The following is a 101,227-nucleotide window of genomic DNA, read 5'->3' as shown; positions in this document are numbered from 1 at the left end:
TGAAATTAACAATGGAGGCGTGGGATGAGATGCGTAAGAAATTAGACCTACACACGAGTGTTTTAAGGACAAAAACCAGACAAATGAATGTCTTGAAATACAACATCTGAATAGTGTCGTGAGGTGTGGTAACCATAGAATAAGTGGGATAATTGACTTTTATTGATTTCATTGAATTAGAAAATAATGCACACCTGAGGTGTAACGGACCACATTACCACCTTGGGTGTGCATTATTTTCGAATAATTCAATGGCTGGTCATCAATTCCTTACTTAAAGGTTCTTATAAGGTACAATCAACATACCATGTCAATAATGTGTGTAATCCATTGGAATAAGTCAAAGCCGCACTAATGTGTTCACAAAGTACCATTCGGGCTGAGGAGTTCAGGAACAAGAAAACATGTCTTATTCTTCATTAACTTTCACATCATTCCAGGGCTGTTCACTTTATAGGACCCTCTCATCCAAAAGGTTTCACTAACCTCAGAGTCTAATCATGTTCCACATAGTTGGCATGAGGTGAAGTGCTTGTGTATTCCTGCATGTTAAAGCTGAGCTCCAACATGTTCAGAACTGAGTCGCCTTAAATAAAACCTCTTTGAAGAGGAAATCTAATCCCTCTAAGCTATGCAAGCGTTCCCAAAACCACCAACGATAACAGTTGCCTAGGATTTAAAAAACAATGGAAACGTATGAAAATACATTAAACACGAAGAACTGTGGTTCCTTTGGCAAAATGAGCATTGAATGATGTTTTTGCATTCATGGCCTAGATATTTAACCTGACCCACATATTTGCACACTGTTTGTTTTCCTAATATTCTGCATTATTAGCTCTGAAAGGATGAGCTTATTGCACAGCTGAATCGGTTTTTATGCATTAATCCCTGATGATAATAGTTCCCCGAGGGTCTGATCACCTGCTGGGTTGGGCAGAATATACTTAAAGGAAGTTGTAGAATAATAAATACTCTCTCTCAAAGTATGCAGTGACATTAGATACACATTTTATCATATAACATTGTATATATTGCATTGTAATAATCCATGTTTTTGGCTGGCAGCCCTTTGAAAAGTGGTTGTTGTTCTGCTCATAGAGTTTGAGATGGACATCAGTGAAAGTAAAGATGAATGTGTATGATATCAAAGTACCGCGAGAGCGATTAGAGAGCTGACGGCTCATCCCCTGTACCCTCATTCACTATTTCCTACATTACTCCACTAATATAGTTCACTTGAGGGACTGAATGAAAATGAGTCCGCCGGAAGGGCTGCTGCTTTTACGTAGTTTGTGCATGCTGTTTAAAAATGATTTGAAACTTCTCAAACTAGCAGCTCCAATAGTAACAAAAAGATTTATCTTGAAAAATCTAATCTTGAACCAACTAGCATGCATAAACCTTAATTAAACAATTTAATTATCTATTAAAAAGGAATTTATACCTGTATGACATTACGTTGTAGCCATTTTGAACCAGAAATGGATGGATGGATGATTCAGCTGCAGGCGCCATCTTCTGGTCAGATGTGGGAATTCATTCGGTGTGCATTATGGAAAATAATAAAAAAAAACTATTAAAAAAAGTATGTTCTATATAGAATGAGTGTGTGAAGTATGAATGTAATCTGGACATACTACATTTGCCATGCTGTCATTATCATGTGACCTACAGCATTCAGTTTACAGCTTCACTGCCATTCACAGATCCTCTCCCGTGGCCTCATGGGATAATAAAGTGTCCATCGTATGCACACTTCAGAATCTCGCCGGAAGAAGTAGGTTATTCGGGTACTTTTTGCCTACTCTTTTATTAATACTGTGAATTCAGACATACTACTTTTGTCACATACTGATTTTCTTCAACTATACAGGTGCTGGTCATATAATTAGAATATCATCAAAAAGTTGATTTATTTCACTAATTCCATTCAAAAAGTGAAACTTGTATATTATATTCATTCATTACACACAGACTGATATATTTCAAATGTTTATTTCTTTTAATTTTGATGATTATAACTGACAACTAAGGAAAATCCCAAATTCAGTATCTCAGAAAATTAGAATATTACTTAAGGCCAATACAAAGAAAGAATTTTTAAAAATCTTGGCCAACTGAAAAGTATGAACATGAAAAGTATGAGCATGTACAGCACTCAATACTTAGTTGGGGCTCCTTTTGCCTGAATTACTGCAGCAATGCGGTGTGGCATGGAGTCGATCAGTCTGTGGCACTGCTCAGGTGTTATAAGAGCCAAGGGTGCTCTGATAGTGGCCTTCAGCTCTTCCAGGTTGCTCTGATAGTGGCCTTCAGCTCTTCTGCATTGTTGGGTCTGGCATATCGCATCTTCCTCTTCACAATACCCCATAGATTTTCTATGGGGTTAAGGTCAGGTGAGTTTGCTGGCCAATTAAGAACAGGGATACCATGGTCCTTAAACCAGGTACTGGTAGCTTTGGCACTGTGTGCAGGTGCCAAGTCCTGTTGGAAAATGAAATCTGCATCTCCATAAAGTTGGTCAGCAGCAGGAAGCATGAAGTGCTCTAAAACTTCCTGGTATACGGCTGCGTTGACCTTGGACCTCAGAAAACACAGTGGACCAACACCAGCAGATGACATGGCACCCCAAACCATCACTGACTGTGGAAACTTTACACTGGACCTCAAGCAACGTGGATTGTGTGCCTCTCCTCTCTTCCTCCACACTCTGGGACCCTGATTTCCAAAGGAAATGCAAAATTTACTTTCATCAGAGAACATAACTTTGGACCACTCAGCAGCAGTCCAGTCCTTTTTGTCTTTAGCCCAGGCGAGACACTTCTGACGCTGTCTGTTGTTCAAGAGTGGCTTGACACAAGGAATGCGACAGCTGAAACCCATGTCTTGCATACGTCTGTGCGTAGTGGTTCTTGAAGCACTGACTCCAGCTGCAGTCCACTCTTTGTGAATCTCCCCCACATTTTTGAATGGGTTTTGTTTCACAATCCTCTCCAGGGTGCGGTTATCCCTATTGCTTGTATACCTTTTTCTACCACATCTTTTCCTTCCCTTCGCCTCTCTATTAATGTGCTTGGACACAGAGCTCTGTGAACAGCCAGCCTCTTTTGCAATGACCTTTTGTGTCTTGCCCTCCTTGTACAAGGTGTCAGTGGTCGTCTTTTGGACAACTGTCAAGTCAGCAGTCTTCCCCATGATTGTGTAGCTTACAGAACTAGACTGAGAGACCATTTAAAGGCCTTTGCAGGTGTTTTGAGTTAATTAGCTGATTAGAGTGTGGCACCAGGTGTCTTCAATATTGAACCTTTTCACAATATTCTAATTTTCTGAGATACTGAATTTGGGATTTTCCTTAGTTGTCAGTTATAATCATCAAAATTAAAAGAAATAAACATTTGAAATATATCAGTCTGTGTGTAATGAATGAATACAATATACAAGTTTCACTTTTTGAATGGAATTAGTGAAATAAATCAACTTTTTGATGATATTCTAATTATATGACCAGCACCTGTATAGTAGGGAAGTATGTAATTTCGGATGCAGCCATGGTCTTATTATTGGGAGATATTACCATAGAAATTAATGAGAAGTGCCTTAAACTGAAACGTACCTGACGTGCAATTGTCTGTGACTTCTCCTATAAAACAGGATTTTTTTTTTTTTTTTTGGTGTGAACTCTAAAAATAGATCAATCCAAAAGGAATGTATAAAAGCAAACATGTTGGAGATTAGCAGATGGGTTGTCAATTAATTAAACGAGCTATTTCCCTTACAAAAGAGCATAGTGAAGCCTCTCCTCCATTAACATCCATTAAAAAAAAAAAAAAAAATGGCTAAAAAAGGTCGCAGGCCTGCCTTCAAATGGCTTTGGTACACAACATTATTACGGTGCATTGTGGAATTCAATGAGTGCACTCAATAACATTTGTCCCCTCAAATAGTGCCCTATTTAAAGGATTAGTTCACTTCAGAATTCAAATTTCCTGATAATTTACTCACCCCCATGTCATCCAAGATGTTTATGTCTTTCTTTCTTCAGTTGAAGAGAAATGAAGGTTTTTGAGGAAAACATTCCAGGATTTTTCTCCATATAGTGGACTTCACTGGGGTTCAACGGGTTGAAGGTCCAAATGTCAGTTTCAGTGCAGCTTCAAAGAGCTCTACATGATCCCAGACGAGGAATAAGGGTCTTATCTAGAGAAACCATCGGTAATTTTCTTAAAAAATATAAAAAAATTTATATTCTTTTTAACCACAAATGCTCATCTTGCACTGCTCTGCAATGCGCCATGCATTACGTAATCATGTTGGAAAGGTCTCACGTGATGTACTGTAAGCTGAAGTACCAATCCAGTGTTTACAAAGCGAACGTGCAAAGACTAAGTCAAACAGCCTTTACAAAAAAAAAGGTAAAACAATGATGTCGGACGATTTTGAAGTTGGAGTTGGAGAAAATGAGATGGAGTTTTTCACCCTACCGTGGTACTTCCGCCTACATCACGCGTGACCTTTCCAACGTGATGCGTGGCGCATTGCAGAGCAGTGCAAGATGAGCATTTGTGGTTAAAAAGTATATACATTTTTATTTTGTTTAGAAAATGACCGATGGTTTCTCTAGATAAGACTCTTATTCCTCGTCTGGGATCATGTAGAGCTCTTTGAAGCTGCACTGAAACTGACATTTGGACCTTCAACCCGTTGAACCCCAGTGAAGTCCACTATATGGAGAAAAATCCTGGAATGTTTTCCTCAAAAACCTTCATTTCTCTTCGACTGAAGAAAGAAAGACATAAACATCTTGGATGACATGGGGGTGAGGAAATTATCAGGAAATTGTCAGGAAAATATCACCACATACCCTTAAAGGATTAGTTCAATTAAGAATTAAACTTAATTGAACTAATCCTTTAAAGGTATGTGGTGATATCGGACACAGCCGTTAGAGTCATTTTTTATGAATGGGACTACGCTGGTTGCACTGAATGATTTTGACTCTCTAAAAGGAACCAGTTCATAAAAGTATGAAAATTATCCTACTTTTATGAGTTCCTTTTAGAGAGTCAAAAACGATCGTGAATCGTGAATTGTAGCTAGCCTACACTAGTCGCGTTGTAAATTGTTGATTCACTGAGCTCAAATAGTGTTGTTAGAGTCATGTATTTAAATATCATCATAAGATAATTTTTGGAGAATTGGTTAAAACTATAGATTGACTGTAGTGATGCATCTGTGTAATGCAAGAGTCTCAGGCTTTTGAAAGATAAAGATAACAATTTCCAATCACTCAGTCACATCATTACCCGGGTAAATTACATTTTACAGCCTCCATATCTCATTTGCGTGTTTGAAATATAGAAATCCTTGCTGCGGGATATTTTTGCCTCGAAGGCACAATGAACTGCATAAACTGGAAACAATTTATCACAGAGGAAGCCAATTTCTGAAGACACAGCTTTCTGAGATGTTATCTGAGCAGACATGCCTCAGCCTCCATCACCACCAGCGAGGAAGAGAGAGGAAAACTGGCGTAAAGGTGCAGAAATGGGACTTCACATGTTACACGTGAAACGAGAGCTTCGGGAAAACAGCAGCATGCTGGAACCTGCAGGAGAGGCGGATATTCAGACAGCGTGTCTAAAGTGTTTTCCACTAGCCGTGACAAGATAGTGATGGTTGCATGGCAGGGTTTGGCACATCATTCACTAAAAAAAACAAAAGCTTGGCAGTATGTTTTTGGAGATTTACTATGGTAGTACCATTGTATTCTTTTGGAACATTTTAGTGCATATTAAATATCATTGTATATAGTAAGTTTACATTTAGAAGACCATTTTTCCCCCTCCAAAAACCGATTGGGAAAGATTTATTTATGACAATCATCATCAAATACTATGGTACATATAAAAGTAGCCGCCGCAGTACTTTCATGTAAAAGTTGACCTTAGAAGAAAAGAAAGTAAATTTAACAATCTATTTCAAAAGAGCCATAGACTATAATTCTCTTGCTTTTTATTGACCCTGTTATATTGCACAACAAGTCTTTTGTTTCACAGTAAAGTGAAAGTAGGTTACAACACAAATAAAACTATTTCATATTGCGGTAACACTTTAGAATACTGATCCTTCATTAATGAATAACTACACAGGAACACATTAATAATGCATTATTAACACTCTAGTAACTACTATTAACTAACAAGCAACTCTGAATAATGAATTAGTAAGTAACAGTGCTCAGTTGAAGGTGGTATTTCACTATTAGCTAATCATTAACTATTGTTTTTTCATACCTCCCAGAGAATTAACATGAACAATGCATAATGCCTAATTAATTCTAAAGTAAAGATCATGGTAACCCACTAGTAATGACTGAAGTATTACCAAATCCTTCAGAAGGAATTACTAATTATTTGGATCAGTATTCTAAAGTGAGAAACATGATAACTCTCTAGTAACTACTGGAGTCATTGTAAACATTTGAGGTTTTTGTACAGTTTTGTACAGTAATTCCTTCTGATGTATTTGGTAACACCTAAGTAATTACTAGTGGCTTACCATGATCTTCACTTTAGAATACTGAATATTTTAGAATAATTAGTAGTTCCTTTAGAGTTATGTAACTCTTGAGTTATTACTATCCAATATTTTACAAAAACCTCAAAATTACTGATCCAAATATTTAGTAATTCCTTCTGAAGGATTTGGTAATACTTCAGTCATTACTAGTGCTTTACTTTGGAATTAATTATGCATTATTCACATTAATTATGAACCTGTATATAGTAGTACTTAGTAGTTCTCTGGGAGGTATGAAAAAAATAGTAGTTACTGATTAGCTAATAGTGAACTACCACCTTCAACTGAGCACTGTTACTTACTAATTCATTAATCAGAGTTTCTTGTTAGTTTCTGGATTGTTAATAATGCATTGCTCGTTTGTTCCTGTGTAGTTATTCATTAATGAAGGATCAGTATTCTGAAGTGTTACCCATATTGCATATGTTCTGAAATGGGTTAATACTGTCTCCTACTGTCATGTGTCTAATCTTTCAGAAGACAATCTTAAAACATGTCAGATTTTCCAACACACCTAAGTCTGCAATGAAAATTCAGAGACCTTTGTATGAACTCAAACCTTTCTCATCAAACTGATCTACATTACTTTTATAGACAACTATTACTCATGTGTGTCTATTGTCTCCTAAGGGATTTTAGGAGAACCATCTGATACTGAAATAAAACATAACTCAGTTTGTCTCCTGAGCTGAAAAATTATCTCACAATTATCAACATGCATCATGTAAAAAAGGATAAATCCATTTTTTTTTTTTTTAATTTTTTTAATTTTCATATATGAGCAAAAAATCTGCAGTGTATAGAACACTTTATCAGGTACGGAACCCAAAGAGCATGTGACCCAGTTTCAAAACATCCAAACAATAAAACTGATTGCATCACGTCCTCTATAAAGATACATTCTCTGGATTGGGTGTTAAAGTGAACATTAAATGTGAAAAAGTAGTTCCACTTAAATAAAAAAAAAAAAAAAACTCTACTAAACTTATAAAACCTCACAGAATGAAGAGATTTAGATTTACGAATATAAATGAGATCTATGCATATTCATTTTATCAATAACTAAAATAATAATCACTTAAGCTTACTGCATTAAGCACAGTAACAAATCATAATTTACAATGCATTATAATATTGTACAAACTCCAAAAATCACTTGTCGGTGTGTAAGCTGTATAATAAACTCATAAGGAAATAGAAGGATTATCTGTGTTGCAAAACCTTCCCACCCACATTTATGGCAACTTGTTGCCTAATATTTTTATCACATTGACTGTTTATTATAGATACCATGGGGCAAAAAGCAGTAAATCAAAGTGTGCAAAGTGAAAGTTCATAATACAATAGCTTAATATGACCCTCAAGGTGACGCTGTACATTTAAGCTCTGTTCTAAAACCTAGTGAGCTGCCTACTTAGCAAGCATCATATATTGCATACATTGCGCAGGGTATTCAAATATGCTTTTTATATAGATTTATTTTTTACGGTTATAATTAGATTATTGTATTGTTAGCTTAGCAACATGCATTGCCGAATTGTAAGTTTCCTGTGCGGTTTACATGAGGAGCACTAACTGAGCGCTGATTAAGTTGCTTTCAATGCAGAGTCACTTAGAAGCAGACATCAAGGCAGTTCAGAAGGTTTTGTAACAGAGCCTGGAAGTGAGGGTTACAGCAGCATGTGGAAAGGGGAAATAATGGCCATCTCCCATTTTGAGCATTTAACCAGCAGTCCATCAGTGAAGCGACAAAGGTCTGGAAACAGGAAATACCACCTGATCCCACATAGAGCACAGGGCGGAATACAGGAAGTACTGAGAACATCAGTCAATCCATGCTGAAATGTGCGCTTGGAGAGCCGTAACTCAAAGAAAGAATGTGATTGGCCGAGACACTCAGGCAGCATCCCTCTGGTCCTCTCTCTTGTTTAGCCCCTTACATTCTGTATATCAAAACAAAAATAATTCATTCAACAGCAGAACTGACAAAGTTAATATTTTATAATTATTATACATGCCATTTTTATGACTACATGGAATATTCGTACATTTAAGGCAAGACACCACAGGTGAATAGGGCAAAACTTTGAACTAGAGACGTATCACCATACATTCCCTTGATTAAGTCTTTCCCTGCCATTTACGTAATTTTCCTTCATTTATGAGACAACGCTTCCCCTCCATTGACGGAATTTTTCCAATGCTTTCCTGCCATTGATGTAATTTTTTAATGCTTCCCCGCCATTGACAGAATTATCGGTCATTTATGAGACAACGATTTTCCGCCATTGACGAAATTTTTCCAATGCTTCCCCGCCATTAATGGTATTTTTCCAACGCTTCCCCGCCACTGACAGAATGTTCCATCATTTATTAGACAACGCTTTCCTGCCATTGGTGGAATTTTTCAAACGCTTTACCACCATTGATGGAATTTTTCCAATGCTTCCCCACCACTGATGGAATTTTCCGTCATTTATGAGACAACGCTTTCCCGCCATTGACGGAATTCTTTCAACGCTTCCCCACCATTGACAGAATTTTTACAATGCTTCCCCACCATTGACAGGATTTTTCCAACACTTCGCCGCCATTGACGGAATTTTACAATTCTTCCCTACCACTGACAGAATTTTCTGTCATTTACGAGACAACGCTTCCCCGCCATTGATGGAATTTTGCCAACACTTCCCTGTCATTGACGGAATTTTCCGTCATTTATGAGACAACGCTTTCCAGCCATTGACGGAATTTTCCAACATTTCCCTACCATTGACGGAATTTTCCATCATTTATGAGACAATGCTTTCCTGTTTCACTGTTATATGGTAGGGGGCGCTATTACGCATCTTCTGAAAGTGTAGAGAATCTCCGGATCAAAACATAGGCAAAAAAGGAGCAGAAACAAGCGATAAAAGCATTGCTTATGCACATTGTATTCTTTGAAAAATTTAAACTTTGCCATATTCAAGTGTTGATAAGAAAGAATGCATGAAGCTAGAATAAAACTTTTGAAATCAGAGGTCCTGTTCATACAACAAAATATTCTAGGGGCCATGATGGTTTTGTGAAAATTATCAAAAATCGCTGGCAACTTTTTGTTTATAAAAACACTGACAGGGAAAGAGTTAATCACAGTACATTAAGACAAAATTATCTAATTAAATATGCACTAATTAATGTCAGGTTCTTGTTTTACAGTTTACAGAGAGGGTTTTGGATGTCTCTTTTTATCACTCCATAAATCAGAAAATAATTTCAACAGGCAGAAAAAATCTACATTTTCGCCTTATTATTAAGAAATAAAATGTTATATAAATCAGGCAAATGATGAACAAATCTCTCAGAATATAAAAACCTATAAATATAGATAGGAATAAAACTGTAAAGTTTGGTGTATGTACAGTAAATGCTTCTGAAGTTGAGATTTGTATTATATATATTGTAATTGAAATCTACAGATGCAAAAAAGATAAAGTGTAATAAAATAATACATAAATTTACATTTTGGATGTTTTCTTTCCACTAGTCTGAAGGAAGACATGTTATGTAAGCAAAATAGATCAAAATTGACCAGTAAATTAATTTTGCCTGTAGTGTCTTGCCTTAAAAATATTCATATAAAATGAATGTTCCACTCTGCAGAAGTATTAAAGTCAATAGGTGATCACAAATGCTAAGAAAATTAAATAGAAATAGTGACCAGTTACAAAATACTTTTTCTCCTGTACATTTATATCAATTTCAAAATATACACACCTTCCTCTTGGAAGAATGGAATGCTTGTTTGTCCACCTTCTGCATGAGTTCATGGACCCATTTTTCTCTGGGATCAGCGCAAAACATACGGCCTTGTTTCATTGTGAAGCTGCAGGGAGACGATTGCATTAAACATCATTAACTATGAGGTCTGAAGTAAACAGAATCACATGTAAGAGTCCAATTTCTCTTCTATAGGGTCACTGTGGTTCAGTGCATTTTATTGCATCGCTCCGCTGCGTGTCTCGTGTCTCTCTGAGTGCCATTTATCAAGTCATGATTTCACAGACATCCAAACATTTTATTTATGAGGTGACAAATGGACGTGCAAAAGTCTTTGAAGTTTTACTATTTATACACAGTCTAAAATGTCTAAATGTACAAAAATGCACATTTATATAACTGCTTACACAATAGCAGGGATGTTGCAGCCTCCGTCCATCTCTTGTTTTCTGTAGCTGCTCACTTTGTTCTTCATGGGCGGTTTCATATGCCTGATGTACTTAAGGCAGCAGTCCTCATACGAGCCTACAGACAGAGATACACAACAAAGGCATATATATTGATCATAATAAAACTGTTTTTACAGTCCGTTACAGATGGATGATTTCGTGAATGCGTCACTGTCTCATAAAACTATAAACAGTTGCAAATGTACAAGGAAGGGGTGGAAAAACAACACAGATGCTTATCAAGTAAGAACAACCTCCCGGATGATTTTTATAGAAGTGAAAGTGAATTAAATAATTGTTTAAATAAATGTTTAGTAACCATAGAGTGACTTATTTTTAAAACACTACATGGTGAGGTGGACAGTACTTAATTTGTATTATTTCTTTTATACTTATTCAATTATTTTTTTCTTTTATTTTACAGAACAGAAGTGGAACAATGGGATTTTATTTAGTTAATTATTTTTTTTCAATAAAAAAAAACAAATATGACTAAAACATATCATACAACATGCATATGACATTACATTGCATGTGATTTTAATTTACATTTAAAATAATGCATTTTAACATTAACTGCTGCACCATTAACTAAGCAATTTTTTTTTTTCTTTTAGAATGAATTTGAATAGGCAAAATACACAACTTGACAATTTGACTTTGAAACTCATTTATCTGCTGTTGTTCTGAATCTCAAGTGCAAACTAAAGATGATGCAATAACAAATAAAGCTTAATGCAACGCGTTCCAGTATGTTTTCATAAACTCTTAACATTGCAACGTCAAAAACGAACCTGATTATTTAAAACACAAGCTTAACAGCTGCATTATCATCATCATGTGTTGTTTACCTTGAGCCAGTGTGAGGTAGAGGAAGCCCAGGAGGACGACGAAGAAGAGGACGCTGAACCGCATGATATCCCAGTGTCTCTACTGCACAATGAGACAGAAAATCACAAACCGATACTCTTACAAACACATGCTCACACAACAGGTGTTCTTACAAGAGCTTCCATAAACCTTATCAGCATCAGAGGCCGGATTTTCCAGAACACTTATCCTTATTTCTCAGCCTTGACCCTTGGACATCATTACCATATTAAGAGTGAACATAAAGGCTTTTTGTGTTGTCAAAAAGCACTTAAAATTACGACAGATGCTGTAAAATCATCATCTCTGAATAAAACAAGCAACCTAAACATTTTATGAGTTGTATATAGAGAAGAAGAAAAAGAAAACTGAATGCAACCGCTGTGTATGAACACGTTAATGTTCATTTAGCTTAAGTAAATCATTAATGAATATTGACCTGTTTTACCATTTTTCCTGTCACTCCAACTCAGTAAAAACTGCAATCATCACTAAATCAAATTTGCTAGTAAACCCAAAAGGTCGGCATTTCAAAGAGAAAACAAAAATCGATTTTCAAAGCATTGCTGTTAAACATTATATAGAGTGGTTGCTGTAAAATGATGTTGCTATCATAGACGACTCACCTTGTTTGTAAAGAAAGGAGAAAAGCAGTTTCTTCCCAGGACTCTGTGGACGTTTCCCATCTGCATTGATTTATAACGGGCCCAACCCTGATACCTGAGCCTGGTAAAGCCACATCCCTCACAAGGAAATGATGGGAAAATTTCATTGAATTGTTGGTTAAATGAAAACCATTTGTCTATCAGGATTTTGTATTTGTTTCCTTTGATTCTGTGGCTAACCACCATATGTATTAGTTTAACATTAGTGTTTTTCCCTCTCATAATCTTTGTTGGTCATCAGTGCTTGCAAAATATGTTAACACGACACGCAGGAAATGTGCTTTAGTTGATAGGAGCAGATCTCTGACAGGGACAGCAACTTTTCTTTAGCCACCTATGAAGATAAACCACAAGGAACTGTTCCAGGATTTACACTGACAGTCAAAAGTTTGGAATAATTAAGGTTTTTTAATGTTTTTGAAAGAAGTCTCTTCTGCTCACCAAAACTGCATTTATTTGATCAAAAATACAGTGAAATATTATTACAATTTAAAATAACTTTTTCTATTTAAATATATTTTAAAACGTAATTTATTCCTTTGATCAAAGCTGAATTTTCCTTCAGAAATCATTCTAATGCTGATTTAGTGATAAATTATTATCAATTGTTGTTGCTGCTCAATTATTAATAATGGTTCTTATTTTTATCAGTCTTGAAAACAGTTTTTGCTGCTTCATATTTTGTAGAAACTGATTTTTTGCAGGATTCTTTGATTAATAGAAAGTTAAAAAGAACAACATTTATTTGAAATAGAATTTTTTTGTAGCATTATAAATGTCTTTACTGTCACTTTTGATCAATTTAATGCATCCTTGCTGAATAAAAGTAATACAATTTTGCTTTCCCCAAAAATGCTGTTCTTTTGCATCCTGCAAAAACAAAAGTATCACAGTTTCAACAAAAATACGAAGCAGCAAAAACTTCATCAGTAGGATGGGAATGCATCATAACCAAAAAATAATTTCTTAATTCTACCTATAAGTAACATATTAAAGCATGCTTTCATTTGGATTGGATAATAAAAACAAAGTGCCTAATTCATGCTAGTTTTATGATGATTATTCAGTTCTTGCCAGGTGTTATGTAAAGAAAAAATCTGAAACACAAGTATGGTGCAAATTCGGGCCTTGCAGCGTTTTTAGGAAATGTAAGCCAAAGCAGGGCTGTTTAAACTTGACTTGTGTTGAATGAGACTTCTAGCATTTTGCAATTATACAAAAATCGAGTGACAGGAGAAGTTCATCAGATTTCGACCTCTGAAGAAACAAACACGCTTCAGCTGAAAAGCACAGATGTTACTGCATATCATGTTTCCTTAAAAACCTTTTAGCGTGCAATCTTAATGAGCGGCATTTTACTTTATGGTTGTCAGGTTGCTGTTTTGTAATCTTTAATTCTGTTTTTCTAAGCCTTGACTTCACACTCCACAAGATTTAATTTGAACAGGAAACTTGTAAAGGAGTTCCATGGAATGAAATTTATAGCATGTGTAAATTCTACAGCTGAATTCTACAACATTATAAGGTACTCAAACGTGCTTGATTTGTTTTATAATGCAATCAAAATTAAACTGGAGCAATTAGACAAAAATCTGAATATTATATGAGAGTAGGAATCATTTTTAGTGAAATTTGACAACAACAACTCATTTATTCTCTATTTTTATTTATTTAATAGTCGCAATTATGTTTTTTTTTGTTCCGTGGTGGAAACAAGCTCGTTTGAGCTTCTGCAAGAACCAATGAGGTTCATTCTCGTGTTACGCAGCACGTTTGAGCTTCCACAAGAACCAATGAGGTTCATTCTCGTGTTACACAGCACGTTTGAGCTTCAGCAAGAACCAATGAGGTTCATTATTGTGTTACGCAGCACGTTTGAGCTTCAGCAAGAACCAATGAGGTTCATTCTTGTGTTACGCAGCACGTTTGAGTTTCCACAAGAACCAATGAGGTTCATTCTTGTGTTACGCAGCACGTTTGAGTTTCCGCAAGAACCAATGAGGTTCATTCTCGTGTTACGCAGCACGTTTGAGCTTCAGCAAGAATCAATGAGGTTCATTCTCGTGTTACGCAGCACGTTTGAGTTTCCGCAAGAACCAATGAGGTTCATTCTCGTGTTACGCAGCACGTTTGAGCTTCAGCAAGAACCAATGAGGTTCATTCTCGTGTTACGCAGCACGTTTGAGTTTCCACAAGAACCAATGAGGTTCATTCTCGTGTTACGCAGCACGTTTGAGCTTCAGCAAGAACCAATGAGGTTCATTCTCGTGTTACGCAGCACGTTTGAGTTTCCACAAGAACCAATGAGGTTCATTCTCGTGTTACGCAGCACGTTTGAGCTTCAGCAAGAACCAATGAGGTTCATTCTCGTGTTACGCAGCACGTTTGAGCTTCAGCAAGAACCAATGAGGTTCATTATTGTGTTACGCAGCACGTTTGAGCTTCCACAAGAACCAATGAGGTTCATTCTCGTGTTACGCAGCACGTTTGAGCTTCCACAAGAACCAATGAGGTTCATTCTCGTGTTACGCAGCACGTTTGAGCTTCAACAAGAACCAATGAGGTTCATTCTCGTGTTACGCAGCACGTTTGAGTTTCCACAAGAACCAATGAGGTTCATTCTCGTGTTACGCAGCACGTTTGAGCTTCCACAAGAACCAATGAGGTTCATTCTCGTGTTACGCAGCACGTTTGAGTTTCCACAAGAACCAATGAGGTTCATTCTCGTGTTACGCAGCACGTTTGAGTTTCCACAAGAACCAATGAGGTTCATTCTCGTGTTACGCAGCACGTTTGAGTTTCCACAAGAACCAGTGAGGTTCATTATTGTGTTACGCAGCACGTTTGAGCTTCAACAAGAACCAGTGAGGTTCATTCTCGTGTTACGCAGCACGTTTGAGTTTCCACAAGAACCAATGAGGTTCATTCTCGTGTTACGCAGCACGTTTGAGCTTCCACAAGAACCAATGAGGTTCATTCTCGTGTTACGCAGCATGTTTGAGTTTCCACAAGAACCAATGAGGTTCATTCTCGTGTTACGCAGCACGTTTGAGTTTCCACAAGAACCAATGAGGTTCATTCTCGTGTTACGCAGCACGTTTGAGCTTCCACAAGAACCAATGAGGTTCATTATTGTGTTACGCAGCACGTTTGAGCTTCCACAAGAACCAATGAGGTTCATTCTCGTGTTACGCAGCACGTTTGAGCTTCCACAAGAACCAATGAGGTTCATTCTCGTGTTACGCAGCACGTTTGAGCTTCAACAAGAACCAATGAGGTTCATTCTCGTGTTACGCAGCACGTTTGAGCTTCAACAAGAACCAATGAGGTTCATTCTTGTGTTACGCAGCACGTTTGAGCTTCAACAAGAACCAATGAGGTTCATTCTCGTGTTACGCAGCACGTTTGAGCATCAACAAGAACCAATGAGGTTCATTCTCGTGTTACGCAGCATGTTTGAGCTTCCGCAAGAACCAATGAGATTCATTCTCGTGTTACGCAGCACGTTTGAGCTTCCGCAAGAACCAATGAGGTTCATTCTCGTGTTACGCAGCACGTTTGAGCTTCCGCAAGAACCAATGAGGTTCATTCTCGTGTTACGCAGCACGTTTGAGTTTCCGCAAGAACCAATGAGGTTCATTCTTGTGTTACGCAGCACCTTTGAGCATCTGCAAGAACCAATGAGGTTCATTCTCGTGTTACACAGCACGTTTGAGTTTCCACAAGAACCAATGAGGTTCATTCTCGTGTTACGCAGCACGTTTGAGCTTCAGCAAGAACCAATGAGGTTCATTCTCGTGTTACGCAGCACGTTTGAGCTTCAGCAGGAACCAATGAGGTTCATTCTCATGTTACGCAGCATGTTTGAGCTTCAACAAGAACCAATGAGGTTCATTCTCATGTTACGCAGCATGTTTGAGCTTCAACAAGAACCAATGAGGTTCATTCTCGTGTTACGCAGCACGTTTGAGCTTCAGCAAGAACCAATGAGGTTCATTCTCATGTTACGCAGCACGTTTGAGCTTCCGCAAGAGGTTTTTTCTAGCGGATCAAGCAGGTTTTGTTTGCTGATCAAATATGTGAATGAAACCCTAAATTCAATCTGTTCATCATATAAAGTGATCGAGTCTCTTCAGAAAATTTGGACTAAACCCCTCAATTAATATTAATTAGTTTTATGTTCTCTTTATGAACTTTTTGAAGGAACAAAGTTCCAGTTGTGTAGCTCTCTATGGAGGGACAGAAAGCTCTCAGATTTCATGAACGAAAGTCTTACGGGTTTGGAACGACATGAGGGTGATTGAATTTTCATTTTTGGGTGAACTAACCCTTTAACATTTAATATGAACAGCAACACAGTGCTGCCTGTATATAGCCTATACAAACCATAAATATACACAAACAATACAATAACTGTGCTGTTACTTTCAGAATGTACAGGTGCATATAAGGCATTTGACATTTGGCCTATATTGTACCAAAAATAACTTCACTGCAAAGAAACCTAAGGGACTCCATAGGATTAAAAAATGTTAAATGCATGAATTGGAGCGTTTATTTCACAAGCTGTTCTCTATCTCATGTTGTGTCATGCTCTGACAGCGTTTTGCATCATATTTCAAACTCTTCTGTCACCAGAACATTAAATCATGTGTTCTAATGTGTTGCCCCTTTGAGCCCTTGTTTCCATTGCAGAGTCGTCCTGGGATGCCAGAGCTCCGATGTGGGAATGTGGGACCAGTAAGGGGCCATGTGATAGCGTGGGTCACTGTTTATGATGTCTCGCTTTCTTCAGAGCGTCCACTGATCCATAGCAAGTGCTGAATCCTTTTGCTTTCGACAGAGGCGGTTTTCTTGTTTGTTTCTCACGGGATGCGATGCTCCTTTTCTTTTTCTTTTTCTTTTTTTTTTTTTTAATGGTTAGTCATGGACTTTTTGCCTTTAATGACAAGACCAACAACATGGTGAGATTGATGGGCAAACGGGACTGTGCCTGTTTCTAAAATGTGCTGCTAATTTCTAAGCATTTACACATACTAATTGTATATACTGCAGTTCAAAAGTTCATTATTTTATTCAGCAAGAACACATTAAATGGATCAAAAGTGACAGAAAAGAATTTCTGTTCATCAAAGATCCCAAAAAATGTATCATGGTTTCCACAAAAATATGAAATGGCACAACTGATTTCAACACTGATAATAATCAGAAATGTTTCTTGAGCAGCATATCATCATATTATAATGATTTCTAAAGGATCATGTGACACTGAAGACTGGAGTGATGTTGCTGAAAATTCAGCTTTGATCACAGGAAAAAAATTACATTTCAAAATATATTCACATAGAAAATGACTATTTTAAACTGTAATAATATTTCACAATTTTTACTGTATTTTTGATCAAATAAATGCAGCCTTAATTGGTATACATAAGAAAATGATTGTTTTAATTAATCCTTTTAGTAAACAAATTAATCCACCGCTGGAACTATAGCAGGCTAGAGAAAAAATATTAAATGTAATTCTTTGACAATGTTTTTATTTTGTGTTATTACCTACATCCCCAGCCAAAAATACTGATCACCAATTATTGTTTGCTAAAGTGTTCTTGAAGTTCATTATCAATAAATTTCCAATTTGTCCAAACACTGACGTTTAGCTGGCAAAACAACAGTAAAGAGGGAGTAAAAGTGAGAGAAAAAAAAACAGTGTTGGCACTTGGATCTTTCTTTTCCCGTAAGAGATCATCAGAGCACCATCTTGATGGATTAATGGCACTGATGTCTAACGATAGCAAACAGATATTTTTACAAAAAAGCCCAGAAAATGATGGTCTGCTGCCAACCGTACTTGTTTCTTTTCTGCCTGAAAAAACAAATATGCACATTGTCATCTTCATACCATAAGAATCGCTCCCATGTTATGCCAACTTCACTGTGCTGAGGTCATTTTCTGAGAGTTTTTAGGAGAAAATATAAATGTCATCAATCATAAGTGGATCAGATTCACCCCGGGGCAGATGGAAGATTCAAAGGGCCTCCATCGTCACAGCTCAAAATCAGCCATGATCTTCAGCCTGTCATAAACTATAAACTTATATTAGCTATACAGCGTCTCCTGGAGAGATGTAAGAAAACATATTCACATTGCCCATAGGAAAGAAACATCAAAAATGACATCTCTCTCTGAACTGTTCCTCCTACCAATGGAAAAATAAAAATCATCTGAGCTGCTCTCCAAATTCATTTTATTGCCTATACTTTTACTGAAAGACAACTATTGACCCTTTAAAGTCTGTTTTTATCTATGGCATTTTAGGAGGAGCATGAGAAAAGTTTACACTGATGATCAAAAGTTTGGAATAATTTAATCATCTCAAATTGTCAAATGAGTCATTGAATCATAAACATTTGAAGTTCATGACTGAAATCTAAAAGTCATTTACCCTGAAAACGAATCTTATATGAATCTCTCTGAATGTCTGGCAGCATCAAGCAGTACTCAACATATAAGGAATGTTAGATAACATTGGAATGGGACGGGAGAAATTTAATCTGAAGGTGCACCTGAGCTGACATACAGTATGTGTCAAATATCTGGCAGAAAACCGCAGATGTGTGCCAGTCTACCTGTGACATTAATGTCTTTTGATGTCTCACTTAAATTGTGGTGATTTGTTACATATGCAACTCAGATTCACCATACTAACTCTGAAAGATAGGAACAAGTGGCTTACAGTAAAAACAGTAATATTGTGAAATATTATTACAAATTAAATTAACTGTTTTCTATGTGAATATACACTATATTGCCAAAAGTTTTGGGATGCCTGCCTTTATGTGCACATGAACTTTAATAACATCCCATTCTTAATCCGTAGGGTTTAATATAGAGTTGGCCCACCCTTTGCAGCTATAACAGCCTCAACTCTTCTGGGAAGGCTTTCCACAAGGTTTAGGAGTGTGTTTATGGGAATTTTTGACCATTCTTCTAGAAGCGCATTTGTGAGGTCAGGCAGTGATGTTGGCGTGAAGGCCTGGCTCACAGTCTCCGCTCCAATTCATCCCAAAGGTGTTCTATCGGGTTGAGGTCAGGACTCTGTGCAGGCCAGTCAAGTTCCTCCACACCAAACTCACTCATCCATGTCTTTATGGACCTTGCTTTGTGCTTTGGGGCCCTCCCCAAACTGTTCCCACAAAGTTGGGAGCATGAAATTGTCCAAAATGTCAAAATGAACTCTGCTGAAGCATTAAGAGTTCCTTTCACTGGAACTAAGGGGTCAAGCCCAACCCCTGAAAAACAACTCCACACCATAATGCCCCTCCACCAAACTTTACACTTGGCACAATGCAGTCAGGCAAGTACCGTTCTCCTGGCAACCGCCAAACCCAGACTCGTCCATCGGATTGCCAGACAGAGAAGTGTGATTCGTCACTCCAGAGAACACGTCTCCACTGCTCTAGAGTCCAGTGTCGGCGTGCTTTACACCACTGCATCAGACACTTTGCATTGCACTTGGTGATGTAAGGCTTGGATGCAGCTGCTCGGCCATGGAAACCCATTCCATGAAGCTCTCTACGCACTGTTCTTGAGCTAATCTGAAGGCCACACGAAGTTTGGAGGTCTGTAGCTATTGACTCTGCAGAAAGTTGGCGATTTCTGCGCACTGTGCGCCTCAGCATGCGCTGACCCCGCTCTGTGATTTTACGTGGTCTACCACTTCGTGGCTGAGTTGCTGTTGTTCCCAATTGCTTCCACTTTGTTATGACACCACTAACAGTTGACCGTGAAATATTTAGTAGTGAGGAAATTTCACGAATGTACAGGTGGCAACCTATCACGGTACCACACTTGAATTCACAGAGCTCCTGAGAGCGACCTATTCTTTCACAAATGTTTGTAGAAGCAGTCTGCATGCCTAGGTGCTTGATTTTATACACCTGTGGCCATGGAAGTGATTGGAACACCTGAATTCAAAGATTTGGAGGAGTGTCCCAATACTTTTGGCAATATAGTGTATGTTAAAATGTAATTTATTTCTTGTGATCAAAGCTGAATTGTCAGCATCATTACTCCAGTCTTCAGTGTCACATGATCCTTCAGAAATCATTCTAATATGATGATTAGCTGCTCAAGAAACATTTCTTATTATTTTCAATGTTGAAAACAGTTGTGTTGCTTAATTTTTTTGTGGAAATGGTGATTTTTTAGGATTCTTTGATGAAAAGAAAATGTTCAATGATCAGCATTTATTTGCATTTATTACATTTATTTATTAAAGCATTTATTAAACAGAAATCTTTAGGAACATTATAAATGTCTTCACTGTCACAAGTTTTCAACATTGGTAATAATCATAAATGTTTCTTGAGCAGCAAATCATCATATTAGAATGATTTCTGAAGGATCATGTGACACTGAAGACTGGAGTAATGATGCTGACAATTCAGCTCTGGTCACAGGAAAAAAATACATTTTAACATATATTCACAAAGAAAACAGCTATTTTAAAATGTAATAATATTTCACAATCGCAATATTACTGTTTTTACTGTATATTTAATGAAATAATTGCAGCCTTGGTGAGCAGACTTCTTTCAAATACATAAAAAAATCACAATGTTTCCAAACTTTTTACAGGTTTATATAAAACAAAGAAATAAACAATATATATATATATATATATTTTTTTTTTGTGAGATTCTGGAGATCCCCTGTATCATCTCACACAAGCTATCCATCCATGATGTAAGTGTTACTCTATATCTGTTGTGTTACACAATTGACAAGGTGTTTATTAGTCATTAAACATCTTTTTACATAAGCCAACACATTGTTCGCTATAATGAGCTCATGAACCAGTACGCCAAATCTAATCTTGAATCATCTGAGATCATATTGTTTATGATCTTAATAAGGAACTTGGCCAGATATTGAACAAAATTGTGAATCTGAACAGCAAAAATATCACACTTTTTAAAAATAAATAAATAAATAAAATAAAAGTTCCAAAAGGGTTTATTTTTCCAGTGATGTCATAGAAGAACCATTTTTGTTCCCACAAAGAACTTTTCAGGCAGCAGTTCTTAAGTTAAAGGTTCTTAAAGAATTCAAAACGTGTCAACAAGATCCGTCTGACTGTTGGCTTGAATCAGGCAACTCATGTTTCACTTTAAGCCTGAATGAGCCTGTAAGAAATGTGGATATTGTTCATTGACAGTTCATATAACAGTGTCACTGACTCATGTAACTACACTACACACAGAATGGGTGCTAATAGTCAAATACACATAATAAATCCCTCTTTTTACTTTTACTAAATAGTTGCAAATGAAAAACACCTGTTTATACATATGATGAACTTCAATTTACCTGTTTTCTCTTTCATAGAGAAATCTGAATCTTTCAATCAAGAGATTATGACTTCGTAGATCTTTTTTCACTAAATAATCGCTCACATTTATCTTCATCTGTCGGGAGGTCTCTGCGTGCTGCCTGATTGCATGTGGTTACTTGGGTTTTGCCCGAGGGCTGTGTACACCATTGTGGAAGAATAAGGCCTATACCACAGAATATTCTCTTCTCATTATATAGAAATACTTTCTTGGAGCTTAATAAAAGAGAAAAGTTGCTTGCTGTTTGATAGGCTTTTATGCAAGTTGCTTGGTAATTTGTCAGCCTTGATTTGCAGCATACATGGAAGAAACACGATCAAGGGCACCGTTGTTGTGTATTTGTAGTGTTGAGACCGGTCTTGGTCTTGAGACCATTTTTTGAAGGTCTTGTCTCAGTCTCAGACTATAAGAGGACTCTGGATTTTATTTCAAGACTGGTCAGCACCACAACTGTGAGGATATATATCACTAAATATTTTTTTTGTTAATTGGATAAACTTCCCGTTTCAAATGCAATCAATAACTTATTACTAATTTGGTTTCTTTTGTTACTGTTTGGAGCAGAAATCAATGATGGATTGTGTCAAAAATTTATGCCCACAAAATACAAGATATGATTGCAAAAAAGTATTTGAGATCTTGTTTTTTACATTATAACATTTGATATAATTGAACAAAATCATAAGAGCAAGAGAATATAAGCACAGCTGCAAACGTGATATTGAGTTTATACAAACGTTCAATAAAGAAAATTGTATTTTTAAAACATTAATCTCAACATTATTTATGCAGTTGTACCAATGCATCAGATGCATCTTCTGCTCCACTTCTGCAGTGCAAAGATGAATTTTGTTGCTAGTGATTGCATTTGATTGGTAACAGCTCTATACAGTGTCTTATTATTCTAATTGTATGTATTGATTAAATATAAGACAATTCTTAGGCAGTAAATGTGGATATTTCAGATGAATTTGAGGAGTGCTGGTCTAGTCTTGGTCTTGGTTTAGTTGATCTTTCTTGACTACTAACACTAATCAGAACTTTCCAGTTACTTATGGGACTCAGGACTGAACCTGAAACATTGCAGCTTATTGCATATATATGAAAAAAAATAGCAAAGATTTCAAATAATTTAAAATTATACTGAATTTAAGTCTAAATACAAGTTGAAGTTCAGGTCAACCATCAAGTCAGTCTCATCTCAAACTACAGACAAACTTGGCCATCTAGTGGTCATATTTGATTACTACAAAATAGGAATAAAAAATAATACAGAAATACATTGGAATAAACAGAAATTAAATGTATAAATTATATGTTAATAATAGAAAAAAATAATTTTAAACACAGGCACACGCATATATATATATATACTAATTTTAATATTCGATTAACAATATTCATTATTATTACTTAATATTAAGGAGTGAAATATAGAATATAGATACAAAACTAAAATAAACATAAATAATATGACAAATATAATATTACTAATATAATACATAATTAGGCATTGTAATATGTTAACATTAGATAATCGTTTAATATACTGTAATTATTTAATTTTGTTAGTAGATGGCAGCAACAAGACAAAGGAAAAATATTTTCAAATAGTAGGATAGTATAGGTATTAATGTAGTGATTTATAACTAGATATAGGCCTAATAATAATAATAATTAGGCATTGTAATATGTTAACACAAGAAAATCTTTTTATAATAATGATTAATAGACTATTGTTAGTAGATGCTAAAATACATGAAGGAAAATAATTTTCATATATTAAAATAATATAGGCCTAATGGTTAATATCTAGGCCTAGATGTTATAACAATAATTATTATAATATGTAACATAAGATAATCGTTTTTAATAGTATTACTGTTAGTACAGGCAACAAGACAATCATTTACAAAAAGTAAAATAATATTTTTACAGCTATTATTAACTAGACATTATTGTGATAATAACATTACAGAGCATGATTTACTTTATAATATTAGTTACAAATTTTACATACTAATTATTATACAATACTAAAACATAATATGGTAAAATTGCCTATAAAATGACTTATATTCAAATGTAAATGCATTTCAAGTGCAGCTGCTCTGTGAAATAAAGCGCACTAGTGGCGCGGTGCATTGTGGGTGTGCACGGAGAAGTAAAATGGCGGACTTGGCGAACGAAGGTAGGCAACCGTGTGAATCCGCAAAATGAGCAAAATAAAGCAAATAAACCGCCACCATGAGCCGTACACACCATAATAGTGTTGGTTAGAGCTCCATGCGTGTTTGTGGCACGATCTGTGCGCATTAGCGGCTCTGAGTGGGAGTGTGTGTGGATGTTTAGCTCAAGTTAGCCGATGAGTGTGTTAGCTTCGCGGGCTAAACAGCGCACTGACAGACTGTGTGTGTATGTTAGTGTGTTGTGCAGCTAACAGACGAACCCCCGGCCTCTCGCTGTGTTTCTCTTTTTGATTTTTAGGCGGGTGGAAACGCACGCGCTTCACCCCGATGCTCTCGCGTGCGACACAGACGCGTGCACGCTCTAAAATAATGAAAACATTGATTCATGTAATGCATAATTATAAAGGATTAATGAATGACGCTCTTTTAATGTGCAACTGATTACATTATATATATATATATATATATATATATAGATAGATAAATAAAATATGCATGCATGCCATTTAGTACCAAAAATATGTGGCATAAATGTCCTCATCTAACTAAACTGTATTGTGCATTATAATGGCATCTTTGTAAACTAACACTATTAGGATGCATTTTGCTTGCAACGTGTTATTTTATTCTAATCGTCGCTTATACATCTGTCTCCGATTGTTAAGTGATAATTATTACTTTATCCTTCTTTGAGACAGTCCAATGCTTAAGTGAAAAATCAGAAACGAAAGCAAATGTCTGGTGGGTGGGGTAGTGAGTTGCTCAACTCGTGGTTTGTTTCAATCTGATATGAATGCATGATAATTTGGACGTTATTCTGATTAATACATCGATTAATAGTCGGAAAACAGAATCCGGAGAAGGTGGCGGTGCTTCGTTCCGGGCAAGCCGCCTGTCGGTGCCGCTCATGCGGCTAGTGGCGTTACCGGGGTCCGCTGCCTGTGCTAATGCAGGCCCGCCCACCCTTCTCCTGCCCCGGGGTGAAATGCAACCCCATGCACACATGATTTCGCCCCCTCTAGGATTCTGATGTCCTCCAGTACAGCAGCCTTGAGTGGTGAGATCACCCATCGGTGGATGCCTCACCCCTTGACCTAATTATGGGTTTACAATGCTGAATGAGCCACCCAGATGACTATGTGATTTGTTTTGGGAAAGGCAGCTGTTTACAGATGCACGTGTGTGTGGATCTATTGCACGCTTCAGTGGTTTGCAAATAATCTTCGACAGGCCTTGTGCTCTTCCTTACAAATGATTGTTTTTTTACTCTCCGGTTTTGCTGCTGTCAAAGAGCTGTAGCTAAAAATATCCGTGTCAGTCAGATCATGTGTCTGTTTATTTACGCAGCATGGCGATCATTTTAAAGCCCTTTAATTGAGCCAGAAGTGTCTCAGGTTTTATTGGTTGGTTTGAAATGAGATAAGAAATAAGATAACATCTTTGAAGACGCTGTTTAGAGTCTTTGGCTCACAGTGACTGGTTACCAACCCCAGCTGATCAGATCACTCAGAGGCTTGTAATGGCAAGAACATACTACAGGTTGCAGTTAAAAAAACCTAGTGGTTCATTGATAAGGCTTTTCAGTGCAATAGACAACATTAACATATTTACTTTTAAGCATTTGTCAATGTTTTTTTTCCTAAAGTGACTTACATTGCTTTAAAGGTTTACTTTTGTATTAGTTTATGGAGTCTCTGGGTTTACTGTTGGAGTAATTGCTTAAATATTTTAATCACTCATATCCTAAATGCATAGCGATCATGTTAGCATCTGGTGACTCTTGCATTCATCACTTCAGAGTGCTATGACAGTTCAAACTAACTTAACATAGTAAACACCTTTTTCATATCTAAATGTTGTTTTTCTGCTCCATAACAGACATTATTTGCTTTTCTTTCATCAGATTCTTAATGATTATGACTTAATATAACAGTAATATTTTCACATGACTGTGAAAATACCACAGTTCTTAAGTTGCTACATTTGAAATGTGCTTAATAGATTAAATGTAATTTAGTAGTTTAATAAATGTGGCTATTAAACATTACTGTCTTTTTATTACTGTTTTTTTTTTTTTTTTTGTAAAAACAATAAGCTACGGGAGGCCGTGTGTTACAGTGATGTTATCATGGGTAAGGAGTGTTTTATGCATGACATGAATGCCTCAAAGCCCCTTAACCATGGTAAAATGTGTAACACACAGCATTAAGTGCTTTGTTGTTCATTGACAAAGCTTTTTTTTTTTGCTTTTAACACAATGGGAAACTATAACTTATAATTGACTGAGTGGTCATGGTTAAGTCTGATGTCATTGATCTCAAATCGCTCTGAGGGTTTTGTGTAGTTAAACTAAGATATTACATCAAGAACAACATTTGCTTTGGATGCTATTGGTCAGTTTGTTTCATGCCCTATCCTCAAATAAACCTTTTTAGGAAATGACCTGTTTTGTGAATGATTATCTTTCTTGACTTTGGATGTTTATGTGTGATGTAGGGAAACTTGGATCGATCTAAACTGTAACATTGGTACATCGCAGCTGACTTGTTTTCTTGATTGTTTAAATTAAAATTGGAGTTGAAACACTAACTTATTGTGGGAGAGATATCATATATTTCCAACTAATTTCCTTTGTTTTCTTTTAAACAGAGAAGCCTGCCATAGCTCCTCCAGTGTTTGTGTTTCAGAAGGACAAAGCACAGAAGGTTGGTTTTCTCTCATTCTTTAAGGAATAATTCAATAAAAAAGTGATTTCATGGCCCCAAAACCTATATGGTTTTCTTTTTTTACTTGCAACATTAATATATAGCCGAATTTGTTTAATTGCAATTAAAATTTATTTAATTGGCCAAATTTGCTTAATATGGCAGTGTGTAATTTCTGCTCCTCTAAAGGCACCAAACAGTATTGCAAAAATAACGTTTTAAACATTTGTCCACCATTCTCTTGGCAGGAAGCCATGACATAGAGCTGCATGATTAATTGTTAAAAGATTGCGATCTCGATTCAAACACCCACGCGATCTCATTCCTAAATCACAACAATTCGTCTTGTCTATGAAACCTTTGACAAAATCACAGCAGAAACATTCAAATCTGCGTTTGCAGCTGCCGCAGACCCAGAGAGAGCAGTTGTCATGTATAGTTAAGAAACGGCTTCACAAACAGTCTTTTCAGCCACACAATATCATTATTTCTGTGTTACAAATATTCATATTATCACAGAAGTACTGGGATAAAAGTTTATAGTTCGGAGATAAACACTGATGTCTACGGTAGCGATCAAAGTAGAGTAAATCACCTTTTGAAAGTAACATGACGCTTCAAATAATGATTGTAGCATTACATCGTTACACCAGTAGGTGGCGACAAGTGACTGTTAGAAAAATGTATTTGTCATTAAATCATTCATTCAAGAGACTCGTTCAAAAAACACAGATTCATCCAGTAATGAAAAGTCTTTGAGTCATTGAATCATTCATTCAACCATTTTTTTTTTTTTTTTTAATAATTCATTTAGATTGATTAAACATTTAAATAGACTGTAACAATTAACATTTTATCAGAACCTCTAGATGGTTACATGTTATTTTGTTTAGCTGTATGTTCAAAATGGTGGGAGAATCGTGATTTCTGTTTGAAACGAAGAAATGATGATTCTCAATTTATCCAGAATTGTGCAGCTGTACCATGATGACATTCTGTGTGAATTCTGTCGTTGAACACACTTTCCATAATAACCTAAGGATGTTATGATGGAAGACACTTACTGGGGAATATTTAATGTAGCTTTGAGTTTTATTGCAATAACAAAATAGACATTTTTCAATAAACAGTCATGAAATTAGCACCAGGTACCTGCCAAATTTCAGCATTGGCAAGTAAATTCACCAACTTAGTTGGCCAGTTTGCCTGGTAGTGAGATGAGTTTCAGCTGCCGTCTGACTAACACAGATACAAATCACCCTCAAAAAGTGATTTCCCCGAAGCATTTTAAGCAAATTAAACAAACTCAGCATTTCAGGATGGTTTGGGCTCTGGTGAGAAATTACTTCAAAACAAGATGTTTTCCACTGTATGGTGTGTTTCTCTGTTATGTAGTCTGGCTCTGTGTGACTAGATTAATTAATTTACTTTTCTTTTGTCTGTTCCAGAGATCCGCAGATGGGTCGAGTGCAGAGGACGGGGACGGTGAGTTAGACCGTCAGATTCTAGTGATGCTCAAAAATTGTTTACTTTAAACAATATTTTGCCCATGGAACTTTTTTGATGCCCATTATTATGATGTGCAGAAAGTAACATCTGTATGAATTTGAAAAAATAATATGCGTACATCCAGAAACTTCAGGCTAGTGCTTGATCAGATAAAGCGCTTTACTAGAAATAAACAAGAATCTGCAACATCGAAACATTGTTTATTTTAATAAATTGATCTTTGGGTGCAGCAGTGTGCCAATTACTGTTTATTTTTAGAAAAGTACATCTGTGCTCTACAATATATTACATGAGATGTTGGTTAGTCTCTCGATGTCTATATAGTGCATGGAGCAAACGAATGGATGTGTGTTATAATTTAAACAAAGTGAGTTTGTAATCACATTTGCATATAGACTACAGCAGTGTTATTTTAGTATCATTGAGATACTATTTTAGTTTTTATTAATATTTTGATTTTTTTTTTTTTTTTTTTTTTTTTTTTTTTTTTTTTCAATTTCTGTTTTCCTGTTTCATTTTAATTTTAAGTTTAAAGTTATTTGGCTGTATATGTTTGACTTTTTTTTTTTTTTTTTTTTCAAAAATATCTATAAAGTTTATGAATTATTTAATTTTTAGTTTTAGATGTTTTAGCACATTGTCACTATACTTTCAGTGTCCCAAAATATCTTAAAGTGGAATTTTTTGTTATTGTGATGAAATGGAAAATACATCAAAATCATGATAACAGAAACATAAGCAGCGTGCACGTGAAATGATTTGGGTTTTTAATATTTTATGTAAACACCGCCTGATGATGTTTTGCTGGAAAAGAACTTGTGTATGATATGTGATGAGATGCAGACAGTAAGACACTAACACAACGTCTCATGAAATATATTGTAGGATGCAGATGTGCTTGTATGATCCAAACATCAGTTTGAGAGTTATTTGGAGGTCATTGTGTGAATTTAAAGTTAATAATGCATTGATACAACTCCTGATAATACATTTTTCTATACAGCTTTTTATTTAAACTAGGGCCATAAACGTTAACGCATTAACTAAATCCTTAACGTGTTAAAATAATTTAATGCAAAAAATGTATGAAACTTGTGAACAATAACATAACATAACTTACATCACGCAGTTAGATGATCTTGGGAGTCGTGACTTTATCATACACATCTACAATGGCACAGCACCTGTAACCTGATTTTGCATCTGTTCTTCGATCGGATCATTTTAAGCTGCTAAACTTCAGGAAAGTTTAAATTATCCAGTAAACGAAAGCATTCAAACAATCAGTCCAAAACAGCGCTAATGCAAAGAAAACCAGGCTTATTACATCAGAGATGGCAGAGAGAACAGTGACTCACAGCTAGTTTTATAGTGAAATATTCATTCCAGTGTCTGTTTAGCTTTAAAACACAAGCTCTGTCATATTCTGTCATTGTTTCTGAAGAGCGCGAGCCCTCGCGCATCGTGCTATGTATACAATACAGACTGAACGGAATGTCAAAACATCCCACCGCTGTATGGCAAGATGATATGCAAAGAATGTTCGGCTGGATAAAGCAAACCAGCGTCTCACTAGTAAAGTTTTGATGGATGCGAATTGTAATCAAGGTAAAGATGATTGCAGTGATGTACAGGATCGTACAGTAAGCACGTGTGAGTCTGTTATTATTGATGCACAAACCAACCATGTATGTGTGCTCTCGATGCACTGATTGCACGTTGTATTTATGCACAGATGCTTTTCAGTGCATTCACGTTGTTTCCACACGCATTCAGGGAAATGTTTTTATCTGTCATGTTTATGTTGCTGTGTTTAGTAATTCTGAATGGATCCATCCATGTACTGTAGTAGGTATATGCAGTCAGGTCAAGGTTTTTTTTTTTGGCATCTCCATGTGGTCCTGTTCAGTATCACAATTTCACGTGTCTAAAACATCAAGCTCTAAACAAGCTCTTTGCTGTTGCGCTGTACTGTACAGTGTACATACTGTACATTGTACTCTAAAAAATTTTTTTGTTCTGTGTGTGCTTTGGTGTGCATACATTTATGAATTATATGGACTCACTTGGTTATTAGGTGTCCTTTGGAGTGCTCCTTTTTTGGAAAGACAAATTTACCTTGAAAAAAGCTTGCAGATTTTTTGAGAATCATCTTTTTTTGTGCAGTTATCGCAAAACACAAATTTAAAATGAGAACTTTCAGTTCTCTGCACAGATTCACTAGTTTTAGTTTATGTTTGATTTATTGACTTGAATTGTGTTCTTCAGATTCAGATCGGGATGATGGCGAATACTGTCCCCCGGTAAAGAGGGAGAGGACCTCATCTTTGACCCAGTTCCCCCCGTCACATTCAGGTGAATCTACAGTGATCTGTTTCAATGCAGTGGATTGGCACTATTCTCTTTGAACAAGTATTATTTGGCTAAATTTAACTGAAAGTTTTATGCTCTCATCTGATCCTCTCTTTCTTGCTTGCTTGCTTTTTTCCTGCTACAGTTCCCAAGAATAATATCTTTATGCCCTCAAGTTTATGCCAGTCTCCAACTGGTAATTCTGACTCTGAGCCAGGTAAGAAACAGCTTTCTTTTCCTCTTTTTCTAGCATCTTTTTGTTCCTTAGTGCCGTTTCCTAACCAGCCATGATGTAACGGGTGTCCAGCTTCAAATAATTTTTCTGTCCTCACTGATGTAGCCACGAAGTGACAATCACCATATCATTTATGATATTTAATATGCAACTGTGGAGGAAGGCTTTGGACCAATGATATTTCACTGTGGGCGGAGCTACTAATCAGGATGCAATATAAATAGAAAGTCTTGTTTTGAGTTCATGACTTTAGCTTTGTAAATAATGCAAAGCCTTGCTTTTACTCAAGTTTCAATGTAATTGACTGCTCAAATAAGAAATACAAATTCGTAATTCATCAAATCTGTTGTAATAGGCCCTCCTTTGTTTAAACATCAGTCAGAAGTAGTAGTTTTCAGTTAAAAAAATGTTTATTATGATGTATATCATGATTAACCAAAATATAAAAAAACATTTGCTTATTTTGCCTGTCACTAGATTCTTTAACATGCCATGATTAGTTAGACACATGTTACTCTGTGTAATTTACTGGCTTCTGTGGCCATACACAGTCTTTGTCATGTTTGAGAGTCTTGGGTTTTGTTTACACTGCACACATTCAATTTGGTTTTCAAATCTGATCTTCATGACTGACTGTCCGCACTGTCATTTTTCACATGTGGATGTGGTTTGGATTGGGTTTGTAAACATCAGATTCCTTTTACTTTTTTTATCCAGAAAAAAAAAAAAAAAAAACGAAACATCTGAGTTGGATACATCAAACAATCAGATTTTGCTGCATGTTTAAAAGCTGTATGTTTTGTCTGTTCATGCAATCAGATTTTCTCCATCTATTAATGGGATGCATTATGATGAAAACATTTTGCATTCTTACCTTGAGGCAATATGTGTGTACACAAAAAACAAAAAAACACATAGGACGCATTGGTGTACAAGTCATTTTATTATGTTCAGGGTATGTTTACATGACATTGAGTGGATTTACGTGCACGTTCTTAACCCGATTATGCTTAATAAGCCAACAATGCACGTGGTCATGTAAACGCGGTAACCCATTTTCTTTTATCGGAGTAAGGTCATAAAGAATAAACCGGTCAGAACAGGTAGTTAGTTTTTGCCTCTTACACCGATTTTGTGCGGCATGTAAACACATTAACCTGCTTTCTGTCGGCTTATTGAAGCGTGCATGTGATACGTGACAGAAATGCATCCTTAGTGCAGATTTAAACACATCCAGACAGAGCGAGCGTTTTGCAGGAAAGGAAGAAGGAATATCACAAACGCAGACTCTTTCAAGACCCAGAAAATTGTAAAAGTGTTCTCATCTCTTGTGCAGCGGAAGTAGAAGTGGTTCAGTCAAAACGCTGCATCTGTAACTGCATGAGAGAATAATATAAGCCGTAAGTTTCTTGCTGACATGTAGCAAGCTTTATTTAACATCACAACTGACGTAACATGAAATACTCAGTCAGATACGCAAATGATTATTTTTTGACGTCACAACAGGGAAATAACCCGATTTATTAATAAAGTCATGTAAACGTGGTTTACTTGCATTGTCAGTTTACTGGTTTGCATGTAAAGGGGGAAAACTGGTTATTTCAATAAGCTTATATTTGTGAATTATCAGCTTACTGGTGTGCATGTAAACGTGCTCGATGTACTAAAAACAAATGTTTTTTCACGTACAGAAGGCAACGTTGTCAAAACTATTCTCGTTTACACAGATCCTTGAAAATGACTAAAAATGCATAATTCGTTCAAAAATAAATTCAAATTAATGTAATTTTTTTTTTTTTTTTGTCTATTTAGAATGGTTGGAGAATTATGATCTCTATTTTAAACAATTTATCCAGAATTGTTCAACTCTACATTTTAGTTTTGCTGGAGACTGATATATTGCTTGTATGCTGATTCGCATAGTTGCTTTCTTAATAAATCAGACTGCATAAAACTCATTTAAAACACATTTGCTGAGTGTCTTCAGATCTCTCATCCTCTAGATAAAGTGTGCTACACAGAGTACTGTAAATGGCAGATGCTGTACACGCATCTTAAGGCAGCTTTCTATTTTGGTCTCTATTAGAAAGAGCATAAACCCAGCCAAGCGCACTAAACCCAGATGTGTTTCAGCTACTGTCAGGAATGCGCTAAAACAAGTCCAGAGGCCTGTGGAGGGGACTAAGGTCTAACAGGAAGTGGTCAGAGTCATTTTGAGTCCATAGATACGAGACAGATTGAGGGCACTATAAAGATGGGGACTCTGGCTGTGTTTGCGTTAATAGTGTAATCGGTGTGGTATTTACTGCATACTGCCTATTGTTTTGTAAAAATATGAAGCTGTATGCATCTAAAAATGTTTAAACTACTGTAATGTTTATTTTTTTTCCCCCATTTCTGACAGAAAAGTGTCAGATATTTCTTTAACTAGTTATTCTAGTATTGCGGAAAGACTGAGTTGAATGCCATTCTTGCGGTGTCTTATTCTTGACTGATGTGTTTGAGTCGAATACGAATGAACTTTGAGTGTTTATCTGAGAGATCTTATCTTGTCTTGCGTAAGGGATGTTTGGTTTAGTGTCTTACATGTTTATGCTTCTGTTTGTCTATCTCAGAAGAGAAGCCCGTTGGGTTCAGGTTGAAACCCCCCACACTTATTCATGGCCAGGCCCCTAGCGCAGGTAAGATCAACTCATTCCTGCTTTGAATGTTTTACTGTAGCTACACACATATGCAACACATGAATATGCTCTCATGAGCAGGAAAAATTGGGGAAATTAGTCACAATAGGTCTGACTATAAAGCTTCCTCTTTCATTCCTTTTTTAAATGTCATCTTGTACATTTGAAAGCTCCTCAAATAGATTAAGTGTTTATCTTTTCTCACGACATTGCTTAGAACGGGTGCAAACTCAGGGGTGCATTTTGAAATGTTTTAACTAATCATCTTGTAATGAATGTCATTTCAGTTCTACTTTCTGAGTATGAATTATCATATGCATTGAAAGACATCAATATACAAGCACTGTAAAAGGTTTACTGACTGGCTTCTCTCCTGTATTTCACATGAGTATCTTCAGACCTTACTGTGTATGAATTATGAGCTTCTAGAACTAAGGCTGTGTGTGACCTCCTAATTGAACTCCTTTCCACAATTTGAACACAGAAATAAAAACATTGTAAATAACAAAAATAAATAAGTATTAAGTGCAAACAATAAGTGCAGTCATAATCAAAGTACTCTCTCAATATTCAAAGTAAAAACTGAGACCAGAGCTAAGAGGTGGGTACAACTACACAGCCCAGTCTAATATAGATTTGATATTGGGAGATCAGCTATTGTATGTAGCCTAATTTGCACGTAACAGGGAGCTCGCTTTTGTCGAATTCGCGATCGCATGTACTCTGTGAATAGGGAGCAGCAGTGCTTAGCGTGCATTCTACAAGATAAGACAATTTTTTTGGACTGCACGGACAGTGCGCGTACAACAGAGCATGTGCGAGTGACTTGAGTGCTCGGAAAACAAAGTCCACGCATCTCATGGCCAAATGAGTATACTTTGAAAGGCACAGTTGAGCACGCAAGATGGAGCAGAATGCAGAAAATGAATTATCTCCAGGCCTTTAGGCTCTGTTATGCAACAAATCCTCCGCCATGGTCTTGTCAGTCATCTCACCTTATTCTCATCAGTGAACTGTGATTCCTGCTGCACTGTGTGCGACTCAGAAGTCTTGTCACATTTTAATATCGCGAGATACTGTGGCTTGAGATTTTGTCACACCCCTACTGAACACAATATGAATGTGCATGACGTCACCTTTTTCACGAATTCGTGGTTTTGTAGTTTACATGGAGACAATAACGGTATCGTTTTCAAAAACTCGCACTTCAAAAAGTTTGTTTTCAGGCCCCCAAAACACTGTTGTCGTGTAAATGAATGGCCAAACCGCATAAAGTTTTCTGTTTTTAGTTGAAAATGGTGTCGTGTAAGCAGCCCCTGAGTTTTGCACCCTTGTCTCAGAACATTGTAGCATTATGTACCATTATAGTATTTATTATTATTAATGATAGATATTAGATTTTTCTTTTAAATTTTAGGTTTAAGTTAATGTTAGTTGTAGTCATTTTCATTAGTTTTTTAATATTTCTGTTTAGCTTTAAATTTATTTTTATTTCAGTTTAAGTAGTTTTAGTACGTATTTTATTTCAGTTGCTTGCCAAGGCAGTATTTCAATTTTTTTTATTTTTTTTTTTATATCTAATATTTAATACTAATTTTATTTCTGCTTTATTTCAATTAACGAAAATTATTTTTAATAGTTTTAGTTGTCCAAGCCGATAGCCTCATGGGCAGCACTCCAACATGTAGCTCAATTGTGCTTCGGTCGACACGATTTCGAGTCCCAACTCATGGACCTTTCCCGACCCACCCCCTCTCTCATCCACTTCACTTCCTGTCCTCTCTCAAACTGTACTATTTGAATAAAGGCAAAAATAGTTTGAGTAATGTATAATAACACAATCAGAAAAGCACTTCCATTGCTAGAGACCAAATTAAGCCCTTTTTATTTGATCCTCAAACACTGGTGTGTGTTGTTGCCCTGCGGTGTTTGGTTTCTGATTCAACCCGTTAGTAGGTTGTTTTCCAGGCGTTCCCAGTCAGAAGCCCAAAGAACAGCAGCGCAGTGTTCTGAGACCAGCTGTTCTACAGGCGCCTCCGGCCAAGACCCTCACAGAACCCGTCAAGACCAGTATGTACAAATCCCATAATGCTCACTGCTGGCTTTCAGAACAACAGAATGTGTGGTTTCGGCCTATTCTGTATAGAAGCACATTTCCGGCTCAATTTGTGTTTAGAACGGATGTGTAAATGTAAGCGAGAGTGGCCCAGTGTTCCTGAAATCTGATCTATTTGTTCCCAAATTCCGTTTTATTTTTTCTGCGTTCCATTGGGTAAATTAAATCAAAATCATCAAAAGCATATTTTAATCAGTTATATCGCTAAATAGCTAAAGAAGGTGTTTGTATGTAATATAAATAAAATCCCTCAAACTTGTATATGGACGTACATTTCAAGGTAATCATTCTTCATAGTCACACAGCCTGTTTTAAGTTAGAAGCTATAAATACGATTAAAATGTGAGATTTCAACAGATCTGACAAACCCCTCATGCATATGAAGTTACGCGCTTCTATGATTATCCCTCCGCGTGCCATAGGTTGCCGACCCCTGTTTATGATTAGTGTGTTATACATATATACATGTATAATACAGGGCTCCAGACTGCATTTTGCGACCGTATTTTCTTGCCGGTGCGACTAAATTTTGTTAGACGTTGCACTGGTGCGACCACCAAGCTGCCCAACTGAGCTGCCATTTGTGTGTTCAAAGGAAAAATGTTTAAACGTTTAAGTTTGCTGCATTATTAATAACATCGCTGCAAGATCTAGTGAGAAGCTTTCAAATTCTTCACAGAATTCTGTTATAAACCATAGATATCAGATCAAACACCCCTGACGTGGAAACCAGGAGAAACATTGTGCCTTGAACAAATAAGTTCTAGAAGGCTTTTCACTCCACAAATCACCATTCACAATGGATTTAATGTAGTAACGTTAACCATGGTATTGTGGCAGAAATAGTCGAATGTTTTTACATTATTCATTTCAGGGTTCATACAACATTTTGAGATTGAAATTCAAGCACTTTTCAAGGACTTCACACATTTTCCAGCACTTCAAAGCACTAAATATTATCCAATTTAAATGTTATTTTTAATGTGATGACCAAAAAAAAAAAAAAAAAAAAAATCCTATAAAAATGATGGTTTTACGTGTTACTGTGGTTAATAAAATTTAACTTTATATGCATCCCAGTGCAAGCTCAAACTTTCAAATGTGCATTTCCATGAAATAAACATGTAATATTATTAGTTACTGCATTTATTAATGCAAAACAATAATAATTTTATGATTAAATTACCGCTACCAAATCTGGTGCTGGTGCCACCATCTGTCAAACTTAGTGGCACTGGTGCTACTGCTCTCAAATGTTAGTCTGGAGACCTGATAATATATTATTTGTATGTTATATAGGATATTATATATAAATTTAAAATAGATTTGTTTTAGAACATATAATTGGAGAAAAGGTAGTCTTTGTGTTGTTTCTAAAATTATTAAAAATACATTGCATCTAAATAAGATTTTGTGACTAGCGATTATGTCAGAGCTTTGTGATTAAGTCAACTAAAAATTATTCACCTAGAACCAGTAACCCCAAGAATTAGACCAATTAATATATCAATGAGGCAGCAAAAAGATGAAAAAACATGTATACAACTAAGCTATAATCAGTTACTGAAGACGGTAATACACAGACTGGTGCCACTGCTAGGTGATGACTTAAAGCATTCAAATAAATAAATGATGATTAATATATTGAAATAATCAATGCTGAAATAAAATGCTGAATAAATGATGTATACTGAAGTCTTTTTTCCCCTTCAAATATTGTGTTTGACAACAGGGGACTTTCGAATCAACCACTGTTATAGACAGATATATCAGACTGAAAAATTTAAAATGAAAATTGTTTTTAGTGAATTTTAAGTGAATGTTGTGGGAAATATTTCAGCTGTTTGTTATATTATTTATCAGCATTATATCGGCCATCAGTCACTCTGCTCTTTAGATATATTGTATGCTAGTTGACGTATAGGGTGGCCATTAGTGATCATGACTCCTTAACACTGGAAACGTGTGTTGAGAGTGTGATGTTAGTTTATGCCATTTTTTTTTTTTTTTTTTTTTTTTTTTTTTAACTCGTAGACTCCAGCTGTGGAACAAATGGAGTGGGGAAGTTTGGAGATTCATCATCAGAAAGCCGATCCGTTTTTCTGAACAACACAGAGAGCTCAGACAAATCACCGGTGAGGACATACAGCACAAACATCTGAGATGGAAATGCTTGATAAATGAATTGCAACTAATTGCATCCTGTTTAGAGCATCTCGTAAATATCTTTGTCACCTGTAATCATTGATCATGGTTGAGATGACCTGGGTGTGTAGTAATAACTAATTACATTGTGATCTAGTTGCAGCCTTAATGGATTTTCATTCTAGAGGTAATCTTATTAGTTTTAAGCAGCAGTAGCGTTGTATAATTGTGGTGAACTGTGACATTTCTGAGGCTACATTTAATTCAAAAACTGCTTTTTCATATCAAGTTTTTCTGGCCACACTATCGTTTTCCAAAAGTTTCTCGACCACACTCAAACTTCAGAAAACGCTAAAATCATTTTACTGCACATGTGCAAAATGTAATAAAAGCTCACCGAGATGATACCGAGAGACCAGACATAATAAATTTCTTGCGCTATTCTTCTGGCATTGTAATTTTATTAGCAGAATATCTTACCCCTTACTGGTGTGTCCAGGTCGCTCTCAAAAGAAAGCATAAATAAATAAATAAATTGCCATTCCATTTATGGTCTAAACACAATTGTCCTCATGTCTCAGGACAGCAATTGCGAGTAAATTATCTGTCATCTTGCAGGAATGTAATATAAAGATTGTACATTATAACATTTATCTTTAGCAACACTGTGCAAATGAATGGCGCACATGCCGTTAAACATGGATATCTATTGGTACAATGTGCATCACATGACCAAACATGTCAATTTTTCAATGCTTACATTTTCATAGTCCAAACAATATTTTTCAAATTTATCCACTTGGGAGGCTGTCTTAGAAAAGCTAAGCCGAAAACGCTGTCTCGGTGTGGACGAAAGGCCAAAACGAGAAAAAGATGCGTTTTCAAATGAATCTGGATTAGCATAGATGTTTCCTATGATTTTTATGCTATTTGAATGATGAAATGTGTGTGCTAATCAGGTTATCATGTGTCACAATGTCCCTTAACCGTGGAAAAATGGTGCCAATAACAATTTTTGATTGAATGCTATATTCATGCAGCATAAAAAATTACTTAAATATGAGACCCTACAGAACAAGGCTTCAATATTCACATTTAAAAACCCGTAGACTTGTTGCCGGATCTGCATTAATTATATTTCCTGGCAGAAGCGAGAGAAGGAAGGAGAAGAAAATGGAGGTGGACAGAAAGACGAGAGTAGTCAGAAGAAGGAATGTGCGGTGGACTCGTCGTTTGTGTTCGGGCAGAATATCAAAGAGCGAGCGAAGGTCAGCGCTGACTCACCAGTGCATTTGTTTCATTCTTTATTCACAGCTGCAAATTGGCACCATAGAAGTTCCTTCAGAGTGTTTGTGTTTATTCTCAGATTCTCTTACTGTGTTTTTCTTGAACAGTTGGATGAAAACAGCTCGTCCAGTGACTCAAAAGACTCCACACAAGATTCTCAGTCTGGCAGCACCAATTATTTCTTACAGTACATGGGCAGCGCTAGGTAACCAATTCAATAGACCTCTGTGAATCCGACCGCTGTTGGCTCTCAGGCCCAGGTACTATGTCTTGTAAATCTGCTTCTGTTTGCTTTTACAGCTCCAACAATGCCACCAACAGCTCAGATAAAGGCTCCAAGTTCGTTTTTGGCCAGAACATGTCTGAGAGAGTGCTAGTGAGTGGATTTTTGTGCAGACTGTTCACCTTTTACATGTAGTATTTCAAGGAATAGTGCACCCAAAAATAAAAACAATTTACTCCTGCTCACATTGTTTAGCCTCAAAAAGAGTGTAGCAGAAAGTCCAAGCTGCTCTTTTCCATACAATGAAAGTAAGAGATGACTCCAAAAAGCACAAAATAGACAATAACCTATTTGGTTTTAATTTTGGGTGAACTATTGCATCAAAATATTTCAGCAAACACCAGTTAAAAACATGAAATGGGTTGTTTTCGGAGGTGTCAAAACATAATTGTGTGTGAATGCTTTCAGAGTCCCCCAAAAGGAGGCGAGGCATCAGCAGAGGCCAGTAAAGACTGTTCGGCTCCAGTGTCCGAGCCGTCATCACAAGAGGCCACACCAGAGAAAAGTAGGTGCTCAATCATGATTTGTCTCCACGATCTGCTTTTGAAGAGAGATTGTAGTATTGAGCTACAGTGCATTCTGTCATTTGCAGTTCTGGTGACCCAACATATACTGTACAACGCGACATACGTTCGCATCAGGTTTACTGTTACATTCACGTGACAATGCAGTTATTTTCAATTACGAAAGTTTATTTTTTGCATTTTAAAGCCTTGCCAGTTAAACATTTCATTTACACGCTGTTCTGACGTGCTTCTCTGAGCACATACACATGAAGCGTGCGCACACTAAAAACCTGTCAAACAGCGTGCGACTAATAAACTAAGTTCTCTTTTGTGACTTGTTGCACTTCAACTGTCAAATGCACACAGTGTTTACATAAACAGTCATATCTTAAGTGCATGTAAACAGTGGGGAGAAAATTGGATGCATGTCTGTAAATTGCGTGCATGAGGTCTTAAAGTGACAGCAGCCTAATAAACCTGCTGCTTGTCATTAGTGTTGGTCTAATAACAAAAGATGGATAAAATCACTCACTGCTTTTCACTGAATAACTTCAGTAGCTTTAATAAGAATCACAGTATATAAATGTTATATATTATAGTCTATGTAATATTATTTTTACATTTGTTTATTCAATCTCTTACTTGAATGCTACTGTTAAATACACCTACTGGAGATGGGAAAAAAAGCACTGTTTATTAGTGGTTGACCGATATTGGTTTTTTGATTGCCGATATCTTAGATTGTTGGTTCATTGAATATTAAATAAGTTATGTGACTGGATTCTCTAGGATTAGCAAGCATTGCTGTCATGCCTTAATTAATATTCATGAGCTAAGCCTTTCCTATAGTAGGCAGGTCTGCTCCTGATGGTTTTCTCTCTGTGCGTATGTCAGATCACAGCGTAACAGAGTCTCTAGAAGAGTCGGCAGCCGCGTATACCAAAGCCACTGCCAAGAAGTGCATTCTGGAGAAGGTGGAGGTCCGTACAGGAGAGGAGGCGGAGAGCAACGTTTTACAGGTGAGACTATGTTCGGTGTAGCAGTCAGAGTCATCTCAGGAAAACTGTTGGCATGTAGTCCACAATTTAAAGAATGTTCCCGATTCAGATTCTATCATCTGTTGCAGCTTTCAGTTACAACAGGAAATAATCTTAACTCATCGTTCAGTCTGTAGAAAGTTCACTTTTCTGATCAGCAGATGAACTCTGGTTACATGATATCAGCATTGCTGAGCTGTGGGATATGAATAATTCACGAATAGTTAATTCATATTGAAGTTACTGGTTTTTGTGGCTTTAAATCGTCATGACAAGAGTTGCAAAATTAGGTATTAGGTAACTTTACATATACAAGTCTCATGTTAACCTGTCATGTTTAAAACAATATTTAGGGTTCAGTGCAAATTAAGCTCAATCAACAGCTTATGTGGCATAATGTTGATTATCGCAAAAATTAAACCCCAATTGTTGTTCCTCCTCCTCCCAAAAAAAAAAAAGCAAAAATCTTACTGACAGTGGAAGTGAATGGGGTCAATTTGTAAACATAAAAATACCATTTCAGTAGTTCAGTCATAATACGTAAATGCATTAATATGGTTTTAGTGTGAAAAATTGCTTACTAACTTTTTGTGTAAAGTTGATCTAATTTTACAATGTTGTTGCCATGACAACACAATGCTATAAAAACTAAAATGGCTGTAAAAAGGATTTAAATGGCTTTAAATAATGTGAAAGTTTTAACAGAAGATTTAATGTAAAGGGCATTTATAAAATTACAAGATTCATGTTTTGACTTTTATATCCTATCATTTACTTTTAAGTGTCTTGGTGCTATTTATTTTATTTTATTTTTATTTTATTTATTTTTTTTGTAAAGAAAAGAAGGGACAAATCATTTTATTTTTTGTGATATTTAATTGTTTTATTTTTCTTGCCACAAAGGAGTCAGTTTATTGTTTGTGCTAATCAATATTATGCCAAATGCTGAACATAATAATCTGGTGATAAAGTTCTAGTTATACTTTTAAAACTGTGTATTTTAACTTTTATTCTGGTGCAGTTTCTTGCCCCGTAGACTACTATTGTAAGCGCATTACTGTAAACTTTTTTGCTTTTTATAAACTGAGACGAGTCTGAATCATTGGTAACACTTCACAATAAGGTCTCATTTGTTAACATTAGTTAATGCATTTACTAACATAAACTAACAATGAGCAATACATTTGTTACAATGTTTATTTGTTAATGTTAGTTAATAAAAACAGTTCTTCATTGTTTGTTCATGTTCACAGTGCACTAACTAATGATATGAAATACAGCTTTTGATTTTAATAATGTATTAGTAAATGCTGAAATTAACATTAACTAAGATTATTAATTGCTGTAGACGTATTGTTTATTCTTAGCTCATGTTAACTAAAGTAGTTAACTAATGAACCTTATTGTAAAGTGTTACTGAATTATTTTCTGTGGTAATTGATAGCAAACTATGTTTCGTAGAGCTGAAGTTGTACTGACCTGAAACATTCCTTTAATCATTGCAGGCCAGTGTTTTTCCTCTCAGTAAAGTGATGACCTGCTGATAATGAGCTGATTTGTGTCCGTCTCTCCACAGATGCAGTGCAAGTTGTTTGTGTTCGATAAGCCAGCTCAGTCGTGGGTGGAACGAGGCCGCGGTCTGCTCAGACTTAACGACATGGCATCCACCGATGATGGCACGTTACAGTCGAGATTAGGTAAGAGCACCGTCGAGCTGGTCACGTTTCTTCGGAGTGATCTTCGCTTTTCTCATCTTTCTCCGTCTGTCTCGCAGTGATGCGTACACAGGGCAGTCTGCGGTTGATTCTCAACACGAAGCTTTGGCCTCAGATGCAGGTGGATAAAGCCAGCGAGAAAAGTGTTCGTATCACAGCCATGGACACTGAGGACCAGGGAGTCAAGGTCTTCCTCATATCGGTATGATGGACACCTCCATAACGCTTCACACAAGAAGGGGATTGGTTTTTAGTTGTATTGTCAGGGAATTAATGCAAAGGTAACAAGCAAAATTTGTTTGAAGAAGTAATTGTATATACACTAGAAGTATATGTATATACACTACCAGTCAAAAGTTTGGAAACATTACTATTTTTAATGTTTTTGAACGAAGTCTCTTCTGCTCATTAAGGCTGCATTTATTTCATAATAAATACAGAAAAAACAATAATACTGTGAAATATTATTACAATTTAAAATTATGGTTATCTATTTTAATATACTTTAAAATATAATTTATTTCTGTGATCAAAGCTGAATTTTCAGCATCATTACTCCAGTCTTCAGTGTCACATGATCTTTCAGAAATCATTGTAATATGCTGATTTGATACTCATTTATTATCAATGTTGGAAACAGTTGTGCTGCTTAATATTTTTTTGGGATTTATATATTTTTTGGGATTTTAATATTTTTTTTTTATTCAATGAATCCTGAAATACTTTTTTCAGGATTCATTGAATAAAAGGTTAAAAAGGACAGCATTTATTCAAAATATAAATCTTTTCTAACAATATAAATCTTTACTATCACTTTTTATCAATTTAACACATCCATGCTGAATAAAAGTATTAATTTCTTTCAAAAAAAAAAAAGAAAAAAAAAATTACTGGCCCCAAACTTTTGAACAGTAGTGTATATTTTTACAAAAGATTTCTATTTTAAATAAATGCTGATATTTTTTAACTTTTTATTCATCAAAGAATCCTGAAAAAGTATCACAGGTTATAAAATAATATTAAGCAGCACAACTGTTTCCAACATTGATAATAAATCATCATATTACAATGATTTCTGAAGGATCATGTGACACTGAAGACTGGAGTAATGATGCTGAAAATTCAGCTTTGAATCACAGTAATAAATTATTTTAAAGTATATTAAAATAGAAAACCATAATTTTAAATTGTAATAATATTTCACAATATTATTGTTTTTTTCTGTATTATGAAATAAATGCAGCCTTAATGAGCAGAAGAGACTTCGTTCAAAAACATATCACTTAGTCCTTCTCCATTCATCAGCGACTGGGAAAGTCCTGTAAATGTTGGTTTTGGGAACCCTGTATCATGGTTATAAGTTCAAAAATCAATGTGTGTCCTCAGGCGAGCTCTAAAGATGCCGGTCAGCTGGCCGCAGCGCTGCATCACCGGATCCTGGCCCTGCGGAGTCGCGTGGAACAGGAGACTGAGAGCACGCCCGCTCCAGCCGAACCAGAGATACCGCAGTCAAACGAAGACGACAGCGACGATGACGAACCCGCTAACAATAGCAGTGGCTCCAACACCACCGGCACGGGGAACTCCACCAGCAGCGGTACGGCCCTTTAATTTACACATTTCATCAGAGCATATGAAGCATGATGTGTCTGCAAAGCAGACACGTAGTTTATTGCTTTGACGCTCATTTTTCCCCCAAAGAGCACAATTGCTCCTAATTTAAAACATTTAGTACTGTAAAGAACTTTAGGGGTGCAGTGGAGACATTTTAAACTTTAGTTAGTGTGTAGGCTGGTAGGGACTACAACAAGCTTCTTCCCGGGTTGGTGACATAACTAACTCTAAAATTTACATAAACCCTGCCCCTGAGAACATGCAACAAAGGGGGTGAGGCCATGTTGGGCTGCTTTAGAGAAGAGGAAGAGTTGTTGTAGTAGAGTGTCGTTGACATGACGTCATTTTACGCCGGACTGCTTCACAAACGAGGGTCAAGGGGGTGGGAGCAGCAGCTCATTTGCATTCAAAGGGACACACACAAAAACTGTTGTCAAATTTGACAAGCTATAATAAATTATCTGTGGGGTATTTTGAGCTGAAACTTCAGACACATTCTTTCCCACATTCTTTAAAAGGGGCATTATAGGTCCCCTTTAAGTCTTATTTTTTAACTGAAATACCAATAATATTTGTTCAGCTCCTCAGTTAATGTTGACCTGTTCTCTTTCAGGTAACTGTGAGAGCAGCGAGACCCCAGCAGCCGAGAGCACATAGCATCATGAAGCTCTGCTCGACCCACAGCCGCCTGCCAGGGTTTTAGTACAGGCATCTCTGCGGACAGCCCAGACCGACATAGCCCCGTCAGACCGGTGCTGTGGACCCCTGGGACGGAGTCTCTCTCTCACCCAAACTTCTGTCGTTCATTTCCCCCTCCAACATTTATTGTAAATCTGGAGCTGTTTTTTTTTTTTTTTTTTTATCGTTTCGTTTTGTTTTTAGTTGTTTTTTCCTCTTGGACTGCAAATAAACAAACAAATTAAAAAGACAACAAAAAAGGAAAAAAATCGAGACTTTTCCATGTATGGCTTTGGACTTGGTCGCTCATCATATTGATGAGTGTGAGGGTGTTTCTCTCTCCGTCTAAGACACGGAATCGACAAGACTGCAGTTTCTACCGTGGGACCGTTTTTTACTCATTCGCTCTCTGTCCCTCCGTCTCTCTCTCTCTCTCTCTCTTTTCACTGGCTCTCGGCTTCAGACCATTTCATCATGACCTCGCAGCATCATCACACCTATCGGCCAATCAGCTGGCCGGTAGCACCAGTCACATGACCTATATCCCCCGTGTTCGGTGTAGTTGTACCATTTTTCCCAGGTTACGACTGATTTCTGCCAGTTTCACCAAGCATCTCCTGGATGTTCACTTTCTAGGACAAGCTGACACTTTTACTAGTCTGCTAAGATGGTAGTTAGATTTCTCATCGGTGTTAACGAATAAAGGACTTAACGGACACACGGACTCGTGCTGTAGTGAATCTGTTTCTAGAACTCGCCCCCTGTAAAAGAGAAAAATATCTCCACCCTAATGTCTCTTGAAACATCAAACTAAGTTGTGTAGCTTCGTTTAAGGGCAGATAATGTTTAATATTTCTTTTTTTAGTTGAACTGATGAGAATTTAACATTTAAAGCAGCATCTCTGTATTTGTTTTTGTTTTCCATATTCTGAGGGTTTGTATTGTTTTGGCCTTTTTTAAAATATTGATTTACTATATTAACTTTTTATCCATTTTCATGTCATTTGGAGACGATGTTTCTTCGTGTGTTGGAAGTTTGAGTGCATTTAGACAGAAAAAAAGGACAAAAAAAAAAACTTGTACCCTTGAATGTTCTGTAAATTTCTATGCGTATATTATCACTTACTAGCACACCATGTCTCCAAACTCCTTTACAAAATAAATAGTAATATCAAAGTTAAAAAAAAAAAAAAAAAGATGAAACATTTGAAATAAATTTTTGTCTTATGTCAAATCGTGGGCCTCAATTTCTCACAAGGAAGAGTTATGATTATAGCAGTTTTTGATTTATGGGTGTATCTCATAAACACCTCTGGGTCATATATATTTCACCCCTGAAGTCAAAAGAAAATATATTTTGCATAAAGGAAATATTGTCACAATGCAAACTTTTTAATGGTCTAAAATAGGCATTATTTAATTTTGTGTGAAATATACTACCGTTCCAAAGTTTGGGGTGAGATTTTATTTTTATAATTTCTTGATAAACGTCTCATGCTCAACAAGGCTGCATTTATTTGATCAAAAATATTAAAAACAATTGTGATATTTGAATATATTTATTCCTGTTAATTTTCAGCATCATTACTCCAGTCTTCAGTGTCACATGATCCTTCAGAAATCATTCTAATATGCTGATTTGCTGCTCAAGAAACATTTATCAATGTTAAAAAAAGTTAATATTTTTGTGTAAACCGTGATACATTTTTTCAAGATTCTTTGATGTATATAAAGTTCAAAAGAATCTTTTGTAGCATTATAAATGTCTTTACTGTCACTTTTGATCAATTTAATGCATTCCTACTGAATAAAAGTATTCATTTCTTTTTACATTTAGTTTTTAGTATTTAGCTAAAATTGGCAATTGCTAGTTGGTTGACAAATCTGTGTAAAGAGTCATAAATATTTTTAATTCTCATTAATATTTGCATCGATAATCAAACACGTATTTAGTAAAATGATATTAGAGGAGACATTGAGGTGTCATGTTGTGAATGTTCAGCAGATGGCGACAAACATCTGACTCCCTACAGCACAAATTTATCAATGCTCAAGTTCACAGCCTTAACAGCTGGTGTGATTTATCATCTGATTGAACAGTGTTTGTCAGAGAAATCAATAAAGCTCTTTTGAAGCTGACGTCTTACAATCCCAGATTTTGACAGCTGTCATGCCATTTACTTTCATGTCCTGGTCAAGCAGAATCAGATGGATCTGTGAGAGGGACTTCGCGTTCATTTTGTCTTCTGGGAACAAGCAATGTGTAAAAAATTAAGGCAAGATGTAGCAATCAAATACCTTTAATTAGACATGATTTCTACAAGTAAATATTTTACAGTCTGCACCATTTCACTGTTATTTCTAATGACAAATAGAACGCATTGAAACCAAAGACTATAGATTGAAACGGGATTTCTGAGCGAACGTGTCCGATGATGACTACAGCTTCCATGCGTTCTTCATCATGGTGATGAAATACTCGTCGCTGTCAATGGAGGCACTGACCCCGCTGTAATAGTTCACAAACTCCTCCAGCGTCACCTGTCACAGGAAGAAATAAAGGTGCGTTCACGCCATGTCGTAATTACGAGATTACAACTTGTAAAAAGAGTTCACGTCCTCGTAGAACTCGTAATTACAGCTTGTAAACTGAGAAACTTCTTGCAGCTCCTAGTACTCCTACTTGTACCACGTGACCGCTGCTGATTCATTTGGGAGTTGACATGAAAATCCACGAGCTGACATCTCGAAATTACATAAATTACGACATGGCGTGAACGCAGCATAAGAAACATGAATATACATTAAAAATTCAGATGCAGAAACAGTTGTCATTCAGACATTGCTAGTAAATTTAACAAACAAATTAAAAAGAAATGGCAAGTAACACATTGAATTAAGTTACGTGAAATTTGCATGTAGAAAAAAATGAAATGGCCTAGTATTTTCTTGTAAAACGTAGGCTACTCCAAAAATCTTTTTTTACAGCGTACTGAGGGAAATATGTACGGAACATATACTGACGCCTTTGGCTTGCTTAGTTGGGAATACGTAATATTCAATACTGCAATGTTTTCTTGCTTCGGACTTTTTTTCTCAGAATTGTGTGATAAACAATTGCAAGAAAAAAAGTCAGAATTGCAATTACGAGTTTATCGCGCAATTCTGACTTTATAACTCACAATTACGAGTTTATTGCGCAATTCTGATTTTATAACTCGCAATTTCGAGTTTATATTGCACAATTTTGACTTTATAACTCGCAATTATTAGTTTATATTGCACAATTTTGACTTTATAACTCACAATTACTAGTTTATATCGCGCAATTCTGACTTTATAACTCACAATTTCAAGTTCATATTGCGCAATTCTGACTTTATAACTCACAATTACGAGTTTATTGCGCAGTTCTGATTTTATAACTCGCAATTTCAAGTTTATATTGCACAATTCTGACTTTATAACTCGCAATTTCGAGTTTATATTGCGCAATTTTGACTTTATAACTCGCAATTTCGAGTTTATATTGCGCAATTTTGACTTTATAACTCGCAATTTCGAGTTTATATTGCGCAATTTTGATTTTATAACTCGCAATTTCGAGTTTATCGTGCAATTCTGACTTTATAACTCGCAATTATGAGTTTATCGCACAATTCTGATTTTATAACTCGCAATTTCGAGTTTATATTGCGCAATTCTGACTTTATAACTCACAATTTCAAGTTCATATTGCACAATTCTGACTTTATAACTCGCAATTTCGAATTTATATTACACAATTATGATTTTATAACTCGCAATTACTAGTTTATATTGCGCAATTCTGACTTTATAACTCACAATTATGAATTTATTGTGCAATTCTGATTTTATAACTCGCAATTTCGAGTTTATCACGCAATTCTGACTTTATAACTCACAATTACGAGTTTATTGTGCAATTCTGACTTTATAACTTGCAATTATGAGTTTATCGCACAATTCTGATTTTTAACTCACAATTACGATTTTATATTGCGCAATCCTGACTTTATAACTCACAATTACGAGTTTATTGCACAATTCTGATTTTATAACTCACAATTACGAGTTTATCGCACAATTCTGATTTTATAACTCGCAATTTCGAGTTTATATTGAGCAATTCTGACTTTATAACTCGCAATTTCGAATTTATATTGCGCAATTCTGATTTTATAACTGGCAATTTCGAGTTTATTGCGCAATTCTGATTTTATAACTGGCAATTTCGAGTTTATTGCGCAATTCTGACTTTACGTATAACTCACAATTATGAGTTTATCGCACAATTCTGATTTTATAACTCGCAATTACGATTTTATATTGCGCAATTCTGACTTTATAACTCGCAATTACGAGTTTATTGCGCAATTCTGACTTTATAACTTGCAATTATGAGTTTATCGCATAATTCTGATTTTATAACTCGCAATTACGATTTTATATTGCGCAATTCTGACTTTATAACTCACAATTACAAGTTTATATCACGCAATTCTGATTTTAGAACTCACAATTATGAGTTTATCGCACAATTCTGATTTTAGAACTCGCAATTACAAGTTTATATCGCACAATTCTCACTTTATAACTTGCAATTACGAGTTTATATCGCACAAGTCTGACTTATTTAATAACTCACGATTACGAGTTTATATCTCGCAATTCTGAGAAAAAAAGTCAGAATTATCTTTTAAATTGTTTTATTCAGTGGCGAAAACAAGCTTCCGTAGCACTGACACTACTGGATGAGAACTGAACTGATGAGAACATCACTGTTTTCTCCAGAGCTGCTTTATAGCTGAACTGAACTCATTCCATAATTGATGAACTTTACACAGTTATTGAACCAAACTGAATCAACTGGACACTAACCAGGCTAATCTGGAGTTAACTGAAGCATCATTGCTCATATAGTTAAATCATTTATTACACTCTTAAGGTTCAGCAGCAAAATGGCCTGTTTATTTTTAAGGGTCAGAGAAAAAGGGTTGAAATGGTCATGGAAAATTTAATTTTGCTGCAAGAAAACTTGACTGACATCATGAGTAAACTTCATGGAAACATAAAACAATTCATAAAAACATTATTTCCTTGCACAATAATAGTATAACAACTATACTCCTATAACATACGTATAGCTGTCAAAGGGGTGAAATAATAGTTTGCTTTGCAAAAAAAAAAAAAAAAAATTAAAAAGGTTTGAAAGGTGATAAACAACTCAAAATGAATAATTTTTATAAAGAATATATGAAAGGACTGTATTTTATAAAAGGTGTAATTTTCAGGTGTGTATAAAGGTCTTAAATTAATTTTGTCTTTAATAACTGTTTTGTTTTTGTCTCTTTTTGCACAGATTAAATTTAGTAGCAGAAGTGACGCTTTTTAAGAAAAAAGGATGTACAATAAACTAAGGCTTCAGCCCATTACTACCACATAAGAAAAAAAATCATGCTTTGGTAAATCATAATTTAAAGTTTAAATTATGACATAAAAAGTAGAAATTATGACTTTATAAAGTCAATTATGAGATTAAAAATTTGAAATGACAAAATGAAGAAATTCTGAAATAAAAGGTAATAATTATGACAAAACGTCAATTATGAGATGAACTAAATCATACTAAGTCATAATTATGAGATGAAAAGTCGAAAATGTGACTGTCATAATTATGACAAAAGTCGAAAATGTGACTTTAAAAGTCATGATTATGACAAAAAGTCGAAATTATGACATACTGTCATAATTATGAGATAAAAATTTGAAAATGTGACTATAAAAGTCTAAATTAGTCAATTGTGATGAAAAGTTCAAAATGTGACAGTCATAATTATGACAAGAGTTCAAAATGTGACTTTAAAAGTCAATTATGACAAAAAAGTTGAAATTATGACATAGTAAGTCAATTATGAGATGAAAAGTCGAAAATGTGACAGTCATAATTACTACAAAAAAGTCGAAATATGACATACTAAGTCATAATTATGCGATGAAAAGTTGAAAATGTTACTTTAAGTAATAATTATGACAAAAAAGTCAAAATTACGACATACTAAGTCATGAGTTTAAGTCAAAATTATGACAAAAATTGAGATTATGACTTAAAAAGTCATGAGATTAAAAAGTTGAAATTGTGATATAACAAGCAGAAATTAAGATTTAAGAAAGTCAATCGAAATTGACAAAAAAATTAAATTATGACATACTAAGTCATAATTATGATATAAGTCGACAGAAACAGACTTTTTATCTATTTTTAATTGTCAGTGTATAACGGTCTTAAGCAGTTTTGTCTTTAGTAACTGTTTTGTTTTTGTATCTTTTTGCATAGATTAAATTTAAAGTGGAAGCGACGCTTATTATGAAAAAACCTACACCTTTTTCAGTTAATATGTATAATAATTATGGTATTGTGTATATGAGGACCGAAATGAACACTCTTGATGATGATGATTGTAATATCTAATCTGCAGACCCTTATTAGACTGTAAAAGCAGGAATAAATTGCAGGAACCTTTCCATCCTTGTCGTGTGGAGAGTCGAAGCTGTCCAGGAACGAGCGGAAGACTTGTTCTTCTGTCCACTCTCCGCTCTTGTGTTTGGGGTGATGTTTGCTGTTGTAAACACCCTGTAGATCTTCTATGGTCACAACGCCGTCTCCTGTCTTATCAAGCTTCTGGAACGCCTGACTGATCACCTGTTTGCGTACGCTCGACATGGGCGGCTGACACACAGACACGAAATGAAGCGGGATGCATCGCAGTTAGCATGAAAAATATGTTTTTGAAAATGGATGGGGGAACATTTCTGTATCCTGGAAACAGTTCTGTTTGTTTGGTCTGTTCTTACCCTTAGTTTCTCAAGAAACTCATCAAAGTTGATGGTGCCGCTTCCATCCTTATCCATTATGGTGAAGATCTGTTGTGCTTTGTCCTTCCCCACGGACACGCCGTAGTTCTCCAGCCCCTTCTGGAACTCCTGGAAGTCCAGAGATTTACTGCCATCATCGTCCATAATGCGAAACGTCCTGGAAAAAATATTTATGTTCTTAGTTTAAATGTTGAACTTAAACATATTTATAATACTATACCTTTGTAAAAGCTGAATGATATAGAAAAATTTTATTTAAAATATTGATTTATCACCTCACAAGCATCATGGTATCATCTTATTAGGTGAATTTCATATATACATGTCCAAGTCATATTTCACCCCAAAATCCAGCAATTAAAATTATATAAACTGTATTTATGTAATTTATTAATAGTAATTTATGTTCTTTTAAACAGAAATCTTTGTACTACAGCATTTTTTACTGTAATACAGAAACAATATTGCAATGAGAATTTTAAAAGTAATGAGAATCACAAAGAATAATGTGAATTACAAAAAAAACCTTTTTCTGCATCTGGATACATTACAATATTGAGAATTTTTACTGTGTTTAATTTTCATGATGATTAATTTTCAAATAGCCTCCATTTTCTTTATGCACAACATAAATTCTTTATTTTTTGAAATCAGTGTTATTTTAGTATCATACTAATATTGCTTTAATAAATATTTTTTATTTTTACATTTTCCGTTTGAGTTTTAGTGTTTATGTAAAAAAAAATATGTCTATATAGGTTTTATTTATTTTTATTTTAGTTTAAATTTTACTTATTTTAGTACATCAAGTTAAACTAAGTGAAAATGAGACATTGCCTTAAACCAGCTGAAATAAAATACTTTTTTTATGTTACAAGCCATGCATGTATATATATATACATATAATTATATATATATATATATATATATATTATATTTTTTGGGGTAGTTTTCGTTTTAGTTTCAGGTACCTATAATAACCCTGGGTGAAAAAAATTCAGTCCCTCTGGAGTAACCTGAGGTTAATTATCTCAATGCTAATAATCACTCGCTCCTAGCAGGGATCAGAACAACAACTTTCCCATTACAAGTCTTTATCACTGCCCCACATCACCTCATTTTTGTTCTTTTGAATCAAAGGATGTATATATTCCCTGTGGAGTGTTTTTTAAAAGACTAGATTTTTTTCCCTTGCCTTCCCAGACCCTTGATTCCCGCCGCACCCCTGTTGAGGCACTGCTGCCGGAGCTCCTGCACTGCATCTGTGGCCATTACTCTCTGTCAGTCTCTTTCAGGTGTGTATCTCAAATCTGGTCTCTGTGGATCCCACTGCAGCTTCAGGTTGATCTATGGCACAAAATTAAAGTGTTATACAAATCACAATTTGATATGAGCTATTATAGCATTTGTAAACATTTACACTGAACACATTTAAGATATTTACACCACATGCGCATTAAGAATGCAGAAATGCAATGAGGTGGTCCTCAAGACGTCACGTGGGCTTACAAGGAAGTGTTTTTATACGATTTCTGTTGGCTTGGAAACATAAACTCAAAGAATGTAACTATGGCAACTGTACACATAAACCGCCATAAAACAAGCTGTAGTAACCATAGACATAACGATTATCAACAGACACGATATATTTCATCTTTCTCTAAACATTTTATAATGAGAAAAAAATCACAAAATAACGCACTGCTATATTATCATCATCATTTAGGCTGTCAGTATCCATTGTGAGAAAATATTAGACGAATAAACAAATATTAAAACAAAAAAGGACAAAACCATTTCTATGTATTAAATATTTCTATTTTATTTCTACGAATCAAAAAGTAGAAATTACTTTTAGGAGAATGGTTTAACATGAAGTTCAAATCAAATAAATATAAAGGAAATATACCTGTATCTTGCGAGGGTCTCTGGAGGAGTGAGCTGTGTGTCCCATGTGTTTCTCAGGTGCACTTGCTCGTTTCCCCGCCCCTCCAAACTCAACACTTCTTTTGATTGGCTGCAACGCGTGTCAATCATCATATTCTGCGTCCATTATCTGCATTAGCAGATAATATATTTTTAATATATATATAGTTTACGCTTTTAAACCTATCGATAGCTGAGTTTTACCATGGTAACCATAGTTTCTACCTAAATACCAGAGTTAGGCAACTACAATTATTATTTCCGCTGTTTTTTATATTGTAAAGCAATATACATTCATATGGAATCACATTCAAAGTGTAATACATGTTCAAAATATTTCTGTAATTTTGTTTAATAGTTTTATTAGTAAAACTGTAGGAAACTACAGGTACCAAGCTAATTTTGTATAAGGCGGGAATATTCGATCACGTGACGCTAAATCGCTTGAAGGATTAAACGCGTCTCATAATCTCCACAATATGGCCTACTACTGGTTTAAATCAGACACTTACTGATGAATTTACTACGGTAAACTACGACACTTAAGTACAGGTAAAGATAATTGTCTAAACAAACCCTATTCATGTATGGACTAGTTTGTAGATTGAGGTAATTTGTTGTTTTAGTGTATAGAAACCTGTCAAAACCAGTAAATGGGGAATCTCATTAAAACAAGTAAAGTTACAGATTACCTTTCACCCACAAATCATTACTCCAAATCCACAAATTCCCATTATTCTCAATGATAGCCTAATTCTTGTAAACCAGTTGGTTCACATTAGTTTTTGATTGTATGACCCATTAGGAATATTGTTCTTGACTTAATGATTCACCCAAAAGTGTTCACAGCTGTAAGTTTTGATGTTTTTCTATTCAGATGCGTGTATTTACAGTTTTATTTAAAGGAGAAGCAGTTGCTTTTAATTGTTTTGTTGTAGAAGTGGAAAGAAACATTGACAAAAACCTCAGTTTTGTCAATTAGTACCACTTAGAGGAAGATTACTTGTTTGCTGGTTTTAAACAGACCAAGGATAGCATTAGAGGTTGAACAGAGTCATTGGATTGCACAACAGTGATGTTTTTTAAAGTTTGTTCAAAACATTTCAGTTAATTATATGATGTTAAAATCCGAATAATGTGTTAATTAAGATCATTTTACAAATGTATTGTGTCCCTATGAAGTATTCACCCCCTTGGAAGCATTCATGTTTTACAACATTTAGCCACAGAGGAAATAATTAGGCTAGTGTTTTTTTGGACACCGATCAACAGTAAAATATTCTTTCATGTCAACACACATTGCACATCTGTTCCCAGATGTTGATTTACATAAATTCCCATAAATGATCGTTGTTTAAATTAATGATCAATGAACTGATTTATCGTTAACCAACCTCTTAAATCCTAAGCGGAGGGCTCTACTAAGATATCACGTTACTTAACCACTTGCTTAACCAACATAAAAGTGTCATTTTAAAGCTTAGAAGCTTGGCTTAGTGGTAAATATAAGGAATATGACCATCACTTAAAAAGTGCTTTTATATTTGCTGACATATTACAAGTGCTCTATTTTCATAACATGAAAAAATAACAGCTTTACATGAAAATGTGATCTGTAAAATCATTTCTATGTACTTTTAGTGTGGCGTTTACACAAGTAGTTCTTATGTTTAGTAAAATCACTTGTTTGGAAGGTTTTTTGGACCCTTGGTTAATTATGTTTGGAAATAAACAGCTAGCCTATACTTAATCCATGGCTCGAATTATTAATTCACTTGGAGAGCGCTCGCTTCATTTTCTGCTGCAAGTGTTTTCCTCAAAACTTTTATTGATTAAATTATTGCCGACAATTAAGGATGCAAAGGGTCAGAAAGTTTCTTGGAAAATTTTCCTGAAAGTTTCCAAAAATCCTGGAAAGTTTCTGGAAATTCTGGAAATTTTCCAGGAATTTACAGGAAATTTTCTGTCCTTTTGCATCCCTATCAACAATTAATCGATCACAGATTAATTGTTAGCATTCTTACTTCCCACCATTGTTCTGTTTAGAGCTCAAGCTTGGTCAGGTTGCATGGAGATTGTGTGTGAACAGCCTTTTTCAAGTTCTTGAATTTTTTTAAATGTAAAATTAGAAAAATGCTAAATATTTCTTAGCCAAAAAGTAATAGTAATAAATAACACCAGTAATAGGCTATTATTAACAGCAAATGCTTTGTAAAAACAGAAAATAACAACACCTTTCAGCCTGTCACCATCATGCAAACATGAAATATCAAACACATAGTAGTAGGTTTATGCATTCAATTGCACTATTTTTCCTATTTTTTTATGTTTCATGGCTGAGACGCCGCAAAAGATGCGAGACAGGAGTGCAACAGCCAAACACGTCCGCCAAACATAAAAAAAAAGCGTTCAACTTGTGCTTAATAACTTTTTTCCCGTTCCACTCATTCCGCTCGTTTTTTTTCAACTCAATAATGCATTTCTGAGTGAACAGCCGCTTAAAGCCCAAAGTATAGTTCACTTTTTACACGGATGCGAAGGTCAGCGTACAGTGCACGTGACGCGAATTTCGTCATCAGAAGATGACGTACTTGATGCATTTAATTTTTTTGCAGTGATTAGTTTATCCACAAGGTGTCAACCGTGCCCTGGGGCCGTTGATTCACAAGCTAGTCAAAGAAAAACTGCAAACAGAACAAACCGGAACACATGCAAGCTACAGCGATGATGGAGGCCTACATACACGAGATATAATGCGAAGAGGTTAGAAAATACCCTCATTTGTACAGCTCTAGCATGAAAGAATACAAAGATGTTTACATGGGTTGTAGAGTTGTCAAAAGTAATGACTTCGGTACCACGTCGGTACTGAAATGTAAAAAATGTGACGCTTTGAACGCTGTTGAGCGGATTCGTAAACAACTCTGATTGGCCATTATGTTGACGCACTCATTGGATATGTCTGTGATTGGCTACAATGATCAACGCTTCAAAAACGTTGTAAATAGTCTAGGGCTGGGCGATTTTTTTCGATTTTTTTTCGATTAATTCGAATGTAATGTTTTGCCTTGATTTTATTATTTTTTTAAATTGAGAAATCGCAATTTTGAATAAAAATGTTAGCAAGCGTTACAATTAGACATGTTGACAATACAGCAATGATAACCGTGTTAGGAGAAGAAAATGATCCGATCATGATGGCACCGGCGCGCCTGATTAACCGACGCTCTATGAACGTAGAAAACATCACTATTCTTAAGCGGCTGTTCATTCAGAAATGCTTTATTGCATTATAAAAATGAGACACAGGCAGTGGAATGAGGAAAAAAAAGGCAAAGATATTAAACGCGAGTTGAGCTTTTTTTTTTACTTGACTGCCGTGTTTTTAGAATGCCGTTTCATGAGTGAGACGCTGCAAAAGACGTGAGACACAAGTGCAACACCTAAACATGTCCGCCAAACATAAAAACAATTGGACAAATAGCGCAATGAAATGCAAAAACCTGTAAACCTGTTTGATATTTCACGTTTGCATGATGGTGACAGGATGAAAGCTGCTGTTGTTTCTGTTTTTACAAAGCATTTGCTGTTAATAATAACCTATTACTGGTGTTATTTATTGCTATTACTTTTTGGCTAAGAAATATTTAGCATTTTCTTATATTATATTATTTCTGAGTATATAGGATGTGTTTAAGATAAGTTTGTACAACATTTGCCTTCATATTTCAGGCATATTTTCTGCAAAGATATTTAACAAATTGTTTTACATTTACACCATGTTGATCACTTCATGTGTGGTGCACTTGGAATGAAACTTTTTTTTTGTTACTTAATGTTACTTAAATCATATTGTAGTTAAGTTTTTAGGTTGATTAAACAGTAAAAAAAAAAAAAAAAAAAAAAAAATCGGACTCGGTCAATCGGTGAATCGGTCAATCGTTCTGAAAAAATCGAGATTTTATTTTTTTGCCATATCGCCCAGCCCTAAAATAGTCATCAATGACTGCTTACACAGATACACGGGGAGCGTTTGAAAGCAGGCATCTGTCTCAGACCGGTCTGCTTTCAAAACGCTTTCAATTTCTAACACTTCCGTGTGCTTTCAAACGCTCCCGTGCTTTGATCATTGTAGCCAAACACAGAAATATCCAATGAGCACGTCAATACAATGGCCAATCAGAGGTGATTACGAATCCACTCAACAGCGCTCAATGCTTCACATTTTTAAAATTTCAGTACCAAAGTCGGTACTTTTGACAACTCTAATGGGGTGTAACTTGTGGCGAGAGATTGCTCAAAACTGCACATACATCGAACGCCTGTGTATGCGTACGAGTTGAATGAAGTATGCTTTGCAAGGCTGGGCATTCGACTGTGCACGTACACTAGCGTACGTGTAAAAAAAATGAATGCTGTGTCCGAAATCGCCCCCTATACCCTCATTCACTATTCCCTACATTACTCCACTAATATAGTCCAGTTGAAGGAGTGAATGAAACGAGTGAGTGAATTCGGACACTGAGTGCGCCGGAAGGGCTGCCGATTTCGCATAGTTTGTGCTTGCTGTTTAATAATCATTTAAAATGTAGAAAACTGGCAGCACCAGTAGTAATGAATATTTATGTTAAACTCTGCCATGAAAACTAACATGTACAAACCTTAACTAAATGATTTAATGATCAATTAAAAAGGAAATTATACCTGTATGATATTATACTGGACCAGCGCGGTTTGGAAAATGAATGGATGATTGATTCAGCTGCAGGCGCCATCTCCTGGCGAGACGCGGGAATTCATTCAGCGCGCGACTCTCACAGTGCATTATGGGTATTCTCTAGCCGTTGAGCATGCATCGGTTGTACACTCTAGGGCTGGGCGATATGGCTGAAAACTGTATCACGATATCAGTGTTTCATATCGGTCAATATCGATAATTATTGATAATTTTTTCTGACCCATTTAAAATAAGGACCAGGAGAAAAATATATTACATTTAAACATTTTTATTTTAAACTTAACCTTCCTCTGATCATAATCCCCTCAGTTATTAAGACAGAAATGTCAACAACCATGGAAAACTCAAATAATTAAAATGTTGTGCGGTGTTGCAGCTACAGATGTTGTTGGTTGAATACGGCTGTGCTCCAAAGGGTGAGCGCGGCTAAGGTGGTACATCAAGTTCGTGGTATTACCAGTCTTGCATAATTTGCAGACGACATTGGTCTGACTACGGTCAGACTTATAATATCCAAAAAACTGCCATACTGGCGAGCTGACATTTCCTCTTTTATTTACAATTTCCTCGCTTGCTGCGGCACTCATTTTCTGCTTATCAGTTGCCGGTTACTGAAGAGGAATCCAGCAGACCAGCACGAGACAACGATATGGCGCAACCAAACTTGATACTGTTACATGATTGGCTGTTAGCGTGTCACTCCCTACGTTGCTAGGTTACCAGAGAGCGAGTGCCTTTGTTAATGCAACCAAACTTGCTTCGCAACCTCTGTTTTCTTCCGACGAAGAATAAAAAAAATATCGAACGTTTTATCGAACACATTTTTTATTGATATCGATCACGTGTCTATCGCGATACATATCGTTATCGTTTTATCGCCCAGCCCTAGTACACTCGTTATTGCAGTGCATTGTGGGATTGAATGAGTGCACTCAACATCGTCCACTGTGGTTTCGGACACCACTACAAATGGCTGTCCCCTCAAATAGTGCCCTATTTAAGGGTATAGGGGGAGATTTCGGACACAGCCGAAGTATACCCAGGGCTTAAGACTGACAATGTATTCTACGTTCATTGAGCATCACAGGAGAACGGTTAATCAGGTGCGCCATCATGTGGTCGGATCATTTTCTTCTCTTAATGGTTATCGTTGCTGTATTGTCAACATGACTGATTGTAATGTTTGCTAACATTTTTATTCAAAATCGTGATTTCTCAATTTAAAAATAATAAAATCGAGGCAAAACATTAAATTCGAATTAATCGAAAAAAAAACTGAAAAATCGCACAGCCCTGCTGTTTAGTATGGCAATTTCTGTTAGGATCTTATTTAGAACATTGAACTATTTTTTTTTTTTTCTTCAGTGCGACTCTTCCAGGACGTCTAGTTGTGGTAGTCTAGTTGTCATTGGTTTCTTGGTGGCCTCATTTGGATTTACAGCTTTTGTACTCCAAGGGATATTCAGTGTCTTGAAAATCTGGTATCCGTTTCCTTCCTTATGCTTTTTAATTAGTTGCATGTAGTCATCTTTTTTCTTAATGGAGTTCAGCCACAGTACTGACTCACCAGAAAGCTGGAACTTCCAGATTTAGGTGTTATTAAACCCCTTGACTACACAAGTGATCTCAATTTAACTATTTATGTGACCTCAAAACCCAATTGGTTGCACCAGTGATGATATAGGTGTATCATATTAAATGGGCTGAATGCTTATGAAATGAGTTATATTGAATTTTACATTCTGTTTATTTCAGGGCACTTTGTAGAATCTGTTTTCACTTACTAACGTTAACGAGTCATCCACTTATTTATGTTATTGGTTTAATTTTTTTTTTTTTTTTTATTGTCCTTACATCACCCCAATATCTTAAACATCAAAGCTTCATAAACAAGATCTCTACCACCAGAATTGAATTCTTCTGTTTTGTGCCCTGAAGATGCGGCATTGTAAATCTGCCGTCTACACATCTTTTATGAGCATAAACAGGAAAGTGAATGTAGAAACCCAAGACAAATAAGCAACTTTTCTGTTGTTGTTGATGTAAGCTGGGTATGTTTATTCAGCCGACTTTAGAAATTCCATTTGGCACAAGTATACAATAATAAATAAGTTTCTGTCTCCCTCCTGAAATATCTAAATATAAATGTAAAGCATTTTGCAATAAATACGGTATATCCACAATACAGATGCACTGCATCGACATTTCTGCTGTTGGTATGAGAAATCCAACACTCCCAAAAGCTGATCATGATTAGTTGACATGGGAAATGTAACAACAACACACACGCATGCACTCACACACACATTTGCATTCCTGTAATACTGCGCAGTACTTTCATCTCATTTTTACACACAAATACAGACACTAAAGTACTCCACTCCAGTATAAATGGACAGAAGTAGAGTCACAGAACCCCTTGTCCTATTTGCATCATCTTTTTTCAGAGGAGGACAAAAACTTTGGATCTATTTCCATACATGCTGGGTGACATATAGTTATTTCCAAAAATAAGAATTTTATTTGCATAGACAACACTGATACTGCCTGGTCAAAGCAAGCGATCACGTTCTGTATCCAATTAGCAAGATTAGACAAAGTTTAATCGCTTACTAGTGTTCCATTGGCAGTGTCCCCTAAATTTCAAAAAACAAATTAAAAACACATTTTCTCGTCTACTGTTGATATTTCCACAGGGCAGGATGAACTGATTGTTTAAACTTGATTCATTCTTTCTGCAGTGTTTGACAAGATTCTGGAAATTTCATTATCATTCAGAAGATGTGTTTTAATTTGCAGTTCAAATACATGAACAACAAAACAAATTTTCCACCTGAATTGAAACGGAAGTGATCCATGTAAAAGGACTGCATGCTCCATTAGCTGTTGCCTTGTTTTTACAGTAATGCCATTAGCTTGAAGGAAAGACGTGTTTAGGGCTTGACGGATCCAGGCGTGACTCCAATCTCATTAGTAGTTGTGTCCTTAATTACTTCAGAGTTATTCAATTAGACCACGGTCTTTTTCGGTGAGAAAGAACAACAAGGATGAAGAATTTATCTGAAGAAATATCAAGAAATGTAGTTGTCATTATCTCAATGTTCTATGAACTTTTGGCTCATTTGACTCAGACCAAATTCAACTATATCAGATTGTTCAGCACGCTTTGTATATAAACCAGATTTGTCGTTTTGTGTTTCTGACTTGAAGCTTGGAATATGGTGTAATATATACTGGAATTTAATTGGAATGTAGCTATAAGAAGACTGGCTGCACTTACAGTATGTTTCTGAAAGGACAAGGCTAAACTTAACGCTTAATCCTGTATGTCTGAACAGCTTAGGACTGTCAGCTCCACCATCAGTCTTTTCAGCAGCTCATCTTCACACATACAATTATCACTTAACTGTTTATGACAGATTTCATACTCTGTGATTAGTCCAGTACCTAGAATAACATAAAGAACATGTTCTAATGGAAGAGTGAAACATGTACACTCTTAAAAATAAAGGTTCAAAGGGTTTTCAGCCTGAGTCACAAATTAACCCTTTTAAGCTGCACAAACTTTATAACTTGGGTAGATCTTTAGAAAACCATATATAGGTAAATCAGCATAAATTAAAGGTGGTACAAAAATACTATCATGCACAATGTATAAATAGTTCACAACTGAAATATATATATATATATATTTTTGTAATGAGAATGAGTGCAATGAATTGCCATAACACCATAATGAAAAAGCTCTCATGCGTCTTAAAAACAGACGTCACTTTATGTAAAATATAATATTTTTTTATGTCTTTCATTTGATTGAGATCAAAGGACCCATGACATGTTCTTGACAGGTTTTGTGAGATTTAACATTATGTACTGGTGCTTTAAAAGCCGGAAACAAATACGTTGATCTGAACTGAAGAATCAAGGATTTTATTTAATCTCCAAAGAGCCATTTAGCTACTGATGTACAGCAGAAAAATGGTTCTTAAAGGATTAGTTCACTTCAGAATTAAAATTTCCTGATTATATCCTCACCCCCATGTCATCCAAGATGTTTATGTCTTTCTTTCTTCAGTCGAAAAGAAAATAAGGTTTTTGAGAAAAACATTCCAGGATTTTTCTCCATATAGTGGACTTCAACAGTTACCAATGGGTTGAAGGTCCAAATGTCAGTTTCAGAGCTCTACATGATCCCAGACAAGGAATAAGGGTCTTATCTAGTAAAACGATCAGTCATTTTCTAAAAAAAAAAAAAAAATAATATACTTTTTAACCACAAATGCTCATTTTGCACTGCTCTGCGATACGCCACGCATTACGTAATCATGTTGGAAAGGTCACACGTGACGTAGGCGGAAGTACCGATCAAGTGTTTACAAAGAGAACATGCAAAGAATTCAAACGGCCTTTACAAAAAAAGGTAAAACAAAGATGTCTGATGATTTTGAAGTTGAAGGAGAAAATGATTTTTTTGCCGTACTACTGTACTTCTGCCTATGTCACGCGTGACCTTTCCAACGTGATGCGTGGCGCGTAGCAGATCAGTGCAAGACGAGCATTTGTTTTTAAAAAGTATATCATTATTTTTTTTTTTTTTTTTTAGAAAATGACTGATTGTTTCTCTAGATAAGACCCTTATTCCTCGTCTGGGATCGTGTAGAGCCCTTTGAAGCTGCACTGAAACTGACATTTGGACAACCCTCTTGAAGTCCACTATATGGAGAAAAATCCTGGAATGTTTTCTTCAAAAACCATAATTTCTTTTCGACTGAAGAAAGAAAGACATAAACATCTTGGAAGACAAGGGCGTGAGTTAATTATCAGGAAATTTTAATTCTGAAGTGAACTAATCCTTTAAGAGGAAAGATATTTGTTTAATGTAAAATGCTACAAAGAACCATTGAAGAACCTTTATTTTTAAGAGCAAAATGTTCCATCTGTATAAATAAAGGTTACAATTACTTGTAAATGTATAGGTTTTGCTGTTGAAAAGGTCTAAATCTGGAATTACTTTCCAAAAGACAATGCATCTTGAGTTGATTATTGTCTAAAAGAATGTAAACATGAACATGTTCATGAGAAAAATGAACTTTTAAGGTCTTTGAGGGGCGACACCTTTGGGAAAACATTTGAAGCTGTACTTTTCCCTATTGGCTTTTGGAATTGGGTAGCCTATTCTTATTTTAAATCTAAATATTTGGGTATAAATTGTCTCAAAGACGAGAGAACATGGGATTTGATCAGACATGCTTTGGCAAGGCTTTAAGGTCAAATTTAAGGGCTTGATATAGTGTGCATATACATTTCAAGTGACAATGTTGTTTTAGGTAATATCCATCCTTGGAGACTTTTGGTAGAGAAGCATTTCTCTACATGTATATACCTCTGATTCATATTTCTGACTAATGTAATCCCTGGAAGTGGGTGCGGTAGAGCAAGATTCATTGCATGTACATTCTTCTAAGAAAACAAACAAAAAAGAAACAAAGAAAGAAATGAGGTAGTTTTCACAGCTGTGTTGCACTTCATACTTCAGTATTCAGATTTGTAACAAAAGCGAGCAGCATACAGTCGTCGCTGTAGCCCTCTACCACTTACATATCTTCAGATAAATACTACTTGTTCTTCTGCAGAAGTTTCCAGTGGAAGGCAAAACGAGTCTCCCGCCAGCTTTCGGTCCCATCGATTAAACTGACGATCCACCTTTGGTCAAAGTCCAGTGCCATGCACTAATCAAAAGTGCCAGTAACCACTGAAAAGGCAGAAACAAATCTTTTTTCTGTGACAAACTTTCCAGAGTTGGCTTTAGACAATTCAGGCCTTGTCTTTTGTGTTTTGTGTATCAATTTCTGGTGGCTTTCATTCTTTCCATGGTGGCGTACCGGAACCCTCTTAGCATATTTTTCAAAATTGCAATATGCCCTGCGTTCTCGAATAGTTCTTTGTGTCACACGGTTGCCCTTTCCAAAGCTCCTATAGTTTCCATGGAATTCTGAAACATTCTCTGGTATTCCTATGGTGAAGACATACTCCCTGAAGTTTCCACAGTTATCTGAATGTCATACGCAACCGCACGCTCTCGCAGATACATTGTGGATTGTGTAGAACATGCCCTTGTTGTCAAGGAAAGACATTTTCTTCTCGAACTTCGTAGGCCGACAACAAGGAGTGTAGCGCGCCTTGTCTTTTTTCCCATTGTCCCGTCCTCGTCTCCCTTTCTCACTGGAGCCGTTATTCAACTGCCTGTGCTCCATTACAAAGTCATAGTTGCGTCGTTCATGGATGCAATTCCCACTGCAGTACCTGAAGAGCAGTGTCTCATCGCTTTCGTACCCGAGCCCAAGCTCGCTCACCGTGAGCTCGATCTTTTGTAGAGAACAAGGCTTTGGACCCTTCCGTGCTCGTTTGGTTCTCCGCCCTGCCTCGTTTCTGATCCTCCTTTCCTTTCGTTCCACCAGAGTCGCGATCACCTTCTTCAGCTCGCCCTCGGTGAAGCTTTGGAAGAGGTACGAAACTAGAGGAGGAAAAACACCCAGAGGAGAATGTTAATGCTCATAGGTTGCTCTTCCACAATTCAAGAGACTTAATTGAGTTCTTAGGCCAGAAACATACTTTCCACAATGTATGCTTTCCAAACTTTTTGATAATGTGCCATTAAACATACTTAATGTGCGTTTGTGTTTCTGAGGCAGTAACAAACCTCAGTTCTCAAGGGGCGATAGAGTTACCTTTGAATGTCTGTGTCATTAAACCAGAGCTGGGCTAATTTACCATCGGTTCCCTCCGGAGTTTCTTGTGGGTTTTTTAGAATAGCAATTTTGGATTTATGAGTAAAATAAGGTTCATTGTTAACATTATCTTTCACATTTTTGTTCTACAACATAAATTATACACAATTAGGTTTCAAATGAAGCCACTCTGTCTGTTTTTTGCTACCAAAAGGTTCATTGGTGTTCCATATAGAACTCTAGAGTTCTTGACTCAAATTTAAAGAACTCTGTACGGCAAAAAGGTTCTATATAAGAAGAAATTTATAAATACGTTCATGTTAAATTTGAAATTACCCATTATTCTTGTGATAAAGTATGTTATTGAGCTGCTTAATTCATAAAATTTAATTAACATTAAAAATAAAACAAATTAAAACTAAATCCATGAAATGATGACATCGTGAAAGGTTCTATATATGAAGTGCCTGATGAAACCCTTTTAAAGGATTAGTTCACTTCAGAATTAAAATTTCCTGATAATTTACTCACCCCCATGTCATCCAAGATGTTTATGTCTTTCTTTCTTCAGTCGAAAAGAAATTAAGGTTTTTGAAGAAAACATTCCAGGATTTTTCTCCATATAGTGGACTTCACTGGGGTTCAACGGGTTGAAGGTCCAAATGTCAGTTTCAGTGCAGCTTCAAAGAGCTCTACATGATCCCAGACGAGGAATAAGAGTCTTATCTAGAGAAACTATCGGTCATTTTCCCAAAAAAAATAAAATATATATACTTTTTAACCACAAATGCTCGTCTTGCACTAGCTCTGCGATGCGCCACACATTACGTAATCACGTTGGAAAGGTCACGCGTGATGTAGGCGAACGTGCAAAGTCTAAGTCAAACGGCCTTTACAAAAAAAGGTAAAACAACGATGTCAGACGATTTTGAAGCTGGAGGAGAAAATAAGATGGAGTTTTTCGCCCTACCGTGGTACTTCCTCCTACGTCACACGTGACCTTTCCAGTGTGATTACGTAATGCGTGGTGCATCGCAGAGCAGTGCAAGATGAGCATTTTTGGTTAAAAAGTATATTATTCGCTAGATAAGACCCTTATTCCTTGGCTGGCATCGTGTAGAGCCCTTTGAAGCTGCACTGAAACTGACATTTGGGCCTTCAACCTGTTGGTCCTTTATTTCTCAAGTGAACTAATCCTTTAAGGTTCCATTTAGAACCTTTTCTTCTAAGAGAAACTTCCAACAGTAAATGGATATGTAGCAAATTGCAAACAACTCAATTTTTTTTTTTTTAAATACAGCGAATTAAAAATTCATATTTGAAGTCTGGCTGTGTGTAATTTACAGTGTGTTGTAGAACAAAATATAAAAGTTTTTTCTATGTTAGCCTCAGAACTTATTTTACTCATATGAAAACATAGGGAACTCTTGAGGGAACCCAATAAAATGCTAATTCTCTTGGTTTTGTGTACAAACTGAACAGCTCTATAGCTACAGTAGCTATAAACATGCTGACATTAACTAGATTCTCTTCAAATGATTTTGCCTGAAAGAAAAAGCTCACTGTAGAAGTTTCCCGCTATAGTGATTCTTGTGGCAACATGTACTTGCATTGTGTTAGTCGGAGACATCTGCTTTCTTGTGCTTGCATAGTGTGTTTCAGACCTTAGTAATGTTTGCTTTAAGTATCAACTTTGTCTTAGATGTTTTTAGTGAAATTCCTTAGAAGTGAACGGATGCACAAATGAAACAGTTCTCGGAATACAGTAAGAATATAGACCTTATTGAGGACGGAAAGCATATTTAATTTGACACAAATGAAAACAAGGCTGAAGGCTGTTAAAAGTGTTTCGAGTCAGTTCTGCATTTCTGCTGAAAATTTTATATTCATTGATTTTGTACACCCATTTTTATACCTTGCAAACTCAAACATTTGTTTTTTGTGGTGTATTCTACATTGTTGTTGCCAATTCTGCTGATTTGTCACCAAGATAATGTTGTTAATCTAGCTGGCTTACATAGAAGCAGTTAATAATGACTTGAAAGCATCATTAAGAATGTGTTAAACTACAAACCACTACAAATCAGTAATGTTTTGCATCATATAATCATTGTTTATAAGGAAAAGTGTGTTTTTGAATTTATGGTTTACTGGCCAGAAATAAAATCCTTATTGTTGAGCCCTGGACTATATTAATAGGATTTTATATACCTTTTGTACTTTCTTTTCATTTTCATCTTTGTCTAATTACATTTTTATGGCATCAACCCTCGCTGTGGTCTAGAACTATAAAACGTATGTGAATAAGCAGAAAGTTTTTGCTTTCTTAATAGCTAGGAATAAAGAAGACTTGTGAGATTTCTCGAGTCTTATTTTCAGGAGACACATCTTGGTAACTTCAGCTTCAGCTCTCCATTTAAACTCATTGCTGTCTAGGATAGGAACACAGTTGCAATAAAATTACAGAACAATATAAGCGAGAGTCATTACTAAAAGCTGCAATTTACAGTCATTATTTAAACTCTTTGACAAAAGATGTTTACCAATCAGAATGCAGCATGCTAAAAAAAAGTACAGGTTGTAGCACCTTTATTAAAGAAGCTGCCAATGAGCCGCTAATTTTATTTCCTTCGGATTCATTTTGCACAATATTTTAAAAGTAAATGCATTTTCTAAAATTGCAATTAAAACCACAATCAGTATCTTATATTGTCCATACAACAATTTCTTATTTTTTCCTTCTCTGTCTGTCTTCCAGGGCTCTTAAAACAATATTGTTTGTGTTACACTTAAGAGCTCAAAGGGCTTGACCTGCACATTTTGTCGAGGATTCATGAGCTTTAAACCTCTCTAATGATCAGGGTTGTAAAGCAGGATTACCTCCATCTTTAAGATGGGTTTAGAGCATTTTTGCACTGACCTTTCGGTACTCCATGTCAGTAGTTCCTAACCCTGGTCCTGGAGTGCCTAAAACTACATGTTTTTTGTATGTCTCCCTAATTAATCACACCTGATTCAACTCATTACCTCCTTAGAGACACCGGGTGAGACATGCAAAATGTGTACCAGGTTGAGAAACACTGCTCCATATGTAAGATGAGAATAGGTCTGCTTTTCTTTGCAGCCTTTACAAGTCAATCTGGGTTTGTTTTAGTAAATTGCGGTTACACTTAATTTTTAAGGTGTTACAGTGTAATTTTACATTTAAGTACTGAGTAATAATAATTAACTACATGTACTAGGGGTTAGGGTTAGGAATAGGGGTTGGTTTAGGGTTAGTTGCCTGTAATTATGCATAACTTATAATTATTACTACAGTAACTACATGTAACATGGGTAACAAGGACACTAAAATAAAGTGTTACCAAAAATTGCTTTAGTGTGTAATTACACACTGTTCATGCAGCCGTTTCAACATGTAGGGCTGCCAGGTGCAACACAAGTGTTTTTTGCTAGTTTCAGCCCGACGCAGTTATCATTTTCATGTCCTGCACCACGTTGTTTAAATAGCAAATATACTCGCGCCCATCTGTTCGCCCATGGGCATGCTGGTCTGAAATCAAGGTGTGTTCAGGCGCATTGTTGGCGTGTTGCTAATTTGAGGCAACTGAAAACAACTGTGCCATTGACCAAAAACTTGGTCTAAAGTCAACGGCGCAGGTTTTTTTTTGTTGCTGTTGTTATTTAAAGGGCGTGTTAGTAATATGTGCCTATAGGCGGGTGCGCAACACGTGTACACTCTGCTTGTTACGCGCAGCAGCACACAAACATACCAAATATTAAAAATAAAAGGATTACAATGTAAAAGATTACCTTATTATTGTGTACATAAAGATAAAAATGCCTACATGTAATAATGGATTGTCAATGCATGAATCAGAATTACCTATTTGCAGAAATGACAAATGAAATTGCCTAATTATTTGACTAATCGTGGCAATACACATGTATTTACACTGACTCGTCAGGTTGAGGCTGTCTATATTCTGCCAGTTAACATTTTTACCCTGTTCATGGGCTGTCTTGCCTTAAATAACAAGTGAGCTGACAGACGCTGTTTGTGTGGTAACTGAACCGATGATGAACATGGATTTGTGTGACTGAGTAGTGTTCGCTGTAGAGGCATGTAGTATAAACACAACAGCAACAGTAGAATGACATATTAAATCCTTCCCGTCATGTCTACGTCAACGGCACTTAAGGAAAACCAAAATCTCTTACATTCGGAGAAAAGAGAGCCCATGTCCTCCGTGGCTCTGACCACTCGCCGTGGGGCTGGCTTCCTCGCTGAGATTGATGGTAGTGAAGATGAGGATGATGATGGTGGGGATTCAAGTGCTTTGGCTGATGGATGTGAGTAAGGGCCTAATGAAATCTCTAAGGTCTTTGGGTAGGAGGGCCCAGCAGGTAACGTGGTTCTCATAAGCAGGAGGAAAAACGAGGCACCAAACAGGATGAAGGCGAGGATGACCTCTTTCCATACCCTCATCTTAGAGCAGCGTGGAGCATTGAAACTCTGAAAAACATGTTAAAACAGGCTCATTAGACAACTTTAGAAATATCGACATCCTCTTATAATTAATGTTTTGATTTTTTTATATATATATATAATTTTGAAGTTTTAGTAATTTTGTTATGTTTTTGTCATGATTTTATTAGTTTTAGTTTTAACTATAATCCTGGCTCAGATTGAAAGCTTTCAGTGAACTCTAAAAGTGTTCCTGAGCATAGTGGAAAAAATGCATGGTATTAAAGGAATTGTTCACTCAAAAATGACAGTTTGTCATCTTGTCATGTCAAAGCCTTTGCATGCAACAAAAGTGGATGATGATTTATACTACTAAAAAAGGGCTAAAAACAATATAAAAACACTGTAAGAGTAGTTTGTATGACTTGTGTGCTATGTCTTCTGAATTCAAGCTGATATTTAACTAGTATGGCAGAATATGTTGGTATTGGATGTTTAATAGTGCATGTTCATTTTCCTTGTTTTTATATTTAGATTACATTTTCTGTCATCTAAGGCTACACTGCCTATTCCGATTATTTGTGAATCCGATTAGAATCTGATCTAAAATTATTGACTGTCCACATTGTGGATCGCAACTGTACAAAGCCCCACACATGACATCCAGGAAAAAAATAGGAGGCTAAATCGTGTGCACGATTTAGTAAAACGAGGGAACGAATTAGTAAATCGAGGGAACGAATTAGTAAATCGTGAGCATGGTTTAGTAAAACGAGGGAACGAATTAGTAAATCGAGGGAACGAATTAGTAAATCGTGAGCATGGTTTAGTAAAATGAGGGAACGAATTAGTAAATCGAGGGAACAAATTAGTAAATCATGAGCACGATTTAGTAAAACGAGGGAAAAAAATAGTAAATCGAGGGAACGAATTAGTAAATCGAGGGAACGAATTAGTAAATCGTGAGCATGGTTTAGTAAAATGAGGGAACAAATTAGTAAATCATGAGCACGATTTAGTAAAACGAGGGAACGAATTAGTAAATCGAGGGAACGAATTAGTAAATCGAGGGAACGAATTAGTAAATCGTGAGCATGGTTTAGTAAAATGAGGGAACAAATTAGTAAATCATGAGCACGATTTAGTAAAACGAGGGAAAAAAATAGTAAATCGAGGGAACGAATTAGTAAATCGTGAGCACGATTTAGTAAAACGAGGGAACGAATTAGTAAATTGAGGGAACGAATTAGTAAATCGTGAGCAGGATTTAGTAAAATGAGGGAACAAAATAGTAAATCGAGGGAACGAATTAGTAAGTCGTCCGCATGATTTAGTAAAACGAGGGAACGAATTAGCAAATTGAGGGAGCAAATTAGTAAATCGTGCGCACGATTTAGTAAAACGAGGGAACGTTTCCCGAAAGCATCGTTAGCCATCTATGGTCGTAAGTCCCATTGAACTCTATTGGTAACGATGGAACTTGCGACCATAGTTCGCTTTGGGAAACGCACCCCAGATCCAATTTGTCTGTCCCGTAGCGCTCCTTCGTTTTCCGTAGCGTTCTTTTCTGCTCGTCAGGCACTTTGCAACAACACAACCTTGTTTCTGCAACAACTGAGATTTGAATAGGATTTCAAACCACATATGAATGTAGCTCAAAAAATTCACACTTGCTAAATCTGATCTTTCAATCGGATATGCACACAAATCGGATTTGACTGACAGTCTGAACATAGCCTAATGCTCATTTAAATTTATTCTTTAAAAATAAATAATTTAATAACAGTGTTAAATGTAATCTTTAGCAAAATGAATGTTGTGAATCCTATATTTGCTGTACCATTTAAAACAATTTCATTTTAGTTTTTAGTGTTTAGACAGAATATATATATCATCAGCCAGAATTATCAATCCCTATATTTAAGTCATTATTAACTTATAATCTTCCACTTCTCAGTATTGTTGAAATCTATTTTGGTTTGTTTTGTTCAAACAAGTTGCATCACTATCAGTCATGTGACAAAAAAAACAAAGGGAGTTTGGCAGCAAACTTAGGACTACACATCCAAAGGATTATATTTTATTTTTATTTTTAGAACATGGCAGTATAAATCAAACTCCACTTTCATAACATTTCCTTTGGTGTGTTACAGAAAAAAATAATGGGTTAAAATGACAGCGAATGATAACAAAATGCTCATTTCGGGGTGAACTATTTCTGAAGTATGCACATTTAGGGACTTAACTTTTGTATAGTGTACTTCCTTTGGCTACAACCATATGCTTGGCATAGAGAATGTTTTTTAAAAACCCTTAAGTATACTGTAATACAATCTAAAGGATTACTGTCTGTGTTGAATGGTTACAGATCATCTTGTTTGGGCAGTATGAATGAGGTTCTATTTTTCAGGTCATGATCTTTTCTATGTATTGTCTCCTCCTTCCTCATCTTTATGAAGGAGTGTCCTTCATAACATCCGCCTGGGTGGAGACCCGACATCTACATAAGCATGTCCAAACAATTAGCCTTACGATTCCTGAGGGGAAATCTTTGTTTGTCGAGATGATCCATTCAATGCAGGAGGATTTTTGATGGTAAACAGACCTCCATTAGTTGTTGAAATTAGACCGGCTGAGATGGAATCTAGTTTTTTAGATTTTGTTGCATTTTTTTGCATATGGTGAAAACAAAAATTTACTACAGGTACGACACTTCTCTCGGCCAAAATATTTAATAACCGAACACACTAGGCGTCATGTTGGGCATTCCAGTGCTGTGGAAATCTGAAGTGCTTTCTTCAAAGTTTCGTACCAACAGTTTCCATGTGGGCCTGCTGGTGGAACGTTCTCCACCAGATATATCTGTTGGGCTTTGTTTGTTCAGCTATACACAGATCCATTGAACATTTATCTATGCCTGCATGTGTGCACGTACTTTTCTTTCACCCTCTCAAAAGGCTGCATTCTTTTCCTGCTGGGAATCCCTTTCAAACACTGTTTGTTTTTGCAGTTGAACATACTGATTGAAAAGTCTTATTTTTTCCTTCCTTTGCTATTACTAGTTACTGTTTTCTCCAGAGTAGGAGAGGAAGCGGGAAAACTCTTCCCCAGATCAGGAAATGGCAGATGGGTAATATTTAAGGACAAATCCAGACAGTATATGCTGGAAGTGTTTTGCCAGATTGACAGCAGTATGGTGGTCTTTAGTGGTCGACTGATACTGAGAGTGTGGCATCAGCACTGGTAAGATCATTTAGTCTCATTACTTTTAATGAAGATGATTGTGTTTTGAGCGCCTGAGACTTACTTTCAGTTTGATTTGCGGCAATTTGCGCGTTGTCTGGCTGAATAGATATCAGCTGCTCATCTGTGGCTATGCGTGCTGCAGTGGCGCTGTCATATCTGGCTATAACATGTTATTTAGCCCATAACATGCTCTCACACATTTATTTTTTAGTATTTTTGGGAGGAGTTAAATTTACATATGTGGTTTCAACAACCAGATGCATTTAGACCTGTTCAGTTTTGACTAGAATGCGTCCCAGACGACCTCCTGAAGTGGTTTGAGCGATCTATTTTATATCCGTTTCGAATGTGTTTCGGAGGGTATTTAGACCTGGTCTTTTCACGATTGGATAGCTATCCGATCAGTGAAAACGCATGAAGTGACCAGGTGTAAACAGGCCCTAAGTCTCTGGTGTCCCCAGAATGTGTCTGTGAAGTTTCAGCTCAAAATATCCCACAAACATTTATTATCTGCTTGTCAAATTTGCCCCTGTTTGGGTGTGAGCAAAAACACGCCGCTTTTGTGTGTGTCCCTTTAAATGCAAATGAGCTGCTGCTCCCAGCCCGCTTTCCAGAAGAGGAAACACCTTTAACAGCTCACGCTTCGGTTGCTCAACAACAACAAAGCTGGAGAATCTCACGCAGCCAAAATGAGGATTGTCAGTAACAGTGTTCAGCCTTACATTGTTCAAACCGGAGTCGACACTGATGGAGAGACTCAGGAAGAAGTTACAACTTTTAGAATGAAACTGGACGTTTCTGAACGGTTAGTGGATAAATTTATTAGCCGATTCAACTCATCTACTAGCATGTGTCGTCATGTGAATTGACCCTCGTTTGTGAAGCAGTACGGCGTAAAATGACGGCATGACAACAACACTCTACTACAACAACTCTTCCTCTTCTCTAAAGCAGCCCAACATGGCCTCACCCCTTTGTTGTGTGTTCTCAGGGGCGGGGTTTATGTAAATTTTGGGGTTTGTGATGTCACCAACCCAGGAAGAAGCTCGTTGTAGTCCCTACCAGCCGTTTGTTGTAGTCCTTAAAAAGTGATTTCTGTAAAAGAAAATCTCTCCCTTTGCATTGAAGCATTGACGCTTTGAGCGTCGTAACTTTGCAGATGTTGTTTATGCTCAATCAGCAACATTACACACTAACTAAAGTTAAAAAAGTGAAATCATAATTAGGGACCCCTAATTATGATAATGTCATAAGACCTCCTAAAAATAGGTTTCACGTTCTTTGTCAAAATTTTGATGAAATGGATATGGCATCATTACCCACTTTATTTTTGAAGCACATAGGCTTTGTGTTCATGTCTGTGTAGCCAAAAAAAAAAAAAAATCTGTCTGAATGAGTAAACACAAGCTATTATCATCTTTAATAGGAAAATTAATGCCTTTTGGAATTCAGTTTCTTGATCAATTTCTCATGCTGTTGGAAAGCACGTTGTCATTTTTGTCGTGTTCTGGTGTCTTTATCTCGTCCGCTGTGTGTTTTGGAAACGCCATTATCACTCTCGTCACTTTCTTCGCTTGACCAAATGTAGATCTGGCACGTATGAACACTTAGAACTTCCAACAGATGATAATAAATAGATCATTATTTAAATTAATATCATGAAAACATGTCTAGCTAGTTTCTACCCAAACTCCCATGAAAACAGTGTTACATAAAAATTATTTATGATCCTCAAAATAGGCTTCAAGCAAAGTGTAATTTTTCCAATTCTTGATTTTGGAGAGAAATATGACCAACTTGATGGGTTTTATGAGATTTGTGTATTTTGAAATCCAGGGAAATCCAGGCAGCACAATGTGTGAAGATATACAAAAAAAACCACTGATGAACCAATAAACTTTCCCTAGATCCATACGGCACGTATTCACACTAATGGTTATTCGCCTTTCTGCTTTAATCGTCTTTTAGTTTCAGTACAAATAATCAAACCACAGTCTGAGTTTTCAGAGATGGACGTTTGATTAATTGGCCTGTTGAGGCGAATCATTACCATCAGTGCTGTTCTGCTAATTAACTTTATTTACACAGACTGTTATGAACGCATGTGGGCAATTAAATTTGAGACATACTTCATGCTGATTATTGAGTCTGACATTAACTGGAGTATGTTTGATGAATTATGTTATGATTTCATTGTATATTAAGTGTTTCCTCATCATCTATTTTAAACAGCTGTGATCTGATTGACTGAGAGTAAAGATTAGTGATGTAATAGTCCTTATTTCAGAGACTTGCATTCTGCAAAAAGGGCTTCAGTTGTTGCACATTCAACAAGTTTGTTTTAGTTGTTAAATTACATGGATATACTTTTATGATTAAACCATCAATGAAGCAACATGTTTTTTTTTTGCACTAAAATGAATTTTGCTTGCACAAGCTGCAACTGTAATACTGTAGACATTTTACATATGCTCCTTTAGCAGGTTCTTTCATTCAATTCAGTTCAATACAATTCACATTTATGTGCTACTCACAATACATATTTCAAAGCAGCTTTACGGAAAATGCATGTAAATGCATCTAAAACAAACACAATTTATTATAAAGCATACAACAATATCCCAATACAGAATTTTAGTAGTGAACCAGAATAACAAACTTGTACTGGTTTAGTATTGAATAGTAAATCTTTTCTACATGCTTTTCTAAAGAACCGATTACATCAAAATTGTAGAGTTTTGTAGCATTTATTCCATGTATATTAGTTTTTAGACCATTCACTCTTTTTTTACTTCCTTCTTTTCCTGGGAAAACAGACCAAATGTTTTGATGACTCATCCTGCACTGAATCTGATCTAATCGGGAATTTCTAGTAAATTTCACAAAGAAATAGCAAGTAATTATGGAAGCTTGTTTCCGCCACTAAATAAAAAAATAAAAAAGGTAATTGCGATTTTGTTTTTTGTTTATCTTTTTTTTTTCTCAGAATTGAAAGATATAAACTTGCAATTCTGACTTTTTTTCCTCAGAATTGTTTATATCTCGCAATTCTGATTTTTATAACATGCAATTTTGACTTTAGATCTCGCAATTCTGACTTTTATAACTCGCAATTGTGAGTTTATATCTCGCAATTCTGAGAAAAAAAGTCAGAACTCTGAGATATAAAGTCGCAATTGCGAGGGGAAAAAAAGTCAGCATTGTGAGAAGTCAGAATTACCTTTTTTATTTTTTATTTCATGGTGGAAACAAACTTTTATAAGTAACACATTGAATTAAATGTGGAATTTTGAATTTGAAAGACTGAAATATAGTATTTTCTCATAAAACATATTATTATGTTATCACAGTGTATACATATTTTTTTTCCAGATGCCACAAATGACTAGCAACAAGTAGCAAATCATGTTCGATGGCTGTGATGTAAAGTTTATTGGTCTTCAATGGAGAATGCATTAACCAGCTTGTCAGGAGTTGTAGAGTTTTCATAAGAAAGCAAAACAAACACATTTTCCCTGGAAGAGAATGAATGTCTGTTTCTTCTCATCCGTCACAACATTGGTCACCTCACATCTTATCTCATCTTATCTCTCCTTGGCAAAGACAGATTGTTTAACAGGAAATCACATGTTTACATGTCAGTTCACATTTTCTAAGAAGTGTGTGTCTGTGTTAATCTGATGAATTGTCTTTGCAGTAGCCTGATATTATCAGATTGATTACAGTATGACAGGATACAATATTGCAGAATAAACAAACATTTGTCTTTTGGAGATCACAGCTGATATCGATGCCTGTCCTGTCAGCCACATGCTTTTTCTACATAAAGGCGTCTGTGGTGTGAATATATAGGTATATAATGAAATGTGTCAACTGCTAGACATATGGGAACAACAAAGAAAATTCACACCGTATTGTATGTACACTACATACAAAAGTCTGGTGTCAGTTATATATATATATATATATATATATTCATTAATATAAATGTAATAATATTATGTTATAGGTGTGTGTATATCTGCTATTTCACAGCGACTATTTCACAGTCTCATCCAGTCAGAATTTGAAGTTTAAAAGTTTTGAAATCAAGCGTGTCATAATGTAAAGCTGTTTTGCACTGATGTTCACACAGAATGCGTTTTTCCATTCTAATGTGCCACTTTTCCATTGTTTTTCTATGTAAACGTGCTAGACGGACTTGTATGACCATTATGCTCATGTCTTGTGTCTTTTGCAGTGTCTCACACATGAGCGCCGTGTTTTTAAAGGGGGGGTCTAATGCTATTTCATGCAGAGTTGGATTCTCATGCTCGATACTGTGTATCTATCTTTTATAAATATGATAAAACTAAAGACTTTTCGGAGATATGAAGGATGCTATACTACTCTACAGGTACTCAAGATTGCAGAAACTGTGTGTGTTATGTACCCTTTAAGATGCTATGTCAAGTTATTTCAACTTTTACACGCAGCGCCGCTCATCAATGTCAGTTCCATAACAGTGGACCAATCAGAAGAACTCGGAGGCGGGTCTAGCGTTTTATTTGTTCGTTATTGCCATTATTACAACACATCTCAAAAGCGCCTTTTGAGCGCTTTCTGTGCTTTAAAACCATTCCTGAGCACTGCCTCTCGCGTTTTTAGATGCAAAGACGCGTTCTGTGTGGACGGCTCCTTAGGCCATGTGTCCATCAAAGTGTTTTTTCAAGCGGCTAGCGTACTTTTCTAATTGTTTTCAATGGGAGCGCCGCATTTTTTAAACGTCAAGAGCGTAACGAGGAGCTGAGCGTCTTTTTCATGCTCCAACGTTGAGTGCTCTGCGTTTTTACTAGTCACCTCAAGTTGAAAAATGGGTGAAGAACTTTGGGTAAAATGCAGCGCTCATCATTGTCACTTTGTACCCAGCTGTCCAATCACAGTGGAGGAGGGGCGGGACAAATACAACACCGACCAACCGCCACTTTCTGCTTGTACAACGTCAACAGATGACAACAACTAACACAATAACGGAACAAAATAATTTAGAACAAGAGCCAGAGCAAATACTTTACATTGTATCAACATTTTTATATAGAAACGAACTATCTGTGAAATGAGATACTAGTAACACTTCCGCAGATATTCCGTATCATAGCAAGCAAAGCATCTCAACAGGAAAAAAAAAAAAAAAAAACCTTTAGGGTAGCTGCGCTGCCAAGCGCTCACATCGAGGCGTTTACAGTTGGCTAAAAAGGCTTTGGTTCATATTTTGTGAATAATCTGATCTTTTGGGTTTTGTCCATCAAGTTCCAAATTAAATTTAACTCACTGCATTACACAAACATAGGCAATGTCACATGGTTATTTAATACATGAACCATTTTGTGTGGTATTTCTGCCAAAACCAACTATGTTGTGATTTATACTGTTACCGTGATATGATATTCTGCACGTGATAGGAAGTTTTGCACGTACATTACCGCCCACCCATAAAGTCACATTTTCTTTTGTCAACTTCAACACGCCCGGCTGTCATTTATATGACTGTGTGCTCAAAGTTTTCTACTGGCAATTGCAAATGATTTGAGCACATAAAGTGTGATAAACTACCTGTTTCCTGAGTAGGTCTCTATCAGCTCTGGAAAGGATCTCACTTTCTCACTGTTCGAATTGAAGTGAGAAACTTTCCACTGATGGACAAAAGTCAGGAAACCTGTAGTTTGTCACTCTATATTTTCTGCTCATGTGCAATTTCCAGTAAATGAACTGAAACTCTTGCTGTCTAAAACAAATTTGTCAGTTGCTAGGTTTCCAATAACTTTTGACTTTCCATGACTTTTAGTTGTTTGTGATTCGCTTGCTGGAATCATTTTTGATAATCTTTTCATAGAGATTGCACTCACAAAGAGGAACTTTTTGTCAGGAAAAATCAGACTAGACTAGGTTTTCTATGAGTGTAAGAACCTGTTATTAATTTTAGTTATCAAATCTCATTTTCTGTCCCATCATTCACAAACTGTCACATAACTGTCACATAATCAGACGAGTCCATAAAACACATTAGCACTGTGTCAGAGCCGTCACCTACACGGTGAAAGGTGAAGCTGCTCAATACGTAATAAATTCTGATGAAGCGTGACACCTACTTTATGCTCTTCATTGAAAAGAACAGGCGCGTAAGGCTTTGGTCACTTCAGCTGTTTGGGTGAAGGCCTCGCACCGGTCGGGTCCACCACAGGGCAGATAGGTGGTGGCTGGGCGGCAGAAGGGGGCAGGAACACACTCCAAAGATCAGGCTGGGATTAGCACTAATGCGGCCTGCTTTATCTAGCATCACGTGGGCTAACACCTGGGATTGGCTCGCGGGGTGTGGAAGCAGCCGGCCTGGCTAATCTTACTGTCGCCTCATCTGTTGGACACACACACACACACACACACACACACATGCACTCACACCCTCACACTCACACACGCACACACACAAGCTCCATAAACAGTACGCTTCTTGCTGAGTTCTGATACTGAAAAAGTACTTGACTTTATGCCACTGTTTAACTTAAATGTGTGTAATATTTATTTATTTAGTAACTTATTATTGGTTTAAATTTTAGAATGTTTGTTGGTTGTTAAATTTCTTAAAGCTGCAACAAATGATTATTTTGATAATCGATTAATCTAAAGATTATTAGAACGATTAATCAACTAATCATCTATTATTACACTGGTTAATTAGTTTGCTTTGTTCAGTTATTCCACTTTAGCACTTAGTTAAATATTGAGTTATAGGCCTACTTTAACTAATAAATAAAACAGGGAAATCACTTCAGCTTTTGAAAGTGTATTTTTAATGAATTTCGAGCCAACTGAATAGACCAATCTCCTTCAGGTTTTCTTTTCTCCTCATAAGTCATCAATAGTCCAACTGTTACTGGTACTGTGTTTTTATTAAGAAAATATGAATATGAAATATGAACATAAAAAATATGAATATGTAATATTGTGCATATTTTTTGAAAAATGCTGCTCTATCTATCTATCTATATATATATATATATATATATATATATATATATATATATATATATATATATATATATATATATAATATAACTATCGAGTTTATGGTCATTGAATGGCTTTCCTGAGGTAAAATGTAAAATTTTGTGACATATTTGTTTGCAAGCTGTTTTATTGACGTCTTTCTGCGGTTGAAACTCTGATTAAGTGATTACATTAGAGATGGATTCATTTCAGTAAGTTGTACTGTATCTTTTATCATACGTTTTGATGTTCATTAAATTCCTCTCGGAAGAGATAATAAGTTCACGTGCCGCTTGACCTGAGGCGCTACAGCGATCTGTCACGCCACATTAAGAGCGCCAAAACCACATTTATTGTTTGAAAATTTAACATCTGAGACTTTGTTTTATATCAAAAGTAACCTGATCTGTCTTATCTGTCGGTGCGTTATCTGTGTCCTCTTTGCTCTGCTATGTATCTTTCACTGCGTGAGAAAATGGATATGTGGCATGAGAACAGAGAACAGTGAGTTTGAAAGAGAGTTGGTGGATCCTGCATGGGCCTTCTGAGGCAAAGCGATGCATTTGTGTAAGAAAAATATTTAAAACTAAAATAACTAGCTTCCGACAGACGGCTGTACACATCGATTTACGGAGAAAGAGTGAACTCTTGACTTGATGCATGACGTAATGATGAACGCGGAAGCACAGAGGATAGAGGAAAGCAAAACACCGGTCACGAATTAGAATATATAACTGATCAAATTGAATGCCTTGTTGCTTGAATTTAGTGTTCTGTTTGTTTTTTGTGATTGACTCTGTACCTTCAAATAAAAAAAAAATAAATAAATTCTTTAAAAACATTGTTTAAAATAAACAATAAAACAATGTTGTGAGCTTAATGGCAACAGGGGTGTACTTAAAGGGTACCCATTAAGCACAGCCAGACTTTTTGCATTTAATGATGTACATCTTAATTATAATGCTTTTGTCATTTAAAATAAAATGAAATATTATTGTGTGAGAGATTAATATTTTATTTTAACATAAATTTTTGTACTGAAATCAATATTTTATATATATATATATATAGTATTTTTATATATGTACATTTATATATCATTATTATATTAAAATATTTTATTTTTATTTGACAAGGACAATACAGAGTAACATTACTGCATTACTGTACAGTGTTAAACAGATTGTAAAAAATGATTGCTGGTTTAACTTAAAGCAAGTAACCTGGTTGCCTTAATTTTGTTGATTTGAGAAAGGAAAAAAGTTATTTTTACAGTGACGCTGTGTTGTTTTGTATGTGTTCTAGTGTAGGCTGTGGTTTATTTAAAGAGAATCCACAGGTTTGTTGCAGGCTAATTAAAGTTTTGGTATTTGTAGCTCATATATATATATATATATACATATACAAATCTGAGTACGACTTCATCTCTGGACTGTAAACAGAACAATCTTGGCCATATGGGATCCCAATCAAATGTAAATGAAACTACTAAAATCTTATATTCAAACATGTCACATTTCAGGCAGCTGACAGCAAACAATAATGAACTTTATTAATATTTTAATTTTTGATCTTTTTGCAGTCATATTCGGACATTTCTGAATGACTTGCATTAGATAAAATATCAAAGCAAGTGTCATTTATTGTAAAGAATGATGCACAAGCATTTTACAAGCTACACATTTTACAAAAATTATAGATGTAGTGTTGAGAAAAATTTGTATTTTTAGTGGTTATAGTGAATGATGTTAATGTGATACACCTTTGGTTCCTCTGCTTGGAAACCTGCGTAAACTGACTCCACCAAAAATCAATAAAACACCAGCTGATTCAAACACATTGAGATGTGTTAATTCAAAAAGAATGAAGAAAAGTGAAGTTAGTGAAGATAAATTATCCTGCCGCATTTGAGACATTTGCTTTGATATTTTACTATCTATTGTAATGACATGAAGACATTTTTAAGTGTGACTTGTGTGTTTAAAAGTGTCCGAATGCTTTCTGGGGTGCTGTATATGAAATGCTTGCAGTATTTGAAGTGGGTCACTCAAATGTGCCAGTGGTTACATAACTAGACTACATAATCAACTATTTCAACATCGATTGTTGAAACGTTTTGCTAGTCTCTGTGTATTTAATTTCTGGATGCATATTTAAACAGAGAAACATTCAGTTAGCATGCTAACTTATCAGTTATTATGCCAATGTGTCCCTACAGGTTGCATATAAACTAACCTAAACATCATGTCACATTTGGGCTCCTTTTTTTTTTTAAATATGCTATAAACATTGACAAAGTCTCTGAGCATCTGCTCTCAGAAATCGCATGTTTACTGGAAGTGTTAGTCGACAGCTGTGAAAGGCACCATTTAGCATTTAGTTTGTGCATTTGGAGGTTAGCCAGTCCATGTGTGGATGCTATGTCTGAAATACAACAGCTGTCACATACTGAACCTGTGAATGAGTGAAAAATCTGACTATAGCCCTGGAACTAACACCTACACACTAACAACTACACGATACGCTGAACGACGCATATCTGTACGAAGAGGTTGAAACAGAGCGTGAGCTACATGCTTTCATTTCAGCACGACAATGTGTAGGTGCCACTCAGAACTGAATTGAGAATCTTTTAAATTATAACTTTATTTTTTACAATGCAAGTAGAATTCAAATTAATTGAAGTATAATTTCATGTGATTTTAATTTAACTACAACAGCAAAGTTTATTATGATAAATTTTAAATGTTGGCTTGATGGGTGGATGGATGAATGATAGATGGATAAATGGATGATGGATGGATGGATGGATGGATAAAAGAGAGATGGATGGATGGATGGATGGATGCATTGATAGATGATAGAAGGATGGATGGATGGATGGACAGTTGGATGGATAGATAGATGGATAGATGGATAAAAAATAGATGGATGGATGGATATATAGATGATGGATGGATGATGATGGATAAATTAATGGATAAAAGATGGATGGATGGATGGATAAAAGATATGGATGGATGGATAAAAGATGGATGATGGATGGATGTATGATGATGATGGATAAATTGATAGATAAAAGATGGATGGATGGATGGATGGATAAAAGATATATGGATGGATGGATAAATGATGGATGGATAAAAGATGGATGATGGATGGATGATGATGATGATGATGGATAAGGATGGATGATGATGGATGATGATGATTGATAAAAGATGGATGGATGGATGGATAAAGGGTGGATGATGGATGGATGATGATGATTGATAAAAGATGGATGGATGATGATGGATAAATTGATAGATAAAAGATGGATGGATGGATGGATGGATAAAGGATGGATGATGGATGGATGATGATGATGGATAAAAGATGGATGAATGGATGGATGATGATGATAGATAAATTGATAGATAAAAGATGGATGGATGGATGGATGGATAAAGGATGGATGATGGATGGATGATGATGATGGATAAAAGATGGATGAATGGATGGATGATGGATGGATGATGATGATGGATAAAAGATGGATGGATGGATGGATGGATAAAAGATAGATGGATGGATGGATAAAATATGGATGGATAAAAGATGGATGATGGATAAAAGATGGATGGATGGACGATGGATGGATAAAAGATTGATGGATGGATAAAAGATGGATGATGGATGATAGATGGATGGATGATGATGATGGATAAAAGATGGATGGATGGATAAAAGATTGATGGATGGATAAAAGATGGATGGACTGATAAATAGACACATGGACGGATGTGTAATTGTATATTTTATCATATTAATTTTCCCATGGCTCCAGATTGTAGTTTCTAGCATCTGAACAATATAGTAAAAACGTCATTCAAAATGACTCAAATTGGTTGTTGAATTTCTTTGAATTGCATTTCAGTGGAGTCCACTTCCTGCCATTCGAATTCAAATTAAAATGCAATTTCCTGTTTGTTGTGGCCAATTCAAATTCACAGAATTTTGCACAACCCTTGACAGATGCTTCAGCTGTGAAAGTGCACAATGCTTATAGCTTGTATCTCAGTTAGTGCACATGTCCAGAACGTTACACCAGGGTGCTCATGCAGGTGATGTTAGTTTGAATTTGGCTTGTGACATCACCTCTGCTGGGTTTTGTCTAGACAGCTGCTGTGTTGAGAAAATCTGATGAGAGTTTGTGCTGCACAAGGATGACAGCCTAGACATTACTTTTGCCCAACATCTTGTTTTTATTTTATTTTAAGACCTTTTGCAATTTTATTTATAATCAGTATAATTTAAATGCACTTTAACTCCCACTGAAGCTGACAAGTATTTTATCTCTCTTTTGGCAGCATAGCTATCCGATTGTGAAAAGACCAGGTGTAAATGCCCTCTGAAATGCTTTCGAGATGAAAAATAAACGTGAGAGTTTGTTATAGGTTATATGATGCTATTGCCAGATATGACAGCGCTACTGCAACACACATCACATCTCTTCAGCAAGCCAACGCGCAAACTGACGCAAATAAACTGAAAGTAAGTTGCAGATGCTCAACACACAATCATCTTCATTAAAAGTAAATGATCTTACCAGTTCTGATGCCACTCTCTCTCCTATTGTGGTCTTTGATCATGAAATTAGCTGATGATAAATAAAATGCAGCTCATATCTGTTGCTTTCGTTGACATGAACTCCGTTAAATTTGCATATAGCGCAGCAATTGAAGATTCTGATTTATATCCGTTTTACAGAGGCCAAGTGTAAGTTATGTGGCCAAGTGTAAAAGGAACCATTTTAACAAATCAGATAGCTATCCGATCAGAAAAAACACATGTGACCAGGTGTAAACAGGCCCTTAGAATTTCTGTGATGCACAATGGTGCTTACGTCATTTCGCCTGTCCTGTGTCTTTAAGAACTTTTTGCATTTTCTGTACAGATTTCTTGAGAAAAGTCAGCAGAATTCCTTGGGGAATTTATACAGTGAAAAATGTGTTGAAATGTGGGACAGTTCATCCAAAAAAATCATTTACTCGCTTTCTTGTTGTTCCAAACCTGTATAAACACAAGAAAATCCTTACAATGGAATTCGAAGAGGTTCGATGTTGTTTATAATCCATCTTCAAAATATCTTTTCTGTTCAGCAGAAAAAAAGTCATTTGCTTTCTTAAACTTTCCATTTTAAGACACCTGAGAATATTACACTCCTATTGGTATCTGTCCTGTATCTTTGAGGCAGTTTTTAAATTTTTCATGCAGATTTTGGGAGGAAAGTCAGGAGAATTCAATAGAGTGAAATTACACAATGTAAAATGTGTTAAAGAGGACCTATTGTGCCTCTTTCACAAGATGTAATAGTAGTCTCTGGTGTCCCCAGAATGTGTGTGTGAAGTTTCAGCTCAAAATACCCACAGATCATTTATTATAGCTTGTCAAATTTGCCCCTATTTGGGTGAGCAAAAACACGCCGTTTTTCCCTTTAAATGCAAATGAGCTGCTGCTCCCGGCCCCCTTCCCAGAAGAGGGCGGAGCTTTAACAGCTCACGCTTCGGTTGCTCAACAACAACAAAGCTGGAGAATCTCACGCAGCCAAAATGAGGATTGTCAGTAACGGTGTTCAGCCTTACATTGTTCAAACCGGAGTCGACACTGATGGAGAGACTCAGGAAGAAGTTACAACTTTTAGACGTTTCTGAATGGTTAGTGGATAAATTTATGTAGTTGCTGTGGAGTTGATTCAACTCATCGACTAGCATGTGCCGTCATGTTAATCTTTTGTGCAAATCCAACATTGAATTGACCCTCGTTTGTGAATCAGTCCGGCGTAAAATGACGGCATGACAACAACACTCTACTACAACAACTCTTCCTCTTCTCTAAAGCAGCCCAACATGGCCTCACCCCCTTTGTTGCGTGTTCTCGGGGATGGGGTTTATGTAAATTTTGGGGTTTGTGATGTCACTAACCCAGGAAGAAGCTTGTTGTAGTCCCTACCAGCCATTTGTTGTAGTCCTTAAAAAGCGATTTCTGGAAAAAAGAAAATATCTCCCTTTGCATTGAACTTTGAGCGCCGTAACTTTGCAGATGTTGTTTATGCTCAAACAGCAACATTACACACTAACTAAAGTTAAAAAAGTGAAATCATAATCAACCACCCCTTTAAAATGTGGGACGTCATTATACTGACCCTCATGTCGTTCCAAACCTGTATGAACACAAAAGATAACGAAATTCAGTGGGTTCCAATGTTGTTTTTACACCAACTTCCAAATATATTCTTTTCTGTTCAGCAGAAGAAAAGTCATACAAGTTTGGAACGACGTGAGGCTGACTATTTTAATTTTTCTTTTAAGTGAACTTTTCTATTTTAAGACACCAGAGAATACTACACTCCTGGAAGCATATTCAGTTTTCACATATTATTTACTAAACAAACACACAAAGGACAGTGGATATGTAGTAGTTTGTGAATGACGGGCATTTCAGTCCTAACTCTGCAGATGCAGTTTCCGTGTGGGCCCAGCCATGAAGTCAACAGTTTAGTTCTGAGGTTTGATTTGTGGTTCCACTGAGGATTTACTGCGGCAGGAATTTGATATCATCATATAACCGAGCTTCCCAAGGTTAGAGTGGTCATTTCACCCGCTCTGTGTGAACGCTGCGTGTTTTAGAGTGCATTTCCTGCCATCTTTCACCCCACTTATTATTTGTGGTTGGTAGTAAAACTGTACCTCATTTAGGGAAAGTCTGGAACATCTGACAGGAATAAAAGCCCAGATGCATGATGGAGAGACATGCACATGTGCGTCTCTCCAGTGATCAATAGCCAAAAAGGACGTGACCTTTACATATCACATCCTGATTAATGCGCACTAAACCACAATGTATTCAACATTGTTTTAATCACGTATACGTGATTTAGAACTTCCAGAGTTGTTGTTTTTTCTGTTTGACAACAGCTGTGTTATCAGATATTACAAATGGATAGTCAAATCTGTAAACCGTAAATCAGTTGCATCGTGGAATTTTACGGTCTGGATCTAATGCCACGAATGTTTGCTTTCGCAAGCCAAAGCCGAAGTTAACCTCAATCCAGACAGTTCTGCGTGCCGAAGAGCAGATCGCACTTAAATAAAACCCTGGTGCTATTGTGCGTGATGGCATTTTAAAAGTCCTGATGATTAGCGACTGGCACACTTGAATGCAGCTTTCCCTGAGCGTGTCGGAGCAGGACAGGCAGAAAAAACAAACGCACCCATCCAAGATCTTCTATCTGGAAAAATGTGCAGGGATCAAAATGAGATGTCAAAGCTCAGGGTCGTGTTTTGAAAAGATAACGCTGCACCTGCAAGCGGATTTTGAGCGTTCCCTCTGAGTGAAAGAGTGTGGTGAAAGCATCAAATTTACAGCGTGCGCCTTCATCAGGCTTGAGAACTAAGCCCGATTGAATCCCAGGTTATGGGAGTTGAAAGGCTCAAGTGAATATAAGCTTAACCTGCCATGCCTTTGCCTCCCCAAAATGCACCAGATCCCACTGACGATTATGATTAGGTCATCGTTACGGGTCAACTGCCATATACCAGCCTTGCTAAATTGCTTGAAACAAGAGGTAGCAATCACAATGTTCACTATGGCAGGGAATCAGGCTCTCAAATTTAGATTTATTGGCCAATATATCGGTTATTGGCTTTCAAATATAAAGAATTATCGGTTATCGGTATCCGCCAAAATTTTCATATCGGAAAGTTGTAGGTTGTGAAGTAGTCCATTTAAACTCTTTGCAAATAATATTTTATTTAAAAATATGCACACATTCTCTCTTGTTTGTTTGTCTGATATGTCAAAAATAAAAAAAAACGTCTTGTCAGTTATGAATGACAATTTAAATGATAGCATATTTTCAGTTCAAAATGGAGAAATTCCATAAAAAAGTTGAGTTTGCATCACTGTATGTTACTGTGGGTCGTTAAACGTATCCATAATAAAACAGCTGTCAAATATTAAATGTTTAGCTACTTATATCTTACCACGCACACACTCTTTCACTGTAAAAACCAAAAGAGTTGTGTTGGAATTCACACTCGTCTTCAGTGAATAGTAAGCCCCGCCGCCTTTGATTTTGGTCATCATTTTAACATTGGCGGGCGCTGTTAGTCCGCTGAGGCAGACCAGCCTAAAAATTTAACTTTTTAAACTGTCTGTCATCCTAACAATTTGGCCATTTCCAGTTATTGGGGGGACTCTCAATGGGACCCTCAATGCCTATGGTGGTTATGGCCATGGTGTAAAGTGAATCAATCATGAAGCAAGTTCAGTTCATTGTCACTATTCAGCTTGAGTCTGTTCAATGTTGATTCGGTTCAGTTCAATAAATGTGTAAAGTTCATCAAATATGAAACAAGTTCAATTCAGCTATAAATCAGTTCTAATAAAGACAAAAGTGTCATAGTCCAGCTCAATTCAGGTCAAGGTTTGTTCTCATCCAAAAGCGTCAGTGCAGTCACATCGATAATATTACTGAATATTAACTGTCTTTTAAACTTTTTGGTTTCCAGCACAAGAGTAAATGCGGATTAACCCATAAGGGATTCCCTGAATACCAACAGATACTCTTTGGAAACTTCTCTAACCTGGTTTACATCAAACTACCCATAAATACCTCTATATCTGCCCCTAAAGAGATCCGCTTTGCAAAGGTATGGTTAAAAAAAGCCCATTGAACTCAAATGGACCGTAAGTGATGTATAGTGACCTGAAGGTCTAAGACAGGAATCAAAGGTCCTCCTAGGGGACTTTCTGGGGTTTGTTGTGGTCTAATATAAAAAACACCAAACAGGGATTTCCTTTCACGATCTATTACATCTGATAAAACAATATAACATAAGATCAAGATTTCCAGCCCCTATTGAGAGACACATGCAGATGTCTTGGTAATCTTTGAGATGATACAACTTCCACAAGTTTGGAAAACTTCAGCATCTTGATTCGATTAATGAAACAACCTGTTTACTAATCATGATGTATGCGTTCTGGCACTGTTGCGCTCTCTGAATCTGTGGCGATCTGCAGTGTTTAACACCCCGGCTGTAAGTAGCAGCTTATGCTAACAAAAGAAGATGTGTCCTTACCAAGTGGCCAGCTAAGCCAGACTTATCAGGGTGGCGTTGTGTTGGCTTGACCTCAGGCAACAGGTGGGGAGGGCAAATCCCTCATGGAGGCAGGATTGGAGGTGCTAGTGTGTGCTGTCCGTCCACGCTGTACATCCATGTAATCAGTCAATAGCAAGAGCCTTGGTTTGTATGGATATTAAGTACTATACCAGTGTCTTAGAGATTCCTTCTCATGATGACTTCTCCTCCAGGCTTTTCCGATATACGTTTACACTAAAATTTCTTCCGGCCACTCTGGAGGTGGGCTCGGAATTTCTTCATCCTTTGACATAGTTGGTTACGCAAGTCTGAGACTAGTTGATCGTGGCTTTGCAATTTAAATCAGTTTGGAAATGAGGCTGCCGTCTGAGTCCTGTCCGTTTTTAGGATCCCAGATCTGAAACACAATACCAAATTGGCAAAATGAACACTGTGCACTTAGTATGACAAAGACAGCAGAAGAAATTAGCATTGTTTGTGAGTTTAAGCAGGTGGATGTGTTTGCTCGAATGCAAAACCTATTAGTTAAACTAGTCCAATCTATTACTGTTCGACCATTTTACCCAATATTTGTGTGTTCTATGTCTTACACTTAGTAGAGTATCATATTGTTTGCTTAGCAACATGCAAACTCTATCAAAGTCAATCGTGAGTCAAGTCTCCCATGCAGAGCGCTGTTTGTAAAATGCACAGAGTTGGTCCCTATGCAGAGCGTTTCAAATCAATCCCTTATGAGGTTTCTCTAGGTTAAGATGCCTATGTAGACAGCATGGCAAACCAAGGTTTTGCAACAGAGCTGTTAAGTGAAGCCAGGAAATTTTTGCAAACCTTTAGAGGGTTTAATTTGTTTCAGATCTTCACCTTCATGTACGGTTTAGACCAAGCACTTGAAAAAATGGTTTTCAGAAAGTTCTCTGAATTTTAGCCTTTAATGATTTGTCAAAATTGAACGTTTTTCTCACTTTTCAGCATTCCTGTTTAAACCGTAACTTTATAGTGACTTACTGCAAATGCAAATTAAATATGAACAGATCGCAGTCTTAAAATTGTAAGGTACTTAGACTAAGCTTATTCCTTCTGCGCTTCCAGACTTACCATGTGAAGCTTACAAGCTGTCCAAATCCTGGTTTGGTTGTCCTCTTTCGTGCGTAAGATCCCTGCGTGTGTGTATAGCGATGTGTGAGAGCAGGAGTTTGCGTGTGTATGTTTTTAGGGGTGTGTGCATGGCGAACTCCCCTCGGTCCCTGTCAGTCTTTCTCCTCCCTGTGTGTGAGACTCCTCCTCTACCAGCACACTGATCACTGGATGGGTCGGATTACCATGGACTCTAATCGCTTTTGGGATCTCCCCCTCTCTCGCTGGATGGGGCCTGAGGATGCTCAAAACCAGGGCACAATGAACAAGAGCTGTAAACACCTACTGTACACCACATGCTTGACACCTGTGATGTGGGACAATCCATATAATTCACACTTATCCTGCCAGAGAGGCTTCAGAGAGTGAGAACTCTGTCTATCGCTGGCTCCGAACCAGACTTTTAATTTTTAATTAATGTAATTTAATTATTTTAATGATTCAAGATATTTTGAATTTATATTTAATATGTTTAAAATATTTGTATTATTTTTATTTTTGAAAAATTATTTATGATTTAATTAATTTTTTTTGTCTCTTGTGTCACATTCAGAGTCCACATGCATCTTTTTATCACCTTGTCACTGAGTGTCTTGTTTTTGATAGTCTTTGAAGAAAAACAAAGGTTTCTTTGCTCTTCAAAACACCTCAAGAAATGGAGACCAAATTGCACCTTCCAGGTCAATGGAAGCGCAACCTTTTTCGTCACGCTTTTTGAACGTTCCCCTACAGCTCATAACTGAATTAAACGGGCTGCATGACGCTGAAGGATTACTGCAATATGTAGTTTGGCATGCGTTTGTGAATGACTTCAGTTCTTAAATAAACAACAAAATAAAATCAGTAGGCCCTCATTTAATCTCTCTTGCTCTTTTTGCTTGTGTGCCATTGGTTACCTTTCTGCGTGTTAATGCAAGCACGCGTACCTCTTGGGGAATTCAGGCTATCTTTTCTGTAAATCTGATTTGAAATTATGTATTGTGATTTGTGCTAAAGAAAGTAAACTGACGAGGTTTGTTAGAGGTTTGTTTTGACCTTCCACAGAAAATACCTCAAAACTTATGGCCGTTAACCAAAGATGCAGTCTGCCAGGAAGGGAGAACGTAAGACTCTGCACGGCTCCTGAGAAGGGCCGTGCAAGGTTAATACCTCCTTTCACACATACAGTCTTTACTGGTAAATTACCGGTAAGAGATCATGTGTGAACAGGACCTTTTCAAAAATACTGGTTAAACGGTTCTGGCAATTTACCGGTGTGAGAAGTTGTAACATTACCAGTAAATTTGCGCTGTTTACAGTAAGCTTTTTAATAGTTTTTTTATGTAAATACACGGTAGATAATCATCTTTGCCTGTTGTGCCACATCTTGCAGCTTTTTCATCGTGTTGCGCTCGAGATCCAGCCTTTTTTTCTGGTCTACTCACAGCTTTACTCACATTTAAATACTTTTACATTATTTAGACACATTTCAGTCTGGTTTTAGGACATGTTACAGCACTGAGTCTGCATTGCTTAAGGTTACTAATGTGTTACTAATATATTATTATCTCTAGACTCATATCTTTATTAACTCTAGGATCATATGTTGTTCTAGTTTTAATAGATCTAAATGCTGCCTTTGATACGATCGACCATGAGATTCTTCTTAACCATTTGGAGTGTTGGGTTGGAGTTCAGGGCAGGGCTGTAACCACCATAGACATTGAGGGGGACAAGTCCCCCCCCAATAATTAGAAATGGCCAAATTGCCCCCCCCCAATATTTTGAAATTATTGCACTGTTGTTAGGATGACAAAAAGGTTTAAAAGTCACATTGTTAGTCTGGCGACTGGTCTATCTCAGTGATCTAACAGCGCTCGTCAATGTCAAAATGATTGAGATGGCCAGTCAAATCAAAGTAGGCGGGGTTTACTGTTCACAGAAGCAGATAGTCAGGTAAGATGTAAATAGCGAAACAACATATAATAGCTGACATCCAGTGATGCAAACTACTCAACTTTTTTCTCAAATATGGCCATTTTGAATTGAAAATATACATTTAGGCTACGTGATTCATGTTTTACGTTTTCGACATATTAGGCATACAAATTAAAGTACATGTGTGAATATTTTAATGCAAATATTATTTGCAAATAGTTCAAAAATGATTTTTTCCCAACTAGAATTAGACCTAGAATTTCCTCCACTGTTCTGTTTCTTTATGCTTTATTAAAAAATAAAGACATGGTTACGGCCTTGGTCCAGGGTACAGCCCTTCAGTGGTTTGCCTTATATTTAAAGGACAAGACAGTTCCTGTGAATCTAGGAGGCTTTTCCTCCACACTGGCTCCTTTAGTATGTGGCGTTCCTCAGGGGTCAATTTTGGGACCGCTGTTGTTCTCTCTTCTCTTATTTTTCAGAACTATATTGCATACCATTTCTATGCTGATGATCTTCAGTTTTATTTTCCAGTGAGTTTATATAAAACATGTTCTCTGGACAAAGTACATGAATGTTACAGTGACATTAAGCTTTGGCTTTCTAACAACTTTATACAGTTAAATGAGAGTAAAAGTGACGTCTTGGTTGTAGGATCTCTGATGTGACCTACCTTTGCTGGTCAGCTATACTCCCTGTCCTTAAAACTTCAAGATCATGTAAAGAGTTTAGGGGAAATAATGGACTCATCACTAAACTTTAACAAACAGATTGGTGCCATTGTTAAAGGTAGCTTTTTTTTTTTTTTTTTACCTGAGATCAATTGGTAAAGCATTTTCTCTCTAGAAAGGATTTGGAAATTGTGGTTCACTCCTTTATCTCATCAAGGATTGACTCCTGTAATTCTTTATATGTTGGTCTACCCAAACTGCGTCAGCCCACCAAAATGCAGCAGCAAGGCTTTTAATGGGAATGAGAAAGAGGGACCATATTACCCCTGTACTGCAATCATTACATTGGTTCCCGATCAATTCAGGATTGATTTCAAAATTCTCCTGTTTGTCTACAAGGTATTATCAGTCTTTCCCCTCAATACATTAGTGATCTTCTTATTCCCTACTCTCCTTCCAGAGTTCTCAGGTATTCAGATCAATGACTTTTAAAGGTCCCTCGCTGTAATTTTAAATCAAAAGAAGATTGTGCTTTTTCCATGGTAGGTCCTAAACTCTGGAATAGCCTCCCATTCCATGTGAGGTCAGCTCCATCAATTGCCACTTTTAAGACTTATTTAAAAACGTATTTATCTTTTGAATGAGTCGTGTTTACTATGTTGTATGTAATATTAAATGTCATTATTGTAAAACACTTTGGGGCAACGCCTGTTGTTTGAAAATGTGCTATATAAATAAAGTTGCTTGCTTGCTTAAAAAAGCCAGAACGCAGTTGCTTGTGTGAACAGCATATTTGTGTATTTACCAGTAAAGTCATTCTGGTAATTTTACGGTAATTTACCGGGATTATTACCGGGCTGTTGACTTGTACATTCACTGAAATGCATCAGCTCTCAGCATAGAGAGTGTTAGACTCAGCTAATGCAAAGCAGATGGAAGACCTTCACAAAAAATAAATGTCTGACTGTACAGCAGCATGGCATACGCTCATTCTGCAACCTGTCTAAAGTCTCGAGCAACTCCTTGACTCTCGTAACATTCCGACCGCGTGATTCAGCACCTGTCTTGTGAGTCATGGAGAAAGAAAAGTGTGTTAAACAGAGAAGCATGACTTTGCTGAGAGATTTGAGAGGATGCAATGATAGTTTATTTAACTTGTTTGATGTTGAACTTGGAAAGAAGAAACTATTTTAACATGCAGAGACAACTATGAATAATTTATGGGTAGATTCTCTTGAACACTCACAAATAAAGGTTCTTTAACATCCATGGAACCTTTCCATTGCACACAAGATTCTTTACAGTGGAAAAAGGTTCTTTGGATTTTTAAAATTTGCTTCACAGCAAGAAAAAAATGGTTCTATTAAGAATTAGAAAGGTTCTTTGGGGAACCAAAAATGGTTCTATGGCATCAATAGGGGCTTTCTTACCGGTGGAACGTTTTCATAGTTCCTCCACTCTAAAAAAAATGCTGGGGTAAAAACAACCCAAGTTGGGTTGAAAAGCCCAGCGGTTGGGTTAAATGTTTGCCCAACGTGCTGGGTAGTTTTATTTAACCCAACTATTGTTTAAAAATTACTATTTGGCTGGCTTAAAATGAACCCAAAATAGATTGGAAATTAAAAATCTAATTACTAGAGGCAATAATAATAATCAAAAGGTAAACATTTATTAATAAGCAATTTAATAAATGTTTATTGTTTAATTATTTCCCATTAAACTTATAATTAAATATTAATTTATTAAACATAATAATACATGTTAATTTCCAACACACTTTGGGTTCATCTTAAGTAAGCAATACAGTAATTTTTAAACAATAGTTGGGTTAAATAAAACTACCCAGCAGGTTGGGGAAACATTTAACCAAACCACTGCGTCAAAACAACCCAGTTGCTGGGTTTGTCCATTTTCAACCCAACTTGGGTTGTTTTTAACCCAGCATTTTTTAGTGTGTATAACTATTGGCGGAAGTATCCACTTTTTGGCGTGTTTGCACCGCAGGAACTGGGAATGATTTTATTTGTAGGAACACCCTTTTAGGGGACTAAATTATCTCCTATTTCAAAGTAGAGTCTAACCCAGCACAGTAGGAACTACCAGTGACGTAAATGTATGTTGATTGGCTGAACGTGTTCTGTGTGAAACAACGGTACCTGCCATTTTTAAAAAGCCATGTAAACACACAGTTTACATATAATTACTTCATGAACATGGAAAACAGTGATAGATAGCATTTACCTGTCGCCTTTGTCTGCGGCGTTGTGTTCTTTTCTCAGCCTCGATGATATGTAGCACTGCAAGTTGTCATAGGAAATTTCGTCTCTTTTAGCCTTCCTTTTTGCTCTTTCAATCAAATAACTTGTATGATGATCACGGCATCCTCCATCCTCTAATTGTTGAATGCCATGCTTAAATGACGTCGCTTTCGGCCAGCTTACGTCAAATTTGAGCCTGACACATCATCTGTTTGGCTGACCAATGACAGACAGGATCATCAGTTGCAGAAAGTTCAAGAAATTCATTGAAAACAGTTATTAGTTTTGTAATTCTGTTTGGTAGCTCTATTGTTGCAGAAATAACATACCTCACCTTTAACTGGAAATGTCCAGGTGTAGATGTCTGTGATTATAGAATACTAGATATTTCCAGTGTATTTAGGTGTCATAACATGCCATTTATTTGTGATGGTTGTATACTGAATCACAATGGCCACATACACAAATGTGAAAGTGAGTAAATTATCATTCTGTGTGTTTATGGAATACAGGAGTCACTCCTGAACTTGAACTCTCTGGCATCTCATGTATGTAAACATAAAGCATGAACGTTTAATTTGATTGGTTTAGCTGTTTTTGAGCAAAATGACGTTAGCAACAGGAGATATTATCACCCAATTATTTGTGAACCGCTGTGGATTTGATAAATTCTGTTGTGCCAAAAATATTGTATTGTTTGTAGGGTTATAGTTGACTAAGACCAAATCCATTTTTCATTTATATTTATTTTAAATTGGTTTAACAAACTAAAACGGAAATAAAAATTAATTGAAACTATATAGACATGTTTAAAAGAAACAGATACTAATAAAAATGACAAAAACACACAACAGAATAACTAAAATGTAACTAAAATGAAAATGGAAAATACTTTTTTTTTTTTTTTTTTTTTCCAAAAATGTTTCAATTAATTTCATGAAACAATCTCAATCCCACGTTTTGCTACTCTTGAGTAAAAAAGTGGAACATGATGTATCTGACCAGAAAACATTTTTTATTTCGCTTTCCCCTTTTCAGATAAACACACACCCAACATTATGTGTAACTTCAAACACTAGTTCTGTGGAAGCAGTTAAACCCTCTTTTGTGCTTTTGTGTTAAACAAAGCTGTTCATCTGAGCCTTTATCTGCATGGCAGCTTGTCTCTCTAAACCCTTATGGTGAATTACTAAACAGACGTGCTGAATCAAGACGAGAGCAATGTATTTCAAACTGAAGTGCTCTTCATAGGAACCCCAAAAAAGGCTTCCAGCTGAGTCAAATGATGTTGAGATGACAGATTTTCTTACGTAATGTTAGCGGGAAATCTTCAGTAAATGGTATCCAGGCCAGCGATTACATCATTATTTTTTCTGTTTACTTAACAAACTATATATTTAAACACTTAAGCCACACTTTGCTTTTCTTCATCATTTTTGAATTCTCAGTGTGTTTGAATCAGCTGTTTTGGTGACTTTTAGTGGATGTATGAAGTCAGTTCTCCTCAAGTTCACACAGGTGTAGAGAATCACATTAACTAACATCATCCACTAACCACAAACAAACACAATACTGACTGTTATTATCTTCAACACTACATCTGTTGGTTTAGCATTTGAAATTGGACAATCTTTTTATGAAAGGTTTTGTTAAAGTGTTTGTGCATCTTTCTTTACAATAAGTGATGCACAATGATATTTTATCTAATATGTCACATGATCCTTCAGCAATCATTGAAAACATTTGTGCTGCTTCATATTTTTGTGGAAACCCTGATATATATATTTTTTAGGATTCTTTACAAATAGAAAGTAGGAAAGAAATAAAAATCTACTGTATTATTATAAATGTCTTTAACTGTCACTTTTGATCAATTTAATGCATCCTTGCTGAATAAAAGTATTAATTTATTTAAAAAAAAAAAAACTTGCTTGAACAGTAGTGCATTTATATTTATAAGATATGAAGTTTATGTGCATTCATATTGTCCGTGACATACTGATTAGGAATCAGGCAATTGATAAATGTCTGTGGTCTCTTCCTTTTAAAGGCTTTTCAAGTTTGGCTTGGGAACGTCTATTACCGGGAAGACGTCTGTCAGCTGCGTCGTGTAGCTCAAGTATCTCTCTGACAGTTTACATCGAATCCATCAGCCGTTCTGAGCAAGGAAAATTAGGTAACTTTAGATGAGGCAAAGTTAGTGCTCTCTCTAAATCTGCATGTCTGGCCAAGCTTAATCTGTTATTGAGGCTTTAATTAGCCTGCAAACTTCTCATTAGAGCTTTGTCAGGTAAAGCGGGTGAGATCAGGAGCAAACGTGCTGCTATTAACACACATTGATTACACAAGATGTGTGTGAGTGCGCATAGTCTAGTTAACTCTATGGTGTAACTAAACCATTCAAACAGCATCTTTCTACATTGACGGCCATTCAAAAGGAGTTGTGTATTTTGAGGAAATTCAAAACTTTTTACGTGGCCAATCGAAAATATTACTGAATGAAATTAACTGAAATGTTGTGTTAAAAAGAGTATTTGTGCATCTTTACAATAAATGACACTTGATTTAATGTTGTATCTATTAATGCAGTATACTTTTTAGTGCGGCTTAAGTGTTTAAATATTTATATTTTCTCACCAAGGGTGCATATATCTATGGAGGCTTGTTTCCGCCATGAAATAAAAAAAAAATAAAAAAGGTAATTGTGACTTTTTATCTGACAATTCTGACTTTTTTTCTCAGAATTGCGTGATTTAAACTCGCAATTGCGAGTTATAAAGTTAGAATTTGCGTGATATAAAGTCAGAATTAAGTGTTATAATGTCGCAATTCTTTTTCCCTGACAATTGCACTTATGACACGCAATTGCAACTCGCAATTCTGGCTTTATATCTCGCAATTCTGATTTTATAACTCGCAATTCTGACTTTATAACTCGCAATTCTGACTTTAAATCTCGCAATTCTGATTTTATAACTCGCAATTCTGACTTTATATCTCGCAATTCTGACTTTATAACTCGCAATTCTGACTTTATTTCACACAATTCTGATTTTATATCTCGCATTTCTGACTTTATATCTCGCAATTCTGATTTTATAACTCGCAATTCTGACTTTATAACTCGCAATTCTGACTTTATATCTCACATTTCTGACTTTATAACTCACAATTCTGATTTTATATCTCACAATTCTGACTTTATATCACACAATTCTGACTTTATATCTCGCAATTCTGACTTTATATCTCACAATTCTGATTTTATATCTTGCATTTCTGACTTTATATCTCGCAATTCTGACTTTATATCTTGCAATTCTGACTTTATAACTCACAATTCTGATTTTATATCTCACAATTCTGACTTTATATCTTGCATTTCTGACTTTATATCTCACAATTCTGATTTTATATCTTGCATTTCTGACTTTATATCTCACAATTCTGACTTTATATCTCGCAATTCTGACTTTATATCTTGCAATTCTGACTTTATATCACACAATTCTGACTTTATATCACACAATTCTGACTTTATATCTCGCAATTCGGACTTTATATCTCACAATTCTGACTTTATATCTCGCATTTCTGACTTTATATCTCACAATTCTGATTTTATATCTTGCATTTCTGACTTTATATCTCGCAATTCTGACTTTATATCTTGCAATTCTGACTTTATAACTCACAATTCTGATTTTATATCTCACAATTCTGACTTTATATCTTGCAATTCTGACTTTATATCACACAATTCTGACTTTATATCACACAATTCTGACTTTATATCACGCAATTCTGATTTTATATCTTGCATTTCTGACTTTATATCTCACAATTCTGATTTTATATCTCGCAATTCTGACTTTATATCTTGCAATTCTGACTTTATATCACACAATTCTGACTTTATATCTCACAATTCTGATTTTATATCTTGCATTTCTGACTTTATATCTCGCAATTCTGACTTTATATCTCGCAATTCTGAATTTATATCTTGCAATTCTGACTTTATATCACACAATTCTGACTTTATATCACACAATTCTGACTTTATATCTCACAATTCTGATTTTATATCTCGCATTTCTGACTTTATATCTCGCAATTCTGATTTTATAACTCGCAATTCTGACTTTATAACTCGCAATTCTGACTTTATATCTCACATTTCTGACTTCATATCTCACAATTCTGACTTCATATCTCACAATTCTGACTTTATATCTCGCATTTCTGACTTTATAACTCGCATTTCTGACTTTATATCTCACAATTCTGACTTCATATCTCACAATTCTGACTTTATAACTCGCATTTCTGACTTCATATCTCACAATTCTGACTTTATAGCTTGCAATTCTGACTTTATATCTCACAATTCTGACTTTATAACTCGCATTTCTGACTTTATAACTCACAATTCTGACTTTATAACTTGCATTTCTGACTTTATAACTCGCAATTCTGACTTTATATCTCACAATTCTGACTTTATAACTCGCATTTCTGACTTTATATCTCACAATTCTGACTTCATATCTCACAATTCTGACTTTATAACTCGCATTTCTGACTTTATATCTCACAATTCTGACTTTATATCTCACAATTCTGACTTTATAACTCGCATTTCTGACTTTATATCTCACAATTCTGACTTCATATCTCACAATTCTGACTTTATAACTCGCATTTCTGACTTCATATCTCACAATTCTGACTTCATATCTCACAATTCTGACTTTATATCTCGCATTTCTGACTTTATAACTCGCATTTCTGACTTTATATCTCACAATTCTGACTTCATATCTCACAATTCTGACTTTATAACTCGCATTTCTGACTTCATATCTCACAATTCTGACTTTATAGCTTGCAATTCTGACTTTATATCTCACAATTCTGACTTTATAACTCGCATTTCTGACTTTATAACTCACAATTCTGACTTTATAACTTGCATTTCTGACTTTATAACTCGCAATTCTGACTTTATATCTCACAATTCTGACTTTATAACTCGCATTTCTGACTTTATATCTCACAATTCTGACTTTATATCTCACAATTCTGACTTTATAACTCGCATTTCTGACTTTATATCTCACAATTCTGACTTTATATCTCACAATTCTGACTTTATAACTCGCATTTCTGACTTTATATCTCACAATTCTGACTTCATATCTCACAATTCTGACTTTATAACTCGCATTTCTGACTTCATATCTCACAATTCTGACTTTATAGCTTGCAATTCTGACTTTATATCTCACAATTCTGACTTTATAACTCGCATTTCTGACTTTATAACTCACAATTCTGACTTTATAACTTGCATTTCTGACTTTATAACTCGCAATTCTGACTTTATATCTCACAATTCTGACTTTATAACTCGCATTTCTGACTTTATAACTCACAATTCTGACTTTATAACTTGCATTTCTGACTTTATAACTCACAATTCTGACTTTATATCTCACAATTCTGACTTTATATCTCGCAATTCTGACTTCATATCTCACAATTCTGATTTTATATCTCGCATTTCTGACTTTATAACTCGCAATTCTGACTTTATATCTCGCAATTTTGACTATAAATCTTGCAATTCTGACTTTATAACTCGCAATTCTGACTTTATATCTCGCAATTCTGACTATATCATGCAATTCTGACTTTATATATCACAATTTTGACTTTATTTCTCACAACTGTGTGTTTTTATCTTGCAATTCTGAGGAAAAAGTCAGAATTGTGAGATTAAAAAGTCACAATTACCTATTTTTTATTTCATGGCGGAAACAAGCTTCCATATATATCTGATCAAAATACAGTAAAAACAGTAATATTATTACAATTTAAAATAACTGTTTTCTATTGAAATATATTTCAATATATCTTCAATATATATTTCAATATATCTCGCAACTCGCAATTTTGACTATAAATCTCACAATTCTGACTTTATATCTCGCAATTCTGATTTTATAATTCACAATTCTGACTTTATATCTCGCAATTCTGACTTTATATCTCGCAATTCTGACTTTAAATCTCGCAATTCTGACTTTATATTTCGCAATTTTGACTTTAAATCTCGCAATTCTGACTTTATATCTCGCAATTCTGACTTTATATTTCGCAATTTTGACTTTAAATCTCGCAACTCTGACTTTATAACTCACAATTCTGACTTTATATTTCGCAATTCTGACTTTATATCATGCAATTCAGACTTTATAACTTTAAATCAGAATTGTGAGGAAAAAAAGTCA

General features: G+C 36.0%; 4 protein-coding genes across 9 annotated transcripts; 1 reads left to right on the top strand and 3 right to left on the bottom strand.

Moving 5' to 3' along the window:
- Nucleotides 1–7,325: 7,325 nt before the first annotated feature.
- On the bottom strand, nt 7,326–12,362 carry ccl25a (chemokine (C-C motif) ligand 25a). Its single transcript, XM_051879451.1, has 5 exons — nt 12,290–12,362; nt 11,645–11,726; nt 10,752–10,869; nt 10,342–10,450; nt 7,326–8,525 (listed from the first exon to the last, which is right to left on the bottom strand). Exons 2-5 carry the CDS (start codon nt 11,706–11,708, stop codon nt 8,511–8,513), a joined length of 306 nt encoding a protein of 101 aa, XP_051735411.1. The 5' UTR covers nt 11,709–11,726; nt 12,290–12,362; the 3' UTR covers nt 7,326–8,510.
- An 11,479-nt stretch (nt 12,363–23,841) lies between these two features.
- Nucleotides 23,842–46,010, top strand: ranbp3b (RAN binding protein 3b). 5 transcript variants are annotated; one of them, XM_051864981.1, is made up of 17 exons: nt 23,842–23,915; nt 26,563–26,618; nt 28,067–28,103; nt 30,396–30,482; nt 30,625–30,696; nt 33,330–33,395; nt 35,352–35,465; nt 37,546–37,646; nt 38,805–38,924; nt 39,051–39,148; nt 39,244–39,319; nt 39,635–39,731; nt 40,627–40,751; nt 42,346–42,466; nt 42,544–42,686; nt 43,871–44,081; nt 44,712–46,010. In XM_051864981.1, the coding sequence occupies exons 1-17, from the start codon at nt 23,894–23,896 to the stop codon at nt 44,753–44,755; spliced, it is 1,590 nt and encodes a 529-aa protein (XP_051720941.1). In that variant the 5' UTR covers nt 23,842–23,893; the 3' UTR covers nt 44,756–46,010. The 5 variants fall into 5 exon arrangements, with proteins under 5 accessions (XP_051720941.1, XP_051720951.1, XP_051720960.1 ...); XM_051864991.1 differs by having other exon boundaries at nt 23,844–23,915; nt 35,364–35,465; XM_051865000.1 differs by lacking the exon at nt 35,352–35,465 and having other exon boundaries at nt 23,844–23,915.
- Nucleotides 46,011–47,060: 1,050 nt separating this feature from the next.
- capsla (calcyphosine-like a) lies at nt 47,061–53,719 on the bottom strand. 2 transcript variants are annotated; one of them, XM_051865026.1, is made up of 5 exons: nt 53,583–53,719; nt 52,869–53,020; nt 51,653–51,830; nt 51,318–51,527; nt 47,061–47,317 (listed from the first exon to the last, which is right to left on the bottom strand). In XM_051865026.1, the coding sequence occupies exons 2-5, from the start codon at nt 52,943–52,945 to the stop codon at nt 47,216–47,218; spliced, it is 567 nt and encodes a 188-aa protein (XP_051720986.1). In that variant the 5' UTR covers nt 52,946–53,020; nt 53,583–53,719; the 3' UTR covers nt 47,061–47,215. The 2 variants fall into 2 exon arrangements, with proteins under 2 accessions (XP_051720986.1, XP_051720995.1); XM_051865035.1 differs by lacking the exon at nt 53,583–53,719 and adding an exon at nt 53,118–53,138.
- Nucleotides 53,720–59,707: 5,988 nt separating this feature from the next.
- On the bottom strand, nt 59,708–90,479 carry LOC127502590 (glial cell line-derived neurotrophic factor). The gene is made up of 4 exons (XM_051875609.1): nt 90,047–90,479; nt 88,931–89,348; nt 69,287–69,581; nt 59,708–64,851 (listed from the first exon to the last, which is right to left on the bottom strand). The coding sequence occupies exons 3-4, from the start codon at nt 69,552–69,554 to the stop codon at nt 64,397–64,399; spliced, it is 723 nt and encodes a 240-aa protein (XP_051731569.1). The 5' UTR covers nt 69,555–69,581; nt 88,931–89,348; nt 90,047–90,479; the 3' UTR covers nt 59,708–64,396.
- Between the last annotated feature and the right edge of the window lie 10,748 nt (nt 90,480–101,227).

Source organism: Ctenopharyngodon idella, chromosome 2, assembly GCF_019924925.1.
Source record: "Ctenopharyngodon idella isolate HZGC_01 chromosome 2, HZGC01, whole genome shotgun sequence".
NCBI lineage: Eukaryota > Metazoa > Chordata > Actinopteri > Cypriniformes > Xenocyprididae > Ctenopharyngodon > Ctenopharyngodon idella.
This window is presented reverse-complemented; position numbering and strand designations above follow the sequence as displayed.

What these genes read in the sequence shown, in the direction of transcription:
- capsla (XM_051865026.1), bottom strand. Translation starts at nt 52,945, where the DNA reads ATGGCCACAGATGCAGTGCAGGAGCTCCGGCAGCAGTGCCTCAACAGG. An exon ending in AGTTTCTTGAGAAACTAAGG is followed by an intron (nt 51,528 to 51,652) that starts GTAAGAACAGAC and finishes TCTGTGTGTCAG; the next exon opens with CCGCCCATGTCGAGCGTACG. An exon ending in CACACGACAAGGATGGAAAG is followed by an intron (nt 47,318 to 51,317) that starts GTTCCTGCAATT and finishes TTCCTGTGACAG; the next exon opens with GTGACGCTGGAGGAGTTTGT.
- ranbp3b (XM_051864981.1), top strand. Translation starts at nt 23,894, where the DNA reads ATGGCGGACTTGGCGAACGAAG. An exon ending in AGAAGGACAAAGCACAGAAG is followed by an intron (nt 26,619 to 28,066) that starts GTTGGTTTTCTC and finishes TGTCTGTTCCAG; the next exon opens with AGATCCGCAGATGGGTCGAG. An exon ending in CACAGAACCCGTCAAGACCA is followed by an intron (nt 35,466 to 37,545) that starts GTATGTACAAAT and finishes TTTAACTCGTAG; the next exon opens with ACTCCAGCTGTGGAACAAAT.
- ccl25a (XM_051879451.1), bottom strand. Translation starts at nt 11,708, where the DNA reads ATGCGGTTCAGCGTCCTCTTCTTCGTCGTCCTCCTGGGCTTCCTCTAC. An exon ending in CTACCTCACACTGGCTCAAG is followed by an intron (nt 10,870 to 11,644) that starts GTAAACAACACA and finishes CTCTGTCTGTAG; the next exon opens with GCTCGTATGAGGACTGCTGC. An exon ending in TGCAACATCCCTGCTATTGT is followed by an intron (nt 10,451 to 10,751) that starts GTAAGCAGTTAT and finishes GTCTCCCTGCAG; the next exon opens with CTTCACAATGAAACAAGGCC.
- LOC127502590 (XM_051875609.1), bottom strand. Translation starts at nt 69,554, where the DNA reads ATGAGGGTATGGAAAGAGGTCATCCTCGCCTTCATCCTGTTTGGTGCC. An exon ending in GGGCTCTCTTTTCTCCGAAT is followed by an intron (nt 64,852 to 69,286) that starts GTAAGAGATTTT and finishes TTCCTCCTCTAG; the next exon opens with TTTCGTACCTCTTCCAAAGC.